Source organism: Poecilia reticulata, chromosome 3, assembly GCF_904066995.2.
Source record: "Poecilia reticulata chromosome 3, P_reticulata-male-v2, whole genome shotgun sequence".
Taxonomy (NCBI): Eukaryota; Metazoa; Chordata; class Actinopteri; order Cyprinodontiformes; family Poeciliidae; genus Poecilia; species Poecilia reticulata.
In genome coordinates, this window is record NC_088832.1 from 20,032,168 (window position 1) to 20,172,138 (window position 139,971).

Sequence of the window (139,971 nt, forward strand, 5' to 3'; positions counted from 1 at the left end):
GGTAGAAGCCCCGAGGGTTGCTGGTCCGAGTTGGACCCGCAGGCTGGGAATGAAGGGACGACGGGGGCGAGCATCTGGCACTTTTTACCCATAAAACACAGCTGGCTTGCTGACAGAGTGTGGTGTGCTACACCGCTGGGTAAATTATGTTGTTTCGACTAATTATTACAGTTTCGGGGAATCAAGGCACGGAAATTAGGAGGAATAAAGTTGATGTAACTGGGATAATAAAGTGTGGATTCCCTTTGCAGAGGGTTAAAAACACACCGCACTGAGCTGCAAACTGCTTCCACGTGTTTTAGTTGTGCCAAATTTTCCTAAAATCCATGCGGTGTTTTCCACAGCTAGCTCAAAAGAATTTGTTGCGTATGCATACAATGTACAAGAAAACACAATAAAAGGGAGAAATTGGTTGAAAACATGTAATAAGGATGAAAAAAGACCGAAAATGTATAAAAAAGCTCTGCCCTATATGTCAACAGAGGAATGTATGCGTTAAAATAATACAGAAAGAAAAAAACTGACCACAAAATACTATCTGTAGTCAGCAAACTAGATTTAACAGTTATTACCAGTAGTTTTATCATCAAGTATAGCCTAAAACCTTTGCTCTCCATTAATGCAGTCACTCAGTTACAGTATTTTTCATTTTTATTTGACTTATTTATAGCTCTGGATCAATGTTGTAATTCTAGGTGGCTCTCAGAAACCACATGAAATCAGAATACCATTGTCTCTTTATGGTCACATTCTGAGTGTGCAAATGAAATTGAGCAACAGTTATTAAAAGTTTATGAATGCACATTTGGGGCAAAAGTATTCGTGTCTTGCAGCTGAAATTGAACTCAGAGAAAAATATTCTCTAGGAGTTTTGTAATTGTATTTTAAAACAACTTCAAATTCTTATTTGCGTCACACTTACTGTTGCTCCAAATGATCCAAAAACAAATCCACATACCTGAACTTATGAATATTTATCACTCAGGCACAAAACTCGGAGCTGGTTTGACGTCAGACCAACGCGGTAACATCGTTCTAGATAGAGTAAGAATTTCAACATGGTGATGCTCATAAACGTTGTAATACGTCTTACATAAACAAACACCACTTTTAATTTGATCAGTTTAGAGTTATGGGCGCCACAATATTTACTTTAAGATGTAATCTTAGTTGTACGTCATGTAAAATAAACATGTTTCCACCACATCTTACTACCGTTGATGAGAGCGGCGGCCATTTTGAAACGCGAAGTCCGCAGCCTTCAGGTGTAACTGGGGCTAGTAGGAGTTACTGCCAGTTTCTCAAAGGGAAACCTGACTTCCGGTGCCGCTCCAGTTGATTTTGCTCAACTGGAAAGTCGGAATTTCCTAGTTTCAAGAACAACGGGAACACGTATTGTAATGTAGCCTTCTCTCGGTCACCTGACAGCAGGAGGGAATGGCGATGGCGCTTTTTGCTGCCACTTACACACTTTCCGCAACTTTAAACCATCAGTTTAACAAGATTTTTGTATTATAATTTAAAAAAACGGTTTCAGTCAATTAACAGAACTTACATAAACAACCAAACCTTTAATTTGACCTGAGTTTACACACTTTTAATTAAGGTGTACTATTTGTAATTTTACACCGTTTTAAATATTAAATGGTATGACAGCTTCTCAGAGATAGAGGACCTCCACCATAGAGTCCATCTTCCTTCCCAGTCATTGCTGATGTCTTTCCATATTGGCATAGTGTTAACATGTACGCTTCCTGACAAGCAAACTACCAAAACATGCTTTTATGAAGATGGTCACACTTGTTACTGATCACTTTATCAAAGGTTTTTCATCAGCAGTAATATAAAACTGACTTGGATGGATTTGTATGTTTCTTACTAAAAGATTTTATTTAAAATCATTATGAAATTTGTGGTATTTTTCTACACTTGAGGTTTGACGTCAACTTCAGTGGAGGCCCCTCAGGCATTTCTCTCTGCTTAAACTTTTACAGTGAAAATACTCAGATGGAATTAGTATCCCAGAAGCACAATCAGTTTATAAAAACTGATGCTTTTTTCCTGTTCTTGTAAATTAATAGGAATAATAACTGAAAGGCAACTTCAATTTAAATCTAATTTGAAATGTCTCTCAGAACATAAAAAATAAAAGTGTGGGTAACACTTTATTTGAAGGGGTGTGCATAAGACTGACATGACACCGTCATAAACATGACAACATCTGTCATGAACATAAACATGATCCTAAAGTCTTTATGAATGTTTGACTGTTGTCATGAAGTGTCATTCGGTAAATGACACTTTTGATACAAAGTTGCTCTAAAAGTTGCATTGAAAGTCCATTAAAAATGTAAACTCTGCATTAAATTATCATAATTTACTAAATCAGGCAAAGTTGACACTTTTAATGCAACTTTTAGAGCAACTTTGCATTAAAAGTGTCATTATTTACCGAATGACACTTCATGACATCTGTCATAAACATTCATAAAGACTGATTTATGTTCATGACAGGTGGTGTCATGTCAGTCTTATGCACACCCCTTCAAATAAAGTGTTTCCAAAGTGTGTATATCTGATTAGTGGAAGCATTTGTAATTGGCCTCAACTTGCTTTGCCCATGTGACACGTTACATGAAGCACATGACAAGTGAAAATCAAGCCAGTTATGCTTATAAAAAGCAAGTTTAAGTTTTTACATATATATTTCATGTAAAAACTAACTCAGAATTACCACTTTTCTAAAAAATAGTGAAATTATTTGAGCCATTTCTACAAATTGCAGACCTCAAATATGGAAATGGGTAAAAAAAAAAACAGTAAGGAAGGGTGATGAGTCAGAGGAGGAAAATAAATGACAAGGAAGGAAACAAGATGAGAGCACAAAGAAAGGAGGAGCAAAGACAAGTAGGACAACAATGAATAACAAAAGACAAGAAAAAATGGTGAAGGACAAGGAGGAAAGGGAAGCAGGACACAAGAGGAGGGAGGACAAGAGACAGATATGGGGGAACTGAAGTCATGAAGGGCAGAGCAGAAAGAAGGAAAACAGGGACAAGAATAAAAAGGACACAAGGATGGAAGGACTGAAAAATGAAGAGGACCAGAAAGAGAAAAGAAAGAAAAGGACAAACAAGATTTAAACAGAATAGGGATTAATATGTTGAAATACAATTATTTTTTCTCATTTGTTCTCCTTTATCCAGACCTGTAAAGAACTATTGAGTTATTTTGAGTTTGTACATTTCCAGATGTCTTTAAAACAGGATGCACCTCAAGCCCAGCTAAAACTCAGGCACATTTTTCCACTCATCTGTCATATAATAAATAAACAAAGCAAAAATCAGGCTTTCCAATTTAATAAAATATATTTGCAAGCAAAATATGTTGACATTTTTCATTTTGTTGCTTTTTCCCAACCAGCCAGCCAATTTTAACAAAATGTGTCAAGTGAATTCTTGCTGCAACCGTACTAACATATCAGCAGAGCCAAACCAGTTCCTTTAAAAAACATAGATCATTACAACTGCAGAAACTTAACAATCAGTCCCATGACTACTTTTATTGGTTGTACAGTCATACATCTGTTCTCAACTGCCAGTTATTAAAAGGTCATTCAAGCTGCTACGTAGCTTCGCCAATAGTACAAAAAGGAAAACATTAACCTAATGTGGAATGACTACACATGAGAGCAAAACTATTTAGTTTTTTTTTTGTTTTTATCTTTGCACTCATATGTGACAATGTTTAGTACATACACATCTTCTACAGGTATTACAGTAGCAGGAAAGGAGCATGAGATAAGCAGTCTATTAAGCTTTTAAAAACTAGAATATGATTTAAGAAAAGAAAGAAATTGTACTAACCACATAGGAAGGAAAAAAAAAAAATCAAGATATTTCATGGTTTGTAATTTGAAGTGGCTGTAATCCGAGACAGTCGTTTGTTCGTACAATTACCTTTTTCAATTTGGGCTTTAAATATTCAGGTTCTATTTACACTCTATATACCAGCCTAAAATGGCAAGAAATGTCCTAGAAAAGGTTAAAAAGCTCATCCAGATATTTTTGAAGACAATTAATATGGATTAACACACACACTCTACTTTTGTAAACCAAATCACCCACAGAAACTGCAACAAATTACAGCCACCTCAAACTAAAATGTACTAAAATTTGTTTTTGGTTTGATAAATCCTTATTAACATTTTCTCCCCCGCTTGTCCCAAGTCTTTATCGACACATTATTAAAAAGTACATTTTTTTAAATTATAACAGTGATGTTTTCTGTGCATGGTGCAAGGTTTTGTTATCCTAAATGCCAAGAATTAAAATAAAGATTTAACCAAAGGTTTGGGAGGTTGTTTTTTTTACAGATTCCACCTTCACATAAATCATCGGTCCATCATGCTGAGGATCATCTCAGGGGTCAGGTCTCCGTTGGGTGGGGCCTCGCTCATCTGCACCTCCGCCGCCGCCGCTCCTTCTACCTGAGACAGCTCCTCCAACTGAATAGTCGACTTGACGCCGCCAACCACCACCTCCTCCATGGCGCCCTCTTCCTGCTCCGCACCGACCTCCTTCTTCACGATGATGTCATCCACCTCCCCTGTGACCTCATCCTCCACACGGATGATGGCAGCGGCTGCAAAGAAACCCGGGTCAGGATCTGGTGCTACAGAGTGAAATGTCCGAGGGTGAATGTCTTAAAAACGAGAGGGAAACTTACGGTCAGGCTTGTTCTTCGGGGGGCGTCCACGTTTCCTCTTCACCGGGGGTTCAACTGGTGCAGGAATTGGGACAACTGGTTCGGCTTGTTCGACTTCGATCTCGTTTAGCATCTCATCTTCCTCGTCTTCTACTTCATCCAGTTCTCCCTCTGCATAAAAACAGGCCTGTTAAAACCTCCCAGATGTCTGGACACATTTTAATTAGTTAGATGAAGAGTTACAGAGACCATTTTAATGAGCTTTATAAACAACAACAAAAAAACATCAAACTAAATTCTTAAAAAATGTCTGTGGTGCTTACAAACAGAAGTTTCTAAATTTCTAAAAATGCATCTTTCAGAGAAAATGTGTACTTCACCTTCTGTTTTCTAAACAACCAAAGGAGGCTTGTGACAGTTTTTAATATATTTTGATAATTTAATAAAAGTTTAAATAAATGAGTTCTCCAGCCACCGGGTCCTGGACTACTAACCAGTCATGTGTAATAGTTTTGTGGATACTATCAAGCAGTTTTACTTAGAAAAACCAGGCAGCGCTTCAGAAAGTATTAAGATACGAAGTAAAAAGAAGCGAGCAGAAAGAGAAGCAAGTCGATTCTCATGTCCACCATGAGAACTGACATGGAGGACAGTGTATGTTGTTGTGGTTGAGCTGTGAAATGTGCAGAACATAAACACATACATAAGCTTAATCTTAAAATAAAGTTTGAAGTACCAGTGTTTTCGTCGTCGTCGTCATCATCATCATCATCATCATCCCTTCTGCTCTGCATCTTCCTCTTTCTGCCACGCCGTCCCTTCTTGGGAGACGGGTCTCCATTTTCGTCTCCACCAGCTTCACCCATGCAGTTCTCTGCGTGACGCAGCATTGTGTTCTGTTGAACAGACCAAACTTTAAATCTCTGACAGCCACCGGACAAACTACAGCGGCTAGCTACACTGAAACCTCAGCACGTTTTACCCTGCGAGTGAAGGTCTTGCTACACTTGCTGCAGACGAAGGCAGTGGGAACAAAGTTTGGATCATGGTAACGCTTGAAGTGCATATCCAGAAGTTGCTTCTGACGGAAAGTCTTCTCACACTGGCTACAGGCAAATGGCTTCTCCCCTGTGTGTGTACGCTTGTGCATAATCATGTGGCGCTCCTGCAAGACAACACAACAACATCTTACAATTGGCAGTTTTCATGTAAAGTCTTAACTCCAGGCAGCGGATGTTTGCATCCCACCTGTCTGCAGCAGTAATCACACTGGTCGCACTTGAAACGTTTCTCGTTCTTGTGAGTCTTCTGGTGTTGGATCAGAGCGTAGCGCTCATGAAACACGGCGTCGCAGTAACGACATTTCTTCCCCGTCTCGATAAACGAGTGCTGCTTCCGCAAGTGAACACCTACAGAAAAGGCGACCAGGTTAATATTATTAGAGAGGAAACGCCACACAACCTAAAGTCGCTCATTCTGAAGAGAACCGATTCCAACACCATGTCCGATTTTGTTCCTACATCCTGACAGGACTTACCTAGATCGCTCTTGCGAGCGATCACCGTATCGCAGTGGGGGCAGTGGAACTTGGCCACGTTTTCTGTGTGTTTCTGCAGAATGTGCATCTTCATGGTGCCGCTCTGTGTGAAACGGGCGTGGCAGATGTAGCACTCGTACGGCTTCTCCCCTGAAACACAAAGGAAGGAAAAATATTATGATACCCTGCAAAAACGTGCAAACGGGTTAAAAACAACAGGCCAGGTGTGTTTTACCTGAATGTGTCCTCATGTGTCTTTTCAGCTTGTAGGTGTCTCTGCTGGCGTAGCTGCAAAGGCTGCACTGGAACGGCCGCTCCCCAGTATGAGAGCGGATGTGCCGTTTCAACTTGCTCACCTATGAAAACAAAATTAAAATAATTGCTTCACAGTACAAGTAAATACATTTACAAACTAAATGCGACACCCTTGAATAAACCTAAGTACCTCCACACTGGAATAGTCGCACATTGAACACTTGAAGGGTTTCTCATGTGTGTGTTTGTAGCGACGATGGCGCACCAACTCTCCACTGGTCACAAAGGCCATGTCACAATCTGTGCATTTGTGTGGCCGGGTGCCTAAAATGTAAGAAAATGAGAATAAACTTTTCTGTATTGGTTTCAAACATTTGTATATTTATGCATGTAGTCAACAGTCAATTTGCCATATGCCGTTTAATCCAGCTTTGACAGAACCACTTGATTTACCGCTTCAGTAACTATGAATACTAGAAGTGGTACCTGATGATGAAGTATAATTATTTTAATATCTTTGTCTCATTATACCTGTGTGTGTGTTCAGGTGGTTCCTCAGCAGCGTGACGGTTCTGAAGGCTCTGCCACACAGGTGACATTTGTGCGGCCGCTCGTCAGTGTGGCTCTTCATGTGTCTATCCAGATTAGAACGTCTTGGACAGGTGTAGCTGCAGAGCTCACATTGGAAAGTTTTCTTCACACCTAAGAACAGACAAAAAAAAAAGAAAAAAAAGTAAAACTACAATATAGACACCAAAATGTAAGTAGGAAACTACCCCTCTGTTCAAGTGCTAGAAATGAAGATGGACCTTTTTTCTTGATCTTGGTGGGCTTTGGAGGCTTCATGTTGCCCACGACCTTCTCAGCATTGACCTCTGACAGGAGCCCCTCCTGCTGTTCTTCCTCAAAGTCGTACACAGAAACATCCATGTCCCGATCTCCCTCTGCATACCGAAGTCGGCTCTTTTTGCCCTTTTTCCCTTTGCGGATAGCAGTGATGGGCTGGTAATCTGGATCCTTTGACCATTCTGGGTCTTCTTGCTGAGGGACAGCAGCTTCAGGTTCAATCACTTCCTCATCCTCCTCTTCCTCCTCCTGTGTTGCTTGGAGCTCATCGTGAGCCGCTTGGAGCTCTTCCTGCTCTACAGTCTCCACCTCACCATTCGCTCCCACTTTTACAACCTAAACAAACCATTAAATATTCAGTATAGAGCATCAAAGCTGTTGAATAATAATCTCAACACCATGGATTTAAAAGAAGGAGGAAATCATTTCTCACCTGGAAGCCTTCGGGCAAAGGAAGGGTGTGACAGATAACCGGTTCTGCATCCTTATTAGCTCCTGACGCCTCAACAAAAGTGGCCTGGAGCCCCTCCACAGTTGTTGTTGTGACCGGGACCTGGACCAGCTGAAGCTGACCGAGACCCAATGCGGCACCGGCCTGCTCCTCCATATTCACCACCTGCAGAGAACAGCTCAGAGCTACAATTAAACAACTCACGACACGTCAAGTTAATTACAACCCACGTTGGTCACCTGTACACACCTGAAGTGTGATGATCTGACCCTCGTCTCCCCCGGTAACCGTCACTGTGCCGCCTCCCTCCAACACTTCTGTTTTCATCTGCAGCAGAGTGGGATCCAGAGCGTCCATCACCATCATGTTCATGTCACCGGCCACTTCTCCCTGCGCCGCTTGTATCAGAGCCTCTCCGCCCTCCGGTAGGACCTTTCCATCAGAGGCCAGGGCGGCGGCCTGAGCCGACTCCATGGAAACGACCTCGCCCTCCATGGCAATGGGCTAACCAACGCTCTGGGAAGAAAGGGTTGGAATGGTTAGGAATAAGGAAACCAACCACTACCCAGTAGAGGTGCTGTTCAAGTCTATACTTTGTCAATTCAGATCCCAATGTCATAAATATATCATTTCTCGGAGGGATGCACCAATATGAAAAATTTGGCAGATACTGATATTTGATATTAACGTTGTCATTAATAAACGATAAAGTTGCCGTTAATAACCGATATTTAACAATACCAATAACAATCCCCCAGAAAACTTGCTAAGCCTGGTGGTTCACCGTGTTTTTGTATTAAAAGATGCCAAGTTTACAGGAAATGTAAAAGTATTACTTTGCAATTATATGTTACAGGAAAAGATCTCCAATGAAATGCTATTTAAACCCACAGCTAGTCTAAAAACAACAAATTTGCACTTCTGTTTAATCCAAATTAAATCAGCAGCTCCATCAGGCCCTCATAAACGCTAATATTTTAAATCAGACCACAGATACATAAATGTAACAATTGTTTAGTGAGATTATCAATGCTGTGATTCAATTGTTTAGGCATACATAAATTAAATGATTTTAAATTGTTTAAAATTTAATTACAAGATTTTAAGGTGCTGGCAAGTATACTTTGTAAAACTTCAAAGAACAATATTTATAGTTAGATTGTTTTGTTACCATAGCAACAATCTGATGCTGTGAGTTTAATCGTTGAATTTACACAAATTAGTAAACTGCAATTATTGCTTTTTAGGCTGGCCAATTTAGCTACTCCCTTCTCCTATATGTTGTTCTCCTGATGTTTTTAGCAGCAAAAGCCCCCTCTCCCCCAGATCTCCGTGCGGCCGCGCGCATTAACTCCAAGTAGACAGCGCATTTGAAATGGTTTGATGCAAAGTGTAACCAGAAAAAAAATACTAAAAAAAATAATAAAATAATATAAAATCAGAGTGATGCGTAGACCGGAGGGCGCGAAAGCTCCTCACCGGGCTGAACCTGCATAATGAGGTTAGCGATGGTCATTATCCACAAACGCTCCGGCCACAGACATAAACTTTACAGGGAAGACAGACATAGAGCCACACGCTGGGTAGCGTGTTGAGATGTAAACGCCCCATATAATTGTTCATTCACAAAGATAAATCATTCTCACCACTTCACAACACGCACCTCTGAATTCGCTACAAGTTATTCCTGCGGTTCACATTGAGCTGCGCAACCAGAGCTAACGCGGTGGGTTTTAAACTCTTACCTAGAGTTCTCCTAAGGATCATAATTCCTCACAGTAAATTGATGTAAATATCCATACAGGTCAGCCTGTGTCCAGTTTGAGTGAAAGGAGGCGCGCGCGATCCTGCTGAGGTAAAGCAGCGGCAGCGCGCGAGGCAAAGCGCAAAGGCGCCAGCTGTGTGATTGGTCCGTGCGCGTTCAGGTTTAAATGCATAAACTATAAACCTATGTATTATAAACCTATCCTTTAGGAATAAATCTGTTCTGGTAGTGAAATACTAAGAGCAAAAGAGACGCTTGCAGCCCGGCTTTAAAAATAAATAAATAAAAAAAATAAAAAAATATATCAATATATATATATATATATATATATATATATATATATTTTTTTTTTCCCCCTATATATAAATATATATATATATTTTCCTCCTAAAAACGTAGACAAGCAACGCTTAGCCTGGCAGCGGGGCTAGTAAGGCCGCCAGGCTTGACAGTAATAGATGAAAACTATTGGTTGTTAATATTGGCACAGTTTTATTTCGAGGGCCGATGCTGATGTCGATATATCTTGCATCCCTAATTTCTCTCCCTCCTACTTTTGGGTTTATCTTAACCTAAGGTATACTTATTTGTGTTTTCATTAATCATAATCTAGACAGGCCTGATTCAGATGTCTGAAATTAACTGTACGATGTGGGGCAGTAATTAAGTTAATCAGACATCAGTGTATCCAATAATAGCAGCAATGTTGCTTAGAATAACATAATTAAAAAACTGGTGCATATAGGATGCCAGCCATGAAAAGACACATTTACATGCTTAACATTTGTGCATGAGGTGGGAACGTTAGCAGTTGCAGAGCAGACCTGAGTTAGTTCGGCTGAAACTAAAAGTTATAGGCATAAACCAATTAACACTTCAAGTGCCACAAATATTTAAGATCGATTTGTGAGCTTGTCACTTGAGCACTTGAAAATAAGGTGGAGAAAAATGTGTTTGCACATTTATTAATAGATAAAAATAGCAAGTGCATCTGCTTGCAACAAAAATGTGCTGACCTCAAAAGTGCCATCATTTCCAGCTTCAAAAATCAGACACAGCAAAGTTTATGGGCTTCAGCTGCATCTGCCAGACCTTAACCAGTTTGTTTTTAATCTAATAAAGATTTAAAATAATCTCAATTGACAGAATGAGAATTGTTCAAGGTAAATCAAGAATACGTTTCCGTGTTACACAGTGAACCATTTCTAACAAAAAACATTTGGATGTGATCTACTGATATTCTTAACATTTATAAGCAAGAAGGTTAAACAAAAACAAAGAATTTAACCCAGGAATGGGCACGAAGCATAGGCATTTATACTAAAAACTATAACTTTCATCAACTTTTCCACGTGTTTATTCTACAAGAAAAAAAAAACATTGAACACAATGCAACACAATTTATTAACAGTAAACTATTTATTGCAACTGGGTACAGAAGTAGACGACCATTTGGAATAAGTTTGACTAACCTGTGAATTTAAATTTTAAGTCTATATCGCCGATACCCTACATCTACACGACACAACCCTAATTACCACAAGCCTTTTTGCCCTTTGATCGCGCTGAAATACTCAAAAGGACTTTCAACAAATCAATGCTGAGACAACATAATAAACTACCAATACCTGAAAGCATCTTTACAATCGCTGCATTGTTGTTTTACCAGCTCAGATAAAACAAAAATAAAACTCATCAGTGCAAATCAACTATTAACAGATTTAAAATGTAAAAAGTATTTTACTTTACGTGGAGCGCTATTTCCCGCTGCAGTAGTTTCAGCAGCACATTTGGGTGAGTATTAACACGTCTTAAAAATGTAAAACAAATAACCTAAGTAGTCCAAGTTGGAGCGCGCAAAACTAAAAATAATGGAGGTCATGTTGGAGTGCAGGTTAAACCGAGTTGTAGCGAATACAATTACAGTAATTCAGATTAAAACGTGATCATAAAGTGCAGTTTCAAAGAAACCGCGAATCCGACGGTTTAACTGAAAAAAAATGGAAAACGACAGTCAGTTCACGTCTTCCTGCGGTGATAATGAGACACTGATGGGGTTTGACGGTTTCCCAATCACAATCTGTCGATCAGCCAATCCCCCAGCCACTCATCTATCCGTTTTTAAAAACCAGAAGTTACCCGTCTTCTGTTTGCTTTTATTTGATCTGAAATAATTTATAAGTTGGGTTTCGAGACAAGAACTTGGCTAAGCTTCGCTGTGTTTAAGTGGGGAAGCGCGACAACGTCTGAAAACAGGAAACAAAGGGCACGATAAGATGGACGTCAGGCCTGAAAAGACTTAAATCAGAAATACCGATAAATACAACCATCCCCACGTAAATACACAATTATCTCGTCTGGAAGCCTCAAACATACTTGACAGATTCACCTAGTGGGGGTTTATAGAGGCATTTAGTGTATTTTGGATAACGATAGAGGGAGACAAACACCCCCCGCCAGCCGCCTGGACGGTAAGCCCTACCGTGACACCTAGAGGCCGTCGACGGCTCCTACAAAAACCTCTCCTTGTTTGGAGGCAAAATGATACTTTCACTTACTACAGGCTGGTTCTTTTCCCCGTTGTAGTCACTTCGAACCTCAGCGCCGGTGATTGCTCCTCTCAATCCTGCAGCAGACGGTGGTGTGTGCTCTGCGCCGAGCTCTTAATTTTCTCCCGCTTTGGAGGAGTAGGCCTAACACAAAATGGCGGTCCATTAGAAGCAGCGCGCATGCGCGCTCACAGCGGCCTGAGGTAGTACAGGGGAGTGGCCCCGCCGTAACTTTGTGTTATGGGCGCCAGATTTGAAATGAGGCGTGGGCGTGGCGACACGACTATTATAATCAACAGAAGCTAGAGGGGGGAGGGGGGGGACGAAAAGCGCTCTAACAACATGTGCAGATCAGTTCTGGTGTAAATAAACTTACCCCAGACAAGTACTCAAAGCTTAGTCAAAATAGTGACTTAGATTGGAGTAGTACATAAAGTTAACCACAAGAGGGCAGTGTGAGGTTTGTTAGAAATGGGATAAATTTGAAATATATGGAACCACGCAAGTGACAAAAGTTAAAACTAAAGCGTTAGAAAACTGTTTTATGTGCACTACAGTATGTAAACAGGTTTATGCAAGGGTTGCCCATCTTGACTATGTTTTCCTTGGGAAAGAGGTTTTTAATGTCAGTTTGATTTTACATTTCCTTTAATGTCCAGCACATGTTGATCTGTGTTTTTAGTGCAAGCATAGATAGATGGGATCAGCACAATATGGGATGTGAATTAAGGCTATTGCGGTGCACTATGTACAAAAAGAACAGGATTCCTTAACTTCATTTCTAATCACACTTCTGAATGTTTGGTTCGAGAGTTTTCTGGGTAAGTTTCTTAGTTATTCATTTTAAAAAATGTAAAAGTAATAAAACCCAATGAGGTAACAAAATTCCAGTGGTTATTTGTACTTGTAACAATATACAAGTGCTTTTATTTGAATTAAATTATTTCAACCCAACTTGATACACATACACACTAGGGGTGCACCAATTTATCGGTGCCAATTTTCTTAATTTTGGTAGATTGGTGGTCAGACAATTTTTATATGTGAAGCCGATCTTATACACCAATCTTATACCTTGGCAAAGGTTTAAAATATCAACCACTGTCCTCTTCTCTCCTGTGAGAAAGGTTTGACTGATAAACCATTCCACCAGATCATGTCTGCATGTTTGCAGTCAACAATAGTTATCCCACTGTTGCTAACTCAGCAACGTTCTATAACTATATTTCACAACATTTCAGACAAAAAAAATTGGTATGGGCTAAACTTGGAATCAGCAGGTCAGGCTTTTTAAAAGATTGGTAATCAGCGATTGGTCAGAAAGCTGCAGATAAAAATTAACAAATGAGAATATAGAAAATATAAAATATATTTTTTTCCAATTTTATAAACAATTGGGACCTGTGTGCACTTTAAACAGGAGAGTTTTATTTGAATACACTCAACTTCACTGAACTCAAACAACAGTATAATTTGGTTATTTAACCAAATTATGTCCATTAGCAAATCTTAGACTACCATGTACCAATCTGATGGCGTGGATTTTATTTATGTTTATACGCATGTTGCCACATGGAACTTGCATTTCTATCTAAAACTATTTGCAAGGGAAAGGTGAACGTCTGTGCTCTGTAATATCAGCCACATTTAGAACAGAAAGAGAAACACAGGCTCATCTGCAGTCTGTGCCAAAGTGACCTAAAAACAAAATGATACTCATGAAGCATCCTTTGTTCAAAGTTTTAATAGTCGTTTTACTTTTTGCAAGCCGTCAGAAATATCAGAAGGAAAAGAAGGAAAAAATGAATCTAATTTATGCCGGATGTTTGTTTTTTTGAGTGTGCACAACCTGAAGAGCAATTTTACTCCATCACAGTTTTTATGCGTAGTCTCACAACTATATTTTCTAACTATTGGGCCGCTGCAGTAAGCAGTGTACCAAAAATGTGTGGCGACTGTAAACATGTTGCTGCAAGGAAAAATCTGATTAACAAATAAATCAGTCCCTGGTCACCTTTTAATACAACGTTGTGAAATAAATTGCTTTTAATTAATTCTCACTCTAGTCATCAAGTTGAAGCTGATAGATACAGATTGTACTGATTGATTGATTTAGTATTCCTATGATTTGGACTTCTCATTTTTTACATTTTATTCATTTATTTTTATGGGGTTGTGTTTTTTGTACATTTTGATTTACTGACTTATTTACTGTTTGTGTTATTTAATTTAAATTCTCAAAGTCAAACAGATGCACAGGCAGTGCTGTATTTCATTGAAAACAAATTTCTCTAAGACACATTTTTTAAAGTAAATGTACAAGGTTACATTTAAAAATTTTCATTCCTCTTTCTCCCCATGAGAATATTTAGTCAGCAGGAGTTCTTCCTGCTCATTAGTTGAAAGTACAGTCTCATCTGGTCTTTTTATTAGATTCAATCTTTGGGGATTACAAGTACAGACAGGCTCTAATTAACATTAAATGCATTTAAGCTTCAGAAAACAATGATTCAAACTTGCCTCCAGGTTACAATAACCAACGGTGCAGGATTATTATACCTGCAGCTTGGCGCTGAAATAGGTGATGGCATATTACTGCATGTGGAAAACATTTCATGTGGGATTTCTTAGATGAAAACAAGTTATTTCTGGGCTGAAAAGGGAGTTTAAGATGAAAAGAAACAGTCCCTGTGACGCTCCCCTCATTTGTGTAAATAGTCGCAGAAGCAAATGGCAAAGAAATGCGATCCACATATAGAAATGATTCAGATGAATATCCTGAATGTCTAAATATCTCTCCTAGTTTGAATATCAAATGTTCAGCAGCCATGCAAGCGACAAAATTCCCGTGAAGCCCAAGATTCAAGCCGCCAGAGAAAAAGGCACTGGGACTAAAATATGTAGGAACTGGTGCTTGTGGGCGTGTGTCGTGTTTTATGGCTCCTGAACAACTTGTGCAACTGGCTGTTTTACACCTCACAGCCCATTTATCGCAGGTTCCTTCAGTGGTAAAGCACCCAAGAAATGCCAGGTCAGCCTGTCAATTACTGCTTCAAAGCATCTTTTCCGCATATAAAATAAATTATTAATTTGTTACATAAGCAACAGCAGAACACGCAGTCTATTCAGAGGTTTCCTGCTTAAAGTGGCGGTTAGGATGCAGATGCACAGAGCTGGGGATGCATTGATGAAGCAGGTGTCAGAGTGGCGACTTTTCTGTGTGTGTCAGAGCCTCTCCTTGTTTTATCACCATCTTTTCCTCCTGGTTTTTCCTCTCGCAGTGGGGAGGGGAGGAGTGGGGGGGCGGTGGCAGAGAAAGGCGAGGTTCTGTTGTCAGATCTGTCAGTCGAGCCAGCCTGGTCCCTCCCACCACTGTGGAGGCATTACATACTGCTGGTGCTCTTAGCAACCGTGCCTCAGCAACAGAGCCACGGCAGCAGCGTGCCGTGTCTCCCCAATGGAGCTGCCATTGGGCGGACCAGCTCTCAGGCACTACACCCAGAGCAGACCGAGACCCCACCGGCAAAAACTGAACTACCGTCCCAGCAGACCGCAGGTAATGTGTGTGAGGATCAGATGGGTTTGGGATAAAATGGTTGGTGTGTGAGAGAGAGAGGGGAGAAAAATGGAAGGGAGGGAGAGGATGGAAGAGGGTACAGAGGGGAGAGGCAGGGGGAAGGGAAGGGTGGAGAAGATGCCTGGTCCCTGCTTGAATTAGGCAGTCCCTTTGTACCGGTCACTTGCTCTTTGAAAAACCCACTCTCTTTTCTCTGTGTGCATATGAGATGGTGATGAGGGCGAGTGGGAATTTGGTCTCAGCGTCTTCCTGCAAAAAAAAGGAAACCATACAAAAAAAAAGGCTTTAGGCATTTTTAATTTGTACATTTCTCTAAATGCTGAGTGAGTGCATCTATTCCCCACTGAGCTGGTCATGTTGTCACAGAGCTTCAGCAGCTTGTAGACATGCAGTCACTCCCATGGAGACAAAATTCACCCAATCCCCCCGGCAGAAGATCGCGTAACGGTGACTTCTGCTAAATTCGTGTTCTGCAGCCAACCTCCTGACTTTCATCTCCACTTGTGGGCGCAGATGTTGACATGATCAGCGTAATGCAACTCTGCATAGCAGCAATTTTAATATCGCGTTACCTTTATTGGCAAAATGAATTATGCTGCGCTCGTTCTGGATATAAAACCCAGCGTTGCTCGATCACTGTACGTTACTGAGCAACTGGCTCCCAGGAGGCCTGGTTCCATCAGAAATGGATGAGAAAATCAAACCAAAAAAAAAAAGAGAAAAATGTGCGTTGAGGCAGGAAGAACAGCTCTGCCAGAGTGTGTGGGTTTTCAGAGGTGATTGTTATGTAATGTAAAGTTATATGTGATACAGTTTGTGATTGCTGGGATCTGCTAATTTCTATAATTAGGAGACGATAATTGAGAGTGAAAATGAAGTTCTTGAGCACATGGGGCGAGTGGATGAAGGCGTGGAGGAGTTCTTTACAAAGAAAGTACTTCCCACTGATACGCTGTGAGTATCGCTCAGTAGCTAAATGATCTAGTGTGAACAGAAGCAGCCAGAGCTGACATGTAAGGCTCTTTGTGTAGGACCAAGCAGGATGAGGAAACTATCACACAGCAAGAAGTGGCTCCTGCCAGCGCTGTCGCTCCCTGTCCTCCACCGACGAAAACTCTCAGGAGGAAACTGGGAGATTTCTTCACCCTCAAGAGGAAGCGAGGTCTGAAGTCAGAGCCGAGCCAGGAGGGCCGCCCCAAAAAAGCCTCCATCGCCGATTTCATCCGACCTCTTAGGGAGGTTGCCAGGTCAGAGAAAGACAAGGAGAAGGAGCGGGTGAAGGAGCACGACAAGGAGAATGAAAAGGATAAAGCGAAAGCTCATCCCAGTGCCGTTACTGGAGAGGCAGCTGTTCAGGAGACGGAGGTTACCGGTGACGCGCCGCTGAGGGGCGAGGCAGCGCCTCCCCGCCGAGCTCTCAGGGAGGGGAAATCCCAGTCGCTCATTCTGCTGTCTGGATCAGCGGCAGCAGGAGCTACCAATGCCAGAAATACCGCCAAGGTGAACAGCGCTGCAGCTCAACTCTTCCACTTTTGTAGTAAAACCATCTGAATGTCAGTCATGTTCTGCTGATTTCAGAAACAGTTTGAAGGCCAGCACAGCTTTGAGCAGAAACTCCACCTCATGCTTCAGCGTATTGGGGTCTCCAAGCCTCCTCCAGGAGACACACAGGTGTGTAAATGTGCATGCCTCAACTATCTGACATATAGTAAGGAATTATGAATATTAGAGTTAAATTATTTGTGTTATTTTAGAATCAAGAAGGAGAAATGAAAAAGGCTGAATCTGAAGGTATGTATCATCATCTACGGCATTTTTTAATTCTTTCCTCCTGATTGTTAATAAAGCTGAAATGACCTTTAAGTCAATTATGCCAAAAGTATATTTTTAATACACGGACAGTATTGTAAAAACATTCATATTTCACAGATTTTTTTCAGTTTTTCTTTTTTGTGTCAAACTTAAATGTTTCAGATCATCAAACACATTTTAATATCAACCAAAGATAACCACACCCAGGCCTGATTACTGCACGACCCACAGAGTCGAGAAATCACTTCAAAAGAACCTGCCTGACAACACGAAGTAGGCTAAGAGAGCTCAAAACACAGCACACTATTAATTTACAGAAATTCAAGAACAAATGAAAACCAAATCATGAGGCTGGTGAGCACATCGGAGACTCATCCAGAAGGTCAGAAAAGAATTTATCACAACATCTGAGCACTGCAGGCCTTACCTGCTTCAGGTAAAGTTGGTGTTCCTGATTCAACAATCACAGAGACTGGGAACAATCGTATCCATGGGAGAGCTACAACGCCATATAAAAAAACATCTTCAAGACAAAGACATGTTGGAAATATTCACTGAACTGATGAGACAAAAGGGAAACATTTTGGAAACTAGCACTGCGATTTAAAAAATTAACATAGTGAAAGCAATATGATGGTCTTTGGCGACTTTGCTGCTTCCGGACCTGAACACCTTGCCATAATTTATGGATATTCTCCCAAAAGAATATCCTGAAGGTGAATTTACAACTGTCAGTTTTTGACATTAAACTTAAGCACACTTGGATCCCTGCAGTTTGGTTGAATTTAAACAACTCCAAGAGGAAGAGTGGGACAAAAAGACTATAAAAGACTTTACAGTTTCTTTTCTTAAACAGTTTTAGCAAACACTTGATCACACTTGTAGCTGCCAGGAATGGCACAGCCATTAATGTTGAGAGTATTTTCTCTTTTTACATTGGGGCATGTTGGTTAGTGATCTGAAACATTCAAGTGTAAAAAAAAATAATAATGGAGGAAATCTGCAAGGCAACAATCGTTGTCTTACAGAATTGTATTCCTGAGACATCTGTAATTAAGTTTGTACTTTCCTCAAAAAGCTATTACTGGATTGTATCCTTGTCTTCTGCCCTCTCGTGGAAGCCCTAATTCTAGATGGCTACAGGCACCTTAGAAGAAGAAAAGTCCTTGATATGAAACGGTTTTGGCAAAGATAACCTTAAAAACTGAACTGAGCATTTAAAAATAAGCCTTTATGACAAAAAAATTGCTTAATTATAAATGAATTATAGAAAAAAGGTAGTAAAAAGACCTGTATTAACTGGGCTGCTCCAGTTGGTGAGCTGGCTCCCAAGGGGATTTGTACCAGCCCTTTGCGCCACCCCCTCCTCCCCAACATATGTAACTCCTCATATTAGGGTATTAGGAGGTGGGACAATGGGCCTTGCAGGCATGGGTGGGGCACTATGCAGAACTTTGCACCCATATCCCAATTTTAATGCGCCTTAGACATAAACACTACACTTCATTTTACAGGGACATATTAGGATCAAGACGCTCTTACATGCTTTCAACGGGACCATGCTTGAATTGAAGCTTGATCACACCCAGAAAGTGGACTGCCACTGGGTGGCCTATGGTTTCTGGGGATGTGTCTGGCTGCCAATGGGCGGTGGGGACTGTGTGGGGTTCTGGTGGGTGTCCATCCTTCTTAACCTCCCAGGGGATAGCCCACCAGGTGGAGCAGTAATGGTCCACCTGGTCCTTCTGAGTCCCGGCTGCTCCAGTGGGCTGGGTGATGGGTGGCAGGTCGTTCTTACCACACACAACTATTCACCTTCAGGTGACAAATTAGTTCATACACCTATGCAACACAAATGCTACCATTTACACACACCAACACTCATCCATCCATCTACTGGAGCCCATCTCCAGCAGTCAATCGGTGAGAGACAGGGTGCACCCTGGAGATGGGCAACACAGAGACAGACAGAACAAGCAACCATGCATGCACAGACCCACACCTAAGGACAATTTAGACAAACTAGTTAGCCTAACAGTCATGTTTCTGGACTGTGGAAGAAAGCCAGAGAGAACCCACACATCTTGCTGCAAGGCAACAGCGCTACCAACTGCACCACTCTGCACCGACACACATATAATAGAAATGGTAGAAGGTCATACACAGGTTAATATTACATCATCGTAGACTGCCTACTTTGAAGCTGGATGCAATCTGGCTTTAATAAAGTCAATCATGCAATTAGGATACCATCTTCAGATATACTTTTTGTAGAGTAAATATGTCCTGGAACATGTCAGCAGCCATCTTCTCTATATGTTCAAACTCCAGTCCTTAAGGGCCAGTGTCCTGCAACCTTTAGATGCCTCTCTACTTCAGCATATCAGCTCGAATATTAGCTCATTAGCAGAGCTCCGTAGAGCTCGACTTTGTGGCAGAGAGGCAGTTTAACCTTTTAGTTAAAGTCTAAAAGTTGCAGGACTCTGGCCCTCGAGGAATGTAGTTTGAGACCACTGCTCTTTGGGATACCCACACAACACCATGGTCTTTGGGAGTCGGATGATGCACCTTGCAAGCCCAACCATTACCTCCAACACCCTAATTGCAACCCCCATTTTAATCCACTTGAGAAATTTCACAGTAGCTCAGACATCGATGCAAACAATAGAGAGGAGCATTGCATGGACCCCTGTTATTCTTGGCCTTGTGCCTTCGCCAGTTCAGCAGAGCTTGTTGGTGCGGGATTGGCCTTATGGGCTCTGGCATTATCACAGGGGAGTGTACAACTGGGTTGGGGTGTTGGGTGATCTGTCAACTGTATGGCTATTCTGGGGTCTTCAGCAGCCAAAGATGGTAAATCACATCCTCCAGGTCAAAGATTAACACACACACCTACTCTATCTGCACACACTCACATGGTCGAAGACACACAAAGGTTCCTATTCATCAATGTGCCCTGCTTATTTTGATGCTATGCAATTTTTGTTTCAATAAAATCTTTGATGCGATTGGAATCCATCCTCTGACATCTTTTCGTAGAGCATCATTTCCCTGCCACATGTAGGCAACCAACTTCTCTTTATATAGTTTATCTAAAATGCTGAGAGTGAAATTGTGGGGAAAATTTTTTACTGCTTTAGGTTTTCAGGTATATTTTGTGGGTAATTACATGGGCTATTTTTTTTTATTGTGGATTTCTGTAATACCCATATCCTTCTGGTTGGGAAAAATGTGTCAAATACACAATCATGAAATGGCTAATGCACTTGTTATGATACAGAAATAAAACATAAATCTGAAATAGCGTATGTCATCATGACTATCTTTTCTAGTATAAGGCTTAAAGAGTTAAGGAATCAAAATCTACCTGCTTCAGTGTGAAATGTGGTGCTTTATTTGTCCTTTAAAATGACATAAAAGTCTTTGCGCTTCAGGTACCATCATTGATAATAAACCTGAGCCACCCTCTACTTTCTCAAAACCTCGGACTATGTCTGCATCTTCAGGTAAATCACAATTAGTCATTTTCAGCCTCTTTCCTAACCTGCTACAATCAGCTAGATGACTTTCTCCTTCCTTTTTCTTTCCAGACACCCGGCATCAAATTCGGGCGAGTCTGTCGGCACATGAGGCAGCTGGGAAGCCTGCTCTGCTTCCAAAGCCAGTAATCAAACCAGCTCCGCCTCCCGCAACATCAGGCCGCAATACGCCAGAGAACGAGCTAGCACAGATTCAGGAAGCAGAGTCAAACACGCCCACTAAGCCCAGTCTGGCCGCTGCTCCGTCTGCTCCTGCTACCACCTCTTCTTCTGTACCGACAATCTCTAATTCAGTCCCTGACTCAGCCAGTGTCACAGTTTCCTCCTCATGTACTGACACAGAGATATGCACTGACTCAGTGGACTCTGCTGCAGCAACTACAACACCTACCAGCATTACAGCCAGTGACAGGAAAGCCTCAGTCCCTATATCTAGTTCTCCTGTCACTGAAGCTCCCACCTCCACAGTTACTAGCATCTCTACCCCATCTGAGCCCCCTGGCACAGCCTCAGCTACACCCACCACCTCAGAGTCCACAACCCCAAGTCCTTCAGTTACTTCCACCTCAAAAACAGAAACTACTTCTTCCATCCCCACCCTGGAAACTGGTTCAGCTCCCTGCCAGCAGAGCCCAGTTTCTAAAACAGCAACAAATCTACCAACTGAGGCAACTTCCCTGGAGCCAAATGGTTCTCTCTCAGCTGCTGGAGGTGATGTTTCTGTCAGCACCGCAGCTTCTTCTTCCTCCACCAGCGTGTCAGATTCAGGCCTACATACTCCACCCAGTACCTCTGTAGCTACATGTCATCCTCCCAATTCTGGTGCAGTTACAACCGCAGATACACACGGTGTCCCCGTTACTTCAGCCTCCCCTGTGACCCCAGCTCCCCTCCCTCCCACAGCTGATGAAACCCTCAGCCCACCATCCAGCGACCACATGGACTCTGCCTCCTCTCCTGCCATCGTCCAGTCAGACGCCCCCATTTCTGCTCCCTCCACTTCTTCCAGTGACACGAACCCTACAGACACCGCCTCCACTGCTACCAGTTTAAACCGCGCAGACACCACTTCCACCAGCAGCTCGGCGGGCGCTGCTGCAATTAGCTCCCCACACATAACTGGGTCAGATCCAGTCTTCACGATTCCCCCTGACGGAGAGTTAAGTGCCACTCCTTGCCGCTTCAGCAGTCCAGCACCCCCTGATGGTGAGTCGCACCAGGATAAAGATTTACAAACGCTGCATGAGGAAGGGGGGGAAGGAGAAGGACCAGGAAAACCCACAACAGACACATGTAAGATTTTATTTTAGTAAATGTGCAATTCAGTGCCTTGCAGATGTATTCCCACTCGGCTGTTTTCAGATTACCTTTAATAACTTCAGTTTATTTTACTGAGAAATTATGTGAAGAGTAGTGGATAATTTAAATGTTGAAGGAAATGATCACTTGGTTTTTACTCCCCCCCAATAGAAATCTTAAAAGTTTAATGTGCATTTGTATTCAACCTCCTTTGAATGAACACAATCCAATTCTCTTAATTAACTTTCAAAATCACTTCAGTTCATTTCAATTCACCAGATTTAAATGGTGCCAATTCAAAACAAAAGGGCTCTTAAAAGGGATCTATAATGCAAAATTCACATTTTGCACTTTTTTGTTTCCATTTGGGTCTTACTCTAAAAAACCAAAACACGACATTTTTGGCAATAAGTAAATGTAGTTCAAACACCACCTGATGGTTAAGTCGCAATCAATTACCTAGCATCCAAGTTGAGTTAAAGCACGTTTGGTCAGCTGGTTTTACCGCAGCATGCGCTGTTAAAATGGCTGCTGGAAAATACAAGTGTTTTGTTGTTTACTTACCATTCAAAAACCACTCGCTTCGTTCTTGTTGGGTGTTCAAGAGGCTCTACTTATGCTTTTCAAAGATGTACCTTGTATAATTGTGCATCTGTTTGCAGCCATTTTTACGTGCGAACGTAAACATTGAGTTTGGGGGCGTAGCCAGCAGCATCTTATTAGGATTTAAAGTGACAGGAGGCCCTAAAATAGCTCAATCTGAAGGAAGCTTAGAATAGGCAGAACTGACCAGACAGAAATCTAAGAATGATTTTTGTGCAAGAAATGTGATGAACATGTTTTGTAAGCATAATATGTCATTTATAAGTTTTTAAAAAATAATTTTCTTTCCAGGTATACGGTCATCTTATTAGTAAATGGATACCACCCACCTTTAATTAACTCTAAGTACAGATGCAGTTCTATGAAGGCCTCAGAGGTTTATAGGTCATTGGTGAAAAAAGGATTATGAAGACCAGAGACCAGCAATATGCAAAAATGTGGACAACTTCAAGGGGCATAAATACTTTTGTCAGAACCGTTCACATGGTTCCACTTAATGTACATACTGTAGGTAGTTGTTTGTCTAATTGAATTTTTTTGTCTTTTAGCAGTCAATAAGCCTTCTGAGGAGGTCAAACAGACCAAATCAGGTGATTCTGAGGAGAAGAAGGAAGATGCTCACGGCAAGAAGAAGAGCGAAAGTGACAGTGACAAACCACTGGTTGACAACGGTGATGTAACAAGAAAAGAAGTGCAGGAAGAAAGTGTGAGAGCAGAGGAGAACGCCCTCTCTGAACCCGACCCGGGTGCAGAGGGTGAGAGGAGCAGAGACGACACAGTCAATGAGGCTCAAGAGCAAGAGAAAACAATGTCAGCAGGAGATAAGTGAAAAATAATAAAGTCGCTGAACATGGGACCAACAACTGTGACAGACAGGAGAGTTCACAGTAAAGGCTACGAGGGGTAAGGAAGGCTGGGGGAGAGATTATCAATGGCACTTCCGACAGGGACCACCACATTACTGCAGCACACCACTAAGAGTGGGCCACTGGACCAAAGAACTGAGATCCTCTTGGTGTGATGTAATCAACAAATCCAGCAGTGTCTTTGTCCTTTTTTTAACTTCTGTTGAGATTTTGCATTGCACGTATGATTATGTACTATAAGAAAACTATTGTGGTAAAATACATGATGTTTACAAAAGATGGAAAAGAGACATAGCTATGACTATTAAATGGATTATTCAATTCACTGAGTCATTCCTTAAGCTTTTTTAAAGTTGCTTTTGTACATGAAGTTAGTTATATTTCCCTGAAACATCATACATCCATTATTGCACCGTGGACAGGTCACCAGTTCATCACAGGGCAAGACAGAGACACAAAGAACAAACACACACACACACACACACACACACACACACACACACACACACACACACACACACACACACACACACACACACACACACACACACACACACACACACACACACACACACACTTAATTGCAATTTAGATGAACCAGTTAGCTACAGTAGTCATGTTTTTGGATGGGGGAGGAAGTTGGAATACCCAGAGAGAATCCATGCATGCACAAGGAAAGCATGTAAACTCCAAAAAAAAATTCTCCCAGGCCAGACCAGAAACCCAGGACCACTCAGCGAATCAGTTTATTTTATTTAATTATTTATTTAATTTAATTTATCTTGTTGGATTGTTAATTTCAGCAGGGAGTAAACATTCCCAGGAAAAGATTTTGAGATAAAAAATTAGCTACACTGCTAAAACACAAAATCTCACCTAGTATTTTTGGTGTAGTTCCTTAATATTGATGGAAAAGTAATAGTATCACAGGCAGATTTTTTCACCTACAACAGGACATTTTCCCCACATGACAAGTGAAATAATCTGCCAGTGCAATAGTAATTTTTCATCAACATTAATGAATTATTGACTTAAAGCAAACTCATATGTTGTTATAAAGTTATTTGTAATTTAATTTGTCTTATTTCAAGTGTATTAAGATATTTGCACTAGAAACTAAACCAAACATATTTGGTAAGACTTTGTGTTTTCACAGTGTACCAGTCATTTTCTGTTACGATTGCATTATTCCCAGGTGAATTAAGAGTCTTGTTTAGTTTTCCAAATGTGTCAGAAAGCAAAAGGTCCAAATAATCAGTGATTATATCTCATTACTAACTCTGTTACTAACAAGCTGAAGGTTATTCACAGACTTTCTTTGTCTTTTGGCTAAATCATAATTATTCACAATTTTTTAAAAATTAAAAATAGCTTTCAAAAATTTAATAAGCACACTAAAATGTCCTACATAATATAAGGTTTTATAACATTGATTTTTAAAATTTCCTTTAGTTTTACTTTTATTCACGTTTCCTCAGAGTTGAGTAGTAACTCATTACATTTACTCCATTACAATTACTTGAGTAACTTTGTAGAAAAAAAATTACTTTTAGGAGTATTTTTACTTTTACTTAAGTAATTTTACTTTGAAATATTGCTACTTTTCTTGAGTAAAATTTCTGGATGCTCTACTCACTGTGAATAACTTCAATGAATGAAGAACAAGCTCGTTTATAACAAAAATTTACCAGACACAAACACTTGTGTGTTAGTTTATTACGTTTTTTAAATGAAAAATATTTATTTGGAAAAAGTTTTTTTTTTTTGCCTGATTTTGTTATTTTTAAACTATTTTATTTGTAGAATTATCTTTAAAATACAACCATTTCTGTGTATTTTAGTCCGTCTGATTATGTAATTTTCAAATATAAATGAAATACTTTTTTACTTTAATTTCTTGGACGCCTACTTTTTACTTTTACTTGAGTAAATATAAGTAAATATAATATATTACTTGAGTATAATTTTCGGGTGCTCTCCTCACCTCTGTGTGTTTATATTGAGTAATAACCGCCAAACTGTTTACTTTTTGTGACTCTGTTTTTAAACCTCTGTTTTTAAACACACCGCGAACAGCAGGGGTCGCTGTCGAGGACATCAACCAAACCGCGCTGTTTTCACCCGGAAGAGGAAGAACAAAGGAGACGGGGGTCTGTGCAGTGGAGCGCTCGGTGTGTTTTTTCTCTTTTGTCCGTCAGTAGATTAATCAGGTTTCCTGCCTTTTATCTGCAGGAGTTTTCATAGTAGTAGGAAAGGATGTCGGTCGTGCAGCCCAGTCGCTCGTCCACCGGGTGGCCGCGCCGCGGCGGAGAGCAGTTCGGGAGCAAATACATCAGCGGGCCCGCTAAACCGCTCACCCTGGAGCGGACCATCAACCTGTGAGTCCAGCACCGCCTGCAGCCCCTAGTCTGGCTACTATTGTGGAAAAGTGTCCGGAACGACTGAGGCTGTTCTGTCTGTGAAAAATATTTTTATTTTGATGAGGATCTGTGCAATTTAGTCACCAAAATCGTTAAAAAAAATCATAAATATTTGACTTGTGAAGGCGGTATTTATGGTCGCATCTGGGCTTTAGTTAGCTTTGGCAAACATAAGGAAATAGTATTTATCAGTGAAGTGGAAGGTTATGCACAACATGTGTGTTTTTGATCTAAATTACACTAAATAGTTTTACTTGACTCATTTGGTTTTTAATATATAAAATAACAAGTTTAAATGACAAAACTTTACATAACCTTTCTGGTCCACTGCAGATTTATGTACTAAGTAATCGGTGCTTAATTTAATTTGTTTATCCGTATTGATTAAACGTATTTAATGACGTTTTGTTTATATAAGTTTGAAATGGATTGGAATTTAATTGAATAGTCATTTTTCAGCTATTAATTAATCATCTCAATGCAAAAAAAATAATAATTTCTACTATTAAAACATGCTGTTTGAATCCTATTTTTAAATCCTATTTGTTTTATGTTACTGTGATTAAACCTTCAGTAAATGTGTTTTGGTTAATTCACTACATACTGTTATATAATATAATTGAATAAATGGAATAGTACTTTTTTAGCTAGAAGTTAAACATCTCAATGCAGAAAATTTAAATTTTTCTATGAAAGCGTTGCATGGAGTACAAGTACACTGCAGGAGTTTAAAAGCTAAACATTTCTTTTAATTTATGTAAATTTACATTAAAACATATAAAACATATTCACCCAAAAGATAACATTCACATAATGACTGATATAATTTCTAATTAGCTTTATGAATTCTGATTCAATCTTGTTAATGTTCCACATTTTTGGAGTTTAAAATAGATTATAATTGAGTAGTTATTTTTTAGCTAAAAGATAATCACCTCAAAGCAGAAAATTACAATTTTATCAAAGAAACTTTTTATGGAGTAAAAACGCATTCTGTTTGAATTTGGAAAATGTTATGGAAATATTTGAAAACAATGCTCAAACATCTGTATTCTAGATTTCTGATTCAAAGTATCACTTTCTGAGATGAACATTTTACTTAGAAAAGAGCGGTGGTCACACATAAAATCTGTTGATTTTGTGTTTAAGTCATTCAGTAAAGTTGTGTTGAGGATTAAAAATGGAGTGAACTCTCCATACACTCAAAAAACTGATGTAAATGCATTATTTTTTTTACCAAAATGTGAATTTGTAAACTTTGTTTTGTTTCTGATTTGCTTTGAGCAGCTACAAACAAAGTCGGCGGCCGAATGAAGCATGTTTTGTCTTTCTGGTCGCAGATACCCTCTCACGAACTACACGTTTGGCACCAAGGAGCCACTTTACGAGAAAGACAGCTCTGTGGCCGCCAGGTTCCAGAGAATGCGTGAAGAGTTCGATAAGATGGGCATGCGTCGGACAGTAGAGGGAGTCCTCATCGTTCACGAGCACAGGCTGCCTCACGTTCTCCTGCTGCAGCTGGGCACAACGTTTTTCAAGCTGTGAGTGTCTGTCTGGTGCTGCTGCAGGAAGCAGCTGCAGGGTGCAGAGTTACAGGTTGTGTCTGTCCTGCAGGCCTGGTGGAGAGCTGAATCCTGGAGAAGACGAGGTGGAGGGTCTGAAACGCCTGATGACTGAGGTAGCCGCTGTGGGATTCTGCCTCTGTGATTGGTGTGAAACTGACCTGAATTAACAGTCTGACTGGTTATTAGATCCTCGGGCGGCAAGATGGGGTGAAGCAGGACTGGGTGATAGATGATTGCATCGGTAACTGGTGGCGCCCCAACTTTGAGCCTCCGCAGGTTGGTATGCCAAGCAATGTGTCTACATATTTATGTAATGCACAGATTTGTGCATTTGTTGGTTTCCTGCCACATATCCTCAGTTGGAGTTTGTTTAGGTTTCATGTTGATAAATTCAACATTTTAGTCTAGTTTGGGGCTTCTTCTCACTTTAAAATCCAAATAAGCTGCTGCTCACCACGCTTCCTAATTCAACATTTACACTTACACATGAAAATGGCTGCAAACAGATGTGCACCTATACAACCATACATCTTTGAAAAGCAGAAGTAGAGCCTCCTGTACAATCAACATCAAAGCAGCAAGTTATTTTTTGGTTGGTATGTCAACAACAAAACACTTGTCTTTTCCAGCAGCCACTGTGCAGAACATACAGCAGTAAACCCAGCTGACCAAACGTATTTAAACTTAGCTTGTGTTGCTAGGTAATGGGCTGGGCTTTGCTGGGGTTGCTGGGTAACAGGGCAGTGCCTTCTGATTTGTGAAGGTTTTTAAATCGGCTCATTTTCCAGACATCAAATAATATTAATTTATTGTCTGAGTGGTTTACTCTTATGGACATGGGCTGTTTTTTTTAGAAGCACAAAAAGTCCAAAATGTGAATCTTGCCCAAGAGGTCCCCTTTAAATCCATGTTTTCATGAGAGAGCTAATGCGGTGCTTTTCATCTTCCAGTACCCGTACATTCCAGCTCACATCACTAAACCTAAGGAGCATAAAAAGCTCTTCTTGGTTCAGCTGCAGGAGAAAGGTCAGCATTTCTTTTTATTACCTCAAATGTGCTGAAAAATTAAAGTCTGCAATTATGAAATGAGGACAAATGATTGTCTGCATTTAAAATCTATAATATTCCCACAGCATTATTTGCCGTTCCCAAAAATTATAAGCTGGTGGCTGCTCCGTTGTTTGAACTGTACGACAACGCTCCTGGATATGGACCAATCATTTCCAGTCTACCGCAGCTACTGAGCAGGTAAAGCATATTTTATTGACGTCGTGCAGCTCTGTTATGAAGGACGCATAAACCTTTATTCTGGCTATTTGACTACCAGAAACATTCTAATTTTCTTCCTTGGTTAATTTTTACTGACAATGAAGATGAGCAGGGGGCAAAAGTAAAGAGGGTTTTGGTTTTTCTACCTCTGATGGCACAAAACAATTTCTCTGAAGTTGAAAACAAAAGGTTATGTTTGAAAGGCAATGAGATGAAGCTAAAATTCTGTTACATTTTCAAATTGTAGAGTCGTCTGGCTTTACAAAGGACAGAAAACTTTATTTTGTAGATTAAAGCTGGCTGAATCAGCCTGTTCTATAAATATGGAAAATGAAAAAGATCAATAGCCTGCTTACAATATAAAACACATAGTTTGTAGCTACAAACATCATAAAATTATTCAAATCACGGAGAGTCATGGCTCTCCGTCTAAGCCTATAATCACAGCTAAAGGGTTTCAGGTTGTATCTGTTTGTTTTTCTCAGGTTCAACTTTATCTACAACTAGCCTGACCAACAGTGTGGCTGTCTCTGTGAGTGCAGCCAGAAGCATTGTGCTGAAAGGACGTCATCTCCCGTTTATCTTTTACGAAACAAACGCCTGTTATGTCTGGTAAATAGAAAGTCTACGGGGTTGTTGTTGGAGAAAATGATACGGTCCGAGTTGTTTTTGTTTTATTTTTTAAACTTGTGAAGCTGCAGCCTTTTGTAGTATGCAGGTCTCTATTCCAGAATCTGGTTTTATGTTTGCCTAAAGGTTGACAATGTTTGATTAAAAAAAAATTCCAACATTGTGTTTCCTGTTGTTTTAACCTGTAACAATGCTGTCTTTTTTAAAATAAAGCTGTGTTTTGAGTATGTTTTTATAAAGTTAGAGCTACTGAATGTTAATAAGCACTTTTTAAAAATCTGTCAAGGGATTTTATGCTTTTAAACACAGAGGAAGGACTTTGCAGCATAATAAAATAAAACCATGTTAACGCCAACTTAGAAGCAGGTGTTTATTACAGGTCCCTCTTCTTTAGCAGTTTATACTGGACAGAAAAATAATGAAATTAACTCAGAATGAATACAAACACCAACAGCATTTATTTAAATCAAACTACTTTAGGCTCAATGGGCAACATGAAAAATGCTTTTAGATAGACTTACAGTAATGTTGCATTCATAACTGTTTTTTTTGTTTGTTTTTTTTTTTACCACTAAACAATATTAATTTAGTAAACGTCTGGGCTCTAGGAACCAACTGCACATTTTGGAGATTTGTCTTACAGGCAGATTTAAATTATGCACCAATAAGATTTTATCACTTGTTTAAAAATTAAAACGGTGTTATAGTGCTTCTGAAAATCTTGACCTCAGAAATAATGATCAAATTATTACAGTTTTTTAAGGTATTTTGACTGTTCTATGCAGTGATGCACTGTACTGTCAGACTTGGCTGTGTACTAACCAAGTGATTACATGTAAATGCAATGCTTGAATAATGAGAAATGTAATTATTCATAAATGCAGGCGATTCAAAGGGACATACCTGCTGTTTTGCAAGTTAATTTTTAGTAAGTTAGACATTTTTGTGCTTTTTTTGTAAGTACAGTCCTATCATTTGTCTTTATCTCTTATACAATATCTGTTCAAGTAGAGCATTCGCTGTTGGACATTTCCTTTGTCTCACATTAGTACTTAAGATGATTCACTGATTGTTTGGATAATATTCTGAAACATTTTAATTTGATCAATAAGTCATTTATATTATAAGTAGCCTGTTTAAAATTATTTTAATGTTTCTCAATCAGTGGAAAGGAAAAAACTACTTTCACAATGCTGGCTTTTTGTTTTGGTCAAACTTTGGAAAATGTTTTACTTTTTGTTAAAATGCTGACATGTCAGAATTTTGATATTAAGCCAGAATTATTATTTTTTAGAAGCTCATTTCCTCTTTCGTAAAGCACATTTAAAAATCTTATTGAATCTTATTGCCAGATTTTTTTAAAATGTACTTCATTTTTTAACAAATAACATTGCAAAGAAAGAAATTTAACACAATGTAAGATTACATTAAACATAAATTAACAGAGGAATAGTGGTATAAAAACACTTTAAAAAATCACAAATGTTGATGTTACTAAAAGATCTTGCAATTTAAAGTAAATAAATGTATACATAAGTATGTATAATATATTAATATGCAGTTTTTAGTCCATACAAGCATAACGGGTCTGTTACAACAACTAAAAGAAAAATGTAAGTAAACAATACAGCCTGACAGTCATTCCACCGGGCATCCGACCGAGTCCTGCCCTCTGACGTCATTTACCCGCGACGCCGCTTCCACGCTATCCGGTGTCTGTAAAGTTTATGTTGGAGAGATTCCCCAGCTATGAGCAGCAAGCGAGCCCAGAATGAGAGCGGAGACTCGGACAAGAAGAAGAAGAAGAGGAGCAGCGTGGAGACCGTGGATCTCTGTGGAGCCGTGGAGGAAGAGGAGGCGAAGCGAGCGGTGAAGGAGGCGTGGAGCAACATGACCCACTACAGCAAAGGCTAGTGGAGCACAACGCGTTTCCCGTGGACTGATCATATTTGTACTATTATTAGGTCAATCCAGACGCTGCTAGAGGTGTTGATGGGTGGGCAGATGAAGACCGCGATGGTTCCACTCTAAAACTACAATTTTGTACGATTTATTTGTTCACGTTGCTATGGCGAAACTTGACATTTTTGCCTGATTAAATGATTGAAATGGCGAGCTCTTTTTTTGTGGCAATCTTTTCTACCTGTCCGTTTTGTTACAATCCAAAAACACAAACACTTGGGGGAAGGAGTACATATATAATATTTAATGTATAAGAACCACGTTTCGCCACAGTAACTTTAACTCAGAGGTGTCCAAACTTTGGCTCGGGGACCCAAAATGTCAGGTTACAACTACTCCTAGGGCCACAAAATGTGTAGTATTTATTTTTTATAATTACAACTATTTTTATTTTTACTTGCTAAAAATAAAACAAGCTAAGCGCAATATTTTAGCAAAATAAGGAAAGCTGTTTGTACAAAAGAGGGTCTTGCCAGATTAAAAAAGGCAAACCATATGCTAAATTTTTCATCTTTTTCTAGATTTTCTTGTATCTTCTTGGCCACAAGGACAGTTTATGAAACGGTCGTTCCTGCATTTTAGTAAAAACCACTGGATGTTTTCGATTCTTGTTACTAATATAGTAAATTAAAACCAAAACCCTGGATGAATACTTTGTGCTGCATGTTACATTTTCCATATTAATATTTTAATTGTCTGTATCTTTCTTAAACAGCCAGGCATCAATGAAAATTTTACCAATATTGATTTTAAATCTGAGTTTACATGAACCGTCAAACCAATTTTAGGCTATTCCAGAACTGTGATCAAGGGCCGCAATTGGCCCCCTGACCACACTTTGGACACCCCTGATTTAACTACTCTGACTAATTAGTCCTCTCTTTAAACCATTTCTTCAGTTCATTCAGGTTTTTCAGGTAGAGTTGTCACGATAACAAATTTTGCTGAACGATAAATTGTCCTAGAAATAATTTCAATAAATGGTAATATCGTTATTTTTAAGACCATTTTCAGCTAATATATTAATAATAGAAAATTAATGCAAGAAACGTTTGACTGGAACTGGGAAACATTTTAAATATTCACTAGAGATGTGTCGATCAGGTTTTTTCCTGCCGATACCGATACCGATACCGATCACATAATTTTTCTTTTTTTAATCATAAGCACTACCGGTTGCATTATGTGGAAAAAGAAACCATGAATTCACCTTAATTTAGACAAAAACTTGTTTTTAATAACTTTTTCCAAGAAAAAAACAAAACGGGCATTGTGCAAATTGTACTGCTATCAGTAATACTATCTTTAACAGACTGATAACATATGAAGGCTCTGAAGAGGCTAAATAATGCAAAGAGTAAAAAAAAACCCTCTCAAAATTGCCAAAGAAATTCAAGTATAAAACTTAACATTCAAAGGCAAATACAGGTTCCATTACAATAAAGACCCACCTTAAGCCACCTGAGTTACTGAATGAAACCTTCCTGATAGCATGGCGGCTAGCTGATTACTGCTAGTTCTGATGGGCTGTTTCTGACTGAGCGGAGTAATTATGCAGAGCAGGGAGGAGATCTATTATTTTTTCAGAGATTATCTGTCTCATGTTAGGACAGCGAAAGTTTTAATACGTATGTAAAATGTATTTTTTTAGGTTAGATGCTACAGCTTTAAACAGAGGTTCGGTGTGAGAGTCACTACCAGGTGGAGCAGAAGCGGCGCTCCGTCTGTGAAATAGACGGAGCTACGGTGAACCGCTGTTGAACCGCTGCTGCTACGGTTCAACAGCGAGAGCAGAACCAGCGTCATACATCGCAGCTCGAAGACTTAAATAATTTTGTGGGTTATTTGTTTAGCTTTCTGACAGTCATGCTAATCCGGTGAGTGTTTGTAGCTGTGCGCTGCTTTACCTGCTATCTGATCCTCCATATGTCTTTTTTACTGCAGTGAGCCTCGATGTAGCCAAACTCCGTCAAGTATGCCATTGTTTTTATGCCATATTAGATTCGTCATGTTGATGCATTTTGACGTGCTTCACCCTACGTGATTCAATTTTCCGCCGCAACACGCAAACTTCCCCATTCACTCAGTGCATTATAGTTCCACACGACATCGCTTAGGATTTGTTGCTGCGCGTTTGCGCAGAGTGAAGGAAAGAGGAGACCAGCTGCACAGGCAGGCTGAGAAATGAGATGCAGGTGATCGGTTTGTGTGATCGGCAACAAGAGACCTTGATCGGCGATCACCGATCATACACTTTTTCACGGAAATCGGCCGATTATGATCGGTGGCCGATCGATCTAATATTCTAATATCTAATATTCACAATAAGTAAACAAAAAACAACCAAAACATAATTAAAATAAATTCTGCAGTCTCTGTAAACTAAATTGTCCTTCAATAAAAGTTCTAGTTGAGACCAAAGTACCAGACTGAAAGTTTTTGTCATCCAGTTTCTGGTAGAAAGAGAGACAAATGGAAATTATTAAGTAAATGGAAATGATCATGCAATTAATTGATGTATTGCTTATTGTGACAGACCCATAGCTGCACAAAATCTGGTTCTAGTCAGAATACAATAAAGGACAATAAAATATGTTGTGAATTGTCACAAGTCTGTAAATGCAGTCAATAAGATCACATGACTAGATCTGGTTCTGTTAACATAAGTTTCATTAGAGGTTGAGATTTGTGCTGTTTTTTGGACTTGGGTTGCCAGATCTCGCTGGAAACTGTCAGTCAGATCTGGCAACCCGACCAGTGAAGATGAAAACCTTCCTCACCCGACCTCGACCCGATCCAACTCATAGTCAGTTTGGGTGGCTATGTTGGTCTCTGATTTTTTATTTTTTTTAATGTTAGAAATGTTTATTAGAAACCTTTGAGTTGTTCATAATTCTCACTTAAACAGATAAAAATAAAATTATGAAAAAATGTGTATTTTCCATTTATTTGCTTCACAATTCTGCAGATGTAGATATTCCATCCATCCATCCATCCATCCATCCATCCATCCATCCATCCATCCATCCATCCATCCATCCATCCATCCATCCATCCATCCATCCATCCATCCATCCATCCATCCATTTTCTTCCGCTTTATCCGGGGTCGGGTCGCGGGGGCATCAGCTTCAGAAGGGAGGCCCAGACTTCCCTCTCCCCAGCCACTTCTTCCAGCTCCTCTGGGGATAGATGTTCTCTCCCAAAAAAATACTCACTCATGCTTTCTTAAACATTCACATTTGAGATTTATTTGCAATTTCGATTAACAGAGATTGCTGTAGTTTGTGATTAACATAAATAATCATAATAAATAAGACTTTCCTTATAATTGCACACTCAGATTAGATCAGTTTTGATCAAACTTTCTGACAGGAGGGCCAAAATCTTTACCTTGAAGCACATGGGGTCACAAAAATGTTATATATTTTTATAACAAACTCTTTCTGGCTTTATTTTGTCTGCTCAATAATAAACTAAAAAAATATGATTTTATTGAAATCAACAAAATAGTTTAAGTAATTTTATAGAAAATATTTGCTTTGGAGGTTCCAGTTACTCCAAACTTAAGATCTATGCAAAGACTTCATTGATAAATGTGATAAATGGAAAATCTATTTTTCGCACTTAATTTTTTGCTTTTCAAGAAAGTGCTATCTTTAAAAAGATGTTCCTCTAAAAGTGGAAAAATGTACATCTGCATCAACAAACTGCCTGCAGGTCATATTCGCTCGGTTATAGATTTGAGGGCAGGGAGGCCGTGCAAAATCCTCCACAGGACCGCAAATGGCCCCCAACCCACTCTTTGGACACCCATGATACTACGTGCCTTCTTTTTCTCTTAAGAAAACAGTCAAAAAAGTTATTTATTTATTTTTTTTAAATTGAATTTTTTATTTGGAAAGGCAAGATACAATTATTTTGTACAATCCAGTGTCCACCACAATGGTGGGAAAAAAGAAAGAAAAAAAATCACAAGCCAATCCAGGATTTTTGTATAATAACAAAGAACATCAGAGTGAGTGGGGGGTAGAGAGGGGTCAGGTCTCATTTTCTTTTCGTTAGAAGAAAAACACAGTAAAGAGAATAAAATTTACCATAATCCTGAACTGAGGTACAATACCCATCACAACATTATTTGCATATAATAGATGAATTTAGTCCACAGGAATGACTGATTTCACATAGTTTGTCCATTTAGACCAGATCTTGAAGAAAGTTTCTCTTCGACCTTGAACAGAAAAGGATAACTTCTGCAGAATGTAAATGTCCTGTACAATGTTGACCCAATCATCCACTGTGGGTGCTTTGGGCTTTAGCCATTTTCTAGTGATTGTCTTTTTGCTTGCTACCAGAAGAACTAAAAGCAGTTTTTTATCATCCAGTGCCCAGTTATCAAGTGAAATGTTTCCTAAATATAGGGATTCACACGTACATGGGATCCTTTCAGTAAATATGTTATTAATGTGGGAACAAATTTGTTCCCAAAAAGCTTTAATCACCGGACAACCCCAGAAGATGTGGTGATGATTTGCTCCATTACTTCCACAAAGTCTCCAACATGTGTCTCCGCTGCCCTGGTGTTTTTTCTGAACTGGAGTTACAAAATATCGAACAGAGTTTTTCCAACTGAACAGCCGCCATGAATTGGAGCTTGAAGTCACCCAGTGTAATTTATTAATCTGTTCCCAGACTTCAGTAGAGATTGATAGATTTCCTTCTTTTACCCACTTGTTTCTTATGTAGTCTGTGTCACCCTGTTTAGACAATAGAATACCATTGTACAATATGGAAATGAGTTTTTTGCATGAACCTGACTTCAACAAGGACATAAACACACTAAGAAGTCCTGGTTTGGCCGTTTCCCAATTGTCACAATATTTTGATTGAAATAGGACCTAACCTGTAGATATTTAAAAAAGTCATCCTTCTCCAACCCTTTAGAATTCTTAAGTTCCTCAAAACTCTGGAATACACCCTTCTCAGTAAATGTATAGTAGGAGGTTAGTCCTTTTTGGATCCATCCTCTGAATCTCCCATCAATCTTGTTTGGTTTAAAAGCTGAATCAAAGGCACACCATCTGAGTATTTTTATCTGGTTACCCAATTTACACATTTTAACAATCTTACTCCAAGAATCTAGCAAAAAAGTTATTTTTAATTAATCTCTCATTCCTTTTTGGCATTTGCAGTCTATATCAGGTTAGCTGATATAGACTGCTGTACAAAAGTACAGCTGGCCTTTAAAAACTAAACATTTTGATTTCTTCTTGTGTAATTGTTGCTGTAGGAGATCTGGAGTTGGACTGCCACCCTTTCCCTCACTGCATAATCAAGAACTTCCTGAGCAGCCAAAGCTTTGCAGAAAACCTGCAGAGAGAGCTGCTGGAGCTCAACTTCAACGAGAAATCAAACGATCTGTACAAATTCAAACAGGTGACCATCAAACCCTGGTTTATTTCTCCTAGTATGTGGTCAATTATTAATTATTTTGTTTATTTTCTTTAAGTCAGATGATCTGAAGAAGAGAAAAGAGCCACACATTGCAGCAATAAGGTAACAAATGCAATAAATCCAGATTGGTATGAAACATTTAAATGCTTTCTGTTAAGAAAAAAGCAGCACATTTTTGCCAAAAAAGCAAGACGTCCTGTTTCTGTTCATATGTGGGTTATTGTCTCACAGTGGAGGCGCTGATGTGACATTTAATGGGTGGTTAATCTCGTCTGCTCCTGCACCTGATCCAGAGCTTATCCCCGATACAAGACACACAAACCTACTTCTGCTGTAATCAATATTTTCTACCTGACAGAGCGGCCTCTTTTTAAACGCGTTACAGAGGCAGGGGCATTAATGACGGCTGAATTCAGCTCAAACTTCAGAGCAGACAAGAGGATTAACAGGAAAACATGCCTCTGCCTTTTCTGCTGTTCTACTTTTTCCAGATAATGTGACACAAATGTATAAAGTGTAACTAAATTAAAAGACTCTTTCATTTTTATACTGTTATTGTCTAACAGCAGAAAATCTTGTCATTAATTGAAGAGCAAACATTAATTCTAGTCAGTATAAAATAATTAAATTGAGGTAACATAAATGTTTTGACAATTGTTTTAATCTCTTTAAAATATATTGCAGTTGGATTTCTTTTACAATAAAAAAGCATCAAAACAAAACTCGGCCCACACCAAAGGAGCCATCTATATAAAAAAAAAAATAAAAAAAATAAATAAATGGGGCACCAGATATGTGAAAAAGACCAGATTAATAGAGCCAGTTCTTGAAATTTAAAAAATATTTTTATTTCTTAAAAAAAATTAATGATCACTCACCTGATTCTCATAACCCACAGTGTGGGAATCACTCCATCAGAGAACAAGCTTAAATTCAGTTATAAAGACCTCATATAAGTCATATTCAGTTTCTATAGATTCTTTCTGAAATTGTCTCAAAACAGTAAATTTTAATGTTTGTCATATTTCTGTTCACATTTCATCTATATTTGATAAAAGCATGACTTATTTTAAGCTTAATGTTCGCATTTGTTACTAAAAAAAGATTTATGTAACTAATATGATTCATTATTACGATTATTTATTCACAAACTACCTATTTATTAATTTATAGATCTTTGAATTTGTTGATTTAATGGTCGCGTCCACCAGGGGGCGCCAGAGATTGCTCACCTCTGATGTCGTCATAGGACCGTTTCTTGTGATAAATGGTGAAGGACATTGATGGCGCTTAGTGAAGGCAGTGTAATACCGTGACGATTTAAATAAGTTCAAATGAGCTGCAGACCGGCTAGTGTTGAGGCAGAGAACAGTAGTTATTGTAATAACTGTAATGAACATAAGAAAAGCCGAATATCATGTTTTATCTTAATGATTTAAAAAAGGATAAAGGAGTTATCCACCCAGGTATTCATTTATACTCCTGAAAAAAAGAGATAATGTATGTTGACAGGAATTTAAATATTGTTTATCTTTTCTGTACTATTTTGTCTTTTTTTGACATGTGTATGGACAGGTTAAATAAATTAAATACATCAATAAATCATAAAGCTTATTTATTGTAATTTTTTTCTACAACACTATTCACCTTCATTATTGATTTTCAAATGTTTCTGTTATGGTTTAAAATAGGTTTAATTCATTGATTGTGATTTTTAATCAAATGTATTGGATTAACTTTCATTTTTGAGTGAACTACGTTTAAAAAGCTGTACCAACATAGAAATGTGACATTCTTGTAACAGAGAGCTGTAATTCTGATTAAATAAAATATATAAAAGCTAAACGAATTGTCTCCGTTGACAAACATAAGGCACTGACTTTATAAGCTGGCACACCTGTTAATGCAATCCAGCCTTGGGGATTAAATGCTGCTATTAAATATACAGTAAGAGTTGCCCCCCTCTGTTTGTGATCATCTATAATTCATGTAGCAGCAAATGTCATGGCAGACTGTCGCGTGTGTTTGCTGTCTTTGAGTTTTATTATTGTGTTGAGTGTTTCTTCTTCTTCTTCTTCTTCAGGACGGCTCTGTTTGGGCGTTTCCGCTCCTGGCTCGGGGACGTGTTGGGGGTCGAGCTGGAGCCCACCGTGGATATTTCTAGTGCTAAATATGAGTATACAGGTGAGATTTAAACACTACCCCAGAGACTTGGAGGAAGTCGCTGCATTTGGTGACAGTAAATCGCGTTTTGTGTCATTTCAAGATGTTCTTTTGTGCCATGATGACGAGCTGGAGGGGAGGCGCGTGGCTTTCATTTTGTATCTTGTACCTCCGTGGCAGAGCAGCGACGGGGGCAGCCTCGATCTCTACTCGACAGACAGTAGGTACCTCACTCTGTGTGTGTGCGTGTGCGCGTGTGTGTGTGAAGCTGTATCGGTAACTGTCAACACTGTCATCAGGTAATTTCCAGCCAGAGAGTATCGTGAAGTCACTCGTACCGTGCTGGAACACCCTCATCCTGTTCGAAGTGTCTCCAGTGTCTTTTCACCAGGTCAGGATTTGGGTTTTTAACTCTCAGTGTGGGGTTGGTTTGAGCTGATTTAGTTTTTTTTCCTGCAGGTTTCTGAAGTTTTATCACAGGACAAGTGCCGTCTGTCTCTGAGCGGCTGGTTTCATGGACCCACTCTGGAGCGTCCTCCTCGTTTTAAAGAGCCGTCCATCCTCAAACATCCACACTTACCCAGAGATGTGAGTGCTTTAGGGGAAGAGAAATTAAAATCTCAGATTTGTACATACCAGATCTGATTTTTGATATTAATATTTTTTTTCTTGCTTACGTTTCTTTAAAAAAGAAATTCTAAATTGCAGAAAATATGTTCAAAAAGTGGGTTTTATTTCACTCACTCCTTCTGCGGGTTGTATGATCGAGTAAAAGGGCTAATTTGGATAGCATAGAAGAGCCAGACTCTATGACTAAAAAACATATCAAGATGTGTTTTCTGTCAGTGGATATCAATAATTATTGATTCATTTTTTAGTTTTAAATATGTGAAATATTGCTAAGCTGATGTAACCTTTCCCGTTTTGTCACTCCGCTTTATTTTTTCTATTTTTAAGCAGTTATGAGGCACAATAGTGAAAACTTAAACTGCTGCTGCTGCTCCAATTAACAGGTTGTTGCTAGGTAACTAAAGAGTGAGTTGCTAGGTAACCGAGAGTGAGTTGATTCCACCAACCTGTTTTAGTCAGCTTTGAGAGGTTGAGCAGCTAAAGCCGTTCCTCTGCCTACATCCCCCAGAATGCTGTGCAGCTCTGGACTGGAGTTCAGTAAAATTATTGAATATTCTTTTATCGTTTATTGATTAATGATTTTTTTAATCATCAAGTCTAGGTATGATTAGTACATACTACAGATGTAATTACTTTAGCTTTTTCCCTTGCTTGAAATCCTTTAAAATATTTAAATTTAATCAATTAGGCATTATGTTTTATATGTTCAACATTATTGACATTGGGTGATTTTTATGTTGTTAATTTGTGTTTGTTCTCAGGTTTATAGGGTGTTTGTAAGAGAGATTTAAAATCAAAAAATTTCGTTATATTTTAATTTACCTTGTCTCTGCTGTAAAATACAGAATATTATCAACAGGACATTATTAACTGTAAAAAATTAAATTAAATCATATAATCGTGAACTGAAACTGTTTTTTAGTTCATTTGTATTGATTTTAATTCCAAAGTGTGCAGCTGGAAAACTAAAACTTACCTTAAAAATGCTTGAAAGTGCTTAAATTAGTCTGTTTAGAAAACTTGATAAACTCATTTGAGAACTGTATGTTATATTTACTCAAGTTGTTTAAAAATTCATTTGGTCTGAATCAGTTAAATGTGACAAAAAAAAAAAGTAAAAACGGGGAGTCAGTAAGCAGGTAATGCAGCCCATTAGTTGTGTAACGTAGAGCTTGCTTTTGCTCCTGACAGGAGACTGTGCTGTTTGAGTGGGTCAATCCTCTGTACCTGGATATTTCCTACCAAGAGCAGATCCAAACCGAGTTTGAAGACAGCTCTGAAATTCAGCTCAAAGATTTTCTAAAGGTAACAGCTCTGCCTTCAACTTCACTTCCCGTATCCAGGTATTCCTCCAGGTTTATTGACAGATTATTTCCTCAGGAGGAGAAGTTCAGGGAAGTGAGTGAAGCTCTGCGACAGTCTGACATTCGGTGGATGAAGAGAGGTCCACCCAACAAAAGGTTGATGACGTCGGCCAGCTCTGAGGTTTCACATTTAGCGGATTCTCATGCTGAATGTTGTTTTAGGTGTTACGAATCAGCCTCTGTTGACTCCCTGCCGGAGTGCGTGAGTGTGTGCTGGGAGCTGCTTCGCTCAGAGGCCTTCTTCCTCCTCCTCTCCAACTTCACCGGCCTCCGGCTGCACTACCTGTGTCCGGCAGATGAGGAGGACGAAGAGGGAGAGACGAAGGACGACAAAGAGGAGGGGGAGGTTGCAGGAACGTCAGCAGAATCGCCATCATCGTCATCATCATCATCAAAGGCAGGCACTGACAAAGGAGGGAAAAGTATGTGAAAATGTTGGTTGAAATTAGGACTGCAACTAACAATTATTTAGATTAATAAAAAAACTGGCAAATTCTGCAGATTTTTTTATTTAACCACGCAAGCCTACAATACACAGTATTAAAAATACATTGCATTGTAACCCGTTTTTAATGTATTTCTAATATATTTCTGGTTTATTTTAAATCAGAGATTAAACCTTTTTTTTGCCTTTACTTTACTTGATCATATGTAGCAAAGGACCCATCTGTGTGTGTGTGTATGTGTGTGTGTGTGTGTGTATATATATATATATATATATATATATATATATAACATAAACATTGAAAAGCTCAGTTCTTTCTTCTTGACTGAGATTTAAATTTTTACAGATTTTAAATCGGCTTAAGGTAAAACTATACCACTTGGGGAGATCTGGGTAGAACAGACCAAGGTTTATTATTATCTTAAATGCAAACTATATGTATTATGTAACCCTTCCCTGTTCATCTCAGGTGCAGTAGGTTGACTTCACGACAGACACATTCAGGTTCTCTGCATTTATTCTAAGAAAAGAGTAAATTGAGTTGGTGGTTATCATCAGTCCAGCAGCTTCTGTCCCATTATGTTAAAGAAAATATAATAAATAACCCAGAACAAACCACAAAGCAATATCTCCCAATGAGCAGTTAGCAGCAGTTAGCATTTATAGCAAAATTGGGCAACATTAACAATAACATTTAGAAACAAACACAAAACATAACAAATTTACTCAGATTTCATCTGAGAAATTTGTACACTATCAAATTTATCCAATATATATTTTAAAATATAATATAAAGTAAACACAGAGCTGATTCTAATACTACCACAGTTACCGATGGCAACAGAAAAAGGGGGAGGAGCTGTCAGTTACAGGTTACTATGGTAACCACCAACCGGAAGAGCAGCGCACAGAACTTAAAACACCAAAAAAATGTCTGGAGAACCAACTTACTGACTGAACAAAATTAATTCAAATAATTACATTTTGACAAACTTCACATTTAAAAACTTTGTTTTTAAGTTAAGTTTTGGCTTAATTGCTGCTCTAAATGTGCTGATCTTTCAGCAAAATTGCCGTTTTGTGAGTCTGTATTCTCCTCTTGAAGATTAATCGATCACTAAATTAGTTGAGGATTGTTTCACGTATCAGTTAATCATGATTAATCCGGTTAATCACTTCAGCTGTAGTTGAAACGTTTGCTCAGTCACAGGTTTGTTCTTGTGGTCTGATCTTCTTCAGAACTGAGCTCGCCTGTGTGTTGTGGAGAAGTGCGTCGCTGGTCTCATGGCGGTTACACTCTGTTGCATGATGCTGAGGCTGCACAGGCGGAGTACGCTCTGGACCTCATCCTGCCGTTTGACTGTGCAGGTGAAACCCAAACACACGTACACAGTAAACTGACCCTTAAGTTTTCACTGTAATACTCACAGAATGAATGTCTCACAGACTGGGAGGCAGAGTTTGGGGGTATCACGTGTTATGTTGCCAACGAAGAAGATGAGGAGGTGAGTGTCGACGGGTCTAAAGGCAAATATTTGCACAGCACATCTGTGAATATCATTAGTGTATTATTTTTCAGCTTCTCACTGTGTATCCAGAGGACAACTCCCTCGCTCTCGTCTACAGGGACAAAGAAACCCTCAAATTTGTCAAGCATGTCAATCACAAAAGCTCCCATGTGGACAGTTCCACCTGCAGAGAGTTTTATGACTTCTCTTTTGTCTACTATGAATAAACATATTTTTGTCACTGTGTATGCTGGAGTTTTTCCCCCCATAAATATTGTGCTAGGCATTGAAAGATGGACGTTAATATTTATGTTGAACTTCATATTTTAGAAATATAGTATGAATATAAATTGTATTGGTAAATATCTAATTTAAAAATATTTTTAGACAGTCAAAATAGAAATAATTGTATTAACATCCTAAACTTGCCCAAATCTGTTGGTAAGTGATCCAGAAAGAAACCCAAACATATAAATAACTTTTTTAAAAATTATTATTCAAAATGGTTTCCAACTTCTCGTGTAGCAGAGTGACAGATTTTGCCACAAATTTATATTTAGCCCCTTTCGCCTACTTTCCCTAAGTAAAAGCCAACATTTGGCTTGAGTTGTGTGGAGAAGCTTAAAGCAGGTTTGGGTTATGTAGAGTTGAAAGTCATAGGTTACGGAAATCAATGAAGCCTGCGGTACAAACTGCACAGACTCGTAGTTCAACAAGATAATTGATAGTTGTACATTTGGCCCAACTACATAACCATATGTATGGTGGAAAACAAACACTGCAGATCACCTTGAATTCATAATGTCTACAGGAAAACATGGTAGTGGCACCTTCATGCTGTGAGACAGGAAAGCTGGATGAAGCAAAAATATTGGAGGTTGTAAATGACTAAAGGTTCACCCGTCAAGCAGAACAACACTAAACATCAGGTCAGAGCTACAATGAAAGGGGTTGCAAAGAAACGGGGGCACTGACATTTAACTTTATTGTAAATTGACAAAATACGAAAGACTTCAAGTACTTTTGTGAGGCGCTGTTGGAAATTAATATAATCCTCTTCATATGATTGAGCCAATATGTCTACCTTTGCTTCAGGAGTTTGTACAAGCTTCTGAATTTCTAAATGCGAGCCATTAAACAACACCTTCTTAAGTTGACAAGATAATGATGCAAAATATTCCACACCAACAAAACCAGGGCAAAGTGAAACAGTTGTTTTTTCCAAAAAGAAACTACTAAAATATATTAAATTGATTATCTTGATTAAAAAATATGGATTCCAGTAAATTAATAAAACCCCAAAGGTTATGCCTGGACTGTACAACTCTTTCCTTTGGTAAACAAATCGGACAGACAGGATGTAAGTGAAAGTTACAATGAAGCAGCATTTTAGCTCATTGTGTTCTATGACACAAAACATGATCAAGCTAACAATTTTAACTATCTGCTATTGTATTTTTGCTCGTATTTAAAAGATTCTGCTTTAGTTGTTTTATATAACTATTAAATAATAAATGCTGACTGATTAGTTTACTTGGTGTTTTGTCCTACATTAACTGGAGGGCGGACCGCCTTCTTCCTGTTGGCCACCGATTTTTTCTTCAACACCCATGCCGGGTTTAACCAATCACAGGCAAGCTTGCTTCCGCTCAGCCAATGAGAGGCCAGGAAGTCAGTTCTATGTCAAACAGTAATTTGTCAGGAGGAAGCACTGCCGAACAACATAAAAGTTTTTTTTCTTTTGAGGTAAGTTTGTCCCCACAATAAGTTTTACCTAACGACGTATCAGAGGAAGAGTTACTTAGAAGTTCCTCGAGTTTGTTTTTGTGTGTTTAAACTGCGCAGCAATAATTTAAAACGGTGAGATTTTTTTTTGTTACTGTGCGTAAGGTCTACTACTAGCATCTCCACTACAACGACGTCAACACAATGTTACAGAAACATAAAACTCAGTTTCTATCTCAGTCTGCATGCAATTAACGACACGGATCAATTACTGATAAATAGTTACAATTTTTAACAAGTAACTAACTTTTATTGTAACTTAAATCACCTGTAGCTTTGGGTCCGCTGGTCTAGCTCACTGTTAAGAAGCCTGTTTGTTGGTTAATCAAATACATTAACTATGCATACAAGTTGTTTTGCAACAGCAATATGAGAAAGTAATATTGCTTTTCTAAAACACATTCTAAAACATGTGTGTTCATGTAAAAGCTTATGGAGTTAGCAGTAAAAACTATAATTCAATGATTAGTGTTGTTAACGTATTTATAGATATATTATTAATGAAAGACATTGTGTTCCTTACAAGTAAAAAAAAAATACACCTTCACATTTCTCGCAGTACGCCCACAAACATTAATACGTTGAATTGTGACTTGATGTGACTGAAAAACCTAAAGTACAGCCAGGGGCGGATCTAGAAAAATATCTATGGGGTGGCAAGAGGGGGGCAGGGATTTTTTCAGGGGTGGCAGCATATACCTATATATCTATATCTATATCTCTCTATATAGATATAGATATATATATAGGGTTGAATTAACCGCTAAACATTGCGTCGTTTTTTCAGATTCTTTGCGTAAGTGTGGTATTTTCCTGACCATCGATATTCCTGACTCAATGGACAGCAATGGCGCATGTGTGGCGCACGATAAGTCACGTAATGTCCAGTCCAGTAATATATCCATCAATGCTGCTGCCTCGCGCTCTGTCCTTCTCTCGCACTTCCCGCTACTTAGCAGTGGGTGTCAGGTTATATTGTGTTGCGTTCAATGTTATCGGAAAAAAGAGATTCATGCGCTTAATGTCCGATTTGCCATAACTATTTATTGAATTCATAGTCGCCAGCTGGGGTGGCAACAGGGGTGGCAAGGCTCTCATTTGGGGTGGCAACTGTCACCACATGCCACCCCAGTAGATCCGCCCCTGAGTTCAGCCTAACTCTGACATAAAAGAAAATCTACATTTTTAGAGGTTTTACAAATTAAATTATAAAACGTGTTTGTGCATGTGTATTTCTGACCCCCTTCATTATTGTTAAAGAAGAAAAGCATCCCTGCCAGCATGTTTCACGTCGGCATGATGTGTTTTGGTTGATTTAGTTTCCATCGCTACATTCATCAAGTTTAGTTTTGGTTTCATCTGACCAGAGCATCTTTCTCCAAATTGTGTTGTGAATGCTTAATATATATTATAATACATATTATAATATATATATTCTCACCTGAGTGCTGGCTGCCTTTCTAAACAATCGCCTCTTCTACAGGCCAGCCAGTTTTAGTGGATTATTATGTCTTGGTAGTTTGTAGCTGTTTCCATCGTTAGATGATTGATTGAATAGAAATGTTAAAATCTTGGGATAATAGCTGCACAATTTATTGCAAATTTACCATTTATACTCAGCCTCCATATAATAAAAAACTGCATGCACTGCACTAACGATGAGCTAAAGATACTACAGATTCATGCTCCTAATTCTAATGTTACATTTTGTTGTGTTAGTCTGTTAATGCAACAAAAATTGTTTGAGGTCATCATGTTGTCAATATAAAAAAGTTTTTTTTCTTTTTTGCTAAAAAAAAATCAGATGTAGCCAAATCAGCGTTTACAATAAAATACTGAGACAGAAATAATGAATTAAATTATTTTTCATTAACTGGACAGATTACTCACTATCTGGGGTTTGCAATTATTAACTCAAAGCAGAAAGACATTAACCTTTATAGAAAAGCATATTTTAAATTTACATTTTTTTGCAACTTTCTCCATGATCCTGTTTGTTCACTAATGTTCTCTAACAAACCTCTGAGTCCTTCACAAAACCTTTTCAGATTTTTATTTGCAGAATATATTTTAACCTTTTTCTTATTTTTCTTTGACGTTTTGCAGTTTTTTAAGGGGAGTTGTAGTTCAGTGCCACCTCTGCACTGACCCTAAGGTTGGGTTAATGTCAAATCTGGAATAATTGGGTGGAAAAACCCCAGATTTATAAAGTTTAGTAAGAAAATCTGGGAGAAGATGAGATGCGGGGCACTCTGGTATCCAGAAACCCTGAAGTGAAAACTGAAGAGCACATTAATTATTAATTAGATAATTCACTCATCTACTCACTTCCTGGCTTGTGCCACTGGGATATTTACTTTGACTGGGAGGTTCAGTTAAAGGGCCAGTTGACTGATGGCAGAACGAGCTGTGAGGATTTTCAGGTTTAGAACTGGTTCACTCTGAAATTATAATGTCAGACTATACCGTGTTTAAAATATGACAGAGGTAAAGTGTGTTTTTATTGATTATATAAGACAAACTTCCACTTTTACATAATTTCTACATGTAGGTTTTAACGAGGGCAGAAAAGCTTTTTCTCAATATTTATCTGGACTGTTATTACGATACAAACAATGTACCAGGGCAGTGGAATCACGTTTTGCAGTACAATTGTGATAATAAGCGTGACGATAACTATTTATTGCATCTTTTTAAAATGTGTGTCACAGCAATTATAGTCCCACAAGTACAAATAATGTTCCTGAAAAACATTCCCATATGTAGTGTGCTTCTTTAGTCACATAAGGAAGTGGGATATTCATCACACAGTAACTATATTTTAAAATTTATTGGTGTTTATTGACACTTTCATTGAACAAACAGTGGAAAATGTATTAAGCTATCAAACCTGACAATAAGGGCGTTTTTAAAAAAAAATAACATTCATTGGAGTTTATTGTGACAACAATAAATCAAAATTCTTAGAAATTTATCACAATGAGTGATAAACGGTATGTTGAATGCCCATAAATAAAAATAAAGATTAAAGTGATGGAAAGAAGCCATTTTAAAGCTTTTACCCTGAAATACAGGAAAATATTGATATTACTATAGTAATAAGGTAAGGATGCAGCTAACAATTAATTTAGTAATCGATTTATTCTGTCGATTAATTGGCACATCCTCCAGATTTCTTATTTAATAACCACTTAATCCTCTTTATAGAATATTAGAAGTACATAAAAATGAAAATAAACAATTTAATTCCTTTTAAAATAAGAAAATAATTTTATTTCCTAAAATGCAATAAAAATTTACGCTTGTTCATTTGTAGTAAAGGTTGCATTTATACATATGAAGGTTTTTCATCTTAAATGCAAAATATATATATATTTTTAGACAGTTTTGGCTCAATTCCTCTTTGTTCTTTCAGCAAGTCACCGTTATTATTCTCTATTCTCCAGTTAATGATTAATAGATTGCTAAAATAGTTGATAATTTCAATTATCGTTTCAGCCCTACAATGAAGAATTAAATAGTTATAAATTTAACAGTAAACACTTACAGCTCTGGAAAAAGTTAAGAGACCGCTGGAGGAATCTTTGGTTATTCTACCAAATACTGATTTCTGAACTCTTCCTGAGGTAAAACATTAGTTTTGTTGTTTCTAGATGAATATAAACTTGTTTTCTTTGCATCATTTGAGGTCTGAAAGCGCTGCATCTTTTTCGTTATTTTGACCATTTCTCTTTTTCTGCAAATAAATGCTAAAGTTTTGCTTGGAATTTCAGAGACACGTTGTCAGTAGTTCATGGAATAAAAGAACAATGTTCATTTTATTGAAACATTTACCTATAAAAAGTAAAACCGATCTCCTAAGGTCTCTTAATTTTTTCCAGAGCTGCCTATTTAGCTGCCAAATATGACTTTCCCTCATTAATTACCTGGAACAATAAGTTGTGTGTTAGAAGCAGTGATTGCTGCTCCGGTTCCCTCTGCTGTCTGAGGAAGCTCAGGAGTGATTACAGCTGTCTGAATGCCACCTGCTCTGTTAGATCACTAAACACTGTGTGCTCCATGTAGCGCCTCCAAACCTCAACACAACTATAACAACAACACTAATGGAAAAATGCACACTGGCAGGAGTCCAACCGGTCTCCAGGGGCTCGGTTCGCTTCTGCATACAGAGAAAGAAAAAGAGAGAGACGGAGGGAGCGCTTGATTAGACAATGCCCTGCAGATGCTCTAATTAACCTCACCTGGCACGAATCCCTGAGCTAGTCCCCTCACCTCCTCCTGCAGTGGAGCAAAAACCACACCTCACTACTGCACCGTGGTGCCAGTGTTTGCCTGCTCAGAGTGATTTATTACATATCACATGCTTAAAGGAGCAGGTTACTGCTAAAGGTGGCTCCAATAAGTCTGTATGGTTGACGTCTTTGACTGTGACTTTCTCTTTTAGAACATTTCATATTAAGTATACACAAGAAAGTGTTTTCCAGCTGGGATCTGTTCTTCTGATGGTTTCTCCCACCTGAGTTGTGGATCTCTGCAGCTGCTCCACAGTTACAAGCTTCATAGCTACTTTTTCTGATTACTTGTCTGGCCTGGGTCACCTTAACTCACCTTTTTCAGTGACTTCTGTAGTAAATTGCTTTCTCTGGATTTCATTTATGGATGTTAGAGTAAAGTATGGTGAACAAAAGCATTATTGGGTCAAGATTGAACTATCTGTTTATAGACTCTATTGTATTTTTGCATGAAGCTGTGCTAAGTTGTGACCAGTTCATTTTTAAAGAAGATCTATTTTGCAAAATTCACAATTTGCACCTTTTTGTCCTTAGGTACTGTCGCTACTGCTTCCAAAAACAGCCCAATCCCTTAAAAAAAACGCCCAGACATTTTTTGGCAATAAGTTAATGTTTTTTGGTGTCTGGAAAATTAGTTGTTTCAAAATCCTCCCGATTGTTGCGTCACTATCCACTGCCACTGTGTTGTTAACCAAAATAGCTGTGCTATTTTTGGTTTCTGTACAAATGGCTGCTAGAAAAGACAAGTGTTTTGTTGTTGATTTAACATTTAGAAACCACTTGCTGCATTTTTGTTTGTTGTGCAGGAGGCTCATTTCTGCTTTTCAAAGATGTACAGTTCTATAATTGTGCATCTGTTTGTAGCCATTTCTGCTTGTGAGTGTAAACGTTGAGTTGGGGGCGTGGCCAGCAGCAGCTTGTTAGGATTTAAAGTGACAAGAGGCCCTAAAGCGGCTCATTCTGAAGTAGCCAGAATTAACCAGTCTGAAGTCTCATTACCTAAGAATGATTTTGTAATGAACATGTTTAGTATAGGCCATAGACTAAACAACTTATTCAAGGAAGAATAATAAGCCTTTTAAGCCTTTTTAGGGGACTTTGTCATGTCATGTTTTTTATCTTCTGCTACAAAAGTTTGAAGCTGTGCTATTTTTAAAAATCCCACCTGCTGTGTTTTTTTTTTGTTTTTTTTTAAGTCATGTTGGAAAAATGCAGCCACCTAACCCCTAGGGAACCTAAGGTCACTGTTGCTCTCCTCCGCAGCAACGCCAGGTGACAGGCAGGTCGGCATCAGTGCTAACCGAGGTCAGCCCACTTGCAGTGGGGGTTGAGTTGCTGCCTTCAGCAACCGTCCTTTCGTGATTTTCTATTTCTCTCTTTGTGATAACGTGGGAAATGCTAATGCAACTTAGTGTTCAGTTTTCTTTTAGAAAGGCCAGAGCTCTGCAGAATATTTGAGCTCTCACACACCCAGCTGTTGGCAAAACATGCAGACTGGAGTCCAGTTTCCTCCTGAAGACGTCCAGCTTGTCTCTGAGGCACAGCCGTGTCCTTCACCTCCCTGGAAAGCTCCTGTTTCAATGTTGCAATCCCAAACAAGCTAAACACAGTGTAGCATGTAGGTTGATAAAATCAGCCTTTTCAAGATTCAAGCAACTGCGGTTCTCTGCCTTCCTGAATGTAGGAAATGTTTATTTCCCTTTATTTTCTTTCCTACACTGCAAAAACAAAATCTTACCAAGTATTTTTTGGCAAAATTTTAGTGAAAATATCTTGGTGTACTTAAAATAAGACAGTAATTAACTTACAAGTAACTTTTCAGCAGTATATGGTTTTTAAGTCAGTAGTTCCTTAATATTGATGAAAAAGTACTAGCTGTGAGTGAAGTAGCCTCCCAGTGGAACTAGACATTTTAATGTTGATTTAACTAATTTTCCATATTTTCCAAATTAAGGAAATCAGGGCCGATTTCCTTAATTTTGGGAATCAGTCCTGATTTCTTTAATTTTGGGAGATTGGTGATTGACTGATTATACCATATTCAATGTATTATATGTATATAATACATTATTATATACATATAATAATGTATATTATATGTAGATAACCACGTATAATGGTTATCTACATTATATCTGGATATAATGTACATAATGTTATCTACTACACTATATATGTAGATAATCATATATAATGGTTATCAAGTATTATAGGTGGTAATATGTAATATTGTTCCACTTGCAGATTATTTGAGTTTTGTAGTAACTAGTAGGGCTGTGTAATAATATCGATTTTGCAATATATATCGATACGTTCTTTCCTAGAAATTCATCCGCAAGTATCGTAACATCCACCTGTCACCTTGCTCACTCACTGCTTGCTTCGCCGGGAGAGTGATTAGGTCATCAGGATTAGAGTGATTCCTTCAGATGTTAAGTGTCAAGGTTAAAATGGTATCAAACTATTCAGACCAGGGTACTTGGTGCACTTTATTTACTTTACAAATGCATGTAAGCATTTGTAAATGCTTACATGCATTTACAGTTTGTACTGTTTCAATTAAAAGAAACATGTTTTCTCACCACTTCTTTGATTCATTTTGTCCAGCTGTTGACTTTAAGTCTGTGTCCATGTCCAACCAGAGCCAGGTATTGTGTAGTTGGTGCTTTTAATCAGTTTTGAGTTAAATTGATTCAATCCAACTCTATAACAGTCACAAAATGTCACCAAAATAACTCTATCCCTCTAAAATCTTTCAGAAAATTGCAATGGTGTATTGAATTGTATCATTTGCTGAATATCGCAATATCTATTGTATCATGAGCAGAATATTGTGTATCGTATTGTATTGTATCGTGAGATTATTGTTATCACTACAGCCCTAGTAACTAGTTACACATACTCGGTTACATCTACTTGAGTAAGTTTTTTTAAAAGATGTACCTTTAGGAGTGTTTTTCTATGCTGTACTTTCTACTTTTACTTGAGTAATTTTACTATGAAGTATCTCTACTCTTACTTGAGTCAAATTTCTGGATTTTTGACCCACTGAATAAAAAATGTTTTAACCAAAAATTCACCAGATTTAGAGACACACACCTGCAGTTTTTGCTAAAGTTTTATAAGATATTTCTTGAAAGAAACTGATTTTCAAAAAATAATTTTTGTCACTTTTATGAATTATTGTCATTTTTGTCCTTAAAATGGCAAAAATTTCCACTGAACTTCATATTTTGATCCATCTTACGTCATTTTTAAATAGTGAATGATTGATAGTACTGAGTAACTACTCAGTACTTGAGTAGACTTTTTACCAAATACTTTATACTCTTACTTGAGTAATTTCTTGGATGGCTACTTGTAGTAGTGCTACTCTTACTTTAGCTCTGTTCACATATATCTTGTACTTCCTCCTCAATATTAAGGAGTTATTCACTTAAAATAAGCTCCCATATCTTATTGTAAGTTAGTTGTGTCTCATTTCAAGTGTAATAAGATATTTGAACTTGAATATGAGGAAAAATATTTGGTAAGATTTCATGTTTCTTCAGTGAAAGATGAGTTTTCAGTCCATCCCACTGCAGACGGTTATTACACCCCATCAGAAAGCTTGATTGCTAATTTGTGAAAGTCTTCCCAGGTGAATCAAACATTTTTGCCGTCGGATCGTCGGATGATCTGTCCAGGGAATCCTAGAGGTAGCCTTTTGGCAGCGAAAGATAAGCGATACGTTTTAAGCTCCCAGCGGTCGTGTAATCCTCATGCAGCTCATGCAGCTGCTGAACTAATCTCGCAGTTTACTTTCAGAGTAGATAGGATCACATAAAACTGCACACTGGCTAAGTTGCTAGACATTCTCCCAGATCTGGTTGCCAAGCATGCAGCATATTAGTGAAACATGAGGAAATGCATTATAATCCAGCTCAGAGGTTGCAGCTTCATGCAGACGGCACTGAGGGAGAGAGAGTTTGCAGTCTGCAGTGGTTTACCCCGGGTACAGGAGTTAGACGTTGGAGGCTGGGGGAGGGGAGCAATGAGATTATGAGTGTTTTTATGTAATGAGGGTTTTCAAAGGAGGCGGGGGTAAACAGAAAAGTTCAGGTGGGCCGGGTTCACAGCTGTTGGGTCCTAAGAGAGCAGTGGCATTTATTTTAGGTAGAGTTATGTGACGCGATTCTCCGTCTTCAGAGGAAGAAATTAAAGAGGTATTAATTTAATGCTGATCACTGTGCAGCTTCTGAATCTCATCTGATAAAATTCACACAGCCAAACGATGAATTGATGACATAAAATACCAGTGTAATTGGGTTATTACACTGGTAATGCACCAGTAAGACGTCTTCTCCCAGCTCAATAAATGCATCAGAACTTAAAGTCCTGCTTTCTTCAGACTGAAAATACATCAACATATTTTTGATTGACACAATATGCATCAGATCAGCTTTTAATGAATCACTATTATCCTGTTTTGTTATTTTTTTACAATGTTTTTATGATTTGGTTTGATTCCTATAAAGTGTCTGAGTGTTTATAAAAGAATAAGACATATTTTTATTATTTTTCACGTATAATCCAGAATAATTTTCTAACTCTTATTTTAAAATTACCTCTACCAAAAGTAAAGTTTATAAACACATCTTTTATTACCAGTTTTAGTTCAATTTCATTTCTGAATTAAAATTTACTCCAATGAGTTTGTAACTGTTGTCATTCTTTGAAAGAAAATAGTCCAAAATTATACTGGCAGGTCAAACCTGAAAAAAAAAAAAAAGAGGAATTGATCAGGCAGTGAGAAGCTGACTGGTACGTCTCTAATTAGCATAAATTCATCTGATGGATTATTTAGTAGCTTCGATTTCTGTGAAAATTCAACGCAATTATTCCATGAAATCTGCTAATGCTGCTCTTGTTGTTATATATATATATATATATATATATATATATATATATATATATATAATAGCTGGTTAATTTTTTCATCCATGTTGTTAAGAACTTGATTTAGGAGCATCAGAGTAAAGGGGGCTGAGTACAAGTGAAAGTCTCACTCAAAATGTTTGCTTTAATTTCGGAGTTGGAAATACTTCAGGACCGTAATCGTTAATGAATTAATGAATCATGATGAATCGATTATTGAAATAACTGTTAATAATTTAGTAGTCGATATCATTAAAGTACACAGACTTAAAAAAGGCCAATTGCTGAAAAAAAAAAACATATTCACAGCAGTAAACTGCACAAAAATTATATACATTTGTCATTTAAAATAAAAAAAATCCATTGTCTGTAAATATATTCTACCCTAAACTACTGAAGTTGAAAATGCTTAGCTCCACCTGGTTAACATTCAGTAAAAGTATCTCTTATTAAGCATCTTTTGCTATTTAATTATTAATTAGTTTATTTAAAAAAAACAGTCCGTATTGTATTGATGCTAAATTGAGCAGAAACAGCTGAGCTTTTACATGTTCATGTAATTATATTTTAGCTGCAGATGCATTTTTTTCTGCAAATAATCAGTTGTACAATAAGGAAATTATGTTTTGTTGCATTTTTAGGAAATAAAATGTTTTTCTTTATTTTAAAAGGGAATTAAATTATTTATTTGCATGTTTTATGTGTTTCTATTATAATGTAAAACAGCTTTTTTGGATAAATGAAAAAAATTGATTAATTGTCACAGTAATCAATAGAATAACCAATTACTTTAATAGTTAGACCTGCTGTACATATTTGGTGAAGATCCTCATTTTAGACTTTTTTTTACCAGTTGGTTTGTTTCCTGCTGTCTTCCTCTGAACGTCTAACCGTACTGTGTTCAGAAAATGGCGGACAAGACAGCGGATGGGGGGGCGTGGACGGGATGCGCCGTCATGTTCCTGCAGTCGCTCTTTCCTGGCGTGGACCTGCTCGCTCTCTACAAAGGCGAGCAGGGGAAGTTCATCATCTTCAAAGTCATCAAGCTGACTCTGAGAGGTAAACCCATCAGCTGGGATCCACCAGGGACGATGCACAAACGCAGGGAGGCTTTTCCAGGCTGTCGCATTAATTAATCAGTGTTTCCCTCTGCCAGATTCTGCAGGAGGTCTGGGAGGCTACGAGATCCTAAAGGTCCATGATGCTGAGCCCTTCCTGGGGGTGGAGGTGAAATTCGTGGATGTGGCAGCGTGTCAGCAGTTCCTGGAGAGCTACAGCTCCGGAGCGGTGCTCCAGTCCCTCAACCAGCACGCGTGCCGGCTGCTCGGCCTTACCCAAGACTTCACCGTGCGAACCCAGCTGAAGGCCGGGCATCAGAACCTGGATCTGTGTCTGGACCAGCTGGCTGTCTGTCTGCAGCACATCCACCTTTCACAGGTTGGACCTTTCATTTATTTGCTTCATGTCAGTAGTTCAAGCTAATCCTGTGTAACAAGTTTAAGTAGGACTGGACGACATGGCTGAAAAACTTATCATGATATAAACGTTTCATGTCATAATAATCAATAATTATTAATTTGTTTTAAGTACCTGAAATACTGCCAAACTGGTGAGGTGACATTTCTTGTTTTATCTACAATTTTCACTCCAGGCTGTTTTTTTATTTTTTATTATTGAGCAGTTACAAAGCACAGTGGTGAAACTTTAAACTACTGCTGCTCCGCCAGTTACGCAACATGTTGTTGCTAGATAACCATAGAAGGAATGAGTTGCTAGGTAACCAAAGAGTGAGTGAGCCAGTTGATTCCACCTACCATGCTTAGCTCTCTGTGAGAGGTTGAGCTGCTAACACCTTTCCTTTGCCTACATCTTCTAGAATGCTGTACTGCTGAAATTATTGAACATCTATCAGCTGTATTATCAGAATCAGAATCCCTTTTATTGTCATTGTGCATGAAAGAAAGCACAACATTTTGAAAATAGCAACTCTTAAAGGCAAGTGAAATAATTTAATAGAAATAATAATAAGAAGTATATTTCAATAAATATGGTAGAAACACACAGAAGCAACTGGGATGTTAAGGGAAAATAAATAAATATTGATCAGGTTTTAGTTTAATTAGCTGTGTTCTGGTCAACAACAGCTCTTGGTAGAAACTGTTTCTTACTCTCTTAGGAACGCCTCCCTGATCTATTGTTGTTGACCACGTGTCTATTGATATGTATACATTGTCCAGCCCTAAGTGTAAGTGTTGATGTGTGTCAGCCGGAGCGCCTGCGTGACGAAGAGATCGATCATCTGGAGCAGCAGCTGCAGAGCCAGGCGCTGGGTCCGGCCCCACAGCCCCCTACGGTCACACAGGAAGAGTCTCCAGTGCCCAGCAACTGCTTCAAGTTTCAGAACAGAGTGTTTGGTGAGTACAGGCAACACAATCAGAAATGTTTTTAAGAAATGGTTGGTTCTGCACATTTTTAGGCAAATTATGAAGAGCCATTGTGGAAGGTTTATTCATATGTCTGTACATCCACTCTCTGTTTTTGCTCTTTTCTTATTGAAAGTCTTATTGCTGTGACCACATCCGCAACAAATTCATTGTCAGGCTTTTCAGTAATTACTTTAATATTACCTTATAGTTGATTGAAAACTCAAAAAATCTAGAAAATCTATGAAAACTGTTCATTTTTTTCTACTTTTCACTACTATCCAATATGTCCGAGTTGGTTTTGGTCTCCATTGGGGAGCTTCTTTATGTGTCTCCATGTTCCCAAACTAACTTCCTAGAACACAACAAGCTGTCAGGTTCATGTTTCCTGAACGGCGGCCACCATTTTTGATTAAATATTGAGTTTGGTGCCGTTTCCAGCTGACTCTAATCCATCTGTTGCTACCTGTCTGTAGTGAGAGATTAGTTGAAACAGACAAAATGTGCTGTTCATGTTTGGGTTGATTTCATAGTGGCTCACCCGAATTTCACGTTAATTTGTAGCTTACCTTTAAGCCTTGGGATGTTACATAAAACATGACTCCCCATTAGAAATAAAAAATCATTCAGCTTGTTTTTTGCTACAACTTCCTAATGGATGTGGTTGCTCTCATTTCGTAAGATAAAAAATCTACCTCTGGTGATTTCTTGAAAACAGAGCGTGTATTTCCTTATTACCGATACCCAGTGACTCATAGACCGTGTCAACTTCACCTCTCTCACCATCTCTCAGCTCTTTCAGCTGGTTGTTTTGCTTTTGGCTTGCAGGCCTGCAGCTACTTGTTTGATTTGTTTTCTCATAAGAGTTAATTGCAGCTGCTCTCCTCTGAGCACCGACTGCTCTGCTCCAAACAGACCCATAGCCTCTAGCTGATGAACACAGGCTACCGATGTTGTGCTTTTGCAGATTTGGCAGCTTTAGTTTTTGTTCCTAGAAGAGGCGCATATTGATTTTCAGTGTATTTTTTGCCCTGGTATTACATAAAATCGCGGGTAACGCCGCTAAAGGGTACAGCTGAAACTACATTATCAATCCATTGAGCAGACTTTAGCTATAAAGTGGAGCAGATGTGTTCTTGTGTTAGCCACAACCATCTCCCTTTGCCATAAAATCACTATTCGGGATGTTGCAGGCTGAAATAACAGTTTTCTGGATCATCAGAAACTTCAAGGCTGCAGATTCATTTTCCAACAGGAGCTTCAGAGAGTTCGACAAGCACCTGGATGCACCAAATGAGGAGGATTTGACAGAATGATGCTCAAGTTTGGCAGTAAAAATCACAGTGAAGTAAAGAAACGGAGTGAAATTTATCAGCAGGAGGACAGAGGCTGGAGCAAAGTGATTTTCTCTGATGACTCATCCTGACTGTTTGGGACATCTGGGAAATCATTTAATGGGAGAGCAAAAGATTAGATCTACCGCAGTCCATGTGCGGTTGCGTCTCATTCAAGGAAGTGGGCTTGTTAACACTTACCCCAAGAAGAGTCGAGTGAATCAAGAGTGATACTAAAACCTCCATGAATAGCAACCTTTTATATCAACATAGGCTCTGTTTGGTGACCATCTGTGTATTTGCTAGCATGACGGAGCATCGCGTCTTATTTAAAACATGATAGTATATTAAGAAATATTGAGTCAGTACTTAAGCCAGCTATGTTGGGTCCTAAAAACCTTTTAAACCTATGATCTGCTTTTAAATTGTTTACCTGTAGATTAGAGAAACATGTAAAACCGTCTAACAACGTTTGTGTTAATAAAACTTTTTACTAAACGACTGGTGGTGAGCAGACTGAGCAGCTGACTGCTTGGAGGGCTTTATGCTTGGATCTAGATAAATATCTCACAGTCCTGATCCATTTTTTATTTTATTATTGAAAAGCTAGCATTTTTAGATCACTTGTTTCAAGATATCATTACCTAAAATACAATAATATAGTTTCAAAGTTGTTGCAAAGGACCTAAACATGTGAAAAGTTCAGCCATTTCTGCTCGACTTGACATCTATACAGTGTAGGGCTGATATGTTGATTTATTTTAACCGGACAGCAAAAAGTGCTAAATAGGATTTTTTTTATAGACAGAATTTGAACCAGATGAAGCTTAAACTATTTACAGACAAAAGGTTTTATTTTGTCTTGAATGCAAAACATTTATTTTTTGCATAATTTTGGCTAAGTTACTGCTGTGATAAGTTGTTCTTTCAGCAAATTACCTTTTTTAGTCTGTATTCTCCAGCTATTGATTAATCAATTACTAAATTGAGACATCGTGACTAATCGTTTCAGCCCTACTTGAAGCATTTCAACATAATATAACAGATGCACAGCAATGCTACCCTCTTATGAAATAGAAATTTTAATTTGTAAAGTATTCTGGGAAAAGTTTGATGTTTACATAATCATGCTAAGTAGAATTTACATTAATGTTTTTTTTTCCCTACTCTCTCTCTCTCTTGGCGTTTCATCCTGTGGATCACCAGAGGACCGAATGCTGACAGCGGCAGATGTTCAGAGCTTTTCGAACGGAGTGGGCCGTCAGTGGAAACACGTAGGGAGGGCCCTGGGGAAGAGCTGTCGTGCTCTGAAGGGCCCCGCCATTGACAACCTGGCCTACGAGTACGAGAGAGAAGGGCTGTATGAGCAAGCCTATCAGCTGCTGAGCCGCTTCATTCAGGCGGAGGGGAGGGCGGCCAAGCTGAGCCGACTGGTCAGAGCTCTGGAGGACAGCAAACTCACCAGCCTGGCTGAAAACATGCTGGGCATGCAGCCCCGAGAGTAACTCTGTGTGCGAGCTTTAAGACCCAAACTGAGGGCCGGGCTCCTCTGTGGGAATGGAAACGTTTCCCCGCCGCTTTTTTACATTCAGAGTAGCTGTTCCCGACTTTCCTCACGTTTGAATCAGAACCAAGTGTGTGTGAATGTATGTGAATTCACCGTTTATGTATGCGCGCGTGTGTGTGTGTGTGTGTGTGTGTGTGTGTGTGTGTGTGTGCGTGTGTGTGTGTGTGTGTGTGTGTGTGTGTGTGTGTGTGTGAGGGAAAGAGATTCAGATCAACATTTGTAATCTTTTGTTTATTTGAAGTAATCTGTCATCACTGTTAAAAGAAAATGCAATCTGGAGTTTAATACACTGTGCGAACTGTTTTTATCGTGTTACAGATCGAACCTGTTGGGTCCTGCTTCCAGTGACAACACAACTGAAGGATATTGATTTTTTATTTTTTTTCTATAAAATGGGTTCTAGCAAATTAAATGGTTGTGGAAAGAAGGCTTATGTTTCTGTTTGATGCATTAGTGTAATTAAAACTGAAAACACAATTTTGTCTAAATTCCCTCAGGTGTAATTTGGTGTTAATCCTTCCCCCATTCGCCGCCATCACTCAGTCACTCACACACGTGCACGTTCTGCATACGACTGAATTAGTGATGGCCGGTGTTGCTGCTGAATGTGTGTGTATGTGGGTGTTCGAGTCTCACTGTGGAGCTTCATGGCCGAGGTGTGTGTGTGTGTGTGTGTGTGTGTGTGTGTGTGTGTGTGTGTGTGTGTGTGTGTGTGTGTGTGTCTGTATCTGCCGACCATAGATCAGATGGACGGACAGGGTTGGCTTCCACCCCCTCCACTCTTCCTTGCTTCATACTCTGCTTGACCGTCCATCCAGATGTGATGGCTGGATTAGAAGCTTTTATCACGCACAATTTTTACAGCTTTATGGTATGGGCACAAACTCCAACATGGACAAGCAGTCGTTGGAAGTAACTAGATTATTTTTACTTTAGAAACTGCAGTGAGATTGCTGATCTGCTTAAAGAATGCACCAAGGATACTGAGGAGAAAGACAGAGCTGAAGAGAGAAAAAACTGAAGAAAGATGAAGAGAGAAACAGAGCAGACAGCTCAAGAGAGACAAAAAAATGGGAGAGCTGAAGAGGCAAAGCTCTTCAGCTAAAAACAGAGACGGAGGTGAAGGGAACTAAAGAGATAAACTGAAGAGAGCAAAAGAGACAGAGCTGAAGACAACTAGAGAGAAAAAGAACTGAAGAGAGCTGAAAGAGACAGAGCTGAAGACAACTAGAGAGAAAAAAACTGAAGAGAGCTGAAAGAGAGACAGCTGAAGACAACTAAAGAGAAAAAGAACTGAAGAGAGCTGAAAGAGACAGAGCTGAAGACAACTAAAGAGAAAAAGAACTGAAGAGAGCTGAAAGAGACAGAGCTGAAGACAACTAAAGAGAAAAAGAACTGAAGAGAGCTGAAAGAGACAAAGCTGAAGACAACTAGAGAGAAAAAGAACTGAAGAGAGCTGAAAGAGAGACGGAGCTGAAGACAACTAAAGAGAAAAAAACTGAAGAGAGCTGAAAGAGACAGAGCTGAAGACAACTAAAGAGAAAAAGAACTGAAGAGAGCTGAAAGAGACAGAGCTGAAGACAACTAAAGAGAAAAAAACTGAAGAGAGCTGAAAGAGACAGAGCTGAAGACAACTAGAGAGAAAAAGAACTGAAGAGAGCTGAAAGAGAGACGGAGCTGAAGACAACTAAAGAGAAAAAGAACTGAAGAGAGCTGAAAGAGACAGAGCTGAAGACAACTAAAGAGAAAAAAACTGAAGAGAGCTGAAAGAGAGACGGAGCTGAAGACAACTAAAGAGAAAAAAACTGAAGAGAGCTGAAAGAGACAGAGCTGAAGACAACTAGAGAGAAAAAACTGAAGAGAGCTGAAAGAGAGACAGTTGAAGACAACTAAAGAGAAAAAGAACTGAAGAGAGCTGAAAGAGACAAAGCTGAAGACAACTAGAGAGAAAAAAATTGAAGAGAGCTGAAAGAGAGACAGCTGAAAAGGTTTATTTGGAGCCCAGTGGAGGAAGGGTAGCCTGTGCCCATGAATTGTTTTAAAGAAAACCATAAAACCTACAGCAACAAAGCTTATATTCCCTCAAACCAGACGCTTGGCTTTGATGCATAAATTATTTCTATAGAGTGCAATTTGTATAAACAGCGGCATTTTTGTTTGCGAAAAATCTAATTTTTGATAGAGCTTCAGTTACAGTAACACACATTGGCAGTTTGCATTACACTGTAAAACAGAAAAAACTGGCATAAAACTTAAATTGTGATGTTTTTTCTAACAATCCATAAGAAATATCAAAAAGTTAAATGTCTTGTAACTTTTTTAGCACATACAAGTGCACTTAAATAAGTATATAAATGCAACTGAAATGTTTATTATGCCACTAATTGTACAGTACATTGGTGCAGTAATTCATGCAAAAGGAGCCCTGACCAAGTATTCCATAATGTACTGTAATAAACCTACTTTTTCAGTCAGCTCATATAAATGCAAAATTGGTTTTATTTATCTTGTACAACATTAGAATAGCAGTGATAAATACCTAAGTTGTATCAGTGTGTGTAATGTAGATGAGTTTATTTTTTTTGAATATTAGCTTTTCAGTATTTTAATTCATTTCAATGTACTTTATATTTTTTAGATACTTTAGCTTTACAACATTTATAAAATTACAACTTTAAATACAAAAATTTCCTACTATTTAAATTGTAATATATATTTTATTTTAAAGTATAATCAGATATAATTGAGAATCAACTGGAATACAGTTTCTGATTATATTTACCTTTTAATGTTATATTGTAGTTTCTCAGCTCCTATTACACCACATAACATCAGCCGAATTAACCCCCATCATAAACTTAAATTTTACGTACGCAGTACGTGGATTTCTTGCCATATTATTGACGTAATTAAAGGTTCACTTGGTGCTCCGTGTCCCCCACCGGGTGTTTTTCAGACCTACTTATGTTGTTGACACGATTAAACGTCACCCAGGTGCTGGGGAAAAGAGGACAAGTGACGGCAGTCGAGTTGGGACATTTCAGTTCCATAATACCGACACGATTTCCACCAATGACACCAGAACACAAAGCGACACTTGTCACTTCAATATTTCTGTCATTTTTAACAATCTTTCATCGGACGTGATTAGAGCTCGGCGGCTCTGACGTAAACTAGATTGTTAGGCGAGTCTCGCGCGGACAGTTCTGGGTATGGCAGGCCAATTTATCATATAAATAGTCAGCGCAAACATCCATAATTCACTTTTCCTTCTCAAAAAAAAAAATAAATAAATAAATAAATTTTACGTCACAATACTGTTACTTTGTAAGATAAAAGCCACTCTGGACATCTGGACGTACCGCCATTAGAATTTCCTAGTTTCAGTTGGGAATGGAAATATAAGCTTTAAAAGTAGAAATGTTATTATTCAGATGGATTTAAATTCTCTAGTTAACTGGGATAATTTCTTGGATCCCAGAATCCAAGAAATTATCTGGGATTATGCTGTGAATCCCAGATAATTTCTCGGATTTTATCTGGATGGGATGAATGGCCTATGGTGCCATTCATCTAAGGACTGCCAGTGTTTTGTAACTTCTGACTTTTCTAGTAAGATTTCTGATTTATCTTGGTGATCAGATACTTTTATTTTTCCAAGATGGATCTCAGTTTTGATTCTCGAGTACAAGTAGTATGAACTATTTCAAACAGAAATGTTGTTTTAACATATGCTGGATAGTGACTACGTTATCCAGTTACATCTACTCGAGTAACATTTTGGAAAAAATTTACTTTTAAGAGTATTTTTTAACAGTGCTGTACTTTTTTACTTTTACTTGAGTAATTTTATTATGAAGCATAACATTTCTGAATGCTCAACCCACTGTGAGTAACGTTACTGCATGAAGAACAAGCTTGTTTTAACCAAATTAAATGACCAGATATAGACACACACTTGCGGTTTTTGTTAAAGTTTCTTAAATTTTATATTGAAAGAAAATAATTTGCATAAATGTTTCTTTTGCTCAATTTTGTTATTTTGTAATGTATATCAATTATTTTCACTTTGGTCTTTAAAATACCAATATTGGTCCATGAGATTTTTGTCATATTGTATTCGCAGAAACATGACCGAGTGAGCTGTCTTAACATCAAACTATCTGGGACGTATATTTCTCCTGTAACCTTGTCAACAAGAGTTTAGGCCGTTAGGAGAAAGTAAACGGCTCATAAACTCTCTGACTGTACTTTATATGCTTTCTACTTTGGAAAACCTTTGTGTTTGTAAGTATTTATATGTTTGGTAGGCACTTACACTTGATGCTGTCTTTTTTCGCTGATAAAATATAAAGCATTTATGTAATTTTTGAGCGTAGCATGAAGATATATAGATATTATTAAGTAATTTCTCATTCTGTTACATTTCAGTTACAAAAACGTTTTGAGTGTAGCATTAAGAGGGTTGCATTAACCAGTAATATTTTCCCCTTCTGTTGTATTTCAGTTACAGAAAAACACATTTTAAAAAGATCTTCAGTTCAGAAAAGCAAGACTTATTAGTTGATCGCTGGCTGTCAAGCTACATACACATTGACATGTGTTGTGAGAACAGCACAAAAAGTATTTTTACAACGCTATGCATGTCACTTTACTTGAGTAATTTTATTTACCTGAGTAAAATGTCTGGATACTTGACCCATTGTGGGTAACTTCAATGAATGAAGTACACGCTTATTTTATTAAAAAAAAAAAAAAAAAGATCACCTGGCACAGACACACACCTGCAGTTTTTGATAGTTTTATATTGAAGGGAATTGATTAGGAAAAATGTTTCTTTTGCCTAAATTTGTCATTATGTTATTTATAAGAATTATTTTAATTTTGGTAATTAAAATACAAAAAAAAAAATCCACATAACTTTCTGTTTTGGTACATCTGATGATGTAATTTTTAATTTTTAACTTTTATAAACCGTCACTAAGTTGTGTCAGTATGGTGTCTGATAATCTGAAAACGTCGAGTCGAGGAGAAGCTTGATTTTTTTCCACCGATTATTTGTCTCAGTTTTAATAAATATTTAAAATAACTATTTTTAAGCTACATAGGCCCACTTTAAAACTGCAGTATGTAATGATTATAAAAGTATCTTTTCCATATTTTTGGAAACTGTCACTATGTCATGACAGTATGGTATGAGACAGGTAATTTGTGAAAAAAATCAAGCTCTTCTTCCTTAGACCCTAGGAAGAGGGTCAGAGCCAGAAGCTCTGACCCTCCTCCTGGCTCTGTTTTTGACCGAGAGCCTCCATTTCTTCAGACAGCATAGTAGTTCAGGGAGGAGGTGAAGGACATCGATTTTTTTTTCACAGATTATCTGTCTCATATTATACTGTCAGGGCAGGGTGACAGTTTTAACAAATTTGTAAAAAAAAAAAAAAAAAAAAAAAAGTTATATACTGCACCTTTAAGTGATTCATTTTGTGGTGCTATTTTTTTGGTACTTGAGTAGCATTTTTGTCTTTTACTTGAGTAATATTCTGAAGTAGTCACACTCTTACTTGAGTACAATGTTTGCGTACTTGTAGTTATTTGTCCTACTGAGCTAAATCACAGCCACCTCTTTGATTATATGTTACAACGGCCTGCCATACCATCCCATCTGTGCTTTCCTTGAAAAGATACGCCGAAAGCGCGCAGGCTCGTCATCCTCAGCGCCGCCCTGTAGAAAGAGAGAGAGAGAGACAGAGAGCTGGAGACCCCCTCCCCACCTAACAACCCCAAACCCCGCAGGCTCTGTCACAACGACCCCACCCCCCAGCCCCCTCTGAGCGAGGGCACGGAGCGACAGGCTCGCATTCGCGGAGAGAAGACCGTTCCGGGATCCCGGCTCTGTTTCGCCCTCAATCCGGGGCCCTAATGCAGTAGCGGCCAGCGCGGAGGAGAGAGCGAAGTGAGACGTAACGCAGCGACCGAGAGTCGGCGAGGGACAGGGCGGACTGGGGAGACGACGGGATCGCTCATTCGCCTGGAAACATGGGATGTACACTGAGCGCCGAGGAGCGCGCAGCTCTGGACCGGAGCAAGGCCATCGAGAAGAACCTGAAGGAGGACGGGCTGGTGGCCGCCAAGGACGTCAAGCTGCTGCTGCTCGGTAAGAGGAGAGGCTGCGGCGCCTCGCTGCGCTCATGGAGGGGCGGAGGTGCTCTCCGTGGTGCTGATCTCACTGCCTCTGCCTCCGTTCTTTGCAGGCGGCGGAGAGTCCGGGAAAAGCACCATCGTCAAACAGATGAAGTAAGTGCCATTTACTTTGTTTATTATTACTATTTTTATTCAAATTCCGGTCTCATTTTCTCCGCTGACAAACTCAGTCTGAGTGAAAGGCCCGAGATTGCGCCTCCCCTGTCTGCACGGAGGTAGGCTGGGCCGCCATGTTTCGAGAGGCCGAAGCCCCAGAGGAGCACCGGTGACTCCAGCACCTCCTGCAGACCTCCAGGGAGGCCGTCCAGGGTGCTGTTCACCGCCGGGGGTGCTGAAATGTAGTTAACGAGGGTTTCGCTTGACTACAGGGAGTGTGCAACTAGGGATATGTACAGGGTGTGTGTGTGTGAATTACAGTGAGATCACTACTGCTCCATTAGTGAATACCTCTGCTTTTAATCTTAATGGCTTTAAGTGCCCGATATCGCCGGGAGTACTTTGCCTATAAAGCGGATTTACTCAGAAATATTGCTTCTAAAACCGCATCTAAACCTTCCCCTGTCTAACCTAAATCACCCGTTGATGTTTTAAACGACTGCTGTTGTCTTCCCTAAACCTCTTATTCAAGTTCCTAGATGTTTCAGCACGAAAAGACACAAACCTCCCTGCAGTGTTACGACTGGATCCCACTTCCTTGGGTCATCCCTGTACCTGTGTATTAAATCAGATAGAAATGGGACACTCCTTCAAGCAGCTGATGCATTCTCAGTTCTCACTTATTTCTACTTCATAAACACATTTGACTTCATGTGCACATTATGTTCTTAGCATACAATTACAATCCTGCAGCGGGCGTTCTTAAAAAAATTACCAAATGTATTCTACTGAGAAGTAAATCTACCTTAACATGTTAAAAGTGCATTAATGTTTCTTTTCCAATATAGTACATTTGGTACAATCATCAAAAAAGGTGCTGCAGAATTGTATGGCTAGTCTTCCTGGTGCTACTCCATATCTATCAGAACGTTCTAGTTGTTTTAGTGGTGAATGTTAAAAGTTAAGAATATTTTTTACAATTTTGCAGCATTTTGTGTTGGTTTACAGTATTTTGCCAATATGAGAACTCTTCAAACGGAACATTTTAGTGGTTGTTGTGCCTTTTTGAAAGACGATAACGGGGAAAATCTTTACATTTGTGAGCGTATTTTCCACCTTCTCCCTCCCCCTACTTTACATAAACAATTGGCTTGGCCTACCCCTTAGGAACGAACGAGGAGCAAGAGGTGAAATGGGACTGAGCATTTATCTTGGGAGAAGTTTGCCCAGCCTCCTCTTGTTTCCATTCAACCTCATTACCCTGCCAGTGCTCCCAGGTTGCAGCATATCCTACGGCTCTGCCCCGAACCCAAGACACTTCTCAAAAACACTGTTTACAAATTACTCTTAGGGCCTTTCCCTGGCCTGGGCAGGCAGCGGATGGATGGGTTTTACTGCTCACTTTGAGTCATAAAGTGCAGGTATTGGAGGCGAGCGTGATGACATCATTGTCACATACGGTGGAAATCCTTTTCCTGGTCGCATTCATGAGAAAGGAGTTGAAGTGTAGTATCAACAGGCATGAGGAGGCTGTTCAAAGGCTCGAAAATGGTCGTAAAGTGAGGTGAAATGATGCATGCAGCGGGGTGGATATTATGAATAAAACAGGCATGCTGCTGTCGCCAGTCAGCTGCAGAAATGTCACTGATGTCTATTTTTGTGCTTTTCCTCTTTAGCACCCTGTATTGGTCAGAAGGAGTTTCATTAATAACTCATAATGCTTTTTTCAAACAGAAGAGTCCTAATTATTTTGACTTTATACACTATTTATACCATGAAATATTTTTATGTCTCAAAATATGACAGAAGAGTTTAGGCATTTTTGTGAAGAAAAGCACACATTTTAATCAAAAGCAACTTTTTTTTTTTTTTTACGTTTCCATTTAAGCAAAACTGGTATTTTCCGCAGTAAAACATAAGCAGCTGATTTTTTTTAAACAGGCAAAATAAAATATATTGTAATCTGCAACCCAAAAATGCAGCCGTTCTCATTCTCCCTTCGCAAAAGGTAAATTTTTTTTATTCCATAAAACTGTTAATTTTGATGATGGTGCTGCAGATTCAGGCCATGTGGCTGATCTCTGCAGCGAAGCATCTTTTCATAATGTGCCCTGATGAGATGGAAAAATGAAAACCGTGATCCCTTATCTGTCTTCCTCATCGGATGTCAGTCGGTGTTTGCGAATGACGCGATGAATGTTGGACCGCGGGTCGGTTTCCTTATAGGTCCAGTCAGTCGGGGTGAGGAGGGCCTGATGGACCAGATCATAAGGAGTTTAATTGTGCCTGGTCTTGTGTGGTCGTGATTGATTAGAGCTCAGATTGATCTCGCTCCATCGCTCGTCATGCATTATAAATGATTTAAATATCACATTACTGCCAAATTACACATTGTAGACTGAGAAAGGGATCAATTCCTGCTCCACTTTAACATGATAGAGAAGGAGGAAAGATAGAAGAAAACACGACCAGAGCTCACCGCAGAAGCACGTACAGCTGCAGAAAAATCAGGAATAGTGAAGCTTTTACTGTAATAAGTCATTTGTTTTGAAATGTAGGAACATATGGACAATTGAGACATTTTTTTTTCTTTTCTGTTTAGTCCAGGCTTGTGCCTGTCTGATAATATCTCTGTACGCCTGCAGGATTATCCATGAAGATGGCTTTTCTGGGGATGATGTGAAGCAGTATAAGCCTGTGGTCTACAGCAACACCATCCAGAGCTTGGCAGCCATCCTTCGAGCCATGGACTCGCTGACGATTGAGTTTGGAGACAAGGACAGAAAAGTTAGTCTCACTCACACCCAACCATCTGAACAGTTGATCCCTAAGAAATTCAATTTTATTAATATAATCTTGAAATGTGAACGTGTCCGAGAAGAGCTGGACGAGTAATAAATTCACTTATGCGCAGTTTTGAAAAGTTAGTTTGAAAAAAAGCCCCCAAAACTGTCTCAGCTGGCGATGAATAATTAACAAGATTATATTTCTGTGTCTGTTCCCCTGAACTTATGAAACAGGCTGACGCAAAGCTGGTCTGTGACGTCGTCAGCCGCATGGAGGACACGGAGCCGTACTCTGCCGAGCTTCTCGCTGCGATGAAGCGTCTCTGGGCCGATCCGGGGACCCAGGAGTGCTTCAACCGCGCCCGGGAATACCAGCTGAATGACTCGGCTCAATAGTGAGCGCAACAAGAAGCAGCTGTTTTTGGAAAGAAAGGAAAACAAAAACAGTAGACCTGTAATTTTTCCATCTCTTCTCCTGTTGTCAACAGCTACCTGGACAGTTTAGACCGCATCGGGGCGGCAGATTACCAGCCAACAGAGCAGGACATCCTGAGGACCCGAGTGAAGACCACCGGCATCGTCGAAACCCATTTCACCTTTAAAAATCTCCATTTCAGGTGGAAGAAAAAGAAGCCCCTGCCGCAGCTTGTGAGGACTGAATGCTACCAGTTTTAGCTCCTGCTCTGAACCGACATGCTCCGTGTTTTCAGGCTGTTTGACGTTGGAGGTCAGAGGTCAGAGAGGAAGAAGTGGATCCACTGTTTTGAGGATGTGACGGCGATAATTTTCTGCGTCGCTCTGAGCGGGTATGACCAGGTGCTCCATGAAGACGAGACAACTGTAAGTACTGGCAAAACATGGAAAACATTTATGCCTTCAGTCTGTCACAGGGAGTTTATTAATTATTTTTCATACAAACAAATGTAACAAAAAGTGATTTATACAGACGGGAAATGACCAAGTCAGTCCAGTAAGACCAGATATTCTAAACAATGAAGAACCAAGGAAACAATACAAGGTTGATACAGAAAAACAAAGCTGAAAAGACAATAAAAATGTTGAAATAACACCTCATAGAAAAATAAATGTTAATAATTAAAATATAAAAAGATAGTGTAAATTTAGCTTATAATTCTAATGACTTTTTTTTAATTAAACAAAAATATTTAAAACAACAATGGCTAAACTGTTTAAAGAAATAATTGTTGTAATTGTTAGTAGCTACAACAGAAATGATACATTAAAACAAAGCAACTTGATTAAAAAAATAAAAGCTTAGTTATTTACAGATGTAAAATACCTGATAAATGAATAACTAAAATATAAATAATATAACACTGAGATATAATTAATCAATCAAAAACTTGCTAAAATTGCACAAAATTAGACTAAGATAATAACAGTCGGAAAGATTTCCCTCAGTGCTGTTCCTCCTCCTCTTGCAGAACCGCATGCATGAATCCCTCATGCTCTTCGACTCCATCTGCAACAACAAGTTCTTCATCGACACCTCCATCATCCTCTTCCTCAACAAGAAAGATCTGTTTGCTGAAAAGATCAAGAAGTCGCCGCTGACGATTTGTTTTCCAGAATACACAGGTGAGTCGGCGGACCTTCTTCCTCTCCTGCTCGTCTCGGTCACAGGCGAACCGAGCGTCACGTCTCGCCGCCCTCTTGTCTTCCGCAGGTGCTAATACTTACGAAGACGCTACGGCTTACATTCAGGTTCAGTTCGAGAGCAAGAACCGCTCTCCCAACAAGGAGATCTACTGTCACCTGACCTGTGCCACAGACACAGGGAACATCCAGGTAGTGTTTGATGCCGTCACCGACATCATTATCGCAAACAACCTTAGAGGCTGCGGCTTGTACTGAGGCCCAGAGCCAGAAGCACAGAGGTCGTCATGGAGCGCGTGAGGTGTTAATAATGATAATTTTGATGATTCTTAAATACATAAATATGTAATTCCACACGTCCAAACGGGACCCAAAGAGCTGCCGTCAAACACCACACTGGATCATTGCCATGATTTGTATCCCCCGTCATTTTTGTTTAAAATCTAAACCCTCCCACCCCCCACATTTTTTTTTCTTCGTTTTGTTTTTTTTTTTGTCTTTTAAAAATGTGTTTTTAAGTTGAATGTTCTGTAAGGCTGGAAGCACCAGAGGTTTATTCAGCTGAAGCCTTGCCCAGAAACGCAGAGGAGGACGCCGTCCCGTTACGCTCTGAATACAGCCTCTGGTGCTCCATGCCACGAGCTGCTGAGTGTGAAGGTGGAGATGATGATGATGATGATGATGCTGCTGACGGTGTCTTGTGGCTGAGGGGCGTGGACGCAAAGAAAAGAAGGAGGCTGTGCTAACTTTCCTTCAAACTGCAGGTCTGTCCACTTGGTTTGGCTCTCATGAAAGAGAGGATTCTTCTGTCCAGAGCAGCTGCTGGCTGCTGCCCATCAGCCAGTCATTCCTTCAAGAAACAAAGAGAAACATTGGTGCCAACCATCTGAGGATAACAGATAGGGCAGTAGGGTCAGAAATTAGAGCTCATACTGTTGATTTATATTATTTAAATATCAGATTTTATTATAATGAAAGACTTATTTATGCCTCCGTCTCCCTCTTACCTGGAAGAAAAGTCCTGTGCCACATGCAGTGCTGTGAAAACTCGCCCCCTTACAGACCGTGGAGTTTTTGAGCCTGTTTGAGATCATGCCACATCTTATTGATTGAATTTAAGCCTGGACTTTGACTAGACCACTTCGAAACCTCCATCTAGCTTTTTTTTCCCTCTGCACTATTCAGACATTTGTGCTTCAGCTCATCACCCTGATCATCACACTGCCACCACCGTGTTTGACTGTTGATATGTTCTTCTTATGAAATGTTAGCTTCACGCCAGGTGTAACAGGACACATGATCTAAAACATCTGAATATTTTCCTAGAAGTTGTGGGGATCATTAGGATATTAAAAGGGGAATGTGAGCTGGTCCTCAGTGGGTTTTGCCTCTAGGGATCCGGTTTTGGCCCGGTCGTTTCCTGTATGTTGAATCATGAACCTTAACGGAGGAAAACGAGGCCTGCAGTGCTTTGGATGTTCCTGAATGAGGCGGTGTCGATGAACTCTTAGCGGATATTTTAGGTAGGTTTTTAGGTAGGCTGGGAAGGCTCAGCACTGTTCCACGTTTTCTTCATTTGTGGTTAAAGGTTTGTAGCTAAAAGCCTTGAAAACGACTTTGTAACTCCGTCCAGACTGATGCATATGAATGACTTTGTTTCTCTTTGGTTCGTTGACAGATGTGATTCAATAAAAAAAACAAAAACAAAAAAAACCCAGAAGAAATAATCTGCAAGGGGGTGAAAACTTCTTCACAGCACTGTATTTATTTCCTTTCATGAAACCCCGAGGTGCAGAGGGTCCCGAGCAGCTCTGCATCAACATCCAGGCTTTGGCGCTGCTACGAGGCCCCTGGATGTGAAATTGCATAGAAAAGTGCAACCTCACCTCCGGCAGTCTTTGTTTGGGGAGTTTTTCCGATTTAACCCTTCCCCCGCCCCCTCGCTCTCTCTCCACCGTCCATCATGTTTCTCTGTTTGCAGGGAAATCTAAAGTACAGCCCCTCATTTTCACCCAGACTGCCCCTCTCATCCCCTGTACTCTTTAACCCATCACATATCAGTCAGTCCTCACATCCTATCTCCATTTTCACCCTAAAAAGCACCGTACTGTATATATATATTATGATTATACCAGATTTTTTTTTTTTTTTTTTTTTTTACTGTGAATGTTTCTGTGCTGCACCCCCATCCTATTCAGTAGTTTATTGGTTGCTCTCATGTGGAATGTTTGTGCTGAGCCAATCGAATGTTGTGTTTACATTAAAGCCACACTTTTCCTAACTATCTCTGCTTTGGCGGTCTTGAGTTTTGATTGCGCCGCGACGTAACAAGCTGTTCCCTCCGCTTTAATCTGTACAGAGAATTAAGGCTGGACCAGGAAATTAGGCTGCATATTATGAGAGAGTGAACCACTTTTGATGCTTCACTGCCTCGTGAACAAAGCTGCCCGTTTGGAGTCAGAAATACGCATAAAAAAAAAAAGATTGGGAGCGGCTCTGGCATGGCAGTGAAATGTGCTGGGTGGCAGGGATCAGGAGCACAGCGCAGCAAGCTCTCAATTTATTAGGTTAAAAGTGTTCCATCATCACCGGCAAAGGAGCTATTCATATATTGGATGACTGGGCTGGATCAGCTGTCTGACCTGCTTCTGTCAGTTTAATGGCCGGGACGTTCATTACTGCTCTGCTGCACCAGCGGCCCCACAGCTCCGCTCCACGCTCCCAAGTGTATCCCCGTTTCTCTCTCGGCCTGCCACAGGTTAAAAATACTCCACCGTAATACAGTCACACATTTATGATTTTAATTACACATTTTTACAGTTAACTAAAGATCAGGCTGCTCGCCGTCGCTGCTGTGAAAAAGACGCGTCTCTGGAAGCTCAGCTGGAACTGAAGCAGACTGGGATCAGCTGGGCAAACTGCAAAAAAAATAATAAAAAGGAAACACCACTGAGGAACAAACAGGGTGTTTGTTTTGTGTCGCGCACACATCTGTTTAGAGTTTTTCTTTTTTTTCCATGTGCTTCACAGTCGCAGACGGCCACTAACTCGTTATCTAGAGTCGCAGCCTCTTGATATCTTCGCTTCTGAAGTCGATCCGCAAAGCCAGAACCTGACGCACCTCGGCGGGGGTCAGCCGCCATGTCAGTGGGCCTGAGTTAGGACCCCAGTAGTCCAGGATCTCAGTCACCTGCGGGACAGATAAGCAGAAACCTCAAGATGCTACCAAAGAGACTGAGAGCTAGGCAATGTTGATCTCACTCCACCTTTAAGTTCTTTAGTTTTGACATATATTTTTAAAAACATGAAAACTAAAAATATATAAGATTCTGATTAAGTCTGAACTTACCTTTAAGAAAAGTAAGACAAAGCACAAAGAGGAATCGGTTTTGATTTGGACACAGTTTTAATGATCACGTTAGCAGGGTTTCTGCAGGAACTCAAAGTTAAGACTTTTAAAGACCATTATGAGGTAGATTTAAGACTTTTATCTCCTTTATCTTCACAGAAATGTACGAACATCATCCAGTCAACTGGCATTAGATTTGCACTTATCCAGGATGGATGCAAAAAACTAGCTAATTTGCTAGCAAGGGTACGTTAGCAGCTAGTTAGCAGTAGCCTCAACTATCCAGTCACACTCAATGTTCCATAAGAGAGAAAACAAGAGACACACCACATGCGATTAAATACTCCTAACTGATAAACGTATTTAAAGCCAACTTATTGTGAACGAATTTAAAACATTTTAATTTTAGATGCATAAATTTAAGACTTTTTAAGGACGCGTGTCCTTCCACAGACTTTTTTTTTAACCCCTTGAATGAGCCAGCAGAGAGAAAATGCCAGAGCATTTCCAGCCTGTACTGAGCCACTGAGTTACACAGTTGCCCCTCTCCCACCTGTTGCTGAGAGTACTGACTTCCAGTTATAAACAACATGGAAGCTGAAGAAGAGTCACCCATCCCTCTTATTTGGAGTTGGTGAGTAACTAACTGTACGTCTGAAGCAGCTGGCGTGTTTTTCTCCAACTGTTACTTTATTAAAACGAGAAATGCAAAACAGATTAGACAAACTGTGCAACAAGTTCTTGAAAACGACTACATTTACAAACTCAGGTATCAAAATAAAATTCAACATTGCAATATAACAAAAATTAAGGTGCAATATTAATAAGTTACCTGTTTTAAATGAAATCATTTGAGTCGTTTTACATTTTTGAGTGAATAAAATGAGACAGCTGCGTTTTTAAATAAGATTATCGCACAGTGAATATTTCATACAGGCTCATGCTTAAAGGCCATTTTATAGTCATTACATATTTGAGCTTACTGCGTTCTAACTATTTTTATCTCCTTAGCAAAGACATTAAAGGTCAGAGGCTCCAGAGAAAACATGTTTATATTTCTAATAAGAAATCTTATATATGTATTTGTAACCCACTACATGCTTTTTTTAGGCAAAGTTGATTCATTTATCGATATTCTTCACATCTACAACTAGTAAAAGTAATATTTGGTCTGACCTACATTTTTGCAATTTAAGGTTAAGATTCTTCTCATCTAGAAAGTTCAATAATATAGTTTCTTTTCACAAAAAGTAATCGTAACGATTAACTATTAAAACCAGTGGAACCAGAAGAAGTGCAACGCCACAACAGGTTTTAAGTGTGTTGGTGTGAATCTGAGTTACCCGCTCCAGGTTGAGGATGGTGGCCATCTGCGTGAGGCGAGCGAACTTGTCTCTGATGGTCCAGGTGGTGACCGTGGTGAGGTACGCCACTAGAGAACGCAGCTCTTTGTCGAACTGCAGCCCTCCCAGCTGCAGCAGGAAATGCATTAACCACAAACCAGCAGGATTCATTAGCAAATCACTGCAACTTTTCAAAATAAGCAGGGAAGGTTTGGCGCCACCCTGTGGCCAAAAGCAGCTGCTCACCCTGCTAAAAGAGCATTTGAGCACGGTCTTCTCCAGCTCAACAGAGATGAGGCTGGTCATCAGGCTGGTCAGGGTGTCGTAGATGACAGGACTGAGGGCCGTCTGGGGAGAAGAACCATGACGATTACAAAAGCAGAATTAATCCGGTCAGGAATCGGCCACTTTAATGTTCGTTACCTTGAACTCGGCCATGAGCTGCTCCAGGTTAATGATGAGCTGCTGCACCCAGGGGTCGTTGGCTTCATAGTCGTTAAACTCTTCCTGTGAAGATTGGCCACAATTAAAAACAAAAACAAACCCTGGTTCTGGTTGTTTTCTGTGAATGTGAGGTGAGCAGAACCTCCTCTATGTTGTGGGAGATGGACAGAAAGCTGCTGATCCAGGGCTTGACTTGAGGCTTTACGGCTGTCGTGTTCAACTCCGTCAGACCCTCCTAAATATAAATACAATTAGGGTTAAATGTTGAGTTAAGAGCATCGAAGTCAAAGTTTGAATAGATTTGGCTTGGTCTGAGGAGAATCATTGACATTTCTTCATCGTTTTGTGCTCGTGTCGAACCTGCAATAGATCCTTGAACTTTGCAGAAGTGCTGACGAGGTCGGACAAGCAGCTTTCGATCTTTGCTTTTTCACCAGATCCGACTCCCTGAGTGAACAGCTTGGAGCAGTCGTTCTGCCAGGAAAAAGAGAAAAAAACAATAAATCTCTGCTTTTTCAACCTGCAGAGAAATTTTCCTAAAAGAAAGGGGAGAAATGCGCCTTTTACCTCCAGGTTCCTCTTTAGCGTTGTGATATTCTCACTGCAAACCTCCACGTTATTCAGAGTGACCTGCGTTTGAAATGCACGTTAAGGATTGAACAGAACTGCACCAGACAGAGATCAGGACCGGACAATATTCTCTAGCTAAGCTCTGATTGGAGAGGAAATGCTGAGAAAGAGAGTTTTAACCAATTCGTTAAAGGTGACCCATTATGCTTCCTGGAACCGATTTGGTAGGTCTGTCGGCGATACAAAACCAGTTTGCAGTTAAACCTCTGAGTCCTAAGTTTCAAATCTCTGCCTGGATATTTTTGCTTATTTTAAATGTCCACAGTTCTTTAAATGTCCTTTGAGTAAAAATATTTGCCCATTTATCCATAACAACTGGAACTTATTATTATTTTCGCAATTTACTGTCTATTAAAAGAGTGACTTATCAGATTAATTTCACTTCCTGCTATGGCGTGGAGTGAAACTACCGTAATAACCCGATATTGGCTGGAAAGTGCAACGTCTCCCGTTTGGCCTTGAAGGGTTTAAACCAGTTGACCAAAATGTGCTTTAGCTCAGCTTGGGTTGCTAGGTAACGGGCGGAACTCTTCTGGGGTTGCTAGGTAACGAGTGGGGCTTCACTGGGTTGGTGCTGATTTGTGACGTTACTTTCTGGAAGTTTTTAAAAGACTCATTTTCCAGACACCAAAAAGTTAACTTATTTAACTTATTGTCAAAAATTGGATGGGTGTTTTTTTGTTGTTGTTTTTTTTAGGCACTTGGAATGTTTTTAGAATCAGTCGAGACCCAAATGTAAATGGAAAAACACACAAAATGTGAATTATGAAATATAGGTGTCCTTAAAGGAATAAAAAAACAAAAAATTCCTGCTACTTTCAGTCTATTAGACATCAACCAACGACAGGTTTTTTTGAGTTTGCTCACTTTTTTACTGATATGAGTTACAATCTCTACAAAAAATATTTGGTATCAGTCAGACTTCATCTGACTATCGGACCAGAGTTTTATGCTAATATACAACTCTGGAAAAAATGGAGAGCCCACTGCACTGAACCCCATTGAAAACCTCCTGGTTTCTCCACCAGATATCGATTTCTGAACTCTTCTTGAGTTAAAACATTAGTGATATTGTTTCTAAATGAATATAAACTTGTTTTCTTTGCATTATTTGAGGTCTAAAACCACTACATCTTTTTAGCTATTTTATGCAAATAAATACAACATACAACATTTTTGCTTTGAATTTCAGAGACATGTCATAGAATAAAGTAACAATGTTCATTTTACTCAAACATAAACCTATAGAGAGTAAAATCAGAGAAACTGATCATTTTAAATGCTCTCTTACTTTTTTCCAGAGCTGTATAAATTATTATTTTTTTTTTACTTTTGTCTATATCCTGAAGCAAAAGATTTTATCACCTGAACCTCGGCTGTTAGCTGCAAATATGGAGAGGATTTTACTAGCAAACAGAAGTGGGAGCGGCACACAGCGGTGTCTCCGATCATCTTACCAGGAAGGCAGCTTTGGCGTTTTCGGTGCTCTCGATGCCCAGCGTGTTAAACTTTCCCTGCTGCAAGCTGCTCTGCATCAGGCTGACGGCGCTGCTGACGCCCCGCTGGATGTCCTGAAGCGTCGTGGCCGGGAAGCCCTGCCGCAGCTTGTTGTACAACACCTCTCTGGCAACAGGGAAGATAAGAGGACGGAGGTGAGACAAGAGGCAGCGGTTTGTATGAAGCCTTTAAATTGTGCCTGGTGGGGAGGCTGAGGAGTCACCTGAAGTCTGACTCCAGCAGAGAGTTGGCGTGGTTGATCATGGCGCAGAGGCAGTCGATGTTGGAGCTGGACAACGCTCTGCTGATGCACTTTTTAACGATGTAGAAACAGTCGTCCACCATGCTGCTGGTCAGCTGACCCTTCTCGTACGTATCCATGGTAACAGCCTGAAGCAGGTGAGAGTAATTAATAAGTTATGTAAAAATTAGGCAGCATAATTTCACATTAACAGGTCATATTATGCATCATCTCTTGCTTTCACACGTGTATTTAGCATTTAGCAAAGCTAATTTCAGCATCATTTTACTGGATTTCCTAAAATATATTTATTTATCTTAAACTGGGACCTGAGTCCAAATTTTGCACCGTAAACAGGCAAATGTGAGCTGGTATGACAATAAAGTTGAATCCTTGAAGAAGTAAGATTAGAATAAAATAAATAAATTAAAATCTGATGCAGCCTGCAGCTCTTGGACTCAAGCAGCGACGAAGAAAATACATCAAATACTTTACTTCTTCTGAACTCTACAGACTAAAATGTTTTGGTAAAAAGCTGAATAAATGAAAGGATGATAAGAAAACAAATAGCCTCCACAAACACTGTTTTACTTTCATCAACATCCGATTGTTTTTACAATTCAGACAAAAATGCATAGCTCACAAATGAGTCATGTTGTGCCCACAAAACGTTAAGATCCATGTCGTCACAGAAACAATTTCTGCATGTAGCGTCACGATGCAATCCATGTTATTTTTGTTTAATGTCAGCAACATAATTTGGGGAAAAAAAACAGTAACAGAAGAATCATATTGTTGTTAAATTTGTGGCTCTTCTCTGGACATCCTGTCTACCAACAACAAGAGGCAAGGCGCAGCAGGATTAGAAACCTCCACGAATGCCCCAGGGAGCGAATCTCATAATGAGGCGTCGAAACAAGTCTAACAAACTGGAAGTAATTCGTTTAACTGGAATCAGGTCGGTAACTTGGGACATGAAGCAGAGCATCCCTGAGAAACCGAGCCGTTCAAAACAAAAAATAGGAGTTTGACGTTTATCTTCGGCAAAAGGAGAAATGGATTTGAAGAATTAATCGACATGGAAATGTTTAAAGCAGAGGAGTGGAGCATAAATCCTGAAGGTCGGCGTCTGTAAGTGTGTCAGAGTTAAGACTCCCGAGTCAAATAATCCGATCATCAAGCAGAACTACGTATTACTAGAAATGAAAACAAAATATTTGGTTATGAGTTTCAAAGAGCGCTCTGCAGAAAACAAAAATAAATATCACAGCACACGTTCTGGAAAAACTGCAATGAACTGAAACTAATCTGGTTCCTTGACAGCAGGTCGGTGACTTAGGATGCACAGTTCTTTAAAAAGTATTCAAACCCTGAAAACATTTTAGTTTTTTTTACCTTTTGTCACATTACAATAACAGACTTTGATGTATTTTACTGGGATTTTATGTGAAAAACCAACAAAAAGTCACACACAACGAGGAAGAGGAAGGAAGAGTTAATAGGTTTCAACATTTTTTTTAAATCTGAAAAGTGTGGCATGCATTTGTGTTCAGCTCCCCTAGATCTAAACATAGTAGTACCACCTTCTTCTGAGATTACAGTTGCAAGTCTTTAAAAGTGTTGCACAAATTGTTTATCTCAGAACAGACAGACGGCATTAACATTAATGCAGATGATAATCCGTCCCATCAACTTCAGTTCTGACTGAAAACAAATGATTTTGTCTCAGCTGTGCCGTCGTTTTTAAACTTTTTTTTTTAATTTATCCTGCCTGTCGCTCAGCCAAAGGCATCTTTCTACTCTGCAGAGCAACAATGAATTATTCTATTTCATTCTACATCCAAATAAGCATTTAAAACAAAAGCTGTGATTTTTTAAAAAGCTTTTTATAAACATCTTACTGTCATAACTTTGAATTTGAAAACTATTTCCATGTCATTTTGTGTAAACTTGAATTAAATTGTAGTTTATGAAACAAAATCTCCAGTATTACTAACTCCAGAGCTTTTGTGAGTCTTGGGAGATTATTTTGAAACAGACGTGACGCTTCCTGACCTTGTTGACCGACTCTCTCATGTAGTACTCCTCCATTGGGATGTAATATCCAATCAGCTCCTGCATCATGGTGCTCAGCAAACAGTGCTTGATTAGCTTCTCCACATTCTGCTGGTGCTCTAACAGTTTTTTTGGAGAAAATAATGGAGCAGTTAAAAACAACAAAAAAAGAGAAATATTCCTGCCTTGTGATAAAACTACCTGGTGTGATGCTCTGAGCGTCTCCGACCTCAAAGTCGGCCATTATGCGGCGACGCAGGAAGCGCAGGTACAGCTCCGCCCTGGCGTTCATCAGCGTCACTTCTGCCAGTACGGGGTCCAGCTCCCTGTCCGACAGGAGATTTTATCACAGAGTTTATATCCACAGCTAATTTGTGAAACCCGCCCCTCAGCGGACCTTTCAAGGTTTAAATGAAAAGTAAACAGAATAAAACGATCAAAAAGAGACAGTGAACAGTGGATTTAAAACTACTGAATTACAATATTTAAAAGTGGATGCAGTTCTGGTTCATCTTTTGTCAATTCTTAAGCCCTGAAGTGAATATTTTAACGTCAGACTTGGTCTTAAAATCAGTTGGTAATGAGTCCCAGAGTGTACAGCTAAAAATAGAAGCTGTCTGATTGATGATGATTCTGACGACTCGACTGCAAATATAATTTCAACAAATATAATTGATCAGGTGCTACATGACTGATGCATTTATGAGGACAAAAACAAATGAAGCTGTCAAACAATACCATATTGTTGGTATTGATGGCACTGTTCTTAAATGGTTCCAGTCTTACCTAGAGGAGAGAACATTTTCAGTGAAAATTAGTGACTCTGAATCATCTGCTGTTTCAATGACTTATGGTGTCCCGCAGGGCTCAATTCTGGGCCCACTGCTTTTCTCTCTTTATTTATTGCCTTTGGGTTCTATCCTTAGGAAACATGGGATTTCTTTTCATTGTTATGCTGATGATTGTCAGATTTATTTGCCCATGAAGCAGAAGGATGTCCACTCCATCAAACATCTCCTGGCATGTCTTGGTGATATTAAATCTTGGTTGGCCTTGAACTTTTTAAATTGTAATGAAAACAAAACAGAGGTGATTGTGTTTGGACCCAGTGGCTCCTGTGAGTCCTCCTCTGTTGACCTTGGACCTTTGGAGGTATATTTTAAACATGTTATTACGGACCTTGGTTTTAAGGTGGACAGTGATTTTAAATTGGACAGCCAAATCAGAGCCGTGGTTAAGTCCAGCTTTTATCATTTAAGGCGATTGGCATCAGTGAAATCTTTTCTTTCCAGGCAACATTTTGAAACAGTGATCCACGCTTTTATCTCGACTCGACTGGATTACTGTAATGCACTTTATCTGGGAGTCAGTCAGTCGCTGCTCTCACGTCTGCAGCTGGTTCATAATGCAGCTGCAAGACTTTTGACAGGAACTCGGAAGAGGGAGCATGTGACCCCTGTCCTGGCTTCACTTCACTGGCTGCCTGTATATTTTAGGATTCATTTTAAAATTCTTTTGTTTGTTTTTAAATCACTGCATAATCTTGCCCCGGCTTACCTCTCTGAGCTTCTTCACCCCTACGTACCCTATCGGTCACTCAGGTCAGCAGATCAGCTGCTCTTGGAGGTACCAAGATCCAGGAGGAAGCTCAGAGGGGACAGGGCTTTCTCTGTCATAGGTCCTAAGTTATGGAATGACTTGCCTTTGCAGGTCAGAGAGGCCCCTTCACTGTCCACTTTTAAAGTTCGTCTTAAAACCCATTTATTTTACTTGGCTTTTAACTCCTGTGGGATCTAGTTTTAGAGTGTATGTTTTTGTTTTTAAACTGTAAGAGTTTTTTATTTTTTTTATTATGTTGTGTTTTAATGTACAGCACTTTGTATCAGCTGTGGTTGTTTTAAAGTGCTTTATAAATAAAGTTGGTATGGTATGGTATGGTAAAGCTCATTAGATTATTCTTCTAAATAATGATACAGTGATGACAGTGGATTGACTTTATTTATAACTTTTGTCTAAAGAGCCGATGTGTTTGGTTACAGTCGGAGCGGCCTGTGACAATCAATCAATCAATCAATCAATCAATCAATCAATCAATAAATCAATCAATCAATCAATCTATCAATCGCATGATGAATTAAAACTAGCTCTATAATTCCCATTTGCATGTTTTGTTTTTTTTGTTTTCTCTCTTCCTATCAAAGACTAGACAACAAAAGGCTTCGGTTTGACATGTTGGTCTCAATTAGCCACTTTTGTGAAGGAAAATGTTGTTTTTTTAACAGACTTCAGTATCCATTTTATTTGTTGTTTTATTTATCTTGGATATGTAAAATGTCCTTCAGCTTCAGTGTTAAATGTTTGTTTGAAATTTGCTTTGCTGATATTCGAAAGAGTGAACTTGCCACTATATCACTTGAACATGGTCTCAATACAACAACATTAGATTTTATCGCAATAAGTTCTGAAACAATTCATTGTTATCTTGGCAGACCTCCCTGTGTCTAAGCACATATTATATCTGACAAATGAAAATCATACTAATCATACCGAGGGCTGCCTGACTTGATGTTATTTTCTAATTACCGTATTTTCTGGACTATATAGAGCACCTAACTATAAGCCGCACCTACAATTTAAAAATAAAAAAATAAAACTGGAAACGTACATATATAAGCCGCACCGGGCTATAAAGCCACTGATGTATCCGCCGCTCTCAAGGACGCAGCAGAGAGCTGGTTCGGCTCCGACGCCGAACCATTGATTTGTTCACGCCGAGTTTACGAGCAGCGGCTTCATTTCCCTCCTTTACTGCCAGATCGACAGACCTCAACTTAAAAGCTGCATCATATGAGTCTGAATAAATTTCTCAGTCATGTCTGCTGCTAGCATGTGCTTGTTCTAAATGAAAATTAGCCCTTTCTTCTTTGATTTCCAATTTTGACTTTCAATGATTCACTTCCTGCTAAAGCGCCCCCTGGTGGTTGAAGAAAAATGCACAGAAAATTCACACCGGGCTACAAGCCGCATGGTTCAAAGCATGGGGGAAAAGTAGCGGCTTATAGTCCAAAAAATACAGTACGTATTTCTATGAATAGAACCACTGCAGAGACAAACAGGAGGTGAATATAAAGCAGACCTCGGCTCGATTCTCTCCCCTGGTACGCTCTTCATCATGCTGGTCTGGACAATCTGGAACTGGAGGGAAAAGGGTCAGAGGGATCAAGAGCAGAAACCATGCAGCTCCGGTGCAACACACACACCTTGTTGTGGTATCCTCTCTGCTGAATGAACTTATCAACAATTTTCTGGGCCTGACGGTCGCATTCCTGCTGCAGGTGAGTGATGAGGGTGTACAGGTGGCCCGGACCGTAATACGTCTCCACTATGGGCTGATGAGTCTCAACGACACGAGCAATGCCTGTGAGCAGAAACCATCACATTATTGGAGTCGTGTGATGAGCGGGAACCCAGGTGGGCATGCAGAGGGGGGTTCTCACCTTCCAGCAGCAGCGTCAAAGTGTCTGCAAATATCAGCAGAGCTCTCTTCTCTCCCAGATCGCCTCCTGTCGCCAACAGCAGGTTCTCCTCGGCTTTGGAGGCAAGCTGTGTGGAAAAAAATACACAAAACGTTTCTCAAATCATCACGTGATGAACTGGAGCTACGAGAATCTCGCAACAAGCCGGAGACACTTTTCAGGGAAGACTGTAGAATAAAAAGCTGGAGCAACTAGAAACAACAGGTCTGCCTAAAAAAAAAAATCAGACAGACAGCTGCAGCTGATCTAGAAAGATTGAGTTCTCACTAAAGCCAGGAAGGTAGAGCACATTTATCCAGCTCTAAAGTTCCTAAACTGGCTCCCTGTAGCTCAGAGAATAGACTTTAAAATACTGCTGTTAGTTTATAAATCACTGAACGGCTTAGCATCACAACACATTAAAGATCTGCTGTTGTCATAGCAACCTTCCAGACCTCTTAGATCTTCTGGTTCTGGTCTCCTTTGCATCCCAGAATCAGAACTAAACAAGAAGAAGCAGCATTCAGCTTCTATGCTCCACAACTCTGGAACAAACTTCCAGAAAACTGCAAAACAGTCAAAACACTGAGCTCCCTTAAATCTAGACTACAAAGCCACCTGTCTAGAGCTGCTTTTGAAACATTATTAATGAAACATTAACCAACATTCTGACCTGTAAAGATGGGACTTGGCAAAAAGCATCTTGAAATGCCTTGTTGCTGAAATGTGCTATACAAATAAAATATGTTTGATTGATTAATTGATTGATTGATTGATTGATTGATTGATTGATTGATTGAATGATTGATTGATTGATTGATTGATTGATTGATTGAAATGACTCTACAAAACTACAACAAATAACCTCTACCCCGTCCAGCTCCTTAGCAGCTCTCCTGTAACCCACCTGACTGCACAGGTACTGGCCGAACCGGGCCAGGCCCTGCTGGTGGAGGCCCAGCAGAGGGAAGATCTTGAAGAACCTCTCCACTTGAGCCAGGTCGACGGCTGCTACGGCCTCGTCGAGCTTCTCTGCCACGATCACTTTCAGCTTCTGCTCCGCCTCCTGCAGAGTCACCAGACTGGCGTCCACAGCGCTGCCTGTTCAGAAATGATACATTATGACTGTCAGAGTTTATCTACTGAAAACAAAAAGATGAGAGAAATATTTCCAGCTCGTAAAATGCAAAGGTTAAATATAATGGTCATATCTTAAGCATTAGAACTGAGAAGCACAATCCGGACTGACACGGTAACAAAAATTAGATGCTAAACATGAAGACAAAAAAACAACCAAAAAGTACAAAATTAACACTCAGCGTGTTTCCATGGCAACGCAAAACTATAAATAAGAAGAGTCGTACTTTCTTCTCCCTGACGGCTCAACTCGATCACTGATTGGTCCAGAGAAAGGTAGCGATGGATGTGAGCAGCCGCCTGTTCATAGTCTTCGTTACGCAGCGCCGTCTGAACGCCGTCGGTGCAGAACTTCAGGTCGAGGATGTCGTCAGCACGCTGGATGACGTTATAAAGCCGGGTCTACAAACAATAAAATAAAATAAGACCTTTAGACATATGCATTAATTATCAATGTCCCCACTTTAAAAAAAAATTAAGAGGTTTACTTACTTTTGCCAGGTCTAGCTGTCTGACTTTCTGGCTGACATTTTCAGCCAGACTGCAGGTGAAAGTGATCATGCCTGACAGCTGGCTGGCATCTCCTCCAATCAGCTGTAGGTTCGGTCTGCAAGGAAAAAATAAAGCGCATCAACTATATATATATATATATATATATATAATATATTAATAAAGATCTCAGAAGAGCTCAGTGAGGCTCAAACAGATTTATTAAGTCTTTACCCCATCCTCTGCAATGCCAACATCTTTGTGTGAATGCTCCCCTCCTGCCCCACCAGCCTGTCGAGCTCAGCTTCCACTCCTGTCTGTAATAAACAGAACAAAGACAAGTATTTTTAAATTAAGCAGCATGCATGCAGTACAATCACAAGACGTGTGCATCAAGGTCTAACTCAACAAAACATCAACTTAGTCACATAGGATAAATTCATATGCTCAAATGTATATTTCAAGAGTTTACTTTTGCTCATTTGATGATGTTTTGGAGAAAAAAAAACAACTAAAAATAGAATTATTTTTTTGAGAATGTAAACATACAAAAATATTTTCTAAACAAATAAATGTTCTGTTGTGGCCATGTTATATTCTCCCCAGAAACAGCAAATGTTAATTGCTTTCATTTGATTTAGTAGCTCAACTTCTCTAGATTAGTCTAATAGCCTTTGCGCAACCTACGTCACACTGAAATCTTTCTAAAACTCTTACTATACAAATTAGGAGCTAAGATATCCTGCAAAAAATATATATACCAGGTTGTAAAGTAAGTACAAATCCTCTATGTTTAAATGGGGAATACATTTTGAGAAAATTTTCTAGTACGAGCCAATCATTAACCTCTCAATAAACAATGAAAAAGTATTTCCCAATATTCTAACTAAGCTTTTTCCTCAGCTTTGTTATACAAACCTCTATAAGGCAGAAAATGAATTTCACCATTGGGTGCAGAAATCTTTAGTGAGACTCAAGCACAGAGATGCATCCATCAGGCATTTCCTAGCAGATTTACTATATGACTCCAGTTGTCACACATTATGCGTTTTATTCTAAGAACTATAACAAATAAATAAGAAAAATATGTGCAGTAGGTTGTTTGTTCTGGTCGTCTGTAATGTGTTTTATTGTTTTCCTCAAATCCACGCACAATATCCAAACACATATGACTCCTGACGTCTCTATGGGGTAGGCACTCATGTTTTAACAGTGATTAAATGATGATTTACAATAAAATAGCATAACAAGCAGAACAATAATGGTGAAAAATAATGTCTAAAGTTGATTTGACTTGAAAAGTCTGGATAGCAGCTGGATAGCAGATTTGACTGTTTTATTGTTTTGCTAAACTCCGCTGTAATTAACTGTAATAAGGTTTTTAACACAGAACACTGCAGTAGTTTCTAAAACACAGAGAGAGGTAGCTTTGGTCCAGATCCTTTGATAATTAATCAACAGCGGATTTTGTTAGCTCTATGACTGAAGGCAGCAGCATCACGGAAGTTTACATGGTGACGTAAGCAACAGACTGAGCTGTGCCTCCGATACGTACCTCCTCGGTACAGAGCTGCTGGTAAACCCGCTCCAGGTCATCCAGCTCCGTCAGCCCGGAGATGGTCTCCATGCTCACAGTCGATACAGAGCCAGAGTCGCTTCTTTTGGCTACCAGAGCTACACTGTCAGCCATCTTCCGCCACACGAAAGCTACTCCGGCGTCAACGTCATCAGTGTGCTAATAATCCCTCGGTTTAGCTTGGCAGGTAGCGCTCCAGCAACAACTTCGGCTTTACGTCTATAACATTGTCCTGTTACATATTGGTGTTCATCAAGATGCGTTTTATTATGCATATTATTACATTAAACAAAACTTCCCACTTATTACTGTCGGAATTAAACACCCAACCTGAGTAGACAGCTTTTGGGGTGAATTACCCCGCATATTTGCGCATGCGCACCACACCAAGCGCGACTCCTTATTGGCTTTCATGAGTTTTTAGTTTTTATGAATTCTGACCTAAATCTTCACTGTGATAATTGTGCTGCCTTTGAAGTCATTTTTTTATTTAAAAGAATTTTAGCTTTAGACTTTAAAACATTTTCTCCTATATCTATAGGTATTTGACTTTAGCATCAACTGTTTATTTCAATCTGACTCTATTTATGCTCTGTATTTATTCTTGTACACTTTGAAGTCGCTTTAAAAGGATGTCATTAATATAGTTACCTATATAAACAGGATTCAAGGTTTTTAAAACAGTTTATGTGATTATACAGAAAATAAAAAAAATATATACTAAAAATATAGTCAATTTCAATTTTAAAAAATTGGTAAAAAAAAAAACAAAAAAACTTTTCTCCACATTTTATTTATCCTGCATGTACATTTAACTGGGTTTAAGTATTCATAGCACCAAAATTACTAACACAAGCCTACTGTAAACATTACCTTAAAATATAAAAAAGTTTGGTGCAAAACCTGTTCAACACAAAATCAAATTTGATTTGATTTCCTTTAAAGGTTTACCTTTAAAGAAAAGGTCAACCTTAATAAAGACAAAGCAAACAAGGTCAATGAAACATATTTATATGAGAACTTAAGTCAACAGAAAAAGTCCACAAAAATCATTTCTCCAATGCTTTTTTCTATTTAAAACAGTCTGAACCATGAATTTAAGTGTTTACAAGTTTAAAATGCTCTATATACAGTTATACATCTTACAGTATGGAAGTTCATTTTTCAAACTCTATTTAAAAAAAGCTTATATAATCTACATGCTACACATTACAAAGCCACTTGTGAGTGTATCTGAATATAAAGTAATTTGAAGGCAGAAGCATCGCCCCGGGTCAGATTCCTCCATATTTAAAGAAAACATCAGCTTGAACAGGAACTGAGCCACTGTGCATCAATTTTCTGGAAAAACATGTTTTACTTGGAAGGGAAGTTAACTATGTATTTATTACATCACCCTGGGTTAGAATTAGTCTAACCCTTTCAGAAAGGCTAAGAATCAGTGGGTCTCTTTGCTTTTGGAGAGCAATGAGAATTCTTCCTTTTCCTGGTAGAGCTCTTCCCACTTCTTCCGCAGCTCCGCCTTTTCCTTCTCCAGCTCCTCTCTCTGTCGGATCAACTCGTCGGCTTCCTCCTGCTGGGCTTTCCTCAGCGACTCGATCGTCTCCCTCTCTGCAGCGGCTTCTCTGGCGCCAACTGTCTGCAGCTTTTCCAGCAGCTCCCGCTGCTGCTGCAGAGCCTGAGCCTCCTCCCTCTGCGTTCTTCTCAGAGCTTCAATCAGCTCCAGCTCCCGTTCAAAAACCCTGACCTCCACCTCTGGCTGCCTGGAGATCTTCAGTCCAGCTGAAGGGAAAGACGGTCTCACTGTAAAGCAGATGTGAACATATATTTATGATCGATAGTGAAGGAATATAAAACCGAAAGCTATAAAGGTGACCTACTATGCTTCCTTTAAGAGCTTAGAATACATCTATAAGCTATGCTAAACATGTTCACTGTGTTTTTTGCACAAAATCTTTCTTAAATTATGAGATTTTAGTCTGGTCAGTTCTGCCTACTTTGAGCCGTTTTAGGGCATCTTGTCACTTTAAATCCAAATAAGTTGCTGCTGGCTACGCCCAGTAATTTTCTAAAAAATTATTGCGAAAAACGATAATATTGTTTCAAGACCTTTTGACACTGATTTAATGAAAATGACGAAATAATGCATGTTATTTCCTGCCATAGATACATAGATATACTTTATTTTCAAATGAACACATAACACTGGAACTAATAAACTAAATAAACAAAACAACCAAAAACAAAAATAAAATGGATTCTCTGTCTCCATTACCAAAAAAACTTACTTGAATAAAAAAACTAAACAACATAAAGCCAAAGTGGAAATAAATACTCCATTCAACCTAAAGAGTGCAAATTATGAAGTCTGTATACTATATTGCCCTTCAGTATTGACTAGATTTAAATAGAGAAGATGGGCACATCCGACCACCTGATGCAATAGTTCACACTACACCATTTTTTTGCCCCTATTTTATGACAATCTTAGAACGTTGGCAGATCTAAGATTGTTGGTGATTTCGTAAACAATCATCCTGTAGTGGGATTTAGATCTAAATCAGGGGTTTTCCCCGATTGGGAGCGTTAACGCTGAATGTGACCAAAATCCAGCGGACATTGGAGCTGATATGTGGAAACAACATTAATGTTTATTCAACATTTTGTGCAAAGAATATAGAAATGACAAGAGGAGGAGTTGGAGCCAAATTGCTACCGCAGTTGATAAACCCGGTAACTTTTCAGCTGTTCTTCGTTAATGTGACATAAATAGGTTATAATGATGTTCATTCATTCAGGACTTTATGCTGAATCTAGTCACGTGCATCACGGGTAGATTCTAGTAAAGCATTGATTAATGCCTGGTTTTAAAATTAGTTAACTGGACTTGTAGCCATTATTTTGTGCCCATGTGGCTGGACATCACACCCGAACCCAATCGAACCGTTACACCTAGGATTTCTGTCGGTTAATGTGTCTCTCAGGTTTTGAAAATGGGCCGACAACTCGTGTAATGTGCGCTGAACATTAGACTAAGAAAATGAGAAAGGGAGGGTCAGTGGAGAGCACCAGAGCTGAGCCTTTTTCATTCAGCGTCATCAACAGAAAGAAAAAAGGCAGGAAGAGACGATAAAGCCGATAATTAAAATGAGGTCAATAGGTTTCATTTATTGTGCGATTAATTGATTTATCGTTTATCGCGACAGGCCTAGTTGCTAATCAAAATGACTGTAAACAGATGCGCAATTATACAACCGTATATCTTTGAAAAGCAGAAGAGGAACTTATTACACAACCAACAAAGCTGCAAGTGGTTTCTGGATGTCAAGTCCATAACAAAACACCTGTCCTTTCCAGCAGCCATTGTACAGCGCATACAGTGGTATAAAGCCAGCTAATCAAATGTGCTGGAACTCTGCTGGGGTTGCTAGGTAACAGTTGGATGCCCTGTGATTGTGACTTAACATTTGAGAGCTTTATGAAACGGCTCATTTAACAGACACTAAAAAAAAAAAAAAAAAAAAAAAAACTTACTGCCAAAAATGATTAAGTGCTTGGAATGTGTTTTGGAAGCAGTTGAGAGCCAAATGGAAATACAAAACATGCAAAATATTAATTTTGAACAATGGGTTCCCTTTAAAAACCATAAACACTTTAAAAAGCTGCAATAGAGGCTTACCTGAAAGTTCGTGTTTTATTAACGGACTTTCGGTTGTTCCACCGTGGCCATTTGAGTCTGGTGACAACTGTTTGAGTGAGTTGGATCCCAGCTCAGAAAACACCTTCGGGTGTCTTTTCGACAGATGCCGGTGCAGATTACCGGTGCAGCCACTGTCGTAGCACTGCAGCTTCCTCATACAAATGCGACACTGAGCTGCTTCTGAACTCTCTAATCTCTCAAAGTGCCTCCAGATCACGCTCCTCCTGCGGTCTTTGGTCTGCGGTCTCTCAGAGGAGTTTTCACCTGCCTCTGAATGAAACGCGTCTTGCATCAAACCTTCTTGCAAAGAGTCGGGATTGTCGTTTATGATATGACTGCCATCAGGTTCAATAGAAGGGGTCATGACGTCAGAGCTGTCGTCCTCCACTCTAACTTCCACTGATAAAAAAAAAATTAAAAATACCAGTTATTATCGAGGCTTTAAATGCGGTTCTAAAGTCTCCGTGTCTAAAATAACTTTCCTACAGCCAGTAGCAGTAACTTGTCTGAATATGAGTGCAGCTGGTTTTAATCCAACAAACTAAGAATTGCTAAAACACCATTTATTACTGCAGCTATTATGATTTTCTACATAAAGGTGGGAAATGATCATTGGGACCAGAATCCCACTTGTCTTTGCCTCAAAACTATTCAGGAGTTGGGTCCAAAAGAAACATCAGAATTTCATTTTATGCAAATAAATGAACCATTCAGGACTGTGAGGTCTAGATTAGTGAGGAATAATCCATGCTCAGGGTAGAAATTTCCCTTTCAGGAAGTGGTTAAGTCTAAAAATTGAGATTCCATCCATCCATCCATCCATCCATCCATTTTCTTCCGCTTATCCGGGGTCGAGTCGCGGAGGCAGCAGCTTCAGAAGGGAGGCCCAGACTTCCCTCTCCCCAGCCACTTCTTCCAGCTCCTCCGGGGGAATCCCAAGGCGTTCCCAGGCCAGCCGAGAGACGTAATCCCTCCAGCGTGTCCTGGGTCTTCCCCGAGGCCTCCTCCCGGAGGGACGTGCCCGGAACACCTCACCAGGGAGGCGTCCAGGAGGCATCCTTACCAGATGCCCGAGCCACCTCAACTGGCTCCTCTCGACGTGGAGGAGCAGCGGCTCTACTCTGAGTCCCTCCCGGATGACCGAGCTTCTCACCCTATCTCTAAGGGAGAGCCCAGCCACCCTGCGGAGGAAACCCATTTCGGCCGCTTGTACCCGTGATCTCGTTCTTTCGGTCATGACCCAAAGCTCATGACCATAGATGAGGGTGGGAACGTAGATCGACCGGTAAATCGAGAGCCACGCTTTTTGGCTCAGCTCTCTCTTCACCACGACGGACCGGTACAGCGCCCGCTTCACAGTAGACGCTGCCCCAATCCGCCTGTCGATCTCCCGTTCCCTTCTTCCCTCATTCGTGAACAAGATCCCCAGATACTTAAACTCCTCCACTTGAGGCAGGACGACCCCCCTGACCCGGAGAAGGCACTCTACCCTTTTCCGGCATTCCGGTAATTGAGATTACTGAGTAAAAATTTAGACTCACCTTTGAAAGAAAAGTTTACCAAAAATAATAATAAGACAAGTTAGAGCAACAGACGCTCACCTGGAAACCATTTCTGTCCACTGTCCCACATGGTCCCCCCCGTTCCGTCAGCATTTGAATCCTGCAGAAGAAGAAAAGTTCTCTAGTGTAGCTTAGTGGCCCAAACTTTAAAATAACACTGCATGTATTTTGCTCAGCCTGGAAGAGATAAAACCTCTTAAACCTCTACATGCAGTTGCACCAATTAAGAATATTTAATCTCCCGTGGTTTAAGTTTTGTTTAGAATGCTTCTTTATGCAAGTTAAATTAATATATTTACACGTATATGAAGATTTTTCTGCTTTATCGCACTGTTATAATATTTATGTTTGCTAAATGCCAGAACAAAAAAGGGAGAAATTTTCTTTTACACCACAATCAGAGGCTTACATAAACTGAGATTCCTTTGTTTTTAAACAATATAGGAAAGCCCAGATGATGATGGATTTGTAAGCATCTGAGTTAAATAGACTTGAGCAGAAATATATATTTTTTTATCTGATCTCAAACAGGAGAAGCTTCAGCTAATTTAAAGTCAGACAGTGAGAAGAAAATATTTTCTTTTAACTGTAATTGTTTAAGTGGACGAATAGCTTACCTCTGCTTCTATTATTTTCTCAGCCAATCCTCCTTGTGGCATGCCTGGAAGGTTGTTTATCCCTGGAATAGTTTCATTCAGTGTGGTCATAATGTGAGATTCCCCATCATCCAAAACCAATTTTACTACACAGGAAGAGAAAAATAAACATCCTAAAGAAGCTCTGATGATGACAAGAGGCTATGCCGATAAAACTACACATGAAGAGAAGTGGTTTCATTGACCAAACGTACCTGGAGCCTGATGGGGCTCTGTTCCTATGTAGGATTCACGAGAGACACCGGCTACATTTACATCCTGTGAGGGCACAGCAGGGCGGTGGTTGGTGGACAGCAGCTCTGACAGCACCTTTGGGTGCCTCTTTACCAAGTGTCGACGAAGGTTGCTAATGCCGCCACTTTTGTGCAACTTCTTCATGCAAATGCGGCAGCGAGCGGCGTTCAAGTTATCCAAATGTTCAAACAGTCTCCAAATCAAGCTGCGCCTGCGTGACTGCTTGTTGGGAATGTGGCTAAGATCATCTTCGTGTATTAGATGAGCTAGCGAGCCTCGTGGCGACGTCTCATAGAGGCCACTGACAGCAGTGCTGGGATCAGAATCATTCTGGGTGGTCCTGGTGTTGGATTCGTCGTCGTCCACTGACACTACAACTACAAAACAAAAAAGTGTTTTCTTAAAAAAAGATTTTTGTCTCTAAAAGCATAAGGCATCATGTCTGGCTTCCTTGCTGTATTTCTTAAGCGTCATTTATAAGGCTACTTCTATTTATTTCTAAAGAATCAAAAAGCAGAGGTGGTAGTGTCAATTTTCCTGCTGCCAATACCGGGATGTACTTTATTCCATCCCAAAAACATAAACAAAGACTGGAGGAAGCACCAGGAATATAAATAATATCCATATATCAAAAGAAGTTCAAATACAGAATGTAAACTAGTTTTATTCCCATAATTAAAGACACTATTTCACCCCTAAAATACATCTTCACTTAAATGCTCCACATAAGACTAAAGTTTAGCATTGTTTATATTCAGAACTAGCTTTAAGCTAACCTGCAGCAGCTATGAATAAAGTAAGGTTTCATTTGCATAAAAGTGAACTTCAGCTGAATGACAATGAAAAACAAAAAGTGGCCTAAAACTGAGCCGTGGGAGACTCCATTTAAAATCTTATGAAAACTGGGCGTATATCCATCCACACAATCACAACATGTTGTATTTGAAAGGTGACTGCAAAGTTTATAAATCAGATGATCCACACTGTTTTAAGAATCCAAACAACAACAGATTACATGCAGTCAGTGATGAAACAAATAGACAAACTAATAACAGGAAATAATCAGGAAGGTATACCAGAGATGATCTGTTCATCGTCTATTTCCATATGTTGGTGGTCGTGGCTGGCGGAAGCTTCGTGGTCTCTTTCCATTCCTCTGTAGACCTGTGTGGGGTGTTTGAGGCGCAGATGTCTTAGCATCGGAGTGGTGGAACCGTGCTCCTTTTTATGAAGGTAACGATTACACAGCACACACTGCACCGACCCTTCGTCTATATCTGTAAAAAAGCTCCACACCACGCTTCTCTTACGGTATGTGTCCAGCTTTACCTTTCGGGGTCCCATACCACACGGTACCGATGACCCAGTTTGGTCTAAAACCAATATTTGACCGTTGGCTGATCTTCGTTAGCTGTCATGCTAAGTTAGCCGAACTGACTCAGACTGCGTTCTTTTTTCCAGCTCTTCTTCTACTACTACTATTCATGGCTGCGCTGGCGCCACCAGCTGGACAGAATGGTGCATTTTTGATATATTCAACCTCCAAAGCCCTGTATCGTGTATTTTATGGACAAACATTTAGCGTTTTGTGTACTACATGGTCGACTATTATTTAAAATAATTGAGCTGGCATATAAAGGGCTAAAGTCTTGAAAATGAATATATTGTCCAAGTGATTTATGAGAAAAAGGTAAAACAAAAAATAACGATGTATGATGATATTTTTGATGCTTTTATGTATAAATTTTACTGGTGAATGTTTATAATGGAAGGTTACACATCGTCCTCCCTATCGGGAGGACTGAAGTATCTTAATATCGAAGTAGGCAACATAAACAATCTTTTTTAAGTTTAAAGTTAAAAGTTCCAAGCTTGCTAGCTGTCCGTTTTGTCAAAAAAGCTTGATAACGGCATGGCCTACATAGAGATGACTATACTTTACATTTTCTTTTATGTTACATTTATTCTATACAAAGGCTATTATAATATTATAAGTCGACATACGTCAACTTATGAAGTCCTGATACAAAAAGGCAGAATGAGCAACATTCCTATCGAACAAACCAGAAACAGGAAAAATGCAAAGAAGAAAATACATTTAATAGATGATATATTTAGCACCAAGCTAAACTCTCAAGATACTGCAACCTGTTTTAATTTGTTTTGTTATACAAGAGAAATGATACACACTCGGGTCAGAAAATGGCCTTTAAATTAAAGCAATTATATTTATTAAAAGAAAAATATCTGTCACACAGAATAACAGTACAGTTTATCAACTCTGAAGCAGCAAATTAGTGCCCAAAATGCCATATTAGTTAAAACAAGATTAAATCTAAAAAAAAAAATTAAAAAATAAGATATATAAATATTACAGCATCAAAACAGAAATTCACAGGCTGAAAGACAATGAACAAACATGTCAAACTTTCTCCAGGGAACAATAAATAAATACAAAAGTTTATTATAAATGTTGAAGTCACATTTGCAGCAAGCTGGCTGGTGCAAGCACTAAATCGTTTAGTAAACAGGTGGCATTTTATCAGTGTGAAGACAAAGAAAAGTTGCTGACAAGGTGATTAAAAAGATAAATCAGCTGGAATGCGTTTTTGGCAGTGATGGGTTCAGCAGAAACATTTTATAAAGAAATTAATGTAAACTACAGCCCTGCTGAGAAAATGAGATGTAACAAATATATTAAGATCTACGCTAGCAGATCAAAAAAAAATTGGACAGTTTAAATAACATCAAATACTCTTTAACTTCCCCTGATTCCCATTTAACTGGAGCTTTGACTGTAACAAAGAGGCAGCTGTATGTGGCGGATTGGACCCACTCGTTTTAATTTAGAATCGGACACTTGGTTTTTTTAAAAAGTGTAAACTTTATCTTTAAAATAAGTTGTAAATGTTTGAATCTCCAGGTAAACCTAACAGGTAAATGTTATGGCTTCATTCTTTGCGTCAGTTTTGATAGATAAAAAGATTCTAGGCGGATTTTTCACGAGTTATTTAAGAAAATCCAAATTATTACCAAAACACATTTCATCTATGTTACAACAATAACTATAGTTTTCATCTAAATGTAGGACATTTCTTTTAAAATAATGGAAATGGTAAAGAAAAAACCTCTGGGTTATTTATAGCGAGCCACTCGAAACAAACATTCAAACATACCTGGTCGCTTTCAGGGGGCCGTCGCTACAAATGAGATATTTATGTTCTCTACATAGCTTATTTTACTCAGTCCCTGGTATATTTGCCACGGCGTGTTGTAACAGGAAAATAATAATAATCTGGTTAGGTTACCTGTAGCAATCAATAATGTAAATCATTTTGACCATTTCTAATGTAAGAAAGCCAACAATAAACCAACAGCAATAAGTCAATAATATTCTAAATTTTTTGTCAATAAACATTTTGCCAATAACATAATAGATGATCACACTGAAATATAGTAATATCTGCAGCTGATATTATTTAATAACACAACTATAAATCAGATTATTTGAAACTTTGGTGTTCTGCTTATCAAGTATCAGTAACTTTTATATTTAAGTATTTATTAAGGAAACACATTGGGATGCACTTTCTATGTAATGAGAGATAACTTTAAACTTTCTTGATAATCTCCACTTCATTTTCTTAGATATTTGAATTTTTGATTTAATATTTGGAGGAATATTTCTTTTCACATTATTGGATAAATGTTCTTTGTTCAAATACTTCCTTATACTGTTTGTAAATTATTATGTTTATAGCTTTGTTACATTTAAAATGTTCAAAATTGTAAAGTTATTTTATCAGTATGTTTTGCTACATTATTTACTTTAACCAAAATGACTAGCGCTAAAATCAAACAAAACTAAATGTAAACGTCAAACAGCATTATTATTTCTGTTCTGATCTTATTTAACTATCAGAGGTAAATTATGAAAAGCACCTTATTAGTGAAATTATCCTCTTGCTTTCATATTTAAACCTAAAGTAAACTCTGGTGAATACAATAGTGACCTACAAGTAGTGATATAACCAATGTTTAGGCAAACAATAATTTAGATTTTAAGTACAAAACGGTTCAACTTGTCTCAATTTAAATACAAAACTTGAGTGAAAATATTTCACTGCTGACTTTGTTGCACAAATTAAGCACATACATTATTCTGTAACATGCAAATACCAAGTATTAAATGTTGTTGTCGTGACTTACTGACACAAAACCATTTACAAACCGAGAAAAAGTACATTCCTTACTTCTCAACTTCAAAATGAGCCAGATGAAGACAGCATCTACAGGATTATTGGCACACGTTTGTCACCAGGCTGTCTGTATTTCCACTGGTCCGAACCCAAATAATAAGGCTGTAGTTTACTAATGGAGTACATTTGGAGTACTCTCCTTCCTCCAGGCGCACAATGCAGCTGTGTCTGTGTCGGCTAAATATTAATCTGCAAAACCTGAGAGGAAGTGAACATGAAAGTAGTCGTGTGTGTGTGTGTGTGTGTGTGTGAGAGAGACGTAAACGGCCAGAGCAGCTGAATCACAGAGAGACGTTCAGAGTCCCGTTCTGTCACGCACGTAGTTTCTGCACTCAGTGAATGTTTTGGTTCAGTTTTTGTTTCTCTGCAGCGCCTCGCACAGGTTGTGGTTGGGGTCCGGCTCCTGACTCATGATCTCCACGCAGACCCACTCCCCGCTGCTGCTGGACTGTTTGACCGCCTCCACCACCGTCTGCACGTACAGGCCGTCTTCGAAGGTTGGCGCCGAGGCAACTGGACCTTGTGACCACAAGCGCCGCTCTTCGTGAGCCTGGAAGGACTGCCTCAGCGCCTTCACCATGGCGCTCAGCCCCTGCCGGTGAGGGCGGGGCGTCTCTTTCGCCTCCGGTCCAACGCCACCGCCGTCAGCCAGCAGCAGCTCTTCGCATTTGCTCCCATTGCGTTGGCCATACAGCTCGGTTCCCCTGGCGACCAGCCTGCCAGCAGATCCGACGATCATAACCTCGTGCACGAACGACCCCGGCATGTTGAAGTTCAAGGTGATGGTGCAGCACAGGCCCGAGGATCCGGTTCCACCCATCAACATTTGGAAGAAACAAAAGTCGTCGCTGGTGACGCGGCGGATGCCTCGTATCAGGTTGTTCTGTTGCACAAAGGTCCGCAGTAAGCCGTGCACGCGGTGAGCTCTGGTTCCCGTGAGGTAACTCAGCAGGTCGATGATGGCGGACCCGACGATGTGCAACCCGCCACCGCCCATCAGCTCCTCGCAGGTCCAGCCGTACGACTGGTCCAGGAGGCTCGGGCCGTATACCCGCACGTCACACACCTGGATGTCCCCGACGTAGCCCTCCACCAGCAGCTGTCGCATAGCCACAAAGGCCGGCAGGAAGCGCAGGGTGTTACCCATCATGCTCAGCAGCTGAGGGTAGTATCTGGCTGCAGTCACCATCTTGAAAGAGTCGACAGCGGTTGCAGCTTTCTCACACACGACATTCTTACCGATACCTGTAAGACAGCGGAAACAGATGGAAAAACTCAGCTAAAACTCAACTATTAAACTCACAGCAGGGCTAGGCAACGAGACTTGGAAATAAAAACTGATTATTTTCACTTCATATCCGAGTTCAAGTTATTATTTTTCTAAAAAAGAAATTACAAATGACAGAAAATATTATAAAGAATTTGTTTTCATCATCCCTTCTGTGAGTTGTTAAGAAACAGTATTAGGGTAAGGATGCCAAAATGCTTGTTTAATTTCAAGAATACAGCCAGAACGTCTTAAAATTACAAGGAAAGGTTGTTTATATGAGGGAAAAAAAAGCTTCTACAGTTATTGAGATCTAACAAAACTAGTCAAGTTTTTCTTCAAAATAAACTCGGTTGTCTGCACAATCATTTCAAAGTCCTGCTATTTAATGCTGATGCGTTTAAAGATCAAATTATAACTTCAAAAGATGCTCAACATTCCTCATTTTAATTATTTATTTAGTCAAAATTCTCATAAAATTAATACTGCATTCTCCTAATATTATGACGTTTTTCTGGCAACATGGGTATGGGTATATTTTCATATTATTTTGACTTTATTGTCATACGACTGTATTCTTGTAATTTTAAAAAACAAATCTTAGCCTGGTCCTAATATTCTGTCATAGAGTTGGCCTGAATTCAAAGTCCAAATAAACAGAAGCTCTGAAGCACGTATGTCAAACAACTTTGGTTGTGCAATGATACATTTGAAAAGATCCTAATTTTCCAAAAATTAAATCTTCAATAAACAAAAATTCAATTAAACGATAAAATCAATCACCCAGCCTGAAAACGCAAAAATAAATGTAACACTTGTAGGTTTTGCAAACATCTTCACCCCATTGTGACCACTGCTGGGAGTAGCAAAGTCTACAGTAACTGTAACTGGAACAAAGTAAGAGGCATTTTAACAGACTGACTGCTTCAGCTGGTCCAGCCTGCCCTTTCACATGCCACACACCAGGTGTGTTCTGCATGCAGAGATGTTCGATAAGCAGCGTGTCAGATCTCCTCTTGAAGGCTTCCCTGCTGTAGACAAGTCCTTCAGCAGGAAAACATTCAGGAAGTTGCAACCAAAACAGGAAACTGAGCTCAACCCTGAAGAATTCCAACAGATGCTTTACACCGACGCCCCTCCGGTACAGTAATGTTAGGATTACTTCTAAGAGTTTAAAAAAAATACCAGATCAGCTCCTCCAATAGCCCTCAGGGGAAATGTTACGGTTCGTGCAAATATTTTCTGAGGGAAGTCTCCTCTGCCACACCCAGTGAGATCACAATCAACGGAAACACCTTCAGATTATGCTTTTAGAACAAAAGAAAGTTAGTTTAATCAGAATTAAAATCTAAATAGCAGTGAAGGTATTTTAAAAAGCTTACCCAGTGCTTTGACTGCAATCTGTCTCGTCATTGAGGGGGGAATGTAGATGCACACCAGATCGACGTCTTGGTGCAGGAGGACGTCGTCGGATCGGCTGGTGTGAAACGGGATGCCGAGTTCCTTTGCCAAGCAGCAAGCTTCCTCTTCGCTTCGTCCCCAAAGCGCATGGACTTCAAAGCCCTCAGCTTGCAGCAGCGGGACCAGCACTCGGGCTGTGCTCCCGGTGCCAAAAACACCAACTCCTGGCAACATGGCCCTGTCGCTTGGCGTTACTTTACACGTGGACCACAGCCATCCATTCCAGTTTCTCAAGTGCAGAGCTGCTATTTTTTGGGAAAGTTAGAGGAAGTTACCTGTGAAAACGAATAAATGGATCTTTAAGGATCAACGCTAAACATTTCTGTAACTAAACAGCAGGCTCGCCTACGGTCTCCTATCAGAAAGCCCTTAAAATGTCCTGACACATTCTTCACAATGCTCTGCACCCATCAGATATATATAGTATCACAAGGAGGCCTGTCACGATAACTTTTACTGGACAATAAATTGTCCCAAATGTTATTGTTGGTTTGAGACCATTTACAAGTAATAGCAAAAATAATGCACGGACACATTCTCAAATATCAAACTTTTAATTTTAATGAACATTTAGCACTGGAACTGGAAGACATTTTAAATATCCAAAATAAATAAACAAAACAACAGAAACAACAAATAAAATTAATTAGGAAGTATGTGTAAACAAAACCGTCCTTCAAAAAATCCAGTCATCCAGTTTTTGGTAGGAAGACAGAAAAGAGAAAAACAACAAATCATGCAAATGGAAATTATTGAGCTTGTTTTAATTTATTATGCAACTATCTGATTTATTAGTTTTTGGACAAGTCTAATCATACGCATAAAAGCACAGATAATTGGAGTCATTTAAAAGCTATTTTAATCCTCCTTCAGTTGAGAAAGGAGCCTTTACTCATGCAGTGTGCTGCAGGTTTATGCTAGTAAATTATGAGCGGCTATTTACTGCATGTGTGCAAACAGATGAGATCACACCATGATCCCAGGCGAACAAAGGCTGTGTGGGTGAGCACCTGTGCACCTGCATTACCAGTGAAACCAGAAGTAAACTCTCCCCACTCATGAAGCAGGAACAAGGGAAACCGTCACTTATCGCACTGCTTATCAGCAGGTCAAGGCTTTTTCACTTAATGTCACCATGAGAATCTACTGAAGCTGCGTCCAGTCAGGTGGACTGATGATAAACCAGATCAGGGAAAAGTTTATTAATCAGAATCAGACCTTACTGGCGCGTATGCGTGACATTAAAACAGATGCAACAAACAAGTATCACCATTATAAGGAGTATTTGATAAAGGCGAAGAGCTAACCACACAGAGAGACAATTGATAACCATGTCAGCTAGCGCATCCAGCTAGCCACACAAACAGATGCACAGAGAACTCCCAAAACTCGCGATAAACATTCAACTCCACATGCTTAACAGCATAATTTAAATGTATCACTGGTTCTTTAAAGTCATACACTTAATATGGCATAAGAACACGAACAGATGTCACAGAGTACCTACCGGTGGGTCATCGTCCGCAGCAGCGATAGGTTGAGCCGGGGCGCTGCCCATTTGCTAATCACGGTAACTTCAGTAGCAACGGTTGGGCGGAACCGGAAATACTGTCAACGGAAATTTTATTGTTGAAAAACACCGAATACGGATTTAAATACGAGATTTACGCCAGATGAAAATGTTTTGAAAGCGTATTTTGTGTGGTTAAACGAACACAGCTCTTTATCTTACGAAATTTAGCAAATGTTCTGTAAAAGGTGGCAAAGAGTCCCACTGAACTTAATGCCGTTTGCGACTGAACATGCTCAATCAACCGGTTCTTTTTTACGGGAACGTTCATGTATGGTTTTCGTTTATGAATCTTTGCATCAAATAGTAACAAAATCCTACATATAATCGAATTAAAAAGAGAGTCAGAGAATTAAAAAAAACATTAAACATTTTAACAATACAAACATAATTTGGGCAGTGTCAGTTTAGAGAACTTGTGAAAAAAGTTAACGAAAATGCAACAGATCACACGATTAAGATATAAAAGAAAATGTTCTGCACATATAAAGCTCACAATGAATAGCCAGCTCTTTTGTTATTATTGAGTGTTATTTTGTTGATTGTTGATAAATAGTTTACAGATTTATAAAGATGCCAACATTTTAATGTTTTTATTTCTATTAAAAACGAATCGTTCATTTTAGACATATACTTAAGAAAAATAGTTCTTCTCTAAAATAATGTTTTCTTTAAGATTTGAAGCAAAATTTATCCAAGCAAAAAAAAAAAAAATACAGAAAAGATATCACATAGATTGAAACTTTGATATTGAAATAGATAACTTTTTTTTAACCTTCATCCAGTTAAACAATATTTGGACAGGTTTTCCGTATTGTATTTTCTTAATAACACTAATTTCACCATTGACATAAATAGTAATACCACTACTACTTATAATAATTTTAAAAATAGAAACAAAAGAGATCTAAGGTGATGCAACTGAATTTATTTTTGACCACAAGGGGCGCTGCATCAGTGGCACTGTCAAAAAGGACGCGCAAGGGATCCTGGGACTTTTAGTTCTCAGTGAGCAACGGCTGGCTAGATAACACTCCGAAGAGCAAAAAAAGACCTACGAATAGTTCGTCTGCTTTAAATTTAGCGTGAGTACGAGATCCACAAGCTTTGAATTTGAACAGCTTTTGGTGGATTTGTACAGAAGAGCAGCTTACTTTGGGTCAAAATAAACAGGAAGTTATTAGCTTTGTGGGACGTGTAGTTCCGTTTGTAGGCCGCCAAGCTTATTAACAGCGCATACAAAAAAAAAGAAATAGCTACAAAATAACCAAAAACAAAGGTTGTGCTTCTTAACCTTTTGAGAGAACATGCCCGGGTTCACCTGCTGTGTTCCCGGTTGCTACAACAACTCGCACCGGGACAAGGACCTGCGCTTTTATACGTTCCCCAAGGACCCCGCTTTGAGGGAGCAGTGGCTGCGGAACATCTCCCGGGCCGGGGTCAGCGGCTGCTTCAGCACCTTCCAGCCCACCACAGGCCACCGTGTCTGCAGCGTGCACTTCGCCGGTGGAAGGAAGACGTACATCGTCCGGGTGCCGTCTCTCTTCCCCCTGCGGGGCGTCAATGAGCGCAGGAGTCGGCGGGGCAGGGGGAGGAAGTTGACCAACTCGGCCCCTGCCCCCGGGATCGTCGCTACCAGCGTGCTGGGGAACACGGCGGGCATCGTCGAGGGCACCATCGGAGGAGAGGTCGGCGACGACAGCATCACCGTGGTTCAGATAGGCAACAACGGAGAGTACTTGGGCACGGCGCGGCTTCCCGCCCAGGCAGAGGGACCCTGTAACTGCACCCCGCAGAGTCTGGTGGAGCTTAAAGTTGAAGACTTAACCGCGGAGTCCGGGGCCAACCAGCAGCAGCTGTCCGTCCAGTACCTGAGTGTGACCAGCAGCCCGCTGGACCACTCGTACTCCCTGACCACGGGCACCACGTCCGCGGAGCTGCTGCGGAAGCTGAACGAGCAGCGGGACATCATCGCGCTGATGGAGGTGAAGATGAAGGAGATGAAGGCGACCATCCGCCAGCTGCGGGTGGCTGAGGCCAAGCTGCAGGAGGAGGTGCGGGAGCGGGACCGGCTGCTGAACAGCAGCCCGATGTCTGGGAACGCCCGCAAGAAAAACTGATGAGGAGGCGACTTAAGTTACCCGAACCGACCCTTTACATGGACCCAGATTCACCAGGAGGAGTGTGAAGAATAATCCTGCCCAGTTTTGTATTAAACTAAAATAGACTGCCTGGTTTAGGTAGCAGGTTGATTCATCTTACTGCTAATCACGTAGGAACTGGACACATTTTACGCCCCCCCAAGATTCGCAAGTCAAGCATATTTCTAAGCGAAAGGAGCAGAAGTTGAACTCTGAACTTTCTGGTCGTACAGGGGTTTTTTCTATTGACTGTTTTGACTTTATGTCCAAACCTTTCAGCTTATAGTAGGAGGCTGACCCAAGCAGCAGCTTGTGCTTTTAACATGAAGGGCACCAAGATGAAGAAAACACTACTGACAAGCATTTTCATCATTTAAGTGAACTCGGCCCTCATCACAGATGCCTTCCAATGTACTTTAACTTAATTTACCATTGTTGCTTTTGAAAATATTTGTGCAAGGGAAGACTAGGTTTAGGAAACTCCTTAATATAGCAGGCATCCCACAACATCGGAAATGTTAATAAAGGAAGTTTCAACATGTTTAAATGTGCTTTTTTTTTTTTTTTGCCTTTTCCTGGAGGAAAACATTTACTGAAGATACGGTTTGCAGCTTCTACATGTAATCTGTCTCGAGCTAGTTTTGTGTTTGTTTCTTTTGTTATGCCAGTTCATTGTAACGTGTTGGACTGAGTGCTTTTTTTAATTGTGTTGTCTTTAGGGCTTTATGGACAATACATTTTACACATTTCTTAGTTTTGAACTCGGTCTGACAGATGTGCTCCAATCTCAGTTTCAAATCAATGTCACTGTGAAAGTTTTATGCTGACTCACATTAGACTTCTCAATGTCAATGTCAAATTTACTCATATAGCACTTTAAAAACAGGTCTAAATCTGCACTAAAGTGCTGTACAACAATGATAATACAATAAGTTGATGAAAAGAAAAAGAAATTAGTGAAAAAAAAAGATGTATTGATATTTTGTCCAGTTGTCACATTTCCCGAGGCTGTAACAAGCTTCTGCTTCAGATTCAGACAATGACAGAGTGACGTTTGCTTTAGAAAATTTAAAATAAACATTTGCAGTGGCTCCTGTAAACTATTATGAAGCAGAATTTTTTGGGGGGTTGGATTGTGAAAAAGCTGAACAATATTATGAAGAAAAAAAAGTGCTAGAGATTGAACATTGTCCTAAAGTGGTGGAAGAAAATGTACCAATTCTCTAACTTCTGTTTGTTGCTTCAAATTTTCCACACATTGTTCTTTTCTCAAAGTTGCGGCTACTTTGGAAAGTGCACCAGTTTCTCCTGCAGCAAAACACCTAGTCATGATGCTGCCACTCCTTCATCTCCTTTCCGTTGGCTGGGTATTCCCATGGTGTTTAAACTTTTATTTCAGGTGTAATTAGAAAAATGCTCTGCTTACTTTTTTAAAAACTCGAGAAGACATAAAAAGGTAAGTTTTGTACTTATTAAAGACCGCAAGAGATTTGAGTGTAGATCCAATTAAGCACCAAAGCTATTTAGAAAAGAAGAGATTTGATTTAAAATATTCAGTCCCTCAGTTACAGGATCATTTCAACAGATGCTTGGAAAATAAATTGTCAAAAAACAAAAGTGGACAAGTGGCACAACTCTTTGACACGTCAGCAACAATTATAGAAATGTTAAGTCAGAAGAAAAATGTACGCATCTTTACCATACAGAAGTTTGTTAATGAGTGTAGATGTGGACAAAATGCTAAAGGGAATAACATGATTACAGTTTTAACTTTTTTTCTGTGGTGATATGACCCCCTGGATTTAAAAGTTCTGATATTTAACGCTGATTCGTACATTTGGGCTGCAAACCTCATGGTTTTCTAAAGAAATTCATCATTTTGGAACAAAGACCAACAAAATCTTGCCCAGAGGCACAGGCAACATTTCACAGTTTGTAATGTCACTTGTTGATAAAAAATTTACAAAAAGTAGCTGTTAGACAAATATAAAAAAAAAGGAATTTCTAAAAATTATGGTTTTTGTACTGACAAGAGTTTCAAACTTTTTTTTACTCTATAATTGATATAATTGTCATTGAACACAAACCTTGATTATCAACATTTTAGCAATCATTTAAAAATTACATTTTCTGGCTTTTAAAAAAATATTTTTCTCAAATAAAAATCATAAATATCAAGAACAATCAGATTAAAATGTTAGCTGTTGATTCTGGAAGCCAATGTTCTTCTACCTGAAAAGATAATAAACATTAACCATTATTATTGCAGGTGAAAACTTTAAAAACATAAATTCTATGGATAGAAATGTGTGTGATGTGTGCAAGAAAACCAAAGAATCCGACGCCTCTGGGAATGTTTTGCTTTAATTTTGCTCAACTCAAGCAAACTTAGAGCGTTTTATCAATAAGTCTGTAAATAATGAAGTTTTAACCCAAAATGTTGCCTGACAGTGAAGCAATTCAGACGTAAAAAACGAGAATTTCATGGCTCCCAAAAAGAAATAGAAACAGAGAAAGCAGCAGAGATGATGAATGGATAGACGGAGCGAGGATCCAGATCCCTAATCTCATCTGGATTTATTTTTTACCCCCAACAGTGTTGCATAATTCCTTAATCCGGCGCTGTCGATCAAACTTACACAACTCTATATTTATTTTCTGTCGTTTACAACTGATGCCTTCCTGTTTGGGCCGACAGCAGCTTTTCCTGTCCGGTTCATCCAGTCATTCAGGGAGATGATGTGGTGAGAGTGAGAAATAGGGGTTGACACATGAGGAGAATGTGAAAACAGCAAATATTAGAAATAATTACAACATTTACTCGAAATTTGTTGTAATTAGAAGGTGTCAAGATTTGAAAAACAGTTTCGTCTCCTAACATTTGTGGTAGTTTTGGACAGATTATAAACTGAGATCAGAATCAGTAATCCATGTGACGTAGAGAAATGAGTTTGAAGGATTTGTTCATGAAGACTCTAACAGGTGATGATTGTGTGTCCTGTTGTGTCTGGTGAAACTTTGTGGTGCTTTTTGATCCTGTGTTTTTCTGTTACAAAGATATTTCTTGCTACGTGTAACTTTAATTCATTCATATGTGAATGTTGCCATGACTACATTGCTTAGGCAGAAGCAAAAATGACTTTATGATAAGCATTTTTCATCAAAATGATCATTTCAATTGCAACCTTTACCTCAGTTTTGTTAAATGATTCATGATTTTAAGCTTTGGTGGGACTTGTGGCCTTTATGATCAATAATCAGACAGGAAAGGCGGAGATAGCGAAGGAGGTAAGACATGGAGCAAGGAGCTCAAACAATATTTATTTACCACATTTCACCAACAATTCAAAGTGCTTTCCACGATGAAAAAAAAAAATAATAAAACAAGGAGCGAGCAAGAAACGTCACATTGCGGTGGTGAAATAAAGGAAAGTGACGAAAACCTAAAAATTGATTACAGAATTAATCAACCTTCCAGTTAATTAACGTAAACTCTAAGCAAATGTGGTTTTAGCCTTTATTTCAAGGAATTCAGTTCTTCATCATTTTTAGCATCCAGATTAGATGAGGATAAAAATCGACGGAAACTGCAGCTATTAAAAGGTCACGTGACCGCGTTGCAATTATTATAATCTGACGGTCTCACGTCGGTCCGGTGTGCCGCCTCTTGGGCCCAGAGATAAACAGTGATTTGATGTCCACTGGAGTCATAAAGCAGCTGTTTTCTCTCGGATGGTAAATCAGCTCGCAGCTGTTGTTACCGACGCTGAGGTCCAGCTGACGGAGGCGACATCTGCGCTCATCCCAGCGGCTCTCCGGGGAAAGAAACCCGCACCGACATGTTCTGATTTAATTTCCTTCTGGGATCAATAAAGTATTTTTTTTAAAAAAAAATGAATTGAATTAAGACAATTAGAGGCACAATATGCAACTTTTACATAAAATATGTTTTTATATTTGTTAAAATATATTAAAAGTGTCACAGTGTTGTGGCGGTTTATAAAATAAAAGACATAATCAGTGAAAAGATCAATCTCCTCCACTCCAACCCTGAGCTACTATTGCCTCAGAGCTCCAGATAAAAAGCAACCAATCAGAGCTAGGAGGAGGTACTTAGCGCTGCCAATCATCCTCATGTACTTCCCTGCTAAATGTGCCAAATGAGCTGATGGTGGAGAAACAACTGAGCATTCGTGACAGGCTCTGGTGGCTGAGAGACCAAGGGAGAGAGCAGAGGCGTGATTGATAGCAGTAAGACCCGCCTCCTGGCTCTGATTGGCTGTTTCTAGTTAACGCTGGGAGCACTGGGAAAACACAAACGATTTTTCAGAGATTATCTGTCTTATATCATACTGTCACAATATAGTGACAGTTTCAACAAATATTTAAAAAATATTTTTTAAAGATGTTAAGTGGTGCAGCTTTAAGTGGTTAAATGAAAAATCTTGCAGAATGTAATTTTTTTTATCCGATTAATCGTCAGAATAGTTGATAAAACAATCATTTACTAAAATAATTGCTAGTTGAAGCCCTAGCTTCTAGTTATTAAAGCATCTCTTTTTGTCTCAACTTGGAAATGAGCTTGTAATGCATCGTGTCGGTCGATAAAAATCTGACATTTTAACTTGTGTTTAATGAATTTGAGTCGTCTGAAGGGCATAGAGGGAAGAAGATGATTTACAAAAAACATATCAAAGCAGTTTTAGTTAGTTTTGAAACTGTTTAGTTTCATGTAGGAAAGTTTACCAATGCTTCTTGGTGACCCATATAGCTGTATGGAGGGACTGTCCCATGGGCGGATGCTATTCTCCGAGGCCAGCCTGCATCTGCGTCAGATTCCCAGGTGAGCTGGATGAACTTATCCTCCCTGGGACGTCATCCATCTGCTCAAATAAAGTCTCTAAACACCACAAATCCGTTTCACATTTCTGTGTGAAATTTTTCGGTCCAGCACTGTCATAAAAAGCTCCTTGTTTCAGAATAAAAGCAGCGTCTGTCAGCAGCCGTGTGTGTGGCTGAGAGCACAATCACCATTAAACCACACATAATTCATTTGTGTTTCAAATAAATGCTCCAGATACTGAAATACCGGAAATGAGAATGCTTTAATCCACTGAGCCGTGTTGGGATGCCGTCATTGGTCCCACACACACGCATGCACACACACGCACACACACACACACGCACACACTGACATCCTCTTTGCTCTGCATGATGCATTGGTCTCTGTCACTGTTAATCCAGCTCGGTTGTGCCTCTGAGCATTGTCGTACTTTCTGCAATCTGCCAATTTCCCAACGGATGGACAGCGACAGAACACTTTAAAGCACCAGGGTTTTTGTCTGTGTTTGGACCTCCAGCTTGTGGGGGCTTCAGTCCGGGTCAGAGGTGGTTCTCGGCTCCTGAACCCAGCCATGAAGTCCCGTCCAGGAGCTGCGGCTGTGCTGCTGCCCATCGCTCTCTGCCTCAGTAAGGATGTTGCTCTGCTCTAAGCTGGTTTCGTTTACCTTTCTTATTGCTTGAAACGTTTTTTTTCTTTTCCTAATTTATGCTTTTATCTTACTGAGATATTCATGTCAAAGTGCTTCTGATAGTTTGAGATAGTGTGAAGATAAAAGTTTACACATTTGAATGAGAATTTAAAAATGTTTTGCTGACATTTATATATGTGAAAAATAAAAGGAAGAGCTAAAACTTAACGTAAATCTAGTTGGACATCAGTTCATGTTTGCCAAATTTACAGCCAAGAAGCAGGGAATAAAGGTAAACTTAAAACTAAAGAAGCTTATTTATGTCTGGATCGATATCGGTTTGGATCGATCCAATATAATATCAATAACAAATAGGTACCAGAATAAGGTTGATACTTCAGTTTTAGATTCCCTCTTGAAATTATATTTTTGTATTGTAGTTTTTCAAATCTACCTCCAAACAGACTTTATATAGATTTGGTCATAAATAATATTTTGCACTATGTTTATTTACTTAGGAGTAAACGTTCACAAGAAATGTTAATGGGGTTTTAAAGTATTTTGTACATACCTATAACTTTGTCCAAATTCTGTGCCAAATTTGGACAAAAATAATACTAAAATAAAACACACAAAAGAGACGACACATCAAATTCAAATAAAAAGTATCAATATTGATGTTGGTGATGTTGGCTCTGTATTTATTTGGTATCTGATCAATATTAAAACATGCAGTATTGCACACCTCAAGTTTATCAGCTGACTGAAACTAAAATATTTAGATTTATTTTATGACATTATCACAACTACAGCTGTAGGTTATTTTTGTTACAGGAGAAATTTGCAATTGTGAAGCCAATCTGAGTTCTCATTAAAGTTCTGGGCCCAAATGTGGGCAACAGATTCAATCCCCAGGTAAAATGATGCACTTCAATAATTAGAGGAAACTTTGGTAATAAAGTATTTTGTTAGCTATACTGCTGAAAGTTTAAGAAGAGTGAATAAAAAGCAGAGCGAGCAGAGTTAGTGGCTTTATGGTTTAGCTGTTTTAAGCATTTTGTTGCCAATGTTTGATCACCGCACAAAAGAAAAGGTATTTTTCTGGCGTAATGCTGAAAAATTTACATTTTATTGTAATGAAATGCCAAAGAAACGAAGCTGTAGTTTTCTATGAAGGAGTCCTGCAGTTCTGCCCCTCCTCCACCTGTTGCTGCACACTGCTGTAGAGCTGCCTGTTATTTATTAAGGTAATAATGATTTGAAGCTACAGTTGGGAATATAACCAGCTGAGATCAATTTGTTTTAGTGTCTTTTTACACTGTAAGTTACAAAACATTAAAAAGGAATAATATCCAATGCAGCAAGCATATCTACTTCAAAACCATTAAATTACTGCTAAAATTATTTGGTCTTTATTCTCTGTTTTTGATTTAGTCGTACGTCACTAGCTAAAGGAAAAAAACATGGTTATAATAACTGTTATAGTTATAACATGTTTGCAGCGGTTCCTGCTTTTTAAAATAATAGCAATTACAGCAGGGTGTACATTTTATTTGAATTTTATTTTATTTTAATTTTGGTTTGATACAAGACAACTGTATGTGTCGCAGAAGAGTTGTTCAACTTGTTGTTGAACTATAATTATGGTGCCTGACTGGTTCTGCTAAAATACATCATATTTAATCTCATATCAGAAGTCCAATGTGAGTCCAGTCTTACTTCAAATCTATCCAGGTGGCCCAAAACCCACATGAAACCCTCATAGACATGTTAGCAAGGTCAAACCGGCTAATTTGTTCAAATATATTACCTTTGTCCTACAATAGAAAATGTCTGTTAAGACTGATTATAGAAAAACTAGAAAAATGACTGAATTTATAATGATTAATTATAAGAGAGTGAAACATTTTAGGGTAAAATAAATAAATAATAAATAAAAAAAGGTTTGTGTTTAAAATCCAGGCGTCCTTTATGTTTTTACTTCAATAAAATAATTCTTGTCCCTCTGAGAGGTTAAACATTTATTCATAGCTCTGACTCTGATGGAGACAGAAATGACCAGAATCTCAGAGGAGATCCAGAGTTCATCACACACAGACAGTATTAGTGCCCAGGGAGGAATCAATGCGTTAAAATGATATAAATCAACAAACAGAAATGATGTGCTGGAGGCAGGAAGTGATGAAACGTCCCCAAACTGAGTGCTGCACTCCTGACCCTGGAAGAGCTCACAAAATCCTGCAGAACCAGGAGGAGATCTTAAACCCAAAGTATTTTATTCCCCTGCTGTATTTAGATAGTTGAGTTAAAGTGCTGACTTAAACAGCCTCAGGGAAATGTGTAATCTATGAGCTGATCAATGTACTCAGACAGCTGGTAAACATTTTGGCCTTGATGGAGCGTAATCTGTCCAGATGAATGGACTTCAACATCTCTGTATTCGGTTGATCCATCTGAGCATCAGATGGATTTTTTTTTTTGTCACCAAAAATTTTTATCTCTTGCTGTATTTTCCATGTTTATGATTAAACAATAATATCTCTGGTTTTCTCCTCCTCCAGGTTTGGCTCCGGTGTGTTTGGGAGCTGCCATCCCCGCTGCGTGTGGGACCATTTACAAGAGCTTCGCTCAGTGTCTCATCTCACTTGGGGACAGTTTGGTGGAAACACAGAAAGACCAGAACACACAGGACATCGACTCAATCTGCAGGTGTGTGTGACGTCGCTTCCCTTTATTACTTACGCTGTTACACCTTTTGTGTCGACTGGAGTTGTTGTGAATGAGAATGAATTACCAGAAAAATGGTTTTTCAGTGGGAAAATTCAATGATTTGCACAGAAACCCATTTGGCCTAAAGAAGATAATAGCAAAACATAAAAATTTCAACTGAAAATAAATAGGAAATGTAAATAACTGAAATATATATATAAAATATATACAGTACATACATACGTACGGACGTATGTATGTACTGTATACTGTGCGTGCGTACGCACGCACGCACGCACGCACACACACACACACACACACACACACACACACACACACACACACACCCCTACATACATACATACATACATACAAGTTTGTATTGTTAAAGTGTGCTTGTAAAGATTTTGTGTTTAATATACATAAATATTAGAACAACATCTTGTGCTTTTTTACTCCTGAATTTGGGTTAAGTTTTGAAATATTCTTTGCTTTGATTTTTTCAATTAACATCTATTGTCTCTGGATGGTTCTTTTTTGTTTTTCTGCCACTTATTTATGCAATAAAATTTTTAAAAGTGCACAGAAGCAAAACTAATTTGTTTTTATGACAGGCTGCTGGAAAGAAAGCGCCTAAATATAAATATCCGATGTAGAATTGGATCTTTTCTAGGCTGTCTGCTGTGTAGACACGACACTTGTTCATCCCCTTTTTATGCCCAATTGATTCATACGTCAAAGTTAAGAGGCTTAACAAGACAAAAACAAACAAAATGAAACATTACCTAAGACAGCAGCAACGTTTAACTGTAAAATCAAGTTCATACGCTGCAAAAGTAGAAATAAAGCTTCAAAAGACTTTCAGAAAGTCAGAAGAAATATTAAAAAATGTCTTCAAAATTGTGATAGCAAGGTTTGTAAAAGATGATGGGGAACAACTCAAAAGTTTTTAAACGTGAAGAAGAAAGCCATGTCATAATTACTCTGAAAACTGCAAAAGACTTGACACAGAAGCAGAGTTTTAAACGTCCAGCTTGACAATAAGCCAAACCAGGCAGCCAGAGCAACAACAGAAGGGTTTAGATCAAAGGGTGTTCAAAGTGGGGTTCAGGGGCCTTTTGTGGTCCATGGAGTGATTATGTGTGCCCCCCTGACCACAATTCAAGGATAAATTAGTAGAAAACTATTACGTTTTAAATTAAAATCTACTTACAAAATATCAGAAGCAACACAAAGCGACCATCTTGTTTTCTTCTGTTGTCATGGCAACCAGGTTCCCATCTTCTCGTTGAGTTATAGTCTAAAGTACATTTGGTTTTTCAAATGAAGACTGACCGAAATCCTGATTTTATTGCTGTAAGTAGATTAAATATTCTTCCACTTTTCTTCAATTGATCCCGGAATAAAAGCAAAAATTAAAGTTTTCCTTTATTTTATCAAAGAAAACATTAAAGAATACTTGAAGTCTTGGATCTATGATCTTATTTGACAAAAACTGGTTAATTTGTTTGCTTAATTAAAATATTTTACGCTTAGTCTATTGTTGAATAAATAATTAAAAATGCAGCATTTGGATATTTCTTTGCCTTGCTTATACTGCTTTACTTTCGAGCAAAAGTTTGGAAACCTGGTTTAGATCAAATCATATTCGTTTGAAAGTCCAGATATGAATCCAATTCAGATTCTAATGGAAGACAGGGAACATGATACATGCCTCTTAGAGAAATCCTTTAATCTCCGGTAGCAACCATTCAGCTGTGCAAAACGTTTCCAAGCTTCCACGTTTCTGCCTCACAGCACCAGCTCCCCCACTGAGCTCCTTCAGACTAGCCAGCAGCAACTAGCAAACACCTGGTGAAACTGCACATCTGCTGAGCTCAATATTGGAGCTACTTTTCAGTGCAATGCTGGTGAAAACATTGTTCAAAGGTTAATAGATGAGCGATGTTGTGATGACTTTCTGAAGGTGGAGTTTCAGAAAGATCAGGAGTTTTTAAAGCAACAGAGAACCAAAGTTTTTAAAGTCACATTTGATAAATACAGCATTTTCTTAACACACCTATAGTTACTTGATTGTGCTATGAAATGGAAAACACATAACTCTGTTGGTTCATCTTACTGGAATCCGTCCACATCTGTGGTTGCAACACTTTCTCTCCTACAGAGACCCAAGCGCTTTCGGTTTTCATTCAGATTTACTCTCCCTATCCTCTCCTCTTGAAGGTCCTGGAATACTTTCCATGTCTGCGCCAGCGCCGCCCTGGCCGGCTGTCCAGGAGAAGCGGCAGCTATCTGGGAGTCTCTGAGACAAGAGTCCAGGAAGACCCAGTTTTCCGGAAACCTCTACGACATGTGCGCCAGCCGGACCACCCTCCCCCCCAGCGCTCTGCCTGCACCCGACAGCTCTGCCACCTCGGACCAGACGAACAAGGAGACTCTGAAGGGCCGTGCACACAAACACGGCTCGGCCAGCATCTCAGCGCTGCTGCCTGTGTGCAGCATGCTGCTGCTGCTGTCCCTCAGGAGTTAGTCACTCCCAACAGAGACGCTCATGCAGCAAAGATTGAACAAGCTACAGGCTTTTAAACTGGAGATGCCACCGTGAGAGGCTGGGTGATTGTTGACCAGAGTGAATGCTGTGCTCTTGTGGATTTGCTCTTCAGAGAGCCTGAAGCAAAGTTTCTGGTTTAATGTTTATAGATATAAATGTTTTTATCTAACTGATGCTCCACCTGCTGTCCAGTTCACAATGGAGAAGATGTTGAATTTAACTTACTGGATTTGTTCTGGTTCATATAAGATGGGGCATTTTTGATACTGTGCAGAAGTCTTGGGCCTCTTAGTCTCTTCATATTTCTCAGAAATGGACTTAGACGTTTTTGCAATCTTTTTAAAGTTGCCTAGGACATTGTTTTCCAAGTATTTTGTGTTTTGTTTTAAGCTTCTTATGAAAACAAGACCCCATGACAGAGAATTACATTTCAACATCTCTTGAGAAGAGAAAATAAAAGACTATAAATGTCCTTTATTGTTCCTCCAGGGGGGAAATTCAGGTGTACCAGCAGCAACGCGACAGGCAGGTCGATTAATGTAGAATTACACAAAAACAAAAACATAAAAGCAGAACTAGCAATAACGTGTTGTACAGTGAGGGCTAATTTACAACATAAGAAAAGACTACAATTAATGAAAACCATAAATGTGCAGTCAAATAAGATGATTTAAAAAATGGTATAAAAAGCAACAACAAACATTTACCAGAATTGAAAACAATCAGTGCAAACATCAGCAGGGATGAAAACACTGATTGAGTTTGATGCAGCCGTCTGTCACTGAAGGAGCTTCCCAGCATCAAGTTAAAGTCCTAGTTAAAGTCCATCTGTCTCCCACTACCTGCATGGGGTCAAAGGGCATCCTAAAAGAGTATTAAGCGTTTTTAGATGAGGCTTGTTGACAGATTTGATTACAAACTGGATAATTACGCATCTCTCAAGTTCTGTGTCGGGTTTTCTAACTTATTCTGATCATCTATCCTGAAATAACATAAATGCCAGTAAAAATGGAACCAGAGTAGAAAAAACTTGAAAGTGAATTTATTCTGATCAAGATCATTAGAAGATTGGCTCATTTGAGGCAAATTTAAAGAAAGTATGAGAGACTCAAGACTTTTTGCAAAGCACTGTACCCATTCAGCTATTAGATAAATATTAAGAGTTTAATACTCTGTGCTGGGGGTTTCTTTCTGCCAACCATTCCTCTTCCTTTAACAGATTTTTTTTATTAAGCAATTATTTAAACAACAAAATCTGAAATAAAACCTGAATCCAGCAAGAATATTTGATATAAACTGTTTTCTTTTTTCCACTTCTGAAGAAGAAAATGAGATTTTTAAACAATGCTGTAAATCCTTATGTACATGTAATCATTTCATGTTTATGCAGCGGCAGCTTTGTGCAAAATGTTTTGCTGTGTAGCCAGTTTTAATAATCAGAAAGTTAAAACCCTTCTTGTTTCTACATTTGGATGTGTAATGACATTTCATCCTCCGCTTTAAGAGTTATCATTCAGTTGAACGTTTTCCCCCCAGAACCTTTTATTAAAAGGTTCTGATTTTAAAAGAAAACTGAAAGAAAGAGGTTCCTCTTAAAGAAAAAAACAAACAAACTTTTACCTGTAAATGAAACTGCTGGAGCTCCTTCCATGTCTGCGTTCTTGTCATGGTTTGTTTGCCTCTTTGTGTAAAACTGATTTTCAAACTAATTGCTGATTCGAAGGAGTGTGAACAGAAATAAAGCAGTTCTTTTAAGAGCGAATTCGGCCTCACTTGTATCAATGTGCGTAGGTGGAACAAGGAGGTGGGCATGTATGCGAAACTTAATACTCTTAAGCCGTTTCATAACGGCAGATTCATGAGCAGATTAATCTCGTCTTTCTCCTCTCGTGCGCGATAAAGCGGGTCGTACCTTGAAACCTTTAAATTTCTCTTCATCTCCGCGGGTGGAGGATGATTAGCAGCGCATCGGGCTCTCAGTCAAACTCATCTGAGTATCCTTGTTACTGAAAATCAGGATGTGTGAAATCTATCAGACTTCATTTTTCTGGACTTTCAAAGCTTTTTTAAAATTCTGTGTAAGACTTGAATTTCCCCTCTGAGGGAGAATAAGGATATTTTTAATCTATTCTGGATATAATGAGTAACTATCAACAGTCTTATAATAAGTCACCACTGACATACAGGAATACTATGATTTTGTTCCTCGCACACCAGAGATAAATTATACGAACAAACAGAACTTTATCCCCTAACATTTGAAGCCTATTGAAGTGTTTATTTAGAGTAAAACTTTAAAATCAGTGTTTGTGTGTAAATGACTGGATGATATAATTTTAGTGATATCAAGTTAAATTAAATTAGATTTTTTTCTCTGTTTCATAAAAATCTACCTGGACGATAAAGCCTTTTGTAAATACGAATCTCCATTATATAATAAAACAAGAAACAGAAGATGCTTTTACATTTCTAAGGATTTCAAATTTATTCTGATTCAATAGAATAACTAACAGCAAGAATCAAAAACAAATTAATGTTTACTGTTCATCTCCAACACAAATCTTAATTGTTCATATCACTTTGTCTGCAATAAAAGCATATTTAAGTCATGATGTCATTTACCAAATTAGTATATTGATGTCGTCAGACCCTGCATATGTACTTTGCCTTTTGCCAGGTTATTTAGCTTTGCTCCCAGTATCTCTTGTTTTTTTTTTGCACATGTAAGCTGAATTTAATCATGTTTGAATTCCTAAACCAGTTAAATTCATTCACATGCAAGCAAAATGAGTCTGAAATTTAAACTTTTGACCCAAGTCATGCAGCTTAAAAGACAGTTATCCCTGATACCAAAGTACCAATGTAAAAACCTCTGAATTAAAAAAAGTTCCAGCAACAACAAAACACCAAAATGTTCTCGCTAGGTTTTGTGGCATTTAGCAAGTAGAAATAATTTTGGCAGGAAGTTTAGTCTGACAATGAGAAAAGAATGTGTGGATCTTTTTATTCAGTGTACGTAAATATCTGGTTTCAACTGCAAATCCATAAACATATCTAATCTCTCTAAACGCCACCTGGAGCTTGTTTGAATCACTTTAAGGCTTCCTTATCATGATTAAGGCCAATGAAATGGAAAATGAAGAGTCATTATCTCGACCTCTGAGTGTTATAAGATGCAGAACAACAGGCAGGGTTTTTATTTTAACGTTTTCCGTCCACAGCAGGCGCCACGCAGCATCAAGCTCGTCAGGGATTATGAAATCCACGTGCCGTGGATTGTTCTATCCATACGGAAGGATTTGGGTGCATCAGAGCATAAATCTGTAAGCTGTATGTCACATCAACTTTACACATATTTGAATTAGAACAAAACAAACAATCAGAGTCTATTTTTAAACTGCAGTACATTACAAGCAATTTAAGATTTGTAGTTTATTTGAAGTGGCGCCAGTTAGCTCTCCGCTAAAATCTTTACAATGACTAAAGCACGTTAAAATGGCTAATCTTCCCGTTAGCAGAGAGAAGGAGCAGACCAACCAGGTTTTTATTAACATTTAACAAATATACATGCATAAAAACCAATGAGGTCTCAGCAGCAACTCAGAATGATTTTCGCTAACCTGCTGCTGCTCCTGTTTAACACACCTACCCACAACAACATGGAGGCACTAAGGCAGGGGTCTGCTAGTGGCTCTTTGGACCTTCAATAAAGGCTTTAAATAACTTTGGCTAAAAATGAAAAAGAAACAGTTAATCTTTTAAAATAAAGATAGAAAAATAAATAATGTTTTTTGGCCATTTCTAAAATTTTCTGCAATATTTGCATTGGATTTTCACAAAGAATGACACTAAAAGTACCAGGGATATGTTTTGGATATGGATATTCCTTGATCTGTGATTATTATTATTTTTAAACCAGTCTCTTATATGTTTATTTAAAATCCTAAAACTAGAAATACAAATTTCCTAGATATCGGTCTAAAAAGTTGTCTTCTTTCAAAAATCTCTGTGACATTAGCAGCTTTAAGCGAGTTTTATTTGGCTGCCCTGAGAGCAAAATGGCTCTTTAGGTTGTAAAGGTTGCAAATTCCAACACTAAGACATGTACAAAATGACTAAAAATACAAATAATCTAAAAAAAATGTATATGTGAAGACATTAAAATAATAAAATTTTCTTTTCTGAATTATATGTAGTGTTACACCATGAACTGGAAAGTTTTTACCCCCTTCAGTCAATAAATGAACTTTTTTGAAACCAACATGGTAACCTGAGTTTTTTTATCCCAAGTCCAGTCCTTGAGAGTTAACATCTTGTAACTTATAGATTCACAGAATTTACTCTGACACACCTGAATCAAATGAAAGGCTTGAAGTCGGGCCTTTGCAGAGCTAAATGACTGAATGCGGATGAGCTAAAAGATACTTTACTGACCCCAAAGGGAAATTAAATAAATAATTCAGATGTGTTGGAGGAGAAATGCATTTAGAAGTTGCTGGACATCAGATTTCCAAGCCTAGAGTTGGACATCCATGTTACACAACAAATATTGCAATTCTGCAGTTGCAAAAAGATCAATATTTTACATTACTAGTTCAAATTGTTAGCTTGCACAACTATTCATTCAACTGGTTTTGCTCTCATGAGAGAAGCCTATTAGAAGAAGCTGCCAAAGCACCTCAAACAGTAACAACAAAATTATTTGTCAGTTTCTCATTGTCATTTTAAATTATTTACATGGGAAGACTTTCATTACACAGTCCATGCCCTCATTTGCCGTTGTGTTTTGTTTCGTAGCTCATCTCAGATGCTTCATGTTGCCAATAAGGAACATAAAGGGACAGCAGTTGACTGAACACAAGCAAACGCTCACTATTGTGCCACATTTTTCAGCCCACTGTGAAATGCTTAACATTCAAAATTAAGACCACGTAAGCGAGGCTGTGTGTGCCTACATACTCCCCACACACCAGTTGCTCATAGTGGTTTCCTGTCTGGGAACGTGTCCTTTGGTTCTGGTGCTGAGTGTTTAAACTGGGTCGGTGTCATGGAGGAGCTGGCCCGGGAGAGCATCAGCCTGCTGGCCAGGTCTGCATCTTTAGCCGATCCCCCGAGGCTCGGCTCGTTCGGAGCGGTGTTCATCATGCTGAAGTCCGCGCTGGGAGCGGGACTGCTCAACTTCCCCTGGGCTTTTGGGAAGGCTGGGGGTGTGAACACCTCCATCACTGTGGAGCTTGTGAGTTCAAAGCCAATTATTCTGGCCTTTCCATCTAAAAAGTTTAGTTGGTAAGTTTTTATGCTGGTGGCTACGATTCGCTTCGGACAAAAATTGCAATGACGTACTTCCGGTGAGCAAACGACCGCCAGTTTTTGTATAGGAAAACAACTCGAGGTAATGGTGAAAATGTCGTTATTTGTTGTGTGGTCCAATAGGATTTTATTGCTTGCTGGCGGCCAAGACCCTTAAGTCTTAAATGTAACCCAGTCGCTAATATTTGTCCATGATGTAACGCGCCAGTTCGCTACAACGTTCATCACTTGCAGCAAAATCCTGTCAGAAAGACATTTTTTTTGTCCTATCCTGGACTATAAAACAACCCTCTTTTTTGTGAACACTGCTGACACAATTCCACATTTAATAAAATGTCTCCTCAGTTTTGTGTTCAGTGAATTATGTTACATAAAATCCCATAAAGTGGCCTAATGGTGAATTTTAATGCTAAGAAACTTCTCAACATTATTGTAGAACATAATTTACCAGTTTTGTTGCCACAAATCATACTGTTTTCAGAGCTTTTTTTATTTCTCTTCCTTTTTATTTTTGCTTTATTTTCTCCTTCCCCTTCTAGTTTATTTATTGTCTATTCTGTACCTATAACTCTGATTTCTGATTGTATTTGAATACTTATTTGCATTACTGTCTTGTGTTTAGTACAAATCTTTCAATAAAATAAAAAAAACACCCCCCACTGCAAAGACAGAAGTACTGAGCTGAAGAACGCAGTTAATGTTAATTAAATATTTGAAGTGCAGCCAACTGAATGACTTCATTCACTTCCTCCGCCTCCATTGCTAAAACTGCAGGCAGACTACAGTTCTAAAATAGAGCAAGAAATCGACATCGTCATTTACAACTTCTAGCTTGATTGAAATTTTGCTGGAGAAATCCACTTCAATTGGAGAAATCTCAAGACAGAGCAGTGAAGGGAGATGAGAATCGCGATGAAGGCAGTGGGCAGGCCAGTGCTGACCTGCAACCATGTCTCTCTCTCTTCATGGTGTGAAAGAGGCCCCCTTTTTCACAGGTGAGCGCTAATGAAGCCTCAGGTTTTAGTGTGGACTTTCACTGACCTGCTTCTGACTACGGTAAAACATGCTTTCTAAGAACAAGCAAAGAGTCTGAGTTTTATGTTTTTGTTCCAGGATTTTGCTCCTAATTTACAGAATCTTAATACCTGTTCAGGTCCATAATATCATTTCTCTTTTGTTAGCACGTGAGGCACAAAAATAAACGTACTACCACCCTCATAGGTGTGACCCTTTTAAGTACTGTGTGTTTATAGAGACAATTATTTGGGTCATTTTGCTTTTATCTGATTAAAAATTTCCTAATTTTGGTAAATGGTCATAGTTATAAAAAATGTCTCATTTTGAGTAAATCACAAGTTTATGTTTTTTAGCAGTAGTAATTCTGGGTTGGGTTATTGCTTATTACCCAACTCTGCCAAGAGGGTTGTAACTTTTAGCAAGATTTGTTAGTCGCTAATTTCTACAGTCTTTAGAGGGATTTAATTTAATAATTCTCTTGAGGTTGGAGCTCTTTATTTACATAGCATTGCTGTGAAATGAGTTGGATTGTGGTTCCTTAAGACAACTTCATTATTAGTTTTTTTTTTGTTTTCTCATTTTTAAGTGATGGTGTTGATGCCAAGGTTAGTGTTTCTGTTGAAGTTATTGTGAAAAATTAAGTAATTTTGAGAAAACAGGCTGTGGTATGCCTTTCACAGGTGTGTCCATGGCCATAGGTTTAAAATCTTCAAGCGGGAGTGACACCAAGTATGGATTAGTGTTGAACTCTTCATTGTTTTCCTCTGCAGGTGTCTCTGGTGTTCCTCATCAGCGGTCTGGTCATCCTGGGTTATGCGTCGTCCGTCAGCAGACAGAAGACCTATCAGGACGTAGTGAGGGAGGTGTGTGGACGAGCTGTGGGTCAGCTCTGTGAAGTCTGCTTTTGCTTCAACCTCTTCATGATAAGCGTCGCCTTCCTGGTGGTGGTGCAAGACCAACTGGAAAAACGTAAGTAAAAATAGAACGAGCTCAGCAGCTAGTTTATGTTTTGAAAAAATTATGTTCTTTATCTCTTTCTCATGTAAACTTTGGTAAGACTTTGGGTGTCATTGATGAACTTGTTGACCTAGACAATAATCTGTCAAGAAAACACTAAAACTTGGCTCCTGCTCTGAAAGATGTTCTTTTTCAGCTTTCAGATATTTTTTTTCTTCTTTTTTTTATATCTTTGAGCTGTTTCAGGCAGCAAATGTTCAGCTTTTTTCAGTTTTTCCTGATATTTAGCTCCACTATTAATACATCCAAATACTTTTTATGCCTTGTGTCATAATCCTCTTTTGACTTGGATATTTGCTCCAAAGCCAGCCTGCAGGTCCTTGGGTCATGTAGCAAACATTGGCTCTTTAAAATAAAGATATTTGCAAACTAATCTGCAAAATATGCTACTTTGGTTACAGTCTGACAGCAAAATTATTTTTTTAATTGAACATTTACAGTAGTTCAGTAGTTGGAGTATTTGAGGCCAATGTAGCTATGCTAATTATAAGTTGACAGTCAAAATTTAGCCATTTATATGATGTTGCTTTAGATTGCAACATAATGTAAACAAAAGCTTTCTTTCACTTTACAGGATTCTTTCTCTCTCTCTCTCTCTTCAGTGTGTATTTCTTTATACGAGACTGTGACCGGATCAAGTGAGGCAGACATGCCTTACCACTGGTACACTGACCAGCGCTTCGCCCTCTTCATCATGTGTCTTCTCATCATCCTGCCTCTGTCCATCCCAAAAGAAATCGGCATACAGAAATACACAAGGTACTCTGTGTTTATCTCACCTCTGATAACATCACACATATATATATATTTTTTTAATTTTCTGAGTGTGTTTTTTGTGTCAGTGTACTAGGGACGCTTGCTGCTACGTATCTCTGTGTCGCAGTCGTTGTTAAGTATTATCTAATGGACAGCCACAGGATTCTTTACCCAGAGCAAAGCCGAGGGTCAGTACCTCTCATTTTTCTTGGATTGTGTGTGTACATGTCTAGCGTTTTATCTAATGTACTTTAGTAAATATGTGTATCTTTCAGAGTCAGTTCCTGGGCCTCCATGTTTAGTGTGGTACCAACCATTTGCTTTGGCTTCCAGGTACGATCATCTTCAACCACATTCAAGTTGTCAACGAAAAGCACAATGTATTTTAGCTTCCTGTTGTTTTACTTTAAAACATGATTTTCCGAGAAATTATTCCTGATTTTGTTGGGTTATTTTTCAAATCCTCTTTTATGTTCAAAAACCAATAACATAATTTCCATTTCAAAGGAATGCCTAAAATATATCAAATGAAACGTAATCATCAAGGCTTTCTATTATATTTGGGCAAGTCTGAGGGAGATGAATTTTCTGACTTTAGACTGCAAAGCAACATCATGCAATTGTTACTGAGCGTGCTGCCCAGTGTCAGAAAACTGTATTTAAACATAAAAAAATTCACATTTTTCCTGATTTTATTCTTCCAATTAGGCCTCAACTGCTTCTAAAAACAGCCAAGCGCTTAAACAAACCACCAAGTTTTCTGAAAATAAGTTAATGTTTCTGGTGTCTGAAAAATTAGCCGTTTTAAAAAAATCTCCCGATTGCTGTTACATTCCACGGGCACTACACCGTTACCTAGCAACCCCAGGGAAGCCTATCCTCGTTACCTAGCAACCCAAGTGAAATTTGAGCAGGTTTGGTCAGCTGGTTTTACCACTGTATGCTCTGTTCAAGGGCTGCTGGAAAAGACAAGTGTTTAGTTTTTCACTTGCCATCTAGAAACGAATTGCTGCATTTTTGTAGGCTCCACTTCTGCCTTTGAGTCTTATTCAGAGTCTAAGATGTACAGTTGTATAATTGCGCATCTATTTGGAACTATTTTCATGCGCAAGTGTAGGGGGCGTGACCAGCAGCAGCTTATTTTGATTTAAAGTGACAGGAAGCCCTAAAGCAGCTCATTTTGAAAGGAGCGCAAAATAGGCAGAACTGACCAGACTAAAATCTCATTATCTAAGAATGATTTTATGCAAAAAAAAAAAAAAATGTAATGAACATATTTTGTATATCCAATAGACCTATCCCAACCTGTTCAGGAAAGCCTAATAGGTCACATTTAATAAATCATGAAGAATCCTTCTGTGTTTTGAGTGCAGTGCCATGAAGCCTGTATAGCAATCTACAGCAGTATGGAGAACCAGAAGCTCCTCCACTGGGTGGCCATCTCTGTGCTCTCCATGTTTTTCTGCTTGCTCACTTACACTCTGACTGGTGGGTTCACTTCTCAAACATCAGCCTTTCTCCAAAACGTTCTCACCTGTTGACCACGTCCACCTTCTCTTTCACCAGGTGTGTATGGCTTCTTGACCTTTGGGCAAGGCGTAGCCTCAGATATTCTGATGTCATATCCTGGAAATGACGTGGTGATGATCATCTCCAGGCTGCTGTTTGGAGTATCGATTATCACGATATATCCCATTATTCTTCTGCTGGGGAGGTAATTCAAGTCTGAGTGGAGTTCGTGTGGTTTTGAGGATCCTCATGTTGTCTCTGTGTGGAACAGATCTGTGATCCTGAACCTGGTGCTACGACTTCAAAGAAATCGTTGGGGAGTGGTCACTCATTCGTTTGAGAGTCGCTGCAGAGTCGTTCTGACGGTGGCCTGGATCTCCTTCACGCTTCTGATTGCCATGTTTGTCCCAGACATGGCCGATGTCATCAGCGTCATTGGAGGAATTAGTGCCTTCTTCATCTTCATCTTCCCTGGCAAGCATAAACTTTATCAATTAGAACCCATTTAAATTCTAAACTCTTGTTGGAACTGGTTGATATTTAATGTTGCCGTCTGACCATTGTGTCAGTGAAATTTATGTCATTAAAGAAATGAAACAAATCTAATTCAGATTCATAGATGTAGAATTCACTAACCAGTAGAGCTCATTTAAAACAAATACAATTTAATTCAGTCTATGAAAAATATTAATTCAGTTTAATACAATCAGATTCTGAACATTTTTATTATGAAAATCTGTTTATTTGAAAGATTTTTATCTTTTATTAATTTCATTTAAAAAAAAAAAGCACAGGGCGACAGAGGAAAGCAAAAAACTATTTGACAGACAGGAAACGTCCAGCAGAACCAAACTGATTATCTAAATGTATGGTTACACCTTAAACCTGCTTCACTGTTGGATTTATTATGCAATAAAAGCCCCGTGGTGTTCTCTGTATGTTGCAGGTCTTTGCTTAGTGTTCACAATGCAAGCTGAAGATGTCTCCCCAAGACTCCGGTGAGTGTAAACACTGTATGGACATACCCAACAAATACAATGTGTTGGGTACAAAACTGCTTTCTGCATGCAAACATCCACAATTTTACATACTACAATTTCCTAAACTGGTGGTTATAATAAATACCCTATTTCCCATTTGGATTTTTTTGTTTTTAGTTTGTCGATGAAGGTCTAATAGAGAAATGCTGTAGCTATATTTTCTGAGTTTTTGTGTATGAACTGAGCATTAAACTTTTGCTACTGAGAAAGTAAATGCCTTTACAGCCAGAAAACGCCTGCACAAGTTTAATGGGAGCTGAGCGGGGAGGAAACATTTCACTCAAAGAGAAACATAAAGGCAAGCAGGTTTGTCAAAGAGATGTTCAAAGCGTAGGAAAAAAGTAGCGGTTTATAGTCCGTAAAATACGGTAGTTACTTGATTACACTATATGTGCCTGTCAAATGCATAATATTGCTTATTTAGTTAAAGACAGGTGTTCTTCTTGTCTTTCTTCTGACTTGTTGAGTTTTGTTTGCCATTGCAGGGACATTTTAACCATCTGGGGCATTGTAACAATCGTGGTTGGAGCTTTCATCTTTGGACAGAGCACCACCATTGCTGTGATGGAGATTTTCCACAAGTTCAAAGCTTAACAAAGCAGCAGAACCTCACCTCTTCTGTCGAACTGGACATGAAATTTCTATGGCTGGCTTTTACTTGTACATATATACGTTTTGTCTTCTTGAGCAGAACATGTTTATGGAATATCTTTGTGTGCTGTGTGCAATTTTCAGTTTGAATGGATTTTATTTTAACATGTTTGTGTAATAAGTCTGTATATATATTTGATTATGGTTAAGCATGTTTGCAGCAGAAGTATTATACAGATGATCCGTGTCTTTTTCAGTAATCATGTATTCTTACTGAACCTTGCCAGGGGGCGCTATTGCACCATTTATAAATTACTTAACTGTATTTTCCCCCCACTCCACATCATGTATGAAACTGTTTATTGTCGATTTAGGCAAGAGAAAACAAGCTTTTGTCCCCTTTCTGCTAATCTCTGTGACCATTTGCTTGAGTGAAATGAGAAGAATGCTTTAAATCTTATTTCTTTCAGGATCCTTTGTACTTCTCTGTTCTCCCCCCCCCCACCCTAATCTAAATCACAGCAGCCGTATAAATCTGCTGTAGAAGTGAACCGTTTACCATTTATCCTCTTCAAGCTTAAATGAGTTGTGGGTCGCAGCTTGCAGCCGTGCACATGTGAAGTGATTTACAGTGAATCTACAAACCGGTTCTGTCAGGCTCTGGACTCAGAGGGGGGCGATTATCAGCAACATATAAGGCTGAAATTCAAGAATCAAGCAGATGACGCATGTCTGCCTGAACTCAGAGAAAATGATTTTTTAAGCATGAAAATACAGCAGCTTTCATGGATTTCTCTGTTATGTAATGGATGTTTTCATCTTGGGTGGAACTACTCGTAGTGGCAAAACCTGTGACACTCTGCTTGTGTTTAGTCCTCGGGATTATAGTTTGACCTGGCCAAATGTTTAAATCCATTAAATGCAGCTGGGAAAAAAAATGCTTGAAAATCACACAGAGCCCCTCATAAATCCTGCAGCTGCTCTCTGGCTTTATAAAGTAAACGTGGTTCTAACTAGCATGCAGCTTTCAAAAGATTAACACCTCTGTTGTCTGAACACATCTGCAAACATTTGAGACCTTTCTGTCCAGAAATACAAGGTTCAACTTAACATTTTCATTTTTCTAGTCATTATTCAAAACTAAGTTGAGAGACTGTCATTATTTCACAGCTTAAAGCAAAATTGAGAATAAAAGAGTTTTTTACTGCTGTGTCTTGGATCCAGGCGCCCTGCTTCAATTTCAATTGGCTCAACCTGCACGACTTTAGGCACATTTGAACCAAACTTTTAACGATCAGTTTTTAGCCACAGATGTAAGTGACTGTTGACAATGTGGCAATTTATTTAACCCTTAAGAAGCAGCCAAGTGGTTATGGTGTTTTCTGGTAAGAATCAGGTTAATTTTGTAGGTTTTGACGCTTCATTACAATCTAGAACTAATTACTCCAGTTTATTTTATTACAGATTTACTTTAATCTTCACTTGAGATGTGTTCATGATGCATTTTCTTTCTCTAATGATTCCCAACAAACCGCTGAGACCTCAAAATAATGAAGCATCTGTACTAATCAAATTGGTGTCTCCTAATTATAATTTCTTAAGTGAAAAACAATAAGCATAAAAGGGGCTTAGGACTTCCTAATATTTCATGATTCACCAAAAATGTAAAATGATTTTCTTGAGCATATTTGGCTCTCTTGAATGTTTGGGAATCAATGTAAAAGGTCAGACACTAATTTTATATAAAGGCCCCAAATATGTGGAAAATGTTTTCAATGAATTTAGCCAGCTCTTATCGGTCAAGTTGAATACATCTGAAATCTGTGGAGTCAGGAAAAAAAAAAAAAATGTAGCCATGACTTGTTATAATTAAGTCTTTCCCACAAAATAAATGAGTAATTACCATTCTTATTATACTCGTTTCATTAATTAAGTCGCGGCCACAATTTTTTTTCTCCCATGTCACCAGACCCACTTCATAGAGATCAAATAAAAAACAATGAATTATTTTCCTTTGTTGTTTTTTTGCTTTCTTTTTACATAAAGGGAGGACATAATAAAACGCAACATTGACATAGAACTTGCAAAATATAAAACACACACATCAACAGCTATTTATATTACATTAAAGTTTGAATACATAAAATGATGATATAAAACGTTCAACTTAAAACAGAAACAAACACAGGAAGAAACTATTTACATTACTGGAAAGAGGCGGAATAGATCCAGCCTTTCCATTTTTGTTGAGTTGTTTTTATTTATTTTGTTTGTCAGTTTCTTAGCATTTGTTTTAACAAAAAGGAGGACATAATAAAAATGCAACATTGACATTGATTTTGCAACATTTAAAACAAAGAAAAACACAAACAGCAGCTATTTACATTACGTTATGAGTTTGAATACGTACAAAGATGATGTAAAACGTTCAACATTTAAAATAGAAACAAACGCAACAATGAGGCTCTTCACTGTAGAGGCTGAATGCCAAGTCCTTTCCTTTTATGTCGTTTGTTTTTAAGTTTATTTTTTTAAATTAAAGAGTTAAATAAAAATTTAACATTGACATAGAATTTGCGACATTTAAAACAAAATTGCACTGTATGGCCTGTTTCAGGCCACTTCATGTATTTGAAAGGAGTGAATATGTCTTTGTCAAAGGACTCATTCACATTCTGCTGATGGCAAGATTGTAGTCACAGGCTGACAGAAGTGAGGCTGCAAATTTTTGTGCCATCGGCCCTTCTGACCAATACCAGCAGGCAAGGTGGGTGAAGTGGGAAAACAAACGGCAAAGGGTGGACAGACCAGAAATCGGCCGCCATCGCAATGGTTCCCAACCATAGTCCTTAAGTACGTATGCCCTACATGTTTAAGGTGTCTCCTCTTCCTACCAAACTCCTGACTCAAATGAATGGCTGATTGACAGACAGACTTCTGCAGTATTTGGTGGCTGCAGAGGAGGTCATGCAATCATTTGAATCAGGTGTGGTGAAACAGAGACACATAACAGAGTAATGTTTACATGAATTAAAAATACTAATAATCTAAAATAATTGTTAGATTTAATATTTATAATCTAACTACAACAAAGAGCTATTCACATGACTTTAAAGAGGTGGAACTTCGATGAGATGGCGTTTCTTTCAAGTCTTTCTTCTGCCAGGTTCTGTATTCTGCTTCTTTCTGGAACGCCTCTAAAATCTCTATGGCCTCCGTCTCATAGTTCTCTGCCTCGATTCTAAGGGTTTTTTCCTTTTCCAGCATGAGGGTAAGTTCCTGGATATCTTTGAGCAGAGATCTCTGTTTCTTGTCCTCTGCCTGAAGCTGGTTGATAAGGAGCTCGGCCTCACCCGAGAGAGTCTTTATCATCTTACAGGCTTTCTTTAAACTCTGATAAAGTTTATCACTTACCTTTTCCAACTTCAACTTACCTCTTTCTGCCTCTTCTCTTAGAGCATTTTCTTTCTACAAGTCTTTGTTTCCTGCTGAAGAGACTACAGTCTTCAAGAGAGAAGCATTTTCAGTCTCTCCTTGGACCCTTAGACTTTTCTCTTCTTGGAGCATTTTGTCTAGCTTTTGGAGTTCCAGTTCAAATTTCTCCCGATCATCCAAAGCAGTCTCAGCCGGACCATTCTTTGACGTTTTCTACATGTCCTCAAGTTTTTTATTTAGTTGCTCTGTGATCTCCACAGCTTCCTCTTTGTCTGCCTCAATTTGGGCTCTAAGTTCTCGTTCTGTTTTCAGTTCTTGCTCCAGTATTTCTAATAAATACTCTGCCTGGACACGTTGGGTTTTCTCTTCTTGGAGCATTTTCTCCTGCTGTTGGAGCTCCAGTTGAATTTTGTCCCTCTCATCTGAACTGTGTGACAGCCCTGGGCCTTGTAGGCTGGTCTTGTTGTCCCTTTTTGTGCTCCTCCCATTTGCAGGTGTGCCTGATCGGGTGATTGTCCGGTTGTTCGGGATGATCGGGTTTGTCATTATTGTCACAAACGCGGACACATTAAGGCGGATTGTTATCGGCTTAAAGCTGAAATGCAAAGGTTTGAGACTGCTCCTAAAGGTGTTGGTTTGGCTGCACCGGTGCAGAATCATCTAAAGGACGCGAAGAACGTTCAGCGTTCTGAAGTAGGCGTCTCCTATCTGCCGTTTATTCGTGATGGGTATGTGTCACTGCCAAACAGCACGGAGAAGGTTCCAGTTAAGATCCTTAGGGATACTGGCGCGTTTGACTCTTTCATTAGAGCTGATGTTTTGCCGTTCTCGGTTGAATCTGAGACAGGTGCCTGTGTTCCGATGCGAGGAATGGGATTAAACGTCTTGTTTGTTCCACTACATAAAGTATATCTCGACTGTGAACTATTTACGGGTGACGCACAGTTGGCTGTGCGCCCTGCTTTGCCGATTGACGGAGTCTGTGATTTTAGGTAACGGTTTAGCTGGGACACATTTGTGGGCGGAGATTGTGCAGTTGGATGGACTTGTTAAGTCGGAGCCGATTAAACGAGTCATTTCTCAGACTGACGAGAATAACAGGGAATTCCCGGATGTTTTTACCGCATGCGCAGTTACTCGAGCCATGATGCGTGCTCAGAGTGGGAAAGAGGAAAAATGTGTGAAAAAAATGACTCTTCCATTGTCCAGTTTTCCCATGTCTCTGTCTCGCAGCGAGTTCGTGGCGGAGCAGCAAGCTGATGCTTCTCTTAAGAATCTCTTCGATCAGGTGCGCCCGCTGAGTGAAATCACGGATGGTGCATGTGGCTACTTTCTGCAGGACTCGTTGTTGGTGAGGAAATGGTTACCCCATGCTGACATTGTCGGTGAGCCAGTATTTCAAATAGTGGTTCCCACTAAACTCCGCTCCGCAGTGTTCAAAGTTGCTCATGACGAGTCGGGCCATTCTGGTGTACGTAAAACGTATGACCGGGTGCTCAGACATTTTTACTGGCCGCGTCTTAAAAAGGACGTATCGTCTTACATTAAGATGTGTCATGTCTGTCAGCTCATTGCTAAACCTAATCAGACTTTGAAACCGTTCCCATTACGCCCAATTGTTGCCGCATCTGAGCCGTTTGAGCACTTAATAATTGATTGCGTTGGCCCGTTACCTCGCTCAAAGGCTGGGTCATTATATCTGCTCACTGTCATATGTCAAACTACACGTTATCCAGCAGCCTATCCATTACGGTCAATAACTGCTAGGTCAGTTGTACGTGCGCTCACTGAGTTTTTTTCGGTGTTTGGCATCCCTAAAGTCATACAATCTGACCAAGGAACGAATTTTTCATCACATTTGTTCAGTCAGGTTTTGAAGCAGTTACGGATCCGACACAGTAAAGCAACAGCGTATCATCCAGAGAGTCAGGGGGCGTTAGAACGCTTCCACCAGTCTCTGAAGTCTCTCCTGCGAGCTTACTGTACAGAACTGGCGGGCGACTGGGAGGAAGGTTTGCCGTGGCTGATGCTGGCCGCCAGGGAGGTAACCCAGGAAAGCACCGGGTTTAGCCCAAACGAACTGGTTTTTGCGCACAACGTTAAGGGTCCGTTGGCTGTGGTAGCGCACGGGCTTAAAGAATCCGTTCCACCGACAAACTTGTTGGATTATGTAAATGGTTTCAGAAGACGCTTGTATCTGGCGCGGGATCTTGCTAAAGAGAGGCTGACTGAAGCGCAGAGGAAAATGAAAAGTCTGTTTGATCGCCGTGCTGAGGTTCGCTCTCATTTCTGCCTGGTGATCAAGTGTTAGCTTTGTGTCCAGTCATGACTTCTCCTTTTCAGGCTAAATTTTCTGGTCCATATACGGTCCTGGAGAGGGTTTCCGACCAGAACTATTTAATATCAATGCCAGAGCGGAGAAAGAAAAACCAGTTGTGTCATGTTAACACGTTAAAAGCATATTATGCTCATGACGTTTTATTTCAGCCTCATGGCGTTGCCCCGGTGTGTACCGTAAACAGCCTTGATGGAGGCAGCGAGACCTTCAGCACCACGGATAGCGCAGTGTCACCTGTGAGGAATGACGGCGGTACAGATGAGTTGGACAGCGCTCTGATTCATGGGCGTCTTAACATGGATATTCAATACATTAAAGGGAAAAGCAATATAAAAGCCGATGCGTTATCTCGCGCTCCAGTTTAGTAGTTTGTTTTGTGCTCTTTTCTCTTTATTTCCTTTTCTTGTCCTTAAAAGAGCTTCTGAGTGCACCAGTTGCTGGTTTGGAAAGTGGAGTAGGGAGAAGAAAACCTGGGCATTACATATCTACTTTGCTAAGTACGACTGGTGAAAATGGTGGCTGTGTTTGTTTACGCACGGTGAGTTAGGCAGGAGCAGGGTTCCTTATAGGAACCTGCTTTTTATGGGTGGGGGTGTGACAGCCCTGGGCCTTGTAGGCTGGTCTTGTTGTCCCTTTTTGTGCTCCTCCCATTTGCAGGTGTGCCTGATCGGGTGATTGGAGTGCAGGATATTTAAAGCTGGCTGTCTCCGTCTTTCAGCGGCGCTGGGTGGCTCGTAGCTGGTCGTTGGTCACTGGTCGTTGGTGGTTTGTCGCCTGTGGCCCTCAGCGTCCACTCTGCAGAGGCAATGGTAGTTGCCAGGCCCCAGCTCCCCGTCTTTTGCACTTTTGAGTTTCTTTTGTTTTGATAGTTGTTTTTTGTTAATAAACATTTACTTTATTTCACTTTAACCATGGTATGGTTTCATGTTTTTGTTACGACCCTGAGCCAGTCGTAACAACTGTGATGAGACGGCGTTTCTCGTCTGCTTCCTTCTCGAATTCCTCTAAAATCTCTATGGCCTCCATCTCATAGTTCTCTGCCTTGATTCTAAGGGCTTTTTCCTTTTCCAGCATGAGGGTGAGTTCCTGGATATCTTTGAGCAGAGATCTCTGTTTCTTGTCCTCTGCCTGAAGCTGGTTGGTAAGGAGTTTGGCCTCACCCAAAAGCATCTCTGTCATCTTACAGGCTTTCTCTAAACAATGGTAAAGTTTATTGCTAACCTTTTCCAACTCCTTCTTACTGCTTTCTGCCTCTTCTCTTATAGCCTTTTCTTTCTGCAGCTCTTTGTTTCCTGCCAAAGAGACTCTACAGTCTTCAGGAGAGAAGCATTTTCAGTCTCTCGTTGGACCCTTAGACTTTTCTCTTCTTGGAGCATTTTCTCCCGCTGTTGGAGCTCCTGCTGGATTTGGTCAACCAAAGCAGCCTCAGCTTGACCCTCTATGGACTTTTTCTCCATGTCCTCAAGCTTTTTAATTAGTAGCTCCGCAATCTCCACAGCTTCCTCTAAGTCTGCCTCAATTTGATCTCTTAAGTTCTAGTTCTATTTTCAGTTCTTGGTCCAATACTTCTATGACATTCTCTGCCTGGACCCGTAGTGCTTTCTCTTCTTTTATGGTTTTCTCCCGCTGTTGGAGCTCCAGTTGAATTTCGTCCCTCTCATCTGAAGTGATCTCAGCGGAACCCTCTTTGGACGTTTTCTCCACATTCTTAAGTTTTTTAATTAGTTGCTCTGCGATCTCCACAGCTTCCTCTTTGTCCGCCTCAATTTGGACTCTGTGTTCTCTTTCGGTTTTCAGTTCTTGCTCCATCATGTCAAAGAAAGCCTCAGCAATTTTGAATTGATACAGATTTTCATTTTATGCCCCAATCCTCAGATTTCTTTCTCTCTGGAGCATTTCTTGAAGCTGTCTTACATCAAGGTAAGGAATGTCCTCATCTCAAACTTTGATTTCTGTTGAATGTTCAGTGGAAACTTTCTTCAACCCTTCACAGTAGCTAGAGCATTTTAGGGGAATCTTTAAGGCTTCCCCTTTTGCTGAATCACTTTTTGCACCAAGATTTCTTTCGTTCTTCAGTTTTTCCTTCTTAACCTCTTTCTGAGCCACAGTGAGATCAATTTCAAACTCAACGGTGAGCATCTCAATTTCCTAATGGTGTTTCTTTTGCATCTCCTTCATTTCTTGTTGGAGTTCCTGTATTGTGGGGCAGCACGTTGTCTCATCTGTGACAAAATTAATCATATTGTGTTTTCAAAGATTGTTTTGAGCAGTAAAAATTTAATATTCCCACTGCCAGACCAAAAAACACACACCCATATTTGCCCTGAACAACCATGGATCTGAATGAAATGGTTCGTTCCTTCGCAGTGCGCTTGATGGTGACGCTGTTCAGTTGCAGTCAGGGTCGCCACCAGGAATCTTGGGCCCCCTGACAAAAAATTTGATTGGGCCCCCCCTGCAGAGCTGCTGTTACAATTTTTGAGTCTATGTGACCCATAAAAAGCGTCACAATTTTAAAGGCTTGCAACTTGCTTTCCTTGGTTCGATGCTGATACTAGCGCAATATTTACTGCTCATGAATTTTACATCCAACACTATACAAGTACAGTATGCAAAGTAGGTTGCTTAAATTTTTTCTATTAGTTTTAGATTACTGAAATGTCTCCCCACAAGCTAAAGTCATAGGCAACGTGCAAAATACACATAAAGCAATCCAGACTTCTCAAAAAATGCTATGTAGTTGCATTTTATTCAAGCTGCAGTATAATTTTAATAAAAAATATGTTTTCTCCTTATTTGTTAAAGTTGTCACCATGTTGTGACAATTTGTTATGAGACAGATAATCCGTGAAAACAATCAATCTCCTCCACTTCCTTCCTGAAATACTATTGCTGGGTTTCAGATGACATAGCATCTTTGTCACCCAATGCACATGGACGGCCAGAAGCAAATTCAGCCCATTTATTTCTGTTGGTCCAGCATCAAAATGTGTATAGTCTGAGTCCTTTACGGTTGCTCCAACCGTTCAAACAGAGAGAAAGATAAACGTTATTTTCATGTTTCGAAGGTAGTTGGTCACAAGGGAGTTAATTTTAAAATAACTTACTGAAAAAAGAGGAGAAGTGGATCAATAATCTCCTCTAAACGCAGGAAGTGCGGAAACTGACATAACCAGAGTTTGCAGCACCACTTTCTAACAGGAAACAATTGCATCGTTTAAATTGTATTTTCAGATATTTATTGGACAGTTACTTAGAAAGACGAGCATTAATATGTAAGGTAAGTTATTATTTTTATGCCCTAGCATGGTTGTCCTCAGAGCGCTAATGTTGTTAGCAGCTAGCTCAGTGCCGAGTCACAGACAAAAAATATGTTTATTCAGTGGGACTTTTATGCTAAAAAAATTTAAATAAAAAAGTGAAATAAATTAAATATAACCTATCCAGTCATACAGTCACAGTGAGCTGTTACTATTCCCCCACATGCTTTGTGTCTGGCCACGAACAGTCACGAACATGGGGCGTCTGTAGATTGGTGTGAATCGTTGGCCTACATTGGACCTGAATCCAATGGACAGCGACTCAACATTAACGTACAACTCCAGCATGAATTTGTGTTTATAGAAGCTAAATAAATTACCAGAAGATTCAAGCTAATAAAATAACACTAGTTAGTTCATTGTTAACGATAGCCAGTGGTGGAGAAAGTACTCAAAAAATTTAATTAAGTAAAAGTACGGAAAATGTACTCTAGTAAAAGTACCACATTAACATTTGTACTTAAAAGTAAAAAGTACTGGCTTTTAAAAATACTTTTATTAAAAGTAAAAGTACTTGCTGAATGTATTACCTAATAGCTAATACAATATCATTAAGTGTACCTATCGTATTTAATTTTAAGACATCAGTAATGTGCCATTTTAATGAGCAATGCTGCAGATAAAGCATGTTTTTATTCTCTGTAATATAATTTAGATTTAGATATGTGATTCTATGCATCATAATTTCAGGGATGGAAACATCTGGTCTCCCGTCCCAACATAGCATGAACTTCACTTTTTTGCCACTACTGGCATTTATTTTGAAAGAAATCCAACTGAAAGAAGGTGGGTGGGGGAGGACATGCAACCAAGGAGCCACGTAGCAGAGTTGTAGTCAAGACCACCTAACCCGAGATCAAGTCCAAGACCAGCACCCCACGCTACATGACACAATAAAATTAAATTAAATGTACCTATCAAAATTGCTTGTCAAATTGATCTGAAAGATCCACATTCCCATAAAACACCTAGATATTAAATACTTAGAGCTGAAATAAATGTAACCAGTATCAATTCAAACTCTTCTTCATTCTGCTTTGCTTTCATCTCTGCTATAATCCTGCCATCCCTAAAATGGTAACACCCTGGGCAGTTGCCCATATTGCCCATGTCAGAAAACACAACTGTCTGCATCATTAAACATATCAATTAACGGTAAACAACGCTCAACTATGAACACTGTCCAAGGCGCAATAAGCAAGAAGTAACCAAGCAGAAGGAGCACCGTGACTGTTCTCACCTTGTCTGCCACCATGACAGGTGATGAAAACAATAAATGAGCAATGAGCATGCCCTGCGTTCTTATATTCATGTCTTATTTATTCGTCAATTAAATAAAAATATATTTTTTACCAAAATAAAATTAAAACTACTGCAGTGTACGCAGAGCATCACAAGAACAAAGAACGGCTCTAAGTGAGGCTTCAGTCCTATAGGACTTAGTAAAAATCCGTCCAAAAGAATCGGATCTTCCGTGAATGTCATATCGCTATTTTGCAGATTTTGGTCAGCGTTGTCCCGTATATGCGACATGTCAGTCAACACCTCCACACAATAATTCAGCGCATGAGTGACAACTTTTTTTTCATGGCAGATGCAACGTCTCTGTACAGCTAGCTCTTCAACATCACGTCCGAATAGCTTACCTTTCTTTAAGTTTCCTTTCCAAGTGACGCTAAAAGTTGGACGAAGCGCTGCTGATTTTACATGTCGCCATATTTGATATTTATGTAGCTGAATTGACGGTTAAACAGACATCTTCTCCCGCTCAGAGAAACCCACTGCGCATGTCTTGAAGAGCCGCGAGCGAGTGAGAGGGGGAGGCAATGGGTGACAACAGACACACTAAATCACGTTTAGTCCCTGAACTTCACATTCTAAAGGGGGGGGGGGGAGGGCAATGCGAATTTTCTGGATTTTAAAGGGGGGGGGAGCGCAATGCGAATTTTCTGGATTTTATTTTCTTAGCGTTCCAAGCTGGGGCACAAACTGTAGACTCAATTACAATTTCATCTAAATTATTAGAATTAATAACTTAATGTTTTAGTAGGCCAAAACTTTAATAACAAAACTATTTATCATGCCAAAACTATGCAGTTTGTTACATTGACTTGAGGCACAAGTAAGTTTTCAGGTCACACAATTAGCATGTTTAGCTTAGCTTAACTGTACACAATTCTATTTTAGTGCTGTTATGCTAACTCTATTCAACTCATCAATCTAAATTGAAAATTATTGAAACATTATAGAATACAAACCATCCCCATAATGAGTATATTTAAACTGAAAACCGTTCAGGAGTCTGAATGTGTCGAAAAATATTGCTGCTAACTGAAAGGCTACACAGTTATTTAGATATTGTTCTTAAATAAAATGTCATAATTTCACAAAGGTCATCGTGGATGAAACTGACAGACTGAAACCTCTAACAAGCTGGCATCCTAAATTATTCTCTGCATAATCAGATCAGATTTTTTCAGTTACTGAAAAATAATTTCAAGTTCTCATTAGAGAAAGGTTACTGGTTGCACAGACCTTTAAATAGTCTTGCTGCAGTGGTGATTAGTAATTAGCATTTTGTGGCTGCTGGCTTTTTAACATTACATTGGTTCTGATAAGAGCCTTAGTGGGACACCAGAGTGAAAATGTATGGTATTCAAAAAGCAAATCAATTAGTTGAATTAGGAATAGAGAGAATCTCTGCAGCTCCAGATGCTTCTGTATGACTTTGTTTTCTGTACATCCAGTTGATGTATATAAGCCATCCATGCAGCTCATCCAGCTTCCCATCCTCTATTGAACTGGTGACTTTAGATCTTTGACCTCTGAGACAGAATCGATTCAGTTCTCAGGTACAGGAGGCCAAAGTCAGCGATGTGATCATGTGCTTCACCAGCTCCAGCTGAAAATCTTTGAACTTGCTGGCTGGAGTTTGTTGCATCTTTTTTTTTTTTACAGCAATACTAGGACAAAAAAGTCTGTCAGGCTGCAAATGTAGCCCCTTTTTTTGGACAATATCTCAACAGGCTCAGATTGTGTAGAGCCTGTTTGTCATTTTTCAAGTCCTATGACAGATTACAGTCTGTCATAGGACTGTAATCTATGACAGACTGTAATCTGTCATAGATTACAGTCCGTCATAGACTGTAGTCCTAGTAGTGCCAGTAGTCCTAGCACTACTAGGACTACTGGGAAGTCCTAGTAGTGCTGACCTAAAGATCCTCCAAAACAAGAAATTTGCTCCAGTCATGCATGTTTTTATATTTCATGAAACTAAACGTAAATCTGATATGAAAAAACCCATGAAAGCAGCTGCTTTGTGTTGTGTTTAGCTCTGAAAGTCATAGTGGTGTGCACAAGTAAGATTTTCTCACCAGTCTGAAGATAAGAAAAGCAAAGGCAGCTTGAAATCTCATACAGTCATTTTAAAGGATAGGGTCACAAGCTGAGTCAAAGTAAACTGGATACTGGAGGGAAATTAGGGCCGGGATGCCCTTTCCCAAAATGAATATATGTGGCCGACTTCTTATTTGCAGGACACATTTCATTTTTTAAAGTCACACATGACCTTTATAACTCTGTTCTCTTCCATCCATAGTGATTTAAACAGTATGCTACTGCAGCTCAGCTGAACACTATAAACTCTGAGTTAGATTGTGAGCTGATATTTTATAGTGTTTAGAAAGAAAAAGTTTGACTTGTTTTCTGTTTCTGGGTTCTTCCAGGAAAGTGTTTTCTTTCTGCTTTTGCTCAGAGTTGAAAGAGAACAAGCTGATCCCGACAGTGAGCTTTCCATCTGAAAGCTGCTTAAACAATTTGGAAATTAATTTAGAGCAAGCCTGAATATCAGCTCTCGTGTACAATATCAACTATTTAGTCTGTATTTTGATTTGTATCTCTAAGTGTTTGAATGCAAGTAATTCTGTTGTTTAGAGTTTATTTGACCTAAAAATAATAAAATCCGAGTTCATGCAAAGTTCACGAGATCACCATCTGATCACTTAATCCACAGATTTAACAGTTGTCTGTATCTGCTGCAGAGCTCAATAGAAACACTCAGATCAGGGGTTGTGTTCGTCTTTTAACTCGCATATTCTGCAAACTGCAGACCGAGGAAATTAACCCCATCCACTGCAAAAGCAAAAGCTATCAAGGGTTAGCGTAATACTCTATGGCAGGGATGTCAAAGTCAAATACACAGAGGGCCAAAAAAACAAATTTGCTACAAGCCGAGGGCCGGACTGGTTTAATGTTTATTAAAACATATTGAAATGATTGCACATAGCCTATTGAACCAAGACCTAACAGAGTGTATTAACGATTAAATGAATAAAGCAATATTTTGTTATGGCTCTGTCAGTAACTTCAAGGGAAAACATTTTTCAAGAGGCAAACAGCAACAAATTTAATTGTTTTTAAAAACAAAATATGTTTCTTAATATCAAGATAAATGCATAAATCAAAGTGCATGCATTATAAACTGAAAATGCATTACTGTGCTGCTCTATGATCCTACCGATCACTGCTTTCAAATAGTAAAGTAAAAAAATAAATCAAATCAGTTGTATTCTTTCTCATGGCTCTTATCTGCAATTTTACCTGAATCCATTCAACTGAAAAATAAATACAATAAAATAAAATAAAATACAAAAATATATGGCACACAGACAAAACAATACTTCATTCAAAGAAAAATCACGTCTTGTAGAAACAAATGTAAAAATTTAACTGAAACTTATAAACTGAAAATACGTTACTGCTCTGTGATGCTCACTTGTCTGAGGCTGAGCCTGATACTTGGAGGTGTCTCATCTTTTGTACAAGTTCATCAATGTTCGGGGTGAGGCTCTGAGCTGATGAATAATGAAGCCGTTTGGGCGCGCTGTAGTCACTTCGCGGGCTACCGTTGCATTATGGGAAATGTAGTGTTTGCAGGCAAAACACGAGCGGGTGGCTCTGGCTTGCGGGCCGGTTCTCATAGTAATTAAATATCATTCAGGGGGCCATAGATAATTGATTTGCGGGCCGGATGTGGCCCGCGGGCCTTGACTTTGACTTATGTGCTCTATGGTGTCTCAGATGAAGACAGAAGGAAAAACAAAAATACTTTTATGAAAAATACAAAGTGTTCACAAAATATATCAGTTTTTTAAAGCTTGTTCCTGAATTTGTTAACAGAAATGTTAAATTTGGAGTCTGATGCAGCAACACAGTGAAAATTCGAAGTGGAAAATATGTTTTACTCCATAGTCCTGGGACCATGAAGCCCTCCCCGTCTGAAGCATTTCTGCCCAGATCCTCCTGGTCGAATCACGAGCCTGAATGAATCTTGGAGTAATTTTGGTAGACATAAAACTCCCAAAGCTTTAGAAATAACTTCATAATTATTTTTCTTTCTTAGATGGGGCATGTTGTCAGACAGGTTCTAGTGAAGTGATTTCTTGATGTTACAGAACAACCAGTATTCAGTCATTGGTGTGGCATGACACTTTCAACCAAAAAATGTGATTAATCAAAACTGAGGAGGAGATTCATTTACACTGGGCCG

At 39.1% G+C, this 139,971-nt stretch overlaps 12 protein-coding genes across 16 annotated transcripts; 8 read left to right on the forward strand and 4 right to left on the reverse strand.

Moving 5' to 3' along the window:
• Positions 1-3,343: 3,343 nt before the first annotated feature.
• LOC103462539 (transcriptional repressor CTCF) lies at positions 3,344-12,282 on the reverse strand. The gene is made up of 13 exons (XM_081605193.1): positions 12,120-12,282; positions 8,046-8,310; positions 7,779-7,961; positions 7,309-7,681; positions 7,031-7,201; positions 6,690-6,823; positions 6,480-6,600; positions 6,245-6,394; positions 5,956-6,116; positions 5,690-5,872; positions 5,444-5,603; positions 4,729-4,878; positions 3,344-4,644 (listed from the first exon to the last, which is right to left on the reverse strand). Exons 2-13 carry the CDS (start codon positions 8,289-8,291, stop codon positions 4,394-4,396), a joined length of 2,283 nt encoding a protein of 760 aa, XP_081461319.1. The 5' UTR covers positions 8,292-8,310; positions 12,120-12,282; the 3' UTR covers positions 3,344-4,393.
• Positions 12,283-15,401: 3,119 nt separating this feature from the next.
• On the forward strand, positions 15,402-24,131 carry LOC103462540 (uncharacterized). Of its 2 annotated transcripts, none has more exons than XM_008405411.3 (8): positions 15,402-15,666; positions 16,538-16,641; positions 16,719-17,187; positions 17,266-17,358; positions 17,442-17,478; positions 20,934-21,005; positions 21,090-22,331; positions 23,492-24,131. In XM_008405411.3, the coding sequence occupies exons 1-8, from the start codon at positions 15,568-15,570 to the stop codon at positions 23,767-23,769; spliced, it is 2,394 nt and encodes a 797-aa protein (XP_008403633.2). In that variant the 5' UTR covers positions 15,402-15,567; the 3' UTR covers positions 23,770-24,131. The 2 variants fall into 2 exon arrangements, with proteins under 2 accessions (XP_008403633.2, XP_017159629.1); XM_017304140.2 differs by having other exon boundaries at positions 15,406-15,666; positions 23,489-24,131.
• Positions 24,132-25,921: 1,790 nt separating this feature from the next.
• nudt21 (nudix hydrolase 21) lies at positions 25,922-29,929 on the forward strand. The gene is made up of 7 exons (XM_008405412.3): positions 25,922-26,184; positions 27,567-27,767; positions 27,841-27,904; positions 27,978-28,067; positions 28,742-28,817; positions 28,925-29,039; positions 29,546-29,929. Exons 1-7 carry the CDS (start codon positions 26,063-26,065, stop codon positions 29,565-29,567), a joined length of 690 nt encoding a protein of 229 aa, XP_008403634.1. The 5' UTR covers positions 25,922-26,062; the 3' UTR covers positions 29,568-29,929.
• A 1,413-nt stretch (positions 29,930-31,342) lies between these two features.
• Positions 31,343-43,461, forward strand: ogfod1 (2-oxoglutarate and iron-dependent oxygenase domain containing 1). The gene is made up of 13 exons (XM_008405413.3): positions 31,343-31,599; positions 36,942-37,087; positions 37,161-37,207; positions 39,189-39,289; positions 39,372-39,488; positions 39,568-39,659; positions 39,728-39,856; positions 41,090-41,203; positions 41,279-41,358; positions 41,425-41,684; positions 42,947-43,075; positions 43,154-43,212; positions 43,287-43,461. The coding sequence occupies exons 1-13, from the start codon at positions 31,440-31,442 to the stop codon at positions 43,440-43,442; spliced, it is 1,590 nt and encodes a 529-aa protein (XP_008403635.1). The 5' UTR covers positions 31,343-31,439; the 3' UTR covers positions 43,443-43,461.
• A 1,378-nt stretch (positions 43,462-44,839) lies between these two features.
• On the forward strand, positions 44,840-60,010 carry tradd (tnfrsf1a-associated via death domain). Its single transcript, XM_008405414.2, has 5 exons — positions 44,840-44,961; positions 55,115-55,268; positions 55,366-55,646; positions 56,476-56,623; positions 59,173-60,010. Exons 1-5 carry the CDS (start codon positions 44,872-44,874, stop codon positions 59,469-59,471), a joined length of 972 nt encoding a protein of 323 aa, XP_008403636.1. The 5' UTR covers positions 44,840-44,871; the 3' UTR covers positions 59,472-60,010.
• A 3,706-nt stretch (positions 60,011-63,716) lies between these two features.
• On the forward strand, positions 63,717-72,517 carry gnao1b (guanine nucleotide binding protein (G protein), alpha activating activity polypeptide O, b). The gene is made up of 9 exons (XM_008405417.3): positions 63,717-63,820; positions 65,215-65,687; positions 65,785-65,827; positions 68,476-68,617; positions 68,851-69,011; positions 69,105-69,233; positions 69,327-69,456; positions 70,062-70,215; positions 70,304-72,517. Exons 2-9 carry the CDS (start codon positions 65,570-65,572, stop codon positions 70,489-70,491), a joined length of 1,065 nt encoding a protein of 354 aa, XP_008403639.1. The 5' UTR covers positions 63,717-63,820; positions 65,215-65,569; the 3' UTR covers positions 70,492-72,517.
• Positions 72,370-86,822, reverse strand: cog4 (component of oligomeric golgi complex 4). Of its 2 annotated transcripts, XM_008405416.3 has the most exons (20): positions 86,489-86,822; positions 85,168-85,250; positions 84,937-85,051; positions 84,672-84,846; positions 84,215-84,408; positions 83,290-83,395; positions 83,053-83,210; positions 82,929-82,987; positions 79,994-80,118; positions 79,793-79,911; positions 77,720-77,886; positions 77,457-77,622; positions 75,937-75,999; positions 75,730-75,843; positions 75,512-75,604; positions 75,349-75,432; positions 75,172-75,273; positions 74,926-75,054; positions 73,282-73,423; positions 72,370-73,151 (listed from the first exon to the last, which is right to left on the reverse strand). In XM_008405416.3, exons 1-19 carry the CDS (start codon positions 86,621-86,623, stop codon positions 73,289-73,291), a joined length of 2,322 nt encoding a protein of 773 aa, XP_008403638.1. In that variant the 5' UTR covers positions 86,624-86,822; the 3' UTR covers positions 72,370-73,151; positions 73,282-73,288. The 2 variants fall into 2 exon arrangements, with proteins under 2 accessions (XP_008403638.1, XP_008403637.1); XM_008405415.3 differs by having other exon boundaries at positions 72,370-73,423.
• A 682-nt stretch (positions 86,823-87,504) lies between these two features.
• Positions 87,505-94,150, reverse strand: LOC103462547 (uncharacterized). 3 transcript variants are annotated; one of them, XM_008405419.3, is made up of 7 exons: positions 93,991-94,149; positions 93,738-93,825; positions 92,622-93,038; positions 92,389-92,513; positions 91,811-91,871; positions 90,189-90,608; positions 87,505-88,312 (listed from the first exon to the last, which is right to left on the reverse strand). In XM_008405419.3, exons 1-7 carry the CDS (start codon positions 94,003-94,005, stop codon positions 87,948-87,950), a joined length of 1,491 nt encoding a protein of 496 aa, XP_008403641.1. In that variant the 5' UTR covers positions 94,006-94,149; the 3' UTR covers positions 87,505-87,947. The 3 variants fall into 3 exon arrangements, with proteins under 3 accessions (XP_008403641.1, XP_017159284.1, XP_008403640.1); XM_017303795.2 differs by having other exon boundaries at positions 92,389-92,450; positions 93,738-94,150; XM_008405418.3 differs by having other exon boundaries at positions 93,738-94,149.
• Positions 94,151-94,864: 714 nt separating this feature from the next.
• On the reverse strand, positions 94,865-102,114 carry gfod2 (glucose-fructose oxidoreductase domain containing 2). The gene is made up of 3 exons (XM_008405421.3): positions 101,156-102,114; positions 99,570-99,923; positions 94,865-98,165 (listed from the first exon to the last, which is right to left on the reverse strand). The coding sequence occupies exons 2-3, from the start codon at positions 99,820-99,822 to the stop codon at positions 97,270-97,272; spliced, it is 1,149 nt and encodes a 382-aa protein (XP_008403643.1). The 5' UTR covers positions 99,823-99,923; positions 101,156-102,114; the 3' UTR covers positions 94,865-97,269.
• An 86-nt stretch (positions 102,115-102,200) lies between these two features.
• Positions 102,201-103,906, forward strand: thap11 (THAP domain containing 11). Its single transcript, XM_008405422.3, has one exon. It carries the CDS (start codon positions 102,526-102,528, stop codon positions 103,336-103,338), a length of 813 nt encoding a protein of 270 aa, XP_008403644.1. The 5' UTR covers positions 102,201-102,525; the 3' UTR covers positions 103,339-103,906.
• Positions 103,907-108,469: 4,563 nt separating this feature from the next.
• nrn1lb (neuritin 1-like b) lies at positions 108,470-115,852 on the forward strand. The gene is made up of 3 exons (XM_008405423.3): positions 108,470-108,828; positions 111,392-111,539; positions 113,763-115,852. The coding sequence occupies exons 1-3, from the start codon at positions 108,774-108,776 to the stop codon at positions 114,067-114,069; spliced, it is 510 nt and encodes a 169-aa protein (XP_008403645.1). The 5' UTR covers positions 108,470-108,773; the 3' UTR covers positions 114,070-115,852.
• Positions 115,853-118,968: 3,116 nt separating this feature from the next.
• On the forward strand, positions 118,969-127,198 carry slc38a8b (solute carrier family 38 member 8b). Its single transcript, XM_008405424.3, has 10 exons — positions 118,969-119,326; positions 121,188-121,386; positions 122,037-122,193; positions 122,277-122,378; positions 122,466-122,523; positions 123,564-123,678; positions 123,757-123,904; positions 123,971-124,173; positions 124,646-124,697; positions 125,225-127,198. Exons 1-10 carry the CDS (start codon positions 119,138-119,140, stop codon positions 125,331-125,333), a joined length of 1,332 nt encoding a protein of 443 aa, XP_008403646.1. The 5' UTR covers positions 118,969-119,137; the 3' UTR covers positions 125,334-127,198.
• Positions 127,199-139,971: the final 12,773 nt, after the last annotated feature.

Coding starts and splice junctions, on each gene's coding strand:
- ogfod1 (XM_008405413.3), top strand. CDS start 31,440: ATGAGCAGCAAGCGAGCCCAGAATGAGAGCGGAGACTCGGACAAGAAG. Junction 37,208..39,188: donor CCACACATTGCAGCAATAAG/GTAACAAATGCA, acceptor CTTCTTCTTCAG/GACGGCTCTGTTTGGGCGTT. Junction 41,204..41,278: donor AGCTCAAAGATTTTCTAAAG/GTAACAGCTCTG, acceptor TTATTTCCTCAG/GAGGAGAAGTTCAGGGAAGT.
- thap11 (XM_008405422.3), top strand. CDS start 102,526: ATGCCCGGGTTCACCTGCTGTGTTCCCGGTTGCTACAACAACTCGCAC.
- nrn1lb (XM_008405423.3), top strand. CDS start 108,774: ATGAAGTCCCGTCCAGGAGCTGCGGCTGTGCTGCTGCCCATCGCTCTC. Junction 108,829..111,391: donor GCCCATCGCTCTCTGCCTCA/GTAAGGATGTTG, acceptor CTCCTCCTCCAG/GTTTGGCTCCGGTGTGTTTG. Junction 111,540..113,762: donor GACATCGACTCAATCTGCAG/GTGTGTGTGACG, acceptor CTCCTCTTGAAG/GTCCTGGAATACTTTCCATG.
- LOC103462547 (XM_008405418.3), bottom strand. CDS start 94,005: ATGGGACCCCGAAAGGTAAAGCTGGACACATACCGTAAGAGAAGCGTG. Junction 91,872..92,388: donor AGAAAATAATAGAAGCAGAG/GTAAGCTATTCG, acceptor CTTCTTCTGCAG/GATTCAAATGCTGACGGAAC. Junction 88,313..90,188: donor AATAAAACACGAACTTTCAG/GTAAGCCTCTAT, acceptor TCTGCTTTACAG/TGAGACCGTCTTTCCCTTCA.
- slc38a8b (XM_008405424.3), top strand. CDS start 119,138: ATGGAGGAGCTGGCCCGGGAGAGCATCAGCCTGCTGGCCAGGTCTGCA. Junction 119,327..121,187: donor CCTCCATCACTGTGGAGCTT/GTGAGTTCAAAG, acceptor TTTCCTCTGCAG/GTGTCTCTGGTGTTCCTCAT. Junction 122,524..123,563: donor CCATTTGCTTTGGCTTCCAG/GTACGATCATCT, acceptor TTTTGAGTGCAG/TGCCATGAAGCCTGTATAGC.
- tradd (XM_008405414.2), top strand. CDS start 44,872: ATGAGAGGCCAGGAAGTCAGTTCTATGTCAAACAGTAATTTGTCAGGA. Junction 55,269..55,365: donor CATCAAGCTGACTCTGAGAG/GTAAACCCATCA, acceptor TCCCTCTGCCAG/ATTCTGCAGGAGGTCTGGGA. Junction 55,647..56,475: donor AGCACATCCACCTTTCACAG/GTTGGACCTTTC, acceptor GATGTGTGTCAG/CCGGAGCGCCTGCGTGACGA.
- LOC103462540 (XM_017304140.2), top strand. CDS start 15,568: ATGGAGCTGCCATTGGGCGGACCAGCTCTCAGGCACTACACCCAGAGC. Junction 17,188..17,265: donor ATGCCAGAAATACCGCCAAG/GTGAACAGCGCT, acceptor TGCTGATTTCAG/AAACAGTTTGAAGGCCAGCA. Junction 17,479..20,933: donor GAAAAAGGCTGAATCTGAAG/GTATGTATCATC, acceptor TTTGCGCTTCAG/GTACCATCATTGATAATAAA.
- gfod2 (XM_008405421.3), bottom strand. CDS start 99,822: ATGTTGCCAGGAGTTGGTGTTTTTGGCACCGGGAGCACAGCCCGAGTG. Junction 98,166..99,569: donor GATTGCAGTCAAAGCACTGG/GTAAGCTTTTTA, acceptor GCTGTCTTACAG/GTATCGGTAAGAATGTCGTG.
- gnao1b (XM_008405417.3), top strand. CDS start 65,570: ATGGGATGTACACTGAGCGCCGAGGAGCGCGCAGCTCTGGACCGGAGC. Junction 65,688..65,784: donor CGTCAAGCTGCTGCTGCTCG/GTAAGAGGAGAG, acceptor CGTTCTTTGCAG/GCGGCGGAGAGTCCGGGAAA. Junction 69,012..69,104: donor CTGAATGACTCGGCTCAATA/GTGAGCGCAACA, acceptor TGTTGTCAACAG/CTACCTGGACAGTTTAGACC.
- LOC103462539 (XM_081605193.1), bottom strand. CDS start 8,291: ATGGAGGGCGAGGTCGTTTCCATGGAGTCGGCTCAGGCCGCCGCCCTG. Junction 6,395..6,479: donor ACACATGAGGACACATTCAG/GTAAAACACACC, acceptor TTTGTGTTTCAG/GGGAGAAGCCGTACGAGTGC. Junction 5,604..5,689: donor GCAAGACCTTCACTCGCAGG/GTAAAACGTGCT, acceptor TCTGTTCAACAG/AACACAATGCTGCGTCACGC.
- cog4 (XM_008405416.3), bottom strand. CDS start 86,623: ATGGCTGACAGTGTAGCTCTGGTAGCCAAAAGAAGCGACTCTGGCTCT. Junction 83,396..84,214: donor GCCAGTACCTGTGCAGTCAG/GTGGGTTACAGG, acceptor TTTTCCACACAG/CTTGCCTCCAAAGCCGAGGA. Junction 76,000..77,456: donor ACGCCAAAGCTGCCTTCCTG/GTAAGATGATCG, acceptor TTTCAAACGCAG/GTCACTCTGAATAACGTGGA.
- nudt21 (XM_008405412.3), top strand. CDS start 26,063: ATGTCGGTCGTGCAGCCCAGTCGCTCGTCCACCGGGTGGCCGCGCCGC. Junction 26,185..27,566: donor CTGGAGCGGACCATCAACCT/GTGAGTCCAGCA, acceptor TTCTGGTCGCAG/ATACCCTCTCACGAACTACA. Junction 27,905..27,977: donor TGAAACGCCTGATGACTGAG/GTAGCCGCTGTG, acceptor ACTGGTTATTAG/ATCCTCGGGCGGCAAGATGG.